This window comes from Pollicipes pollicipes, unplaced genomic scaffold, assembly GCF_011947565.3.
Source record: "Pollicipes pollicipes isolate AB1234 unplaced genomic scaffold, Ppol_2.1 Scaffold_6686;HRSCAF=7923_pilon_pilon_pilon, whole genome shotgun sequence".
Classification (NCBI taxonomy): domain Eukaryota; kingdom Metazoa; phylum Arthropoda; class Thecostraca; order Pollicipedomorpha; family Pollicipedidae; genus Pollicipes; species Pollicipes pollicipes.
The window spans coordinates 28,452,753-28,596,931 of record NW_023596921.1 but is presented as its reverse complement, the minus strand read 5'-3'; the positions used below and the strand labels follow the sequence as shown (position 1 = coordinate 28,596,931).

At 49.7% G+C, this 144,179-nt stretch overlaps 3 protein-coding genes across 3 annotated transcripts; 2 read left to right on the top strand and 1 right to left on the bottom strand.

Moving 5' to 3' along the window:
• The first annotated feature begins 3,137 nt into the window (after positions 1-3,137).
• On the top strand, positions 3,138-37,835 carry LOC119107199 (zinc transporter 2). The gene is made up of 9 exons (XM_037230593.1): positions 3,138-3,574; positions 19,125-19,202; positions 20,605-20,709; positions 22,254-22,400; positions 23,916-24,069; positions 24,300-24,441; positions 29,197-29,302; positions 35,648-35,782; positions 36,042-37,835. Exons 1-9 carry the CDS (start codon positions 3,466-3,468, stop codon positions 36,215-36,217), a joined length of 1,152 nt encoding a protein of 383 aa, XP_037086488.1. The 5' UTR covers positions 3,138-3,465; the 3' UTR covers positions 36,218-37,835.
• Positions 37,836-54,705: 16,870 nt separating this feature from the next.
• Positions 54,706-118,475, top strand: LOC119108152 (LIM domain only protein 3). Its single transcript, XM_037231731.1, has 8 exons — positions 54,706-54,738; positions 69,397-69,459; positions 76,669-76,768; positions 77,462-77,599; positions 89,481-89,606; positions 90,194-90,335; positions 93,134-93,164; positions 118,408-118,475. The coding sequence occupies exons 2-8, from the start codon at positions 69,444-69,446 to the stop codon at positions 118,473-118,475; spliced, it is 621 nt and encodes a 206-aa protein (XP_037087626.1). The 5' UTR covers positions 54,706-54,738; positions 69,397-69,443.
• LOC119108151 (hillarin) lies at positions 116,516-143,684 on the bottom strand. Its single transcript, XM_037231730.1, has 8 exons — positions 143,358-143,684; positions 142,965-143,288; positions 142,409-142,913; positions 133,528-133,648; positions 126,949-127,147; positions 120,994-121,191; positions 119,316-119,525; positions 116,516-118,850 (listed from the first exon to the last, which is right to left on the bottom strand). The coding sequence occupies exons 1-8, from the start codon at positions 143,682-143,684 to the stop codon at positions 118,605-118,607; spliced, it is 2,130 nt and encodes a 709-aa protein (XP_037087625.1). The 3' UTR covers positions 116,516-118,604.
• Positions 143,685-144,179: the final 495 nt, after the last annotated feature.

Genomic DNA, 144,179 nt, shown 5'->3' with positions numbered 1-144,179 from the left:
GAACTCGAGTGAAAAAAAATCCGTAAATGATTATCAAAGGAGTAATTGTTTGTTGAATAATTGTATCGTGGCTGAAGGCGCCTCTCCCTAGGTTGCGTATGGCTTAGGAGATTGGAACATTGCGTTGAATGTAGTTCTATCTATTTACGGGAGTTTTTAATTTTTAGGCAATGTGTACACATTTCTCAAGGCTTTTTCGGATATCTGGCCGTTTTAAAAGATTGCTTCACCAAGCATGCTTTTGCTTTGTCTAGGTATAACCCCGAATAAATTTTGACCTCATTTGCAAGTTACTTTTAAGGCAGATAGACAATGCTGGTCATAGGCAAGGAACTCATTACAGGCCTCAGTGCAGGCCTATTCGGTTATACTTTGGCCCGTGATTGGTGTACATAATTACCATTACTTGTAGAAATAATAATAAGGTAGCCTAATTAGGTGTGGGACTTACCCCCTTCTTTTACACTAAATGTATGATACCGTTCAAATAATTTGATCTTTGTTTACTTGTTTATTTAGGACATAAGCATTCCACTGGTAAAGACCCAATCACAAAAGCAGTAGAGTTTTATAAACAAATTGTTATCATAAAAATGCACGTGCCCAGGACATTTCCGGCTTACGTCAAGTGACATCTGATGTGTATCAACATATTTTATGCCTATATTCCATGCATGCATTTGCACTCCGAAAGGGTGTTACAAATCTGAAACATACGGGAACGGGAACGGTACACAGTACGGATGATTCTCGGGATGGAATGAATCTTTTCTTCAAACCACACAACTTTTTGCCAGCCTATGCACTAGATACTTTTCAATCATTCTTGTGCCTTAGTATACCTCTCTGGGCATGATCATAGCCATCTAATGTTCATACTTGGAATACTCTAAAATAATAAGTTTAACCGACTACCAGTTTGTTTTGGGTCTGCCAGCTGACTGCGTATTGATAACAGAGGGGCTTTTTATGGTTGCTGTTTATGCGGTTTGTTTTAAAATTGTTGCCCCTTTAAGAACTGAACGCATTTTTATTCTGAACATGTGGCAGCAGTATTACCAAGCAGAGATGGAGTGTATGTGAAGTTAAGTGTACTGACTAAATATATCACGCATTTACATCAATTTTCCGCTTATGTCAGTCAAAACACTAGATATTGAGAAATGCATTAAAAATCTTGTTTTACCTGTCTGTTCTAGATGGCAATACATCTAAATGTCTTTATTTTGCTCGTATTTTGCTCGTTTGCTCGTTATTGGTACAGATCCTGACCACATTGTGTAATGTTTGGGGCATGGCAGCGAGCTGATGGTAATGCCAATAAAGTTCATTTTTGGGTGAGCGGGTGGGAAAAACTTGAAAGCCCCATGATGGCTTTGAATTCAATGGAATTGCATTCATTTCTCTCCAAATTCTTTCCAGGGTTTTCAGGCAAGACAAAGCATACAAGAATGCTAAGTTGAATACCTTCGCGCCAAGACAATTGAGGCAATCTAGCTTTGTTACCGGTGATTAAGGGGCACTTACTATTGCTGGTGATGCTAGGCTGTTTACCTGTTACCCTAGGTTTTGGATATTTTTTCCTGACTTCATTTCCGAAATATTTTTGTAGCGATGTTCACGCAGGTCTGTCATGTGCAGGACGTCACAACAATGTGCATCATCTACAATTACCAGTGCTGTAGTCTCATGTTTCCTGAAAATTTGCACGTTATGTGAAATATGCTGAGATGATTGCGCACAAATCTCGATGTGATGCAACTCGAGCAACAATCCATCTGATGTTTTTCTGCATCATGACTGATGTTCTCATCTGTTTTTCTTGAAATACAATGATCACGTGTTTATTGTTGATGATTCCAACCTCTAGCATTACTTATGCTGCATCCTTTTATGAGTTGTGCATTCAGAGATCTTCACCTGAAAGGCTACGGAAAAAAACGAAATTGAGGACAAAGTATGTTACTTGTACCAATGTGCACATCAGCAAAGCACTATCGTCCCTCTTCATCTCTGCATCATGCAAACAACTTAATCGATAATTATTTTGTGCCAGTTGCGGCCAATGTCTGGATAAAGTAAAAGGTGCATGGGCTGAGGGGCCAGCATCTAGTAATGGTGGTCAGAAAACAACATACGCTGCTTATGTCAACCCTAGTTTTTATGCCGGACAATAGTAACGCTCCAATTCAGTCATACCTGAAATTTGAAGCCAAGATACTTTTTAATGGTAATGTAAAGCTTTAATTTAAAGCAAAAACCGTTTTAAATCGATGTAAATCACGGTATCATACCAGAGACTCGTGACAGCAATCTGTGAAATTCATAGGATGGTGGAGGTTTGCCCAATGGAATGACAATCACAAATCTCTTGATCTTAGAGAAACAACTTTAAGTGGCGGCACATTTATGCACGTTGTGTGTTGCAAATAATGTGATCTTGTGATGTTTTGACTCTTGACACCTGGACTGTGATATTTACAACATTTTATGGTGTCAGCCGCACATCCTCAGTTTTCACTGCAAATATAAATAAAAAATTATTTCCAACACGTCCCATTATTAACCAAGATTATATTATCCGTTCATTATTTCAATGCCATCAGCTTCTCACTGGTACACATGTTGCTCTCACAAAGGCTCATGCGACAGTTGCCTAGTTGCAGCTGCAGTTTACACCACTGACACTGAATAACGTACCACAATTGGAATCCAACTATCCAAATCAAAACGAATAAGATAATACACCCTAGCACTGCTTGCTCAGACGCACCAAACGTGATCTGGTTCCGTGCAACGTCAACAGCCGTAGCTGCGCCGGCTCCCCCTCCCAGTTCAGCCGCCTTCACCACTCTGCAAGCATTGCCGGGTTAGCCATGGGCCAAGCACGGCTTTTTACCCGATATCTCGCGGCCCGCGCCACGCTTGGCGCGCGTACGACTCACGCCGACCGTCCGCTGCCGGGGCCGCGACCTTACGAACGCTACGCCGGCTGCGCAGCGTTATGATAGCTGCGCACGTACCTGGGCGGCATCGGATTGGCCTCGGCCGCTTGGCGGCCGCCTGCCGGACGCCACGTACTTCTCGCGCCTCGAGGCTCGGCGGGCGCCGCGCGGCCGCCAGTCTTGCGTCGTCGGGTGTCGCCTCCAGAAGGGGAACACCTGCTGCTCTGAGGCCGACCGGCGCAGCGTTGGGGGAACGCCAGCGGCTGAGTCAGCGGATCGGTCCTGCGCTAAGGCGAGGGGCTGAGTAACTAGGCACGGGCGCTGTGGAGAGGCGCACGTCCGTGAAGAGCAGGCGGGGACGGCGTGGGGAAGTTTGTGACGGCACAGAAAGCTGGACAGCAGATCTCAGCCTGGGGTTGCTGGGCCTCTCTGACCAGGACCTTCTGTAGGCGATCCCGCAGTCGTAGGTCGCGTGCAAGCGACTCCTCGTGCCAGAACCGTGCGTGGGCAACTTGGCAAGATGGGAGTCGGTGAGAAGGGTCCCCTGCTGTCTTCCAGCCGGAAGCCCGGCTATGGAGCCGGCGATACCGGCAACGGCATCTCCTACCAAGAGAGCTTCGTCTTGCCGGGTAAGTCGAAGACGCCCGCCGAGTCGTGATCAAAACCGAAGTGCCGCCGCGGTTCAAGGCAGTGTCCCGCCTTTGGGGCATGTTTCAAAAATGAAGTTTAGTGAAACATCAGGACTAGTTACGCCTAATACGAGCACTGTGTAGTGCTGCTGCGGCAATATCAATACAAAAGGATAATAATTTTAATTATTTTAGGGTCCAAGTTACTCCACCGACGTGTTGTAACAGCACTACACTGGCTTCTGACAGTCGCGACCACCATATTCACGACAATCGCCGTGAGCACCTTGTAAAAATAAGTGAAAAGTACGAAAGGCTAGGATGTTCCGCTTTTGAACGCATTAGAAGTGTTCGTCATTTTAATAAGAGCCAACGTGATCAACTGCATGCCAATTATGAAATGTTGGACGTCTGAAACAAGCCAAAAGAAGCAACGAGCTCACAGCCGCTAGCCACCTAAAGTATGACCACTGGCATACAGTTAATCACATTTGTTCCTAACATAGTGTTGACTAGCGTGCGAGAGACCCCCGCGTACTAAAAACGTTACCAATGTGTACCTTACTTTCATGAGCGGAGCTACTGTTTTTGGTTTAAATCTTCCATTTTTAGCAGTAGAGTGCCTCTGGAGCGCTAGTAGCACTTTTTGTTGTAATGACATCTGGTCTGGTAAGTGTTATGAGAGTTAAAATTGAGCTTGAGTGCTTCATCCCACACGCAGAATCGCAACCTAGAGAAGACGGTCGCCTGACAGTGAAAGCCAAGTGTACTCGGCTCTTCTGAGTCGTCTCAGGTCCTACAATGCACATACGTGACATCGCGAGAACTACCGAATCTTCCCTAAAAAAACAGTTCCGGCGTAAGTTGCGAGATAGGTCTGAACGCATATGTCGTGAACGGCTATGCCTAATAACATAAACAGGACCACTTGCCACTACGCGAACAGGAAATTGGGCATTTCTTTCCGTCACTAGGCTAATTGATCGAAATAGCTGTAGGAAATATCTACCCTACACTAACCGCGAAAGGCTGTTGTCATAGCCTCTTGCCATTGGCGCATGACCTTGTTCAGATTCCTTCTTCAGTTCTGAGGCTCACTTCAGGGAAATGGGCTGTTGCGAATGCCCAGACGTCGAGACTGAAAGGCAAGCACTGCCGGGAAAATGCAAAATCTCGTTTTTTCGTTTCACTTGGATCGTAAAGGAATTTAGGCTTGACATTTTGCAGCGAGCAATAATATTAGATCCACCAAAGTCTTACACAAGAAATTGTCTTATAAAAAGGTAATGCTGCGTATCACGTGACCATTTGTGTGCTTTGTTTTTTTTTTCAAACGCGGATGCCGGCTACCGTTCTAGGCAAATTTTAGGATATGAAATGGTTGCAAGTTGTGCTGTAACCGGCTTTGTTCCCTTTCATTTATCGTGGTAAAGAATGACAGAATGTCCTTTAATACTGTGATGGGCCCGATTATGTTTAAAGGCTATGAACTTGATATTATTGTAAACGGACGCCAGTCAAACGCACGAAACAGATTATGGAAGGTGCAGTGACAACATTTTTGCACTACTTGCAAGCAAGAGAACCCACACTCGGTGACGAAAGACCCAACATAGCTGAAAAACAATTTTACCAGGCTTATATCTGAGGTGCCAAGCAGAGCGTTGATGGCTTCACTTCGCCAAGTATTCACTTCATATCGCCAGATCGTTGATCCTGATGACGTCGCTGTGGCCCTCTGATAGAACAATGTTGTCCTGATCTTCACCTCGGGCAACAGTGTTGGTCTCGGCCACGTCTTCCGGATAAAGTACCTGCATCTGAGGGCAACAATCTGCTGCTGTTGCCCTCAGATTCATGCATCATGCATGTAATGTTTTGTGGAGGTCGTCTGTGAATGTATACAAACGGATCGGTGCTATCCTGCAATGGTTTTATGCCAACTATAGGTATCGCAAGCTTCGGCATGTTCTTGAAATCCATATGGTATCATTTTTACTCGTTTTTATGCTACATTTTTTGGAAAAGTTTTTATCGTAGACTCCTTGGAATGCCAGCACGCGATAGACTACTTTCATTTTTGTTAATATGCTTACCCATTATACTGCAACCGAAGGCAAGTGCAATAGTCGCCATATTGCAGTTATCGAGGTTTGTTGTGTTTAAAAGCTCCTTTTAATCATCAGAATTGTCCGCTCGTACTAGAAGAAAAAAAATTTAAACAACATTTGGCAGGCCCAGCTCAATATATAGCTCAATATAGCTCAATAGCTCAATCCAGAAAGGACATCGTTCCTGACGGCGTACTTTTTTCGAAGGTTCAGCGTTAGATTTATTTGGGTGTTTGTGGAAGGCACTTGGCTTATTTGTGCGTTTACATCTCATGACTTGCACAGCTTATATTGTAACGTTTCCTTCGCACGTGGAAAGCCGCATAGCGATAGACGGGCTCGCATTGCAGCAAGTGCAAACGGGCGATGCAATTTGAGGTTTATCGCGTAGCTACGCTAGTGGGCTAGCGGGTACTGCTTTGGAAACATTTGCCATTACAAAATTGCAAATCAAATAACACGCAGAACTCTTAACGTCACAATCTTTCGCAAAGTTATGCAATTCCTAGCGGAGTTACACCAATGTAGTTAAATCCTTTACACAATGCACAGTAGTTTCAAAGCCAAATTGCAGATTTTTCGACGACTTATTCTCAGCCAGTGTGTTAAGCCACGAATGAAAACAATGGAGCCATAAACCAGCGTGATATCCATTTCTTTCATTCAGGTCATGGCCAGGTGACATCTGACGAGTGACCCCTCATGCTAAGTTATACACGGGTAAATCACAGTTTCTTTCGCTTCCATTTGACGCTCCAGACGTGGACAGGTCATGACCTCTTTAATTAAAAGTCTGCCACCATTTATTTCCGTGAAATAATCTGAACACGTTTGGGGTCGTTCCATGACCATACATAACCTTGACCTTAGCTTTGCACTCACTATCTCCATCCAGCCATATTGTGATAATATGGTGCGACGTAAGCGGTCTGGGAACATTACACGATTTCCAAAACGCCCTGACGTGACATCGCCACGCTCCAGTCAGTTGGAAATCATGGCATAAGGGTGTCGTGGGCTGATTTGATTCTAGCTTTAAGACTAGGTAAGCAGATATTTTCAGAACTACCACTCAAGGGAACCCTGTGCATAGGACCAAGAAGGCGTAGCGGAGCGCCGCGTCATTTCCGTGAGTTTCCTTGGAATGCTATGACGTCAAAATGATCGTCTGTGTCTAGTCGAGCTTCTCACAGTGCACGTCATGTTTTTTTCCAAAACCATAAACTCTGCTTGTAACGACAAAAGTGGTAGCTGCATCTGCACTAGTAGCACTGGCTACCACAGACGCATTAGCCCTCTCCCTCCGGAAGTTTTTTTTCATTGTCACGCTTCGAGGAGGGGAGTAAGAGATCTCGAAAACCAGCAAGCCTGAACCAGGCGGAAAAATGTGTTGGAAATCTTTGGCCAAGCTGCATCAGGAACGTATGATGAAATGATGGTGACATTATTATATCGATTAGTCAAATCCAGTCAAAGGGGTCGTATTAGTACCTCATAGATCCCTCGTGTTACCGAAAAGTCAAGCATACTGCGACAGTGCGGAAGCCGACCTGAAATGAGTGTTGAAAGAGTATGTCAGATAGTTGTCGCTGGACATCAACACATGTGACCTGCGATGCGGCATGCTAGGTCAAAGAGATTAGGGCGATCGTTGCATCGTTGCATGCAGCATCCGTCTTTATAAAGGGCCTAACAACTCGCGCGTCGACGAGGAAAACGGTGTTTGAAAAAGGAGAGAAACAGATTCTCAAGCAGTAAGATGTGTGACATTATGGTTTAAATTTTATGACTTTCAAACGACGAACATAAAGTCAGGAAGTTCAAAGTTTGACTAAGTATTAGCTGCCTGAACTTGTATCACCTGAATTTACAAAAGCCGCCAGCACAATAAAAATGCACTTTAGATTGGCATCTGCGAGATTAGAGGTCGGGAAATTCCTTTGCAGTGCATTTCCTACGAGAAATAGGCGCTTTCCGTCGCTTTACAACAAAATACCAACATGATCTATAAAGACGCGTCAGATATTATGAGCTGTCTGGGTCAACACCAATATATTATAACAAAATGTGGATAAAGTGGGGGAATTTGGGCGTTGTTAATTTCAGCTTCGTGCTCCAAACTGTTAACATGGAATTCCGGAAAAAAAAACATTGGGAGCGGCTTTCAGCCCCAACACCGTAGGGCGAACCTGAAGGCTTCAGTGTCCATCATTTGCGGTTCTGGGAAAAATTGTAGGATGTCGTTTCATCGAACGTCGTTTTAGATAGGACAGGGTACTAGCCTTATTCCTCGGAAAAAACAGGAGAATGGAGACATAGGTGCGTTAATAATATATAAATTTGTGCCCCTGGTGTTACTCCGAGGAGTAACGCTATTACTGCTGTTTTATCTATCTACAGAATATTCCTCGTAAGAACTTAGGAATGTTATTTTACTCAATGTGAAAGATTCGATTGTTTTTTGCCGCCAATTGAAATAGGCAAACGACATAGCAAGCGGTATAAAAACTTATTTGCGTGTCTTTTTGACGGCGTGTAAACTGTCGAAATGTTAATTTTTAGAACTTCTTGTTAGGTGATAGCCGACGCTAGGTCCATGACAATTATACGAATGAAGCCACCGAACTATCGATTAACCCAAAAAGCTTTTTGTCGAAATGTGAACTTGATGAACGGCAATTGGGCGAAGGTAAATGCTGCGAATAGTCAATGAACGGAATTCATCTGGTTGAGATATGAATTGAACGACGGAAAATTATCTGTATTCATTATGCCCTGAGACCATAATGGTCGCTTAATGAATTACGTGATGCATTGATAGCCGAGTTGGTGGGGCATAAGCATTGCTGCTAATGACATGAAATGATTAGCTTTGGTTTGACTCGTTTGCCCCTTGATTTAGCTGTCTGACCCGTCTGATTTGGCATGACACATTGCAAATTACATCGGTCGATGTCCTTTTAGAGCCCATCCTGTAGATGTTAATAGATCTTAAACACTGTTACCCATGCTGTCGTAGCATGCTTAGCCCTCGCGGCAGCAGGAGGGTGCATCTGGCTAAAGCTGTCGAAAGTCACAACTGCCTTTGTTCGGTCACACATGTCTGATTCAGTTTGCCAATAGCTTTTTGCTGCCATCTTCCCGTGCCTTTGGGTTTTGTGGTTTTCGAACTCTTTGGGGGCATGCTGAGGCCTCGTGTAGCGCGACGGTGAAGAAAAGAGCGAGGATGAACTGGCCTTCGTGTGCAATCCATTTACAGCATTTTGACACCTAAGCTTTCGACTAAAGGATATTAATATAATTGGCATTCGGCTAAAGGACATTAATATGATCAGTATTCGGCTTAAATACATTCATCTAAGTAGCGTTTGATTAAAGAATATCTTGGCAAGTTAGTTTTCGACCGAAGCACATTTCAGAAGAAAGCATTCGACTAGAGAACATTTTATCTAAGTCACATCCAACCTAAACACGCTTTAACTGGTTAACATTCGACGGAAGATCATTTGGGCAAATCAGCATTGTACTTATCAACATCTCGGTTATTCACATTCGGCTTACGTTCATTTCGGCAAGTTAGCTTTCGAGGAAATAATATTTCGTCAAATCGATGTTTGGTAAATATGCGTTTCGACCTATTAGCATTTCCATAAGACAGTGCCACCAGCCTCATTCCTGGTCAAATGACCAGGAGAACGGAGAGATGATGAACACAATATCGTAATGCATCTATCTCTCCTTTCTCCTGCGTATTCGGCGACGAATAAGGCTAACGCTTTACTGTCTTATGTATGTATAATGTTACTTGTACATGTACTTAACAACTTAGTTCTTAGCATTTCCTACATTTGGCGCATCGGCAAAAATACATGCCAGGAAATTTCCGTGCCATTTTTAGCGTTTTGTCTGGTTGACCCGACGGCAAACAAGTTTGCAAAGTAGCACTCGGTTAGATCCGTTGGGCAGAAAGACATCCGGCTGGATGGATCACGTTTATTGCTCTGATACAATCAGTTGCCGACCCAGGACAACAGGAATTCAATTTGGTATGCAAGGAGTCCCGGTGTTCGGTACGAGTCACCATACATTCTCATGAGGGTCCTATCAATCATCTTGTGACTTGTTTATTTCCGATCCCAACCTACAATGCAACAAGAATACACGTATAAGGTTTGCGGCGCGTTGCTCACTGTCATTCCCTGACGATGTATCGCGTTACCCAACGAGGAGGTGCAGGGATGTGACGGAGCCGTACCCATGCTGCGTCTCACCTCCGTATCGCCATGTTATGTGCACAACTATTAACGTGCTGATCAGCTTCATCAGAATTGTTTTCAGCTCAGTAAACACCACTTTCAGATTATTGGCGGTGTCCGCTCTTGCCACTCGAGCAATGACCGTCGGGCAGCTGCCGCGTGTCCGGGTTTGGTTTGGGCGCCGATCGCTTATTTTTGGCGGATCTGGCGAACGGAGGTTGCGGACGTGCGGGTGCGGGTGGACAATCTTGACGTCTGTTTGTCAAGTAGGTAAACAAACGTCGTCGTGTGGTGTGCCACCGTCGCATGCGTTGTCTGCGCTATCTTCTGTGGCTGCCGCATGTACATTGACGTGTGGTCTAGGCAGTGCACTGTGTGGAAGGTCCTAAAAACGCACCTATCCTTCTATATATTTGTGTCTGCATTCCATGGCGGAATCGGCCGCCAGACAAGTTTGCCCAACTGTGGCATTGATCCGCTTATTGGCAGTGCAGAGTTGTCAGACGATAACACTGAGCCCGCGTTTTAAGCATGCGCGCTGCTTTATGGAACTTCTCTCCTGGCAACGCCAGGTAACGTTTCGTCTTTAAGGTGTAAGCATGCATGAATTATGAAGGTGATATGTCACCTACTTTTCGATGTTTTACTCAAATAACGTATGTTCAAAGAACAGTACGACTACGTGGTGTCTGGCCAATTATCGCTAATGCATTGTTTTCAACGGGATTTTGAGCTCCTGTGTGTTCCGCTAATCCCTTGCTGTCTGCTCCCCCGTCCTCTACCAACCCCGGTCCTATACCACCCCCCCCCCGCCCTTTACACCCTCAGCCCTATACCGCCCCTGATTCTGTTCCACCCCCGGCCCTGTACCATCCCTGGTCCTGTACCACCCCTCGGTCCTGTTCCCCCCCCCCCCCGCCTTACGCTTTCCCCTGAACTATCCCCCTGCACCCCCCCCCCCCCCCCCACCGGACCCGCTTTTGTGGCACTTGATGACGCGAGTATGGGAAGCCTGCGAGGGTCAGGGCAGAGCCGGGCCGGGGTGTCCCGGCAAAGATTAGATGACTCAGCCCAACCGCGGCCAGAATCCACGGCGGGCAAGTCCAATCCGCGAGTCATTCTGAGTTGCTTCTGTGATGGCGACCTGGCGCTTGAGGAGAGCGTCGCAATACCCGGGCATCATTTTTGAAAGGTAAATGCCCACAAGGCAATATGATACACACTATCAAGGACTGTGGCCTTTTGCAGGTCTTTTGAAGTTAAAGACACACCATGTCATGCCTTAAAGCTGATATGAAATAGCTTACGGCAGTGCGCTATCGCTAACCAGGCTACTCACATTGGCAGCGGATCATCTGGGGTCGAGCTCACGTCTTTCAAATCCTCATATGAACGCTGTGTGGGCGTACCAATTCGTCGTTGCCATCGTGGCAGTCAGGTGCATAAAGTTTGAAAGCGCAAGATTATCCAAAGCCAAGCGAATAGCGTATGCTAAGATGACCTCAGATGACCTCAGCTGATGACCTCCTTGGATGCAAACGAAGGTTTGCTTTGACTCGAACCAGCTTTGAGTTCATGTAAAACCAGTGCAAGGACGGCAGAGGAGCGATTTAAACTCGTTTGTCTCGATCTTGCAGCTGAACAGTAGAACACAGTTTGTATAAAGGCTAGTGAAATTTTAAGATCACGTGTACGGCCACCGTCGCAACTTGAAGCTCTTCTTGTACAACACTCAGAACAACGTGAAGCAGAGCTCCCTCTAGCGCCGCGTGCCCTGCTCTCACGCGCTGGGCTCCCGGCACGAAAGCACCAAAGTTGGCGAAGGGTAAGAAGCTAGATTTGTCGGCTCGCGCGTAGACTACGACACCCAGCTAAGCGCGCCATCGGGGAAGATGCGACGCAGGATTCACTGCGCAGATATGACATCCAATAGCCGGTGATGCGACGACATCGGGAATATCTCCCAGCGTCAGGAAGTGTGGCAAGTTCCGCGCACGCCCCAACAGCCGGCTGTGACGTATGGCCCGACCGCCTGACGAAACCACCGGGAACTGTAAACAAAACGAAACGGCAACTCATCGGAGTGGCGACACGGCAGTGGTCTCTGCGTTTATCCCGTGTTAGTACGCTTTCAGCAGTGATTCACGTCGTCATTTTCATCATGTAATGCAAGATGGTTAGTGATGTCACGCATTCCCTAGGTTAAACTGCGTCGTAGATTGCATCTTTCCCCGCTGACGTTTCGGTGAAATGGGGTATCGGCTGTGAGGCAACGCCCAGGGCCGGTGTGTAGAGAATTGCTAACGCCGTAAGCAAGACTGCATGTACATATATATATATATATATATATATATATATATATATATATATATATATTCATTTGTATATACTGTGGTTGGTTGGCCTGACCAGGGTCGTCACCTGTGAATTTTCCTTTTTATGGGTGGTGGGGGTGGAGACTGGGCCGATAAGATAGCTCTAACTTGCCCCCAATACCTGGTTTCTGAAAAATTACAATGCCAAGCATTCTACTCGTGAAGTTTTGCTTCGTTTTGCTGAGATCGTTAGTTCATCAGAGAATTAACTTCACAGCTGAAATGGCGAAATTAATACCCCTCCATACCTTTTGCAGTGTAGGCATTAACTTTGGCAGGCTTCCGGAAGCATCATTTCTCAACACATGACTGTTCTTGTGCGCCCGCCTCCCACAACCTGCCGCCAACTGCGACAACCAATGCCGCTCGATTTGATGGAGACTGCAACGCCGGGCATCAGCGGTTTGGCTCCCAAAGATTGTGATCGCGCGCGCTCAAACCCATGTTGGACGTGTCAATGCAAATGTGTGACCTATTTATATACACCATATTCAACACTAAAAAGCCCCTTGTCTTCCTGGGCAGGAAATCTCGTGGGAAGAACGTTCGGGGACATTTTCAGCCTCTAACCTTTCCCGGTCAGAGGCTGAAAAGCCTTCCGTCCGAGTGCGGGATGGCTACGGGCTGTCATTGTGCCGATACGGGACCGGGCCTCCTCGGTCGATCCGGAGGGCCTCAGACGTAAACGTCATACATCGGTCCCCTGCCTGACGCAGGAGGCCAATCGACCGGGCCAGGCGGTTACGGGCCGTCGAATCGATTCAATGGAGACCTGTTTGTTATAGAGACCATCGGTAGGTGGACATACCACTGGAGACCATCGGTAGGTGGACATAACACTGGAGACCATCGGTGAGTGGACATACCACTGGAGACCATCGATGGGTGGACATACCAATGGAGACCGTCGGTGGGAGGACATACCAATGGAGACCATTGGTAGGTCCGCGGGGCCCCAACGGCCCCACGGAACCTAAGGGGGTGGGGAGGGGGGGGGGGGCGGGGCACGCGCCCCCTGTTTCCCCCTGCCTACATTGACCTTCAGGCCTTCATTGACCGACACAGGGTCCCTCACTGACTCAAAATGATCCCCTGCCGGTGTAGAGGGTCCAACCATTGGTACAGGAACTGCGGTCCGACCTATCGGCCCCTGACGGAAATGGAATGAGGTCTCTGTTCCGTACTGGGGCCTCTGGCCCTGACTGGCACCAGGCCCTTCCATTGTCTCGTTGTGGACACTTTCGTTGCCCTATGAGGTATCTCGTTTCATTTCCGGGGTCTCGACCAATGCAAGAGACCCTCTGACATTAAGGGGCCGGCCGGACTGTCTTCACCGTGGAAATAGACCGCTGGCCTTGCTGACACAGAATACCCAGTTAGACACAGTGGTCCCCTGACCGACACAAGGGGTCCCTCACTGCTTCAAGGATCCTGACAAATGCAAGAGACCTCCATTGATGTTCGGTATTGATTGTCTCTGACGGACGTAGGGATACGCATCGTCACGGGGAGCACCCCAGCGGCGCAAAAGACCCTGTGACCGACGTTCGAGGGTCCTGTCTTGCGGGCCGGAATTACCTAATAAGACATCCAGCCGGCCGTTCAGGCCCACCAGTCGGGCTCCTGATCGTCGGTCCGGAGAGGCCCAAACGGCCCCCCGGAACCTAAAAGGGTAGGGTGGGGGGCACGCACCCCCTGTTTCCCCTGCCTACATTCCTGGTGAGTTACGAGAAACTAAAATGATGCACGTGCCGCTTTTCCCTCAGTTGGTTACCGAGATTTAAGGCGCGTGAACTGCATTGGCTATCCGCTTTTCCCATCTCGTCTTACCAATTAATTGGGTATATCGGGCAGTTAGTTTTATATATACTGGCAAGATCAACATGGGGAAAGGTCTACATAGTCGCTCTGTCACCATTGGCGGCGAGGCGTTTACATCCTCGTGGTCAATATCAACGTCAGCGAAGGCAGACGTCCAAAGGGCGAAGCCTCAGCGAAGGCTGGCGTCCAAAGGTCGCGACGTTTCTGTCTACCATGCACCTAAACCTGTTTATACCGCTGTACCTCAAATACCTTCATTTGACCAGACACGCTCGATGATAACATGGTCGCGATTTGGCGGACACGATGACAGCTAATTTTAATTGTTGTCCGAAACAGCAGTTTTCTGTGACTACTTCATGTGCGAAATGTTCGAGGGTCCTCAACATGTTTGAAGAGATTGGTTCTCAATCTTGAGGTTTCGTGAGTTCCAAGCTTTTTTTGTCGGGAATCAAATGCTCCTCTTGTCCGAGCAGCACATCCAGGCAATACCTACGTGCAAGCCCTTTTCACGCTTGCATGATATATTCGTATCAGGTCAGCATAACACTGGCACTTAAGTCGTTTCCACATCTGAAACGCACAAAAGATGGGACGGTTAAGGGTGAAACCTGCTGCTTGTGGTCAGGCCTACCAAAATGACATGTTGGTCGATGACCTTCGCTGGGAAGTCCTTATTTCGTCATCGTTTACAAATTTGTTATTTGATTTTTGTGGATTTGACCCCGCGGGACCAAATCATAATGTACCGCAAACGTTACAGTACGATTAAATTCAAGATTATGAAACAAAAAGCCATCCGTAGCAAAACATCTTTTTTCTTTGCGGTCAGCCTTGATCACAAACAATGGTTTTGCTCCCGTTAATTTACTTAACAAACTAGGTCCCTGTCCCTGTAACGAAAGACAACATAAAGGGTTACTCTGTCCCCATGATCTTGCTTTCCCCGCTCGCTGGAAAGCTTTCCGCGCCAGCCGTATCTGCTGTCCTTGATGACGTCACGCTCAGGCCCCACACAGGGCGGTCACGGACCGGGCCGGCCCGGATGGCCGGCGGTGCCGCTGCCTCTGCATGTGCCGGGCGAGGGTCATCGCCCTGCACGGCGGCCATGCTCTGTGAATAAGTACCCACCCGTTACATAACAGCTGCATGCAAGCTGGCGCAGCTTAGCCCGAAGACAGAGCCGATCCTGGCAGACAGAGCATTAGCCTGGGGGTGGGGCTGATATGCCTCTCTATAGACTTTTTCTTTCCAGTCAACATTCCAAGGGCCAATTATATTGCTCAGAAGTGTGGGGGGATCAGCCCGTTTCACTCGTAGTACCCCCTGGTTCCGCGCCCCTGGTTTGGGTGGCTGTGGGTGGAGATGGTGGACCAGCTGCGGTGATGGTTGTGGCGGTGGCTGTGATTATGTCAGTGTTAATCTGAGCCAAAGGGTCTGGAGCTCAGCAGCGGCGGTACTCTAGCTTCTCCGCATGGCTGATATCACCGTGCTAGTCAACATTTGATCATGAGCAATATTTGGGAAGGGGGTTTGTGTCTGAGACAGGAACCATACTTGCCAACCTATTGTGTTCAATTCGGATTGTGAGGTCAAGCAAAAATTGACAGCTGTGCATGACTCACGCGATGTACAAACATGCCCCCAGATCATAGTATATATGGGCTTTGTGCATTCTCTACTCTATTCTTTGTTCGTGCATGTGATTTGGTTCGTAGGTAAGTAAACCAACTAGGCGCCTGAAAAGGCTAAATGAAAGAAACGAAAAAAGCTAGGCGTACACACCAAATTCCATTAAAAACTAGTCTCTACCAAGATTTGATAAACTTCTACATCAACGTTGGAGTCTCCAGACCCCCGCCCCCCCCCCAAAAAAAAAACTTTGCCACTATGCGACACATGTTCCACAACGCAATGTTAGTTGTTAGAAGGGGAAGTCGGTGCATGCCTTAGCTGGGACACCAAAACTAGCTCCGAAAATGTACCCAGGGCCGCTTTTTTATAGCTTTACCGTTCTTTAACGTTAGCAGCCTTCACTTCCACCGCTGGATCGGACAGCGCACTACCTGAATCCGGCAAAGAACATACCGACACACGGCCGTGGTAGCCGAGCGCACCCGTCAGTGCCACTGACGCCACGCCGCGGATTGGAACTGAACTCAGTAAAATGTATGCATATATATATATATATATATATATATATATATATATCTCTCTCTCTCTCTCTCTCTCTCTCTCTCTCTCTCTCTCTCTCTCCCCTCTCTCTCTCTCTCTCTATCTATCTATCTATCTATCTATCTATCTATCTATCTATCTATCTATCTATCTATCTATCTATCATCTATCTATCATCTATCTATCTATCTATCTATCTATCTATCTATCTATCTATCTATCTATCTATCTATCTATCTATCTACCTACCTATCTATCTATCTATCTATCTATCTATCTATCTATCTATCTATCTATCTATCTATCTATCTATCTATCTATCTATCTATCTATCTATCTATCTGTCTATCTATCTATCTATCTATCTATCTATCTATCTATCTATCTATCTATCTATCTATCTATCTATATATCAATCTATCAATCTATATATATATATATATAATTCTTTATATGTTAAGATAAATTTATTTTATCATAACCATAATTACATTCGCTGCACTTCTAAAGAGCCAGAATACTCCTATTATTTATCCAATACGTTTGAATCAGATTCATCCCTGACCCATACACCCTCAGAGTAATCGACTCCACCCTGACTTAAAGCAAATTTGGCTGATTCCAGATCCCACTGCGACACCATCCGGGCTGAAGCAAATGACTGGTTGACGATGCTGGAGGAATGTGGCGGCCGAATGGTACAACTCGTGCATCGTCAACCAGTCATTTGCTTCAGCCCGGATGGTGTCGCAGTGGGATCTGGAATCAGCCAAATTTGCTTTGAGTCGGGGCGGAGTCGATTCCTTCCGCCGGGTCTCCATCCACAGCCGCCATCACGGCTGGCCGGGTCTCCATCCACTGCCGCCACCACAGTTGGCCGGGTCTCCATCCACAGACGCCACCACAGCTGACCCGATTTTCTTTCACAGTCGCCACCACAGCTGGCCGGGTCTCCATCCACTGCCGCCATCACAGCTGGCCGGGTCTCCATCCACAGTCGTCACCACAGCTGACCCGATCTCCTTTCACAGTCGCCACCACAGCTGGCTGGGTCTCTAAGCACAGTCGCCACAACAGCTGACCCGATCTCCTTTCACAGCCGCCATCACAGCTGGCGGGTCTCCATCCACAGTCGCCACCACAGATGACCCGATCTCCTTTCACAGTCGCCACCGCAGCTGACCGGGTCTCCATCCACAGCCGCCATCACAGCTGGCCGGGTCTCCATCCACAGTCGCCACCACAGCTGACCCGATCTTAATCCACAACCGCCACCACAGCTTTGGACAATCAGGCCATTGGGGTGTGGCTAAACATGGAAGGAAACGTACCCCTTTATTATGGCGAAGGCATTTTCCGATAATGGAAGAAAACTAGCCACTTTGTTATGGCGAAGGTATTTTCCAAAAAAGGCAGTTCGAATGCTTTTCTTCCAACTGTCTTACTACTGTCTTACAACTGTCTTCACTTGACTGATCTACAACATTGTTCAGTCAAGACTAACCTAACCTAACCATGGGTTGGCTGACCCAACTGCTGGGCCATGGCACCGGTTGATTCTGAAATATCAATTATATTATTAGTCATGGGCGTGTATTTGGCAGGAACTTAAAGAACACAGGGACGAGGCATATCGGTAGGCACTTACCTATGTCCTCGCTCTGCCTCTTGTTAACCTTTTTTCCCAGGGAACGAAAAGTTCAGGTATACAAATCCGTCCCCTTTATTTCTTGCTCCATAGGTCTGCTGTGGGCCTCCAACAACATTTGGATGAAAAGCACCACTTCACAAATCCACACGCACGCCGAAAACGGGGAGGCTCGCCAGCCGTCTTCGAGCCGTTGTATGCGACTTCACAACGCATAGTTTGGTTGAGGGAAGTTTTTTGCACCTAACTTTTTGCATCTTAAGCAGCATAGGTTACTTGTAGGAAAATTGAAACATACTGTGTTGATCAGCATGATTCTCCCGTCGATTGGATGTAACTAGCCACAATGTCCAAGTACAAGTATGATGCCGCTCTGTCCGGGGTCCCAGTCGGACTTAGCGCCCACAGATCCACAGCCCACAACGTGCAAGTTGCAGCTGTTGCAATTTGGTGTTCCATTATGCTGCTCTGCCCCGGGTTCAAGTCGGAATTAACCCGCAACCCACAACGTGAAAGTTGCCCATCATGGTACTTCGTCTGGGGTCCGAGTCGAGATTATCTGCATGTGCCGTGGGCATGTGCTGAGGCTAACTGGATTCCTAGTGGCGGAAACAAGCACAACTCTGTGCTTAGCTTTTGTGGAACGTTATTTCCTCTCGTGTATGTCAGCGTACCGTTAAGTTTGGAGAAGCCTGTCCATAGAGCATCTAAATACCACCCAGCCTGTCGGCTGGCATCAGTGCGCCGCAGTCGGTGCGCAGGTGCTGGTAAGTTTCCAGGCGCACATGTCGGCTTTTCACGGTCTCATGTAACCGATCTGTGCTCGCCGCGGTTTTGAGGTCGCGTGCGTGCGTCTGTCTGCTGCAATAACATGTTGTTCCAACTAGTCATGGTGTTGCCGTCAACAGCGAGGCCTCTGTTGGTTCAGTACATACGCGTCGTTTGCGGTGCAGAGCGTAGGGACGAAGTGGCTAGGACGCTGGGCTTTAGGTCGCGGGGACGGGGGGCAGTTCCCGGTGCAGAAGGTTTTCATGCGCCCAGTTCTCACCGTGGTTTGGCGGCTCTCATGCCTTTCATAACCACGTGACCAGCGCTGCCAAACAGCGCGCTGGGCGTGGCCGGGGCGCGCCTGACCTGCTGGCTGACTGGTCCCCGTTGCTGCAGTGGATGCTGACGCCAGCTCGGACTGCTGGCCGTGGTGCCGGCCCCGTCTCGGTGATAAAGGCAGCAATGTTCCAGAAGGTGAGGGAGCGCCGCGGACAGAGCAGACCTGCGGCTGTAGCCGGGGGGGGGGGGGGGGGGGGGGGGGTGACGGGCTGGGCTGGGCTGGGCCGACGGAGGGCGACGGCCTTTGGCGCCTCTTACGTACCGTAGTTTTGCAGTGCTGTTGTTATTTGTGGCTGTTGTAGTTTGCATGCAACCTTTCAGTATTGGAAATAATTCTGAGGCCAATGACACGCGCTCGGGTGGGGTGATTTCACCCCTGAGTTTTTTCCCGAATAACTAGTGTACGGTGCGGCGCAGCAGCATCAAACTTTGTTAAGCTGTAGCCAGCGGTGCAGTCGATCTTTTGTATGCGGATTAGAGCTACCTCGTCAGGCTGCTGACACATAGCAGGTCAAAGTCAGGCTACAGTTGTCAGCGACGGCATTTGCATTTGCTGACAGGTATTTGTCAAGCTGATGCGACAGCGGAATGTTAGTCAGTGCAATGTAATTTTGAGGTGATTCCTTAGACCACCGGGCCATCGAAATCAGGATTACGACTTATTCCATCGGCCTTGGGTCAAATATGAACGACGGAACATGGTCAAAATAAAACCACTTTTTTAAAGTTTTTATGGGGTAGTTTTTGGCGTTCAGTTCCAATTCGTTGGTCACAAGTACGTCGACCCATCCATGCTTTTAACTTCAATGAAGGCCAGGGGAGGTTACTGACCTAAAATAACCGGAATCAACCGGTCACTTTCAGGAACATGTCGTCCAGGGTAGTTCTTAACACTGATTATAGATTCATGTATCAAAATGATTTCGGAGAATTTTGGACATTTTCACTTTTTAAAGATCAGATAAGTTTACTCGCCTGATAGTAGCGCAAGTGACCTTTTGCTTGGGAAGGGTATTGAGGCACAAGCTTGTTGCGTGGAGAGGTTAAATGGCACTTCGGACACCAGTTTAACTTCGTTTGACTTTATTTGTACTGAAGGTAACGACCTAGTGACTTGAAAATTGACTAAAACGAGTTCAGATATAGCCCTATCTGCCAATTAATTTGGTGTCTTTCTCTCTCTGATTTTTTAGACCTCAACAGGTTCAAAGTAACCCCACCCGAGCGTGTCGCGTCCAGCCGGCCGCCCTCTTGCATGCTTATGCCCACGGCCTGAAAACGACGCTATTGTTAGCAGGCATTGGTACATCAAGGAAGCAAACAAAAGTGGTGGTTATTGCGAAAATGGCGTGCATGGGAACCATGAATTAGGTAGTTATCTGCACGGAACATAATTTGCATGCATTCGCCTCTACGAGCATCGCTTTTACAGCCTGCCGTTGCGCTGCTGGGTGGGAAGTGAGCTGGAAAAGAATGTCCCCTCTTTACGCCCGATACGAAGGTCACGAAGCGAACCGTTCCGTCTGACCTTGGGCAGATCACTGCCACAGACAGCGGGATGTCGGCCTCAACCGCAAGGCCACCAAGCAGCTGCTGATCGCCACCAGCCTCTGCTTCTGCTTCATGATCACCGAGGCCGTGGGTGAGCCGACAGCGCCAGCTCGCGGCTCCTCTGCCACCGTGCGTCTGACCTTGAACCCCTCAGTGGTGATCAGATCACGCTGCCGGCAGTTGTGGAGAGTCTGGGAACATGCTCAGTCAGGGGGGGGGGGGGGGGAGTTCTGCGCCGTTCGTAGAGGGCATTCACTTTAGCGCTTTTTCATAGCGATGCCCAACGGTAGGTTCAGATCACCAAGACTCGTTGTACAGACTTAACATAATAAGGCTGTGTTTTTCCATATTGTATCCTTCGTGCCCCTCTCCCCGTAGTAAATCATGTAAGTCTCCACTCCGCCTACGGTTCGAACCCTCGCAGTGAATGGTATAAGTCTCCACCTTCGCCTGCGGTCCCAGTCTCCACCTTCGCCTGCGGTCCCAGTCTCCACCTTCGCCTGCGGTCCCAGTCTCCACCTTCGCCTGCAGTCCCCATTCTCCCCATCCGTCTGCAGTCCCCATTCTCCACCTCCGTCTGCAGTCCCCAGTCTCCACCTAAGCCTGCAGTCGCCAGTCTCCACCTCCGCCTGCAGTCCCCATTCTGCACCTCCGTCTGCAGTCCCCATTCTCCACCTCCGTCTGCAGTCCCCATTCTCCACCCCCACCTGCAGTTCCCAGTCTCCACCTCCGCCTGCAGTCCCCATTCTCCACCTCCGCCTACAGTACCCAGTCTCCACGGCCGCCTGCAGTCCGGAATGTCTAGCATAGTGATGCTTTGTACAAATAGAAGAAACGTAAGGAGCACTTGTGCGCATGCTTGCCACGCATATTACACGGGGATTCGCACCACGTAGAACTCACCCCGGCATTATGAGCACCTGTTTCACTAGAACACACCTTGACACATGTTAGAACGATTTCGTCGTGGTTTGTGTGTTTTATTTGTTTATTTTTTATAGAAATATTTTGGTTATTTTTTTGGTTGTATCACATGGCCTATGACTTGAGTCCGGGCTATTTATCGGCTGTTTCAGCATTCGAAGGCCGGTGTAAGCACACCAGGGTCCTTCTATGTCCCGTATCAGTAAACACTGTGGAGATTGTATCGATTATACACAACGTCAGCACTGGTGGGTTTAACACGTGGCTCCAGTGGTGGGCACGGGAGGGGGACGAGGGGATGGAAGCCTTCAAACGCGGCCCTGTCTGTGAAGAAAACCATGCATGCTGGACGATGTCGATCCGGTCGCTACGCTACCGGCTGGCCACCAATCGAACAATCTCATGGATTGAGCTGGGTTGGTGGTGTCCCACACCGCCGTCCTAGAGCTGTAAATGGTGTCGATCTCCGTTGTTGGCCCGCAGTCAAGATGCCCTAGACGTCCGCTAGCGTCATTGCGTGCTCGTAGGTGATACCCTTGCTTCGCACGCTCGCCTGTTTGACCAAAACTATCACACTGTTCTTGTGGGTTTGTATTGCTCCTGCCTTGCCAACGCTTGGCCGTTACGGTAACATCATCGCGCGGCCTTCACGCCGCTCCCACGGCCTCTCCCACCACGTTGGCCTGACCTGCGTCTGGCTGCGCGGCACAGGCGGGTACATCTCCAACAGCATCGCCGTGCTGACGGACGCGGCGCATCTCTGCACCGACCTGTTCGCCTTCATCGTGTCGCTCAGCGCTCTGGCCGTGGCTGCGCGCGCTCCCAGCGTCCGCATGAGCTTCGGCTGGAAGCGTGCAGGTACGGCGCCAGTCTGAGGCCGCCGCGCTGGGCTGGTCGGTTCCGTTTGTGACCCCGTACCGTTTAGAGTGAGGCTTCTGAGACGCCTCCTGGTGTCCTCACGTCACGTCACGTCACGTCACGTCGCGTCACGTCACGTCACGTCACGTCACGTCACGTCACGTCACGTCACGTCACGTCACCTCATCTCACCCCACCTCACTCACCAGACCTCGCCTTACCTCGCCTCACCAGACCTCACCTCACATCGCCTCACCTCACCTCACCTCAGCAGACATCACCTCATCAGACCTCACCTCACCAGACCTCACCTCACCTCACCTCACCTCACCTCACCTCACCTCACATCACATCACCTCGCCTCACCTCACCTCATCAGACCTCACCTCACCTCGCCTCACCTCACCTTGCCTCATCTCACCAGACCTCATCCGTCGCTGCGCTCTCAACGTGGCGTTGGAGCTTCAGCAGCTTGTTTGAGGTCAAGCTGCAGTCCAATCCGCCATGTCGTGATCCGTCATTTGATTGTCGGGCCTTTGTATTGGCTTGGCTACCTTGTCTAGCTATGTGATACGTTGCATCATGGGCACAGTCATGTCCAATCGTCATTTTCCTCTCTTGATTTGATGGCATGAGAAAGTAATGTAGCTTTTCCCTCCAGATGTGACGGCTGAAATTGTATAACTGAGCTAGATAAAAGACGATATATGAGTGGTGGCAGAAATTGGGTCTAAATGAAGGTAGCCTTCCTCTATCCCCAACGTATGGGGTGTTCGTGCCCTGGGCGCTCCGTGAAATTAAAAAAAAAACTCCACTAGAACACTGCAGTACTGATAGAGAAGTTAGCCCCAAATGTTGCTTCTGAGCCAGTCAAGCCACCACACGTCCGTCTGCACCAAGGACAGCTGTAATACCCAACATGAGTGCTCCTACGCACTTGGATTAAAGTGGTGTCTGATCTGCTGAGAGCAGCGATAGCAGAGGAGTGTCGCCAACTAACAAGCAGTCCTCGTCACCGAAACCACTGGCTTCACACGTGGTCTTCGAATGTAGGTGTGGGGCCCTTGTCTTGTCGTTTTTTGTGGGCTATGTTTTGCAGTGCTATATCGTGATGTCTGTTTGTCATCATTTGTTTTATGACTGATCGCACCTCACCTTTAGTGATAGCAAAAAACGAAAAGCTTCAATCTAAGTTTTCCTCGGCACAAATAGTGTTTTGCGCTCAGCCGAGGATACTATCTGCACTCGTGCCTTCGTTCCCGGATGCTAAGCACAACTATTGATGACGCAGTGAACCTCAGCTGGATCGGTGGGTTCAAATCGCGCATATTACGGGACATTTTACTGACTTCATCTCCTCAACCGGAGCGGAACGTGCAACGCCAACCGCCTGTCGGTTGTGTGCGTCGATAAATCACCTATCAAAACTCCAGTTGCTCTCCCCCGCGGCCTATCACTTCGGATTGGCAGCGCAGTGTTCTCACGGCATGCCCCTCCCCCCTTCGTGCCTGGCAGAGGTGATGGGCGCCATGATTTCGGTTCTGCTTATCTGGGTGATCACGGCCGTCCTGGTCCAACTGGCCGTCAACCGGCTGCTGAATCCCAACTACCAGATCAACGCGCCCGTCATGGTCGGCACCAGCGTGGCCGGCATCGTCATCAACATCATGTACGGCTTCACGGTCGCGCGGGAGATCTTCCCTGGCGGTGCTGTGCTGCCCTCTTCGCTGGCTGCTTTAGCGCCTCAGGCAGGGTTGCCATGTCATGGAACTGTTCAGAGCTCTGCAGCTCCTGTATTTCGACGGGCGGATCGGTCAGAGTGTCAAAGGGATGGACATCACAAGTGTACCAATGTCCTGTAATATCCACGCCATGCACAGACTTTGCCCGATTTTTCAGCATGGGCTGCGCGCTGAACCAGGACTCGGTGGGATCTGACGAGAACGTCAACATCAACGTGCGCGCCGCCTTCATCCACGTGCTGGGTGACCTCATCCAGTCAATTGGGGTCTTCGTGGCTGCCATCATCATCTACATCCGGGTGGGTGTTCGGACCCTTGGTCAATATTCCACCTGGATGTCCTGATGCCCGCTTTGCCTGGTAGGCGGACATTTGGATATCTGGCCTGTCAATGCTTGGAAGTCTGCTCCGTTTCGTCTCTTGTCGCGCTTGTGCCGTCCAATATGGGGTGTTCTGACGCATGCCCCGCGTGGCTTGTGGGTGTCTTTCACGGTCCGTTTCACGGTTGGATGCGTGTACGGCCGCCACCGGGCGTGGCTCCGCCAGACACCGTCTGCCCGGCTGTGTGGCGCTGGCGGCTTATTTATACTTGGGTTCTCCCACACTGGATGGAGCCTTGTGCTTGTTGCGGCGGGCGGTAGAGCTGCGTGAGAGGTGCAGCAAGTGGATAGTGGATCGTGAGATGCGGATATGAGGGACGTATCAAGTGGATAGTGGATCGTGAGATGCGGATATGAGGGACGTATCAAGTGGATAGTGGATCGTGAGATGCGGATATGAGGGACGTATCAAGTGACACGAGGGATCGACGAAGTTACACGGCGGTATGCGTGTAAGGCGCTGGTGATCGTGCAAAGATGGAGCGATGGGATTCACTGTTGGTGACTGAACAGTAGAGTTTTACATGACATCGATGATGTTCCGCTCAGCACAGGTTACTGGGCTCGATGTCTGCAAAACCTGACCACGAGGTGGCCATTCTTCTTGCTTTGTTGGAAAGGACAGAGAAAACGCAGGGCCTGAGACAATTTGGCATTGTTTTGCTCTGTGGCTTGCAGCTTGCAAATCAGATGGGTTGCATGATAAAGAATGTTCAACGAGTGGGATATCGTATAATCTTTGTGTGGTTTACATATTGAAGTGTTTGTTTTACGTAGGCGACGAACAGCATTCATCTGGGGATGTATACTGAAAAGCCTTTGTGAATTTTGTGCGTACCATCAGTTCCTCCATTTCGATGCAAAGTCATTCTGTCATCTCTAGGAGGTTAACAATCATGATATTACGCATGACACGCTGGACGTATTTTACTCGTGAAGTAATTTTGAAACGCACCGCGCCACAGGCTCAATGCGGGCTTGCAGTGATCGTTTTCTCCGTTTGCTTGTCAGCCCGATAAGGCGGCGCAGTTGTGGTTCTCGTACCGCGTGGCACTAACCACGGTGTCAGGCACTGCGCTCCGCTCCGACGCTTCTCTGCAGCCAGCCACGCGAGCCATATCTGGTTAGCACACGATGCACGGTTTAGGGGCGCACGGCCAACATAATTGGGGTGAGGCGCCACACAGTTGTTTTTGAATTATTGAGGCCATTCTTTTCGTGTATCGCCACGGGCATAATGTGAAACTTGAAAGTGTCACGGAGCTAGTCACAGAATATACAGAGTGTGGCAACTGAGAATTGTCTTCAGAAAAAACATGTATTCCACCCGTAATTGGTGATTGGCTCACCTCTGTTTCGCTTCGTTGTTCTGTTGGTTTCGATTTACCTTCAGTTGATTTCATGCTTTAGGTGTGTCTGACCTCCGCGGAGTTGCACTCCTCAGCACCCATCCTTGCTGGTCATATCAACCCACCGCGCACCGAGACATGACTTGTATGTGAGAGCAATCTTATCAATGTGAAGTGCCGTCTCCAGCGCCCTGCGAACGCCACGGAAAGCATGCCCCTCTCGCGGCCCTTGTGGGGCCATGAACCATATCTGGCGACCCGAAGATCAGATACTGCTGTGTTCAACGAGCGTGCTGATCCCACGCATGACACAGCACGGCGCCGTGCAAGGTCACTGCTGCGGGCGCTCGGTCCGGTTGCAATCAGGGGCCGCCGGCGCCGAGACCGCGCCGAGCTGGGCTTGGCCCTGCACCGGCGCCACCTGGCTCGGCCTGGCGGCCGTGGGATGCCGGAGCAATCCCGACGCCCGAGCCCGCAACGGCTCGTCATTGGACGGCCGGCCGGCCCTATCTCCACTCCCTGGCAGCCGTGCCGCCAAAAACTGGTTGTGGTCAACATCGCAAACAGGCCGCACGTGGTCGACATTGCGCAGGGGCCACATCATCAGAATCTCAGGAAGAGGTCGGGACAGGAAGAGAGGCTCGCGCGGAGCGAAGGAGGGGGGACAGGAACGAGAAGGAAGCGGGACGACCGGAACCCAGTCAATACCCTCCCGCTTCTCTCACGTCGGGATGCTCCTGCGCTCTCTCTTAGATCTCCTCTTGGAGAAGGACGCGAGAATGGGCTATAGAGTCGAGAGGCGGCTCTTCTCTCGAGCTGGCGAAGAGCTAGAGCTCTCGCTATCTCGCGACTCTCTAGCGGCTCGCGCATCGAGAGCTCGCTCATCGCGGTCGGGCGCGAGAGCGGCGCTACGACATCGCGGAGCTCGGCGCGCGGCGAGCGAGGTCGAATCGCGGCGAGGATCGAGGAGTCGAGGAGAGAGAGGCCGGACTGGAGAGATAGCGAGACGAGAGGATGGGCGGGAGAGAGGCAGCAGACGAGAGCGGATCTACGCTCGAGGAGAGCAAGAGCGCAGCGAGCGAGCTATCCTCTTTCTCTCTCTTTCTCTTCTCTCTCGCTCTCTATCTGCCTATCTCTCTCTCTCTCTCTCTATCTCTCTCTCTATCTCTCTCCTCTCTCTCTCTCTCTCTTCTCTCCTCTCTCCTCCTCTCTCTCCTCTCTCTCTCTCTCTCTCTCTCTCTCTCTCTCTCTCTCTCTCTCTCTCTCTCTCTCTCTCTCTCTCTCTCTCTCTCTCTCTCTCTCTCTCTCTCTCTCTCTCTCTCTCTCTCTCTCTCTCTCTCTCTCTCTCTCTCTCTCTCTCTCTCTCTCTCTCTCTCTCTCTCTCTCTCTCTCTCCTTCTCTCTCTCTCTCTCCTCTCTCTCCTCTCTCTCTCTCTCTCTCTCTCTCTCTCTCTCTCTCTCTCTCTCTCTCTCTCTCTCTCTCTCTCTCTCTCTCTCTCTCTCTCTCTCTCTCTCTCTCTCTCTCTCTCTCTCTCTCTCTCTCTCTCTCCTCCTCTCTCTCTCTCTCTCTCTCTCTCTCCTCTCTCCGCCGACGCGTCGTCCGCTTGATTACTGAAGTAGCCTAGTTTAGCTCACAGTTCAATCAACGACAACGACGAACGCAGCGATTCATGCCGTCGAACTATGCGAGAAGCACGTTATATGCTCCTGCGTGCTTGTACTAGAGCTCCACTTCGCCTTTTCTAGACAAACATGCTGGATCGTTTGAACAGAGTCACAAAGTTTCGACCAATGTGAGCGAAGATATTCGTCTTCATAGACATGTATTATTCACTCTGTATACGTTGTCATCAAAGTTGGTTTCCAGCTAGACCAGCTGGCTACCCCGGTCGACGGCCTCCCCGTAGGAGGCGGACTGGCTGACTCGGCCAGCAGGCCGCGGCGAGGGTGGAGAGCTGTGGAAAAGGCATTCGCATCTATTTGAAACGTAGATTTTAGATACATAAATGCGCTTTACAAACCGGTCGTGAATCAGTTTAGCTACCTTAAGAATTTCTTACGGCAGGTCAAGTTATTACAGAAGTTGTATTTTTATACGTGCTCTTAAACGATGTTGTCTATTACGTGTAACTAAAGCACCGACGCAGGAACCTTAATCGTAACGAAATATCCGTAGATACAGCTAAGAGGGTCTGTCAAGTTTTAGAAAACTGGCCGCTGAGAGGGGAACCAACCATGTTGCCAGCAAGGTCAGCGACGCGCCTGCCAGCATAAACAAGATGGCAGGCAGATATGGCTCGAGGACAGACTCGCTATCATTCAGATGTCAATACCGGCAATGTATTTATCTGGCCGGGGCTTTATCGCGTGTCGACGGTGTGTTGAACACTGTACAACGATTATGGATGAGAGGACTAGACATGGGCTCAAGCTAGACGTGAGGATTTGCTGCAATTTCGCTATCATAATGCTTTGGTGTATGGATCAGATTCGGATTTTGACTCGATATGATGGTTTGATTCGAGTCTTTTCATCGAAGTCTCAAAATTTGAATGCCACGCAATGAACTTGTATGAACTAAATTCATTTCTCAATTCGTTTCACGAATAGATGCATGTACGCTGTAAGAACGCAAACATTCGACCGGGAAGCACCCTTGCCGCTTTTTTACAGGCCTCTCTGGTATACGGCTCGTTGAGCCAAAACCAAGGCAGCTGGAATGATACAGACAACAGAAGCTTAAAGCCCAATGATCTGTGACTGATAAAAGGCGTTAGATGTCTTTGCTCTTACACATATTTGGTGGTGCAAGAGCAAAGACATTGTAAAGACATTACAAAGACTTTGTAAGAACGAAGAGGGTAATATGAGTAAAAACTGAAAAATCATCATTATTTCGCTCACCCCGTATAAAATAAGGCGTCTCACTGCGGTGGGGCCCATGGATATAGCCAGGGATAGGAATGGGGGGAGGGGGTGCTTCAGAGACATGCCTTCTCTCTTACCCTGGGGCAAGCGGTTTACGCCAGGAGGTACTGAGCGATTTCGCAGGAAGTTGTCGAACACCTGCTGGCATTGGGAGCATATTTGAAATTTACCCCTCTCTGAGGAAAAATATGGCTACGTGCTTAATGAGACGCCCTAGCTGTCTGCATACACCCTGCTGCACTGTGCTGTATGCATCCCTGAAGTGCTTATATAAATACACATGCAGGGTTGGCTCTTATGATGTCACTTGACTGACCTGACCTGACCTGGCAGGGCAACCCTTTTGCGCCCGTGACGTGCCGCTCCGTGTGATGACGTGCCTCCATGTCTCACCGGCAGCCGGACTGGATCATTGCCGACCCCATCTGCACCTTTATCTTCTCCGTGATCGTCTTCGCCACTACGCTGGGCGTACTGAAGGACACCGTGCGGGTTCTGCTGGCCGGTAGGTGACAGCCGTCGCCAGGATTCAGAGGCTGGGAAGCGGGATGCGAGCTGAGCGATCGACACTCTCCGGGCAGGGCCTTCCCCACCCCGATTTTCCTTTAAGCCACGCTTCACGCTGGCTGCAGGCACGCATTTCGGACCGCAATTTTCTACGACAGCATCATTTTTTTTAGAGGACAGGGAAATGTTGTCATTGGCTTCCACAAGAGCACAATTGGAGATATGAATAGCTAGTCATTCTGAAAGGTAAAACAGGCGCCTGTAGCGTTGAGTGCGGCTTCCAGAGGTGCTTTGCATGATATCATTGTACTATCGCCGTCAATGTACACCGGTATTTTACTTAGAGCATCACCGCAACCATTGTGACACCCATAAAATGCATTTGTCTTTGACATCTCAACGAGCTCGGATTTTCGGCAATGATACATTCCGTAAAATGCACTGTTTTGCTCTTCTCGTATATCCTCGTACGTATAAACGCCTGGAGCCCTTCAAAATGAGCACACTGCAGAATTTCATATCGCTTCAATGTCTTTGACATCTCAACAACATCTCTCAAAGTAAACATGCACACTAAGAGAGAGCCTCGTAGTCGTTTCGGGTTTTGCGACTACGTTACGCGAGTCTGGATGCATCCGTTTTTTCGTAGCAGTGGCCAAAAAGTGATATCGAAACGGGACGGAGACGTTCAAAGGGTCGTCGTGGAGAATACTGCTATGTCTTGATGACAAACGTCTGTCATTGGTAAGCGTTTTGGGTCAACTGGCAGTAAGTTATTGATGTAATTGCTTAGAATTCCTCCCAATATCCACACCGTCAATGCCGAAGCCTGACACGTGAAAGCACATCAATTTTAGCGCTCCATTTCCTCGCCGTCCATTCTTCACCGCACAGTTCCCCATATTGACTTACTCCCACCAAAAAAAACTCCCGGGACGTTTATCGAGCGGAAGGGGCTTAATTGGAAGACGGGACAATACTGGTGGTGGGAAGCTGCTTTGCTGCCACCTTATTTGTGAGTGCCTATGTCGGCATTTGGCAACACCTGTTGTCATTTCACCGTACTTACCCTTGTTTCAATCTGTCTGAGAGCTTAGATAAGGCAGTAGTCATAGTTTTATTCCCCGGAGAAAAAAAAAACAGGAGAATGAAGATATAGATGATTTGATATTTCGGTAACATGGCTTTATCGAAAGAATAGCAGATGTGGCGGGTTTGAAATAAAATCCTAGCGTGTCGAAATGTCAAACTCAATAAGCTCGGACTGTTTGTACTAGAATCCGATAGGCTCGGCGGGTTTTAAAAAAATCCGGGCTTATCCAATGAGCTCTATTGTTTCGATAAATACATTTTGCCGAAATATCACCCATTTATATTTCTATTAGCCTGATTTTTCTCCGAGGAATAAGGGTATTACGTCTGTCACATCTATGTGAATAATGCTCCTCCTAATTGCACTGAACAACTTACGTGTATGAGAGCTTTATTATGTTTTTCAGAGTCTTAAATAATTGACACGCATTTTAAAGGGAGTGTCTCACGCCTGTATGAGCGTGTTAACTGAAATAGCCATCTTTAACATAATTCGGTGAAATTCACAGCTGTGTCCTTAAGACCTTAACCCCTCTAGTTCCTGATCTACACGCCCGCCAAAATGTGCGCACTATTTCGGGGAGACTATTTCAATGTCACCCAGGCACCCATGGCGCCATGAATGCGTCATACAAATCTTGCCATTTAGTTGACCATGGGGCGATCAATGCCAAGAATAAGGTAATCCTCGAATGGTTAATATCTGGCGTTCGTGAGCACGATTTCTAGACATAACAGCCGTGAATTGGCTCTCAATCAATGTTGTGCAATGTACGATGACGCCGTCAAGCAATGACATAATGAGGAGCATATTAACTAAACAGAGAAATTGCGTTTAGAACTGTCTTTTCCTATTAAAAGCATACCAAAAGCTATTGGTGAGCCTATTTCAGCATATCCGATGCTTCCTTCAATATCTTCGTATGTGGATCATTCCCTCTCACGGCAAATAACATTTTTGATATGCTACCGTTATCAAAAGTTCCTGGACCAAAGGCTGGCTTCTGTCTCGGTATTCTAACGCGCAATGTTGGGGTGTTGAGCATTCACAGTCTTGCATTGTGAGGCACGTTTGTCTGCCTTCTAATTTCAATTAATTTTTTCTGACTTACTTAAGCCGGTAGCTGAGCACATTTCGTATGTTTTTGTCCTTTTTTGTGAACCCCGTGTATGAGGCTACTTTTCAACCGCATGATGCAACTGCTTAAATCTGATTCACGCTTTATTGTTAAATTCGCTTGATATGAACGAAATGTTCGGACTTTTTGCATAATGCCTTTGTCTCGCAGGGACCATAACGACTAAGAAAGAATCATCTTCGTATCCTCCTCCGCCCTGTTGTTCTTCTTTCTCGGCCCCCTCTGCCTTACTCTGACTTCTCCGTGGGTTATGCCGAAGAGTCCGCCGGCTAATTCATGGGGGCTGCAGTACAATGGCCAATCCTCGTTAAGCTAACAATTTTATCGTTTATCTGATGACTCCGAGGCTCATACCCAAGCACTAAACTCCAAGCGTATACCCTGCAACTTACCAGGCTGTTATGCGTTTTTTTATTTTGTTTATTTATTTCGTTTGACCGCCATCAGGGCAGCACTCTGCTAACATGCCACGTCGTGTAGATACAAACAATAAATACACAGCATACAGTAGCGTGAACATTTAATGAAGATGTATATGTGTATCGCAGTTAATTGAAGATGCTACAGAGTTACAACATACTTGATCGCTTGAACTTCTAAAATGACAAGACTAACTATCATTACATTTATCCGCACTAGTGCTGTCAGCTAAAAAGTGCTTCTAACGCTTGGCAGCCTGCAAAACAGGCCGCTCTGTACTGTCCGTACACAAGCGCGAAGTACAGCGAGTAGAGTTCGGATGTAAATGTTCGAGTCATTCGGGTCGATCGAGGCGGCGCAACCAAGGGGAAACGGCTGAGCAAGACTTGAGGGTCCAGTGTACATTGGAAGATATTTCTCGGAGAGAGAAAATCGTGCTGTGCTCTTTGTGCTACTGGGGATGGGGTTTTGAAATGAAACAGATGGCTGTCGTGAGACGGTGAACCTGTTTGCCGGGAGATTGTGCGAGTAAGCAACCCAATAAGAAACTTGTGCTTCACTTGATCGACCTGCACTTCGTGGGCATTGGCCGTCCCCGTCCAGACCACGCTGCAATATGCTTAAACCGATCACACGTTTAAAACATAAGCAGTCATCACTTGGAAGGACTGAATAAGCAGACCAAGTGCTCCATTGCCGCTACGGACCATGCCAGAGACATGAGAAGCGAAAGTTAACTTGGTATGCAGTGTAACGCCTAGGTCCCCAGTTTTACACGCATGTTCAAGCTTGATTCTATCGATAAGAACTTGGTCTGGACGGGAGCGTGCCTCATGGTCATGGTGAACGTTTTACATTTTACAGCGTTGAGGGTGAACCCGCACCTTACCCACCACGCTACCAGATAATCGAAATCATTTTGCAACACCAGGCGTACATCATCAGTACGCAACAGACAGCGGGGTTCAGTGACGCACGGAAGATCGTTACTAGACAGCGAAAAAAGGAGGGGCCAAGAGTAATGCTTCCATGACTTCGGTGGTCATCAGTCTCGTATTGAAAGTTTATCCGTTGACGATAACCATCTGGCGTCTGTCGGACAGATACAAGACAAATAATTATAGTCTAGATCCCCTCAAATGGTATGTTTTAGCTGGTGGATCGGAAGCTCACGGTTAATGCTCTGAAAAACAGCTGAATAATCAGTGCAAATGGCAGCCGTCTGGTATCCGTTCGACATGGTCTCTCAAGCCGATGTCAGCTAAACACAAACTCGTGCTGTACGATCGCCCAGGAATAAAACCAGTCCTATGATTGCACAACACAGGCGAGACGCGGCGAAACAGCTCATTTTGCGCAACCCGTACCATTATCTTTCCGAATTTGACGACTCCTTTTTATTCGCCCTTGTTGAGAATTGGCATGATGTTTGCCTGCTTCCACCTCCGGGGAAAACACCGGGACTCACCGAGAGGTCACAAATGTTCGTGAGCGGAGCAACGAGCCCGTCCGCGCACTCGGTGATAATGCGGGCACCGACACTGCCAGTCCCACAGACCTTTTTGGGACCAACCATAGTTATTCGTGTCGCATGACTGCGTCAGACTTGCAGCTGGCTCAGTAACTCGACTGGGCAGCACGGCGCATCTGGAGAGTTTTGCACACGGACATCAACAAATTTCAGAGCGAATGCGTCGTTCAACACGGCAGCGCGAGCCATGCCATCCAACACGAGAGTCCACTCAGAGCTATACAAGGCTGGTGATACCCTTGACTTCTTCGTGACACATTTCGAAAACGACCAATGCCGCTTGGGGTTGGTCTTGAAGTCGTGGGCGAGTTAATATAAATGTTGAGAGTACTTGGGCTTGAACAAGACTTAAAACCACGTCTTCTGTCCGCAAACTCAGGGGCAGTGGGCTCCGGAGGACCACCATGGGGACGTGGTCAGCAATGGCCGACTCAAGCAGTGTGTAGAGGGTGTCCACTGCTTAATCAACTCCGACGTCATCCAGCAGCCCCCACGGGATCAGGAATATACTCCAGCGCAGACCCTCAAAGTCAGCCATCTTATGGCTGAACACAATGCGCTGATTGACCACAGACCGCCTGTTTACCGCCACACTGAGGGTGGCAATGGTCTTTTTGTGATCTGAGTTTGTAAGACCGTCTTGCACATCGACCCGTGACGGTATGCGTCGTAGCTGTGCTAGGTCCAGAAGGTTCTCTCCTCCAGTGGGCTGGCAGACCCGCCGTCTCAGACCCAGCAAGTTGCACATGTCGACGAATCTCGCTGGCACGGTTCGATGCTCTCCTCAGGTCGGGAGCGGCACCACCGGCCGCCGGTGGCCAGTGCATTTCAGGAAGGCTGAAATCTCTGATGACGACGGTTCTGCAGTTCAGCGGTTGCACTGCTGACAGGGCAGCAGCTATTCGGTCCACTGCAGCGCCGTCATCGTGGGGACGGAATCCCACACCAGCATACCTGGTTCCGCCGAGATCGCCGGCAATTCGCAATTGTTATGAGCCGCTTCATCAACGTCGTACGTGCCTGACGTCCACAGCTTTCAGACCCTCCCCATCCCTTCGTCAATTGTCGCACAATTGATGTGCTCTGACGTCACTAGTTATTATGCTTCTCCGATCAGTTCCCGGACGTCAGAGATCGAGCGGTAACGTCACTGGTGCCATCCTACTCCCCTGACCAGTCCCAGCTATGAGAGCTGTGACTGTGATGCCTCTGGTGTCCTTGTCTGCTGCAGTCCCCAGTCTTCGGATCCGCGGCCACTGCCGCTCTCCTGTCCGCTGACGACTCATGGACTGTATGTGACGTGACGTCATTGGTGCTCTCCTGACCCCATTTTCCCGTCGACTTATGACACGAGCTCCGACCATTGAGGTGCCGTCATAGATGCACACCAATGGGCAACGCCTTTCGGCACAAGAAGAATCAGGTGATTCAACCTTTTAAAAACACATAGCGCGCAGGAATTGCGCACCTGAATATTATTTGAATAATAATGATTGGCAAGTGATCTGTGGTTCATGGCATTCATTATCGATATCACTTTTGGCATGAGATCGACACCTGACTATTTGTTGGCAGACAACACTGTCAACAGCAGCATCGACTGTTGTTATGCGTCGCCATGTCAGCACCGACGAATTCCTTGTAAACAAACGCACTTGATTCGCCTGTTGGCAGAGTTGGGAACAGGCTTGGGCCGTGACGTCATATATAAGGAATGGGTTCACCCTGAAGTGAGGAACGGGCTTCCATGGACTACTGAAGATCGGGCCTCTGGCCCACATAACAGTCGCCGGCATGCTATGACGTCACTGTTTCTCCCCTGGTTCGCTGACCAGTCCCCGCTCGTCAGACTCTCAGCCACTGGCACCCTCATGGTCCGCCGACCAGTGTTTAACCGTATGTGCCGTCAGCAACGTCTTCCTGGCTGGCGGACCAGTCAGCGGTCGGTCTCTGCGCGCCCGCTGACCAGTCAACGGCCGGTCTCTGCGCTCCCGCCGAACAGTCAGCGGCCGGTTCCTGCGCGCCCGCTGACCAGTCAGCGGCCGGTCTCTGTGCTCCCGCTGACCAGTCAGCGGCCGGCTGCAGTGTCACTGGAGCTCTCCTGGCTTGGAGGCCAGGCCAGCTGTCGGCCTTCACTCACATCACTGTTCCTCTCCGGCAGCGACGCCGTCGGAGCTGGACCTGTCCGAGATCACATCCAGCCTGCTCAGCATCCCCCAAGTGGTCGGCATCCACGGCCTGCATGCCTGGGCGCTCAGCATGGACTCCAATGCTGTCATGGTCCATGTGGAAGTCAGTGAGTTCACTCCGAGTATGGCTGGATGAAGAACATCCGAGGCTGAGACCGTTCTCGTGGTAACGCACCACCGTTTTGTGTGGCCTCTTGTTTGATTGGGACAGGGTGCTGTGCACTTAAAATGTTTAGTTTTTTTGTTGTTTGTGTCTGACCTTAAGATATATTTTTCCTTGAGTCACACTCACGTGCTGTTGATATCAGCAGTTCAGAGATCAAAAGTGGAGTTAAATCACCGTTAATGAAAACCTTTTTGTTTTAGAATACCAGGACGACCACGGAAAGGTGGTCGAACGGGCCACCGACATGCTCAGGAACAAGTTCAAATTTTACGAGATCTGCGTACAAGTTGAGCCATACAAGGTCGGCATGGACAGCTGCGACATCTGCAACGAAAACAAGGGCCTTGTGACGCGCTCGGGCTTCACCGCCATCTGAAGCTGCCAAGCCGGGGCCTGCACTGTGTCTGCACCAGGGCAGAGATGCCTTCCGCCACGGATCTTCTAGATATCTCCGCCTCATCCATGCCGCAGGGCACTGGAGCGCTCTTGTTTGAAGCTGAACCGTTTCCGTTCGCGTGCCGTATTTGGTAAGGGATAACTGGTGAGAATCCACCAAATGTTATTTCCCATTCCATATATCACCAAATTCCCACGTTAAAGGAGAGCGGGGAAGCGCCGCATGTGGCTAAACTGACGCCACCAGGGCAGGGATGAGGAGGGGTGGAGGAGTGCGTGAGGTGTCTATGTATGGGTCGGCAGAGCATAGTCGGCAGCATAGTCTAGGTCGGCAGAGCAGGCAGGCGGGACGGAGATGGCACATCACCAAACGTCTGAAGTGGAAGAAGAGAACGAAAAGCATTGGCGTGACGACGGGGTTGCAGAGATTAGCTTGAGAGAGCGAGTAGCAGGATAAAGACCGTTCATTTTCCCCGTCCACGGTGCTTTACGCCCTGTTGAATGCGGCAGAGTGCGATCATGGCTCTGGAAAATATTGGGTGCTTTTAACAGCTTGCTTTTCCACGTCATAATCCCTAGATTTCCTTTGCGGATATTTCCCAGTGTTCTATCGGGATGCCATGTCGCCACGAACGATCGTGTATGCCGTGCTCGTACTATGTTGCCTGTGCAATGTGTTCAGAGTCGAGTCAGTCGCATGGGTGCACCGGTGTAGGGGATTGAATGGCGACCGCATGGGTACACCGGTGTAGGGGATTGAATGGCGACGGGAAGCGCCAAGTGCAACGACTTTTAGGTCGACTCCATTGTTAATGCCAATTAACCGTTATACTCTGCTTGCAATATTACACATTTTTACATTAATCTTGGAGACATATTTCCATTGTGTCCGTATGCATGCTGCGGGGTTTCGAGGAAGACGCGTTATAATCATGATTCTAGAAACAGAAAGAATGCATCTTTCACGAGGAGCGTTGAGTGTCAGCGATGTCAGTTGCATGCTTAGATTTTAGTGCATCGACACCAGTAACTTTGTCTTGAATGTGTAAGGTGTACGGCAGAAAAACAGCATTTTGCCCGGGTGATCCCAGCTATGTTTAAAATGGGAGTAGTGGATCTTTCCACAACAAAGCTGTTGATTTATACTCCAGCGAGCTTTTGTATGTGGAGTGGTGTGCCATGACATTTATGATGCGCTTGTTTGCGTGCTCAACGGTTTACCGTCAGGTTTCAAATGTCGGCAGGAGGCATATAGTTCGGCAAAAAATTGCTCGTTATGAAGCATGTGCTGCTATTAATGCGGTAGTCACGCGATGCGTTCTGTTTCCAGGTGCAGCTTTTCCTCCTTCCCCTTGACGTGCATGCCAGAATGTAGACGTGAAAGCCTACCCATGTATGTTCCCTGTTCAGGAGTGAAATCAAACGCTACTGATTAATTATCAATTGAGTTTGTCTCCAGCAGTATTGGTGTGTATGACTTGCAACGTCCGGAGCGTGATGTGATGTGATGTGATGTGATGACGTGATGACTCCAACGTGATGACGCACCCCGGGTGTGTCGGGGACATGTTCTGGACCAAATAAACCACCGGAGATGATCACACTGTCAGTATTTTGGTCCGGAGCTGCTTAACGGTGAGCGACCAACGGCCCGCTGGGCGTGATATTGTGGGTAACCTGTGTCACAGAAGTTGTTGCCCTCAGAAAATACATACTTGTGGCGTTATGTGGGATGTCATGTGATCGTCTAAAGGGAATAAATCCTGACCTAAATTCTCAAGCCGGGGTAGTCATGCAGGATGTCATGATTTTTGCTACCAAATAGGTGTTTGATGACAACCGAGTGGAATTTTCAAGGGGCTTTTAATAGGGTGGGTTCCCCTGACTCTCTTTCGCTTCCTTTACTGATTCTTGCAAGGGTATTCAAACTTCGCCGACGGCGTTTTTCAAACTTCGTGCCTACATGGCGTCGCAGGCGGTGTCATTTGGCGGACGTAATGACAGGTGATGCAGCGTGTCTGGCTTGCTGCAGTGTGTGTGTGGCGTGTGAGTCACAATCACATTCTTTTATACGTGCTTCAGCGGTCTTGAACGATGGTGTACCCAGCTGGAGGCGAGGGGGTGCCACGACGGTGGATGTGCAGAATATACGGAGGTTAACGTCCAGCTCAGCCGGCGGAGTATGGTACGGTCGCGTCGCGCGCACGGCGTCGGCGGGCGGATGGTGATGGGCCCCCCCCCCCCCCCCCCCCCAGTGGTCACCGCGACCCTGGCGCGTGGGTCTGGGTGCTCACCTTCAAGGTCGCGTCAACGCCGAGCCGAAGGATGGGCGGCGCGATCGTGGCGCGCCACGGACCACCGCTTGGCAACAGCAGCACGCAGACCGCTGGGGTGGGCACATGACGCCCACGAACCGGCCGGAGGCCATCCAAGGGGACTCGGAGTGCGCCGTTTAACCAACGAACCGTGAGATGGCCCTTTGGCCGCCGTTTCACGAAACCGTGATCTGTGTGTTACGTAAAAGACCTTCAGGGGTATCGCGGGAGGGGGGGGGGGGGGGGGGGGGGAGGGAGAAGAAACCCACATTTGAAAGGGAGAGGGACCCCAGGATTTCTCCTGAGACCACTCTTCAATTCTTTTGGCACTGAGGTTGACATGGTTTGGGGCGTTGAGGTTGACGTGTAATTGGGTATGTGTGAGGGGAGAGGGGATGACAGAGATACAAAGGCCCAACCACCGGTTCACAAGGTACAGGCAACAAACGCCGCTAGCATGTTTGCTGTTAACATGTACTCTGCGCCGCTGATGGCGTAGGGTTTCGGATTTTCGGTACAGGGTGGAGGCTTTCAGAGTAAAAAAGCGGCAGGCCCCATGCAATCATGAGCTTGGTTCATGGCCCATAATTCTGATTTTCTCACTGCATATGTTACAGAACGTATGGTGAGGAACTTCAATTTGTAAATGAAGGAAGCAAAAAAGAAAAGAGGTCCTTCTTTTACCGAAAAAGGGTTTCTAATCATACAATGACCGTACATTTTAAGCTTCCGTTCGATTATCATATCACGACAGCATACATCGCTCGTAAGATTTACAGCCGGTCTAAGCCATTATTGCATGGTGTAGAAATTACACAAACTGTTCTGAGTTTAGTGCAAAGAGAGATAGTCACATAAGTATATGTATATTCATCTTGAAACCAAGGCGCATTTTGATCATAATCTGCGACTTTCATTTATAATTAGGAATGACACTTGAAACCAATACAGAGTATAGTATACTAGAAACTCGTGACAGGAATCTGCGAAATTCCAAGAATAATTTATGTTTTACCAATGGATTGGCGACCAATGGTAGGCCGATTTAAAAAGAATAAGCGTATTACATATGCTTATGCTTATGCAAAATTAGCAATTCGCAGGAAACGCAATGCGCCCTTTTCAAGTAGGACTAAATTCGCAAAAATAACACCATGTAATTGCTGACTTCGCTTGGCACATGCACCATTTCCGTCGTCAAATGTATCATAATTGTTCCAAAATACCACCACCGCTACCGCACCGCGGCTAGATTTTGAACTTCATGATGGGCTCCATATTTTGGCCAGTTGTTTTTTTGAAGCAGTTCCTGGATAGATTCTGACTAGTGGTTCTGGATGGTGAGAAGTGGTCCAAACAATTATATATGTTTTTGGAACCGAGATTGCGTCGAGTGCTGCTTTTATCATACTACCGGCGCAATATGATTACAAACCATTATAACGGCAACTGCATGCGAGTTCCCCGCCGCTGGCATGCCCTTCCGGTGCTGGCCCTTGACCAACCACACGAGCCGTACAGGATCCGCGTGGAAGACGTGAAGCTCGGTGTTCGGTGCACACCGCGAAGTACCTGTGGAATGCATGTGCTGAAGTGGTGCGCGGTCGGCTGCCGCTCTCGGAACCCTCGCCGCCGGGGCCGGGGCGTGCCGCCGCGCGGTCGCGATGGCGCCTCCGCCCCACGCCGGTTCGGATCGCCGCCGGGTGTCAGTTGTCCGGCGTCGGCTGCAGGCGCCGTCGGATAGCGTGGAGGCCGCAGTTGGGGGGTAAGCGTGAAACGGTACATAAGTGGACGTGGTCAGAGTCAAATCGTTTCCCTACATGCTATTGTGGCTGGGTGCCGAAGGGCCGGGAAGTTATGATGTGGAGAGAGGGATGTGAGAAAGTGGTAGACGAAGCGCATCCGAGAGAGAGAGAGAGAGAGAGAGAGAGAGAGACGAAGGAGAGGAGATAGGAGAGAGAGAAGCGATGAGAGGGAGAGAGAGAGAGGAGAGAGAGGGAGAGGGAGAGAGAGAGGGAGAGAAAGAGAGAGAAGAGAGAGAGAGAGAAAGAGAGAGAGAGAGGGAGAGAGAGAGGGAGAAAGCGAAAAAGAGAGGAGGGGATGCGCCGGGCGCAACTGCATCATCAGACACAAGATCCATGGATTATGACGAAACCAAAAGTATTGTGGAATGGGTAGAGCAGGCCACGCTGCTGTGCGGTTTGCGCGGCGCGCCCCTCATTACAGTGCTGCCGGCCCGGCGGACCTGTGGTGCGTTTGCTGTTTGGCCTCCGATGCCCGACGTCGGTAGTCTCGCCTTTCAAGTGTGAAAGAGCGACTTTTAACAACCTTTGCCCTGGATCCATTTACATCGCCAAGTCAGCTGAGCCGTGGTGGCCGTGGTATGTGGGGACAGGGAGGGGCCGTGAGAAATGCAATGGACTATTAAACGTGGGTGGCGAGAAGGTGGCCACAGTTGTATGATGAGAAAAACATGGGCAGGTCCGCGACCTAATTCCCCCCGTGGCGGTGTCTTTACCTTTGAAAGGTCTAGGTCAGGTCAACTGGTCCAGGAACGGCATCTCAGTGCCCAGGAAAAAGCGCGAAATGTTTGCTTTTCCCTAAAAGCTGGTTCTAGCACCGGCACCGACTTCGGTCCGCACCTGATTCTGTAGGCACGTCTAAGACACGGCAAGATATATTAAGAGATGACGTGAAGATTGAAAAGCGCCAACCAATGAGCACTTGAAACGTTACGCATGACACGAGTCTCACTGTTGTTAGTCTCACGGTTTCCTTCAGGGACACCCAAACAGTGTTGCCTGGTGAAAGTTGTCTTATTGTATGCTGATGTACGCTGATAATTCTAGCTATCATTGTTATTTCTTGTCATGGCATGTTACAAACGTGAACGGATTTAAAACCATCGCAGTCACGTCAAGGCGCGTTAAACCACTGCGTACACTGCCATCTGTCGTGCAAAATGATCACCATTAGTTCGCATGAAGCCGCCTGTGGTAAGCACAGTTACCATCTGCTTGTGGGCGCGTTCGTTACGGCAGATAATCTCGGAAAATTGTCGGGAATGTTGGAAAACTTTCTGGAATGCTGTCCTGCACAGCCAGCATGGAAAGTGATCCCAGATAATTTTCTGTACTGAAGGAGAATCCCGGATTTTTTTTCAGAGCATGGTCAAGACGGAAAATCCTTGTTTTTGCTACGCATTGCAATGGATGACTAACCCACATTGGCAACTTCACCCAAAATTCATTGTTACGTGAGACCACGCTGAGGCAGCGCCACCTATGAGCCAGCTTTTCACAAGGGAGGAGATAGGGTTTGTGAGCTGCCCGCATAGCAGCATTACGTGACTGTTAGGGTAGAAATTGTACATCTACATCAAAATGTTCATCATCAATTTTGACACATTTCTTCACACCCTTCCCTTGTAGGTCAGTTATTTGCCGCAACGCTGACGACCTTGATGGCGAGTTTTTGGCTCCACAGAAATGGGTTATTAATATGACTCTACTTTTAGGTATTGCCAGCTTAAGATACTTCCGTAGTCTTTTGAATAGATGATCAAATGTGTGAAATTGGTGAGAAATTAAACAGACCATCAAGCTTAGGCTATAACCAATCACCTTACGTCTCGAGAGTTTCTCAACGCAATGCTTTAAATGCCATACCGAAATCCGAATTCCCTTTCATTTAACCACTACAGACCATTAATCACTAATTACCACTTCAATCCTTACAGAAAGTCTTAATTATGCAAGCACATGATTATTTTTAATCAGGTATCTCATCTGTCACGAATAATAGCAATCCGTTTCCCACAGCTATTTGCACCATTGGCGATTGATGACGTTGCAACGTCAATACGATTATATGCATTGTTTACACGTGCATCACCACGTGCACGAGACAGGCGACCGGTCAGCGCAGACGCATATACACGCGACAATGAACAAAGTAAGCGTAGACAATACACGCAACAAACACTGTTGGAAGAGGTGGGCACGATACGACATGTGAGCGACAGCGCAACTCGGGGTGGGGGATCAAATGCTCCCTGTGAAATACCAGTGTCCAGTCTGATGGCTAATAATAGTCGCGACATCATAGTCTATTTTTCGTATTCTTGCCACTCAGCTTTACCTCGCCGGTCGTGACACCACAGCACCAGTAAATGAGAGGGCGCACCACAGCTTCTAGCATTACTTCCAACGCCTTCTGCTCACAAACAGAACGGGTTAGAACCCCGTGCTAACTGCTTGCCAGGGCACCGCTGAGGAATTTGGGGCTCTTATGGCTCCTTCTGCGCGACATCACACAATCCGATAAGTCAGTTTTACCGGGTCAAAGAGCGCATCGCTGGTAGGTATAGCGTTCCCAACGCCTAGTGGATCATCCCCTGCAGAGCTTTTTGAGCGAAATGTTTCACATTTGAAGATATTGAAGCGACCATCAAATATGATGAAACGAGCCCATTTAAAACTATTGGTATACTTTTAGGTGGAAAAGATTGCTCTAGACAGAACAATTTTCTGCTTAGTAAGTACGCTGCTCAATACGTAATGGTTTGATTACGTCATCACAACTTACTAGACATTGATGGAGAGCCCGTTGACGGCCGTCATGTCTGGAAGTTGCGCTCACGAGCACCAGATATGAACGCCTCGACAATTTCTTTTTTGTCTTGATCGCCGCATGTCTTGTGGAATGATAGGATTTAAGTAACGTTATTATGACGTCATGAATGCCAAAGCGACCTCGAAATACTTTCCCAATATACCTTACCCAATTTTCGTGGGCGTGTAGCTCAGAAACTAGAGAGGTTTAGGTCTTAAGAACGGCCGGGTTGTGGACAGCACCGAAAGGTGTTCAAGGTAGCTATTTCCGCTCAAAACCCATATAAATGTGGAACACTTCTTTTGAGGCAGTGAGAGCCTCGCAATCATTGAAAGCCACGTGCATGTCACATTACAGGGACCTCTGGCAGCGAGTACGTGAGTGGGTATCTTCACGATAAGTAGCTTCTAACGCCTTGCAGTTGACTGCTCCACACCAATCACTGCCGCTCCTTGCCTTTGGCATAGCTGATTGTTAAACCAGTGAAATGTGCCTACTATTTTAGTTAAAACAGTTGTTTAAAGGATGTTTCTGAATTCTAGAAGAGCCGTGTGTCGAACTAACAATTTGCAGTCACGATAATACACAGATCAATGCATGACAAAAAGTTCTTCACATGTCTGACGTGAGCACGGGTTGCGCGGATCTATCAATCATGTTAGGAATGTAACAACGATACATGCCAATAACTCAGCAATGCAAAGCTGGTGCAACTCATGGCTTGATTACTGCTGGTGCAGTGACACGCTGGTGCCAGCAGAACCTATAGCACTGGTCCTAGCGTCGCGTGGGGAGAAGAGACAGGACAAGAGCCGCATCCCTCCGTTAGGAGCCGTCGCCACTGCGATAGCGAGCTCACGTCAGTCATGTTCGGGACGGCATTAGTCTGCATACGCCGAAACACGAGCACACGGGCGGCCCCGGTGTTATTGACCCAAGGACAGCCGGAAAGCTGGGGACACTGGCCGCTTTTGAAAGGCCATGTTTGCAGTCTTCAGCGGCCTATTATGTGGGAAGCGGACAGCCATAGCGTTCAAGCAGTGAGACTCCTAATTTGTATGAAACAAGCAACTTTGCCGAGGCATTTAAGGGTAAGTGGCATCGTCGCACGCACGCGCACACACTCACACATACACGCACGCACACACACGCACGCACGCACTCACGTACGCACGCACACGCCTATACACGGCACATGCTTTATTTTTGGCACCCTTGGAGTAAAGTCTGTACTACGCGCTCGCTGTCAGGCTGCCTGCTGTAGCATGCACGAAAAAACGGGTCTATCCGGATTTCTCGGACCTCGGCATCCCGATTTCTCGGGCATTGGTGTCCCGATTTCCCCGGGTGACCAGAGGACTGCTCCGGTAGGGTGGAGCGGGGCCGTGTCATGGGGGTGGAGCATTGGGCCGAAGGGTCTACTTAAGGAGAACATGCAACCTTTTTGTTCTTCGTACTTAGAGTTTGATCTAGAACACTTCACGGACTAGGTAAATCCTGAGTGGACAGAATCAGAAATGTCTACCGAACGTGGATTATGACCGGACCAGATTTTCAAATTTGCCAGATCACACGGATTGATCGGATTAAGAATCAATCAAATAAACTAAGCGCTAAATAGTCCTGAAATTATCAATGGAGACATCAGCACAAAACAGAACCTTTGAACCAACAAAATGCAGGGATTTAAAATTCAAGCAATGCGCAAACAGATTGCATAAAACATAACTCAGGCACCTATCCAACAAACGTTGCTATGAGCAGATCACATTGAAAAACTGGTATGAATGAGTGACCTTTAGATATGCCGGTATGGGAAATAAGAGCGCCCATTCCTTCTAAGGAAACCTAAATATCCAATTATCTAATACCACATCCTATTATGACATAGCTACAATTCATCCACATGTTGTCAGGGATCTCATTTCATCTCAGTGGGCAACACTGTATTTCAGAGATGAAAAACAGGATATTAACGTGCTCCATTGGTAGGAAGCACACCACAGTTTTGAAACACAAGCTCCTGTTTGAGAAAATAAGAAAAAAATCATGAGTTGAACACCAGCTTCAAATTAGGTATGCTGCCTCAACTAATCCATCTCCAGATGCTTGCCGGAACCAAGGTTATTACATCCTCACGGTTTTTTTTTACCTACTACCCTCCCCAATTATTGTGCCTGAAAGAATAAACATGCTGTTCCCTACAACCACGAACGAAAAGTAATTTTTCACCAAAAGGCATTGGTTCGGTATTCTTGATTTATGTCCTATCTGTTATAATCCCGCTTATATAAACTATACACGAATCTGACGTCAACAATGCATTTTCGTGCTTCTAATTGTCCTGTAATGATTTAGAAGGCCCACACACTTAACGCCCAGCCAGAAAATTAGTGTGCGTGAACATGCCACTTAATACCGCTCATTCATGCTTTATATAAATATTTCGTAAGATTTGAAGTGCCTTGTGCGATCACAAGAGCCTTTGGCAATTGCTTAGTATGTATCTGAGATGTCAAAACGTCAACGATCATGACAGATGTCGGATGATGGGCGACAAGTACTTGACTCTCGCGCTGCGTTTTGTGAATATGGGAGGATTCTATGTTTGTGTCTAAGGCACTCAAGGCGCACAAGAGACGTTACACACTGACTGAAACGTAGCGCCATCTGACAAATACATCTATGGGGGTAACTTTCTTAGCACGTTGAAAACAAAACAGTAGATATAAGGTTGCGTATAATTGTCAAAAACATGAATGAATTTGTTCATATTCATGCGTTGGATTTAAAATTATATTTTCCTGCGCAAAATGCGGCTTCATGAAGCTTTGCGATGCACGATTACAACTAGAAGTAACTTCCGTATTTTCCAGCATGAGCAACAAGGGAGATTTGGTAGCACGTCGAACATTAGCAATATTACAAAAAATTAAGCCACTGTTTCATTCCACTGAATGAAAAAGCAGGTACCACAGGCAATGAACAGCCGCACACGTGCATTATAATGTAAACGTAGCTGGAAATCCAGCAGTAAATAATGTTGCAATTGAGGTTGTTTCATTTGTTGATGCGTCGGAAAATGGATGCACACTTGAAGTATCATATATGAGGTGATATGGTCGTTCTAGTAATTCAGAAAGCGTATTAGATAAGCGTCGCCTTGCGCTTGTTTACTGGGTGCCACTGAAACTGTTTAGTGGCGCGTGTAGGTATGTTGCATCTAACGTGGAGTCTGAAATTGTTAGATAATGTTATCATGCCCTTAGGTTACTTAAACCGAAGCGATTTTGGATCTTGCAATATGATAGTGTTTGTGAATTATTGGCGAAAATGATTGTGATAGGATACATGACGTGATGAGCCTCGCTTAGTCTGATTTTCATGCAAAGTCACATTCCTAACAAACAGCAAGCTGTGCTAAGTATCTTAGCACCCACTGGTGTATGGGAAGTTATTGCACATTTTCCAACGGAAATCAAAGAATTTCTTCAACGCCCGGCTCACCACATTCAAGATACTCAGATGAACCAAATTTGCTGTTCAAATTTTATAAAGTTCTTACTGTGCAAGCGGATTGACACGGATTCGTTTCCTGTTTTTTCCGGTAAGTTGGATCGGACCGGATTTGATCGAGAAACTTGTGAACAGCGTATTGGCGGGTGGATTGGGTCTGGACTTGCCGGACTAGACTGTACCAGCTCCTGAAAATTCACTCCATGAACTGTTCTCATTGGACTAGGCGAGCGCGATTTGGTGAGAAATACCAGTTTTCTCCAATTTTTTTGAATGACTTAGAATTTCGATTTCAATTAGCCGCTCCGGCGGGGCAATGCCACTGGACGCCCGGTTCACCACTATGAAACAATGCTCTTGATACGCTTTGTTTTTTCGAGCATGCGTGCTATGTAATGTTTGTAATACACTAATTGGCCAAAATGTTGTTCCACTAATCCTCGCCTTCTCCGATTTTCATATTGCGGGCTGGAAGAGAGTCGAGCAACCCTGCCGCTTCCCAACGAAGCGGGATGGAGCTAGCGTAAATCAACAGTTCATTGGTCTCAACGAGATGTTGTGATCAACAAAAAGTTTTAGTTTACGGGGTCAACAATTAATTTTATAATGCCAGACCAAACGTCAATATTTTCAAGAAAATCAGGCTCGTTAAGCCTTGTATACTTACATGCACGAAGCCATGCCTTGTAGCGACACGAAACTTAAACAACTGTGTTCCTGGTTCAACGCCGAGTGCAGTGATGTATAGTTTTATGTGCTTTGAGGGCGCATTTATGATGTATGACTCCGTGAGTGTAATTATGCCGGCCCACTGCGCGCGCTCCGCGGAATCATTGGTGCCACCCACCGCCCGTTGCCCACGCCAGCCGTGGATCGCCGTGCAGTGTTTCTAAAAAAGCAGCCGCTGCTCCGAAATGAGAAATGTCAGGTCATCCCAGATCATTATGTGTGTTTACCAATTTGTATTTAAGTGGCAAAATTGCAAAAGTAATGAATAAAAAGCAGCATATGAGATCGCTGCGCCGCTGCCAATTTGAAATCTAGTATATTCTGGTATTATTCTGCCGCCCAACCTGTTGTTATAGGGCCTTGGTTGAGCGAAACATCTAATTTTTTGTTTTGTGCGTGCCATGACATGACAAACACCTCAATTTTTGCACTAATTTTTCGCAAAAACAGGTCCTGGAGACGTCCACGCAACCGACCGGCAAAAAAGAAAGAGACGCAAAAATGTGAAGCCGGCAAAGCCCCGTTGGAATTAATTGTAAGCAACGGTAAGTCAAAAAGTGAATGGTTCAACGCCAACAACTCGTCACCTATCGTTGCCTGACCTGATCCGACCATGACAAAAAAAACAGCTCTTGTCAGGTAAGAACCCAACAGTCACACATCTGCTAATTGGAGTAGCGCTGGGAAACCTAGTGCCTGAATAATTGCATTTCATCTACACACGCATGAGGAGGACGTTCCGAAAAATATATAAAATTTGATAGTGCAAATGACCTAGAAGGTCAACTAGCGAGACAATGTCAACGATACTACTATGAAATGAAGTTTGATAACTTATCTACAAGATGGTCGCACCCAAGTATGTAAACAGCACGTGTTCAAGTATTTGAAGGCAATTTAGTCCAATGGTAGCTACGTTTTCGAAACCTGACGTACCCCTTCACGTGGCCCCTATAATCGTTTTTATTTCATCGCGAATAGTGCCAATTGTTTGAGAAGGAACGGCGTAGGGTGAAAAGTCATCCCCACCTATGCATTTCCAATCTTCGTGCGATCTGGCTGCACCCCTACTGGTAATGAATCAGATAGTATCCAACTACTGTGACATCCTCCTGACGTTCATGTAATCATCTTCCCTAAATTACGTCCTGAAGTAGCCTACAAATAAACAAAACCCCTAATTCTTTGACCCGGCACAGTCGTTACATTCATACTTGTCATGGAAGGTCAATCTGTGTGTCCATCCAGATGTATCTGCTTTGTAAACATTGTAATCATGACGTGAATGTGCAATGTCATGTAAATAATACAATTTCAGATATAATGAGGTGAAACACATCATGAGCTTTCAGCATCAGCCATGCACCGGTTGTCTTCAGGTTGTCACCTACCATGTTTTGATGTTTAAAATAAAATCATTGGCATGCAATCAATCATAGTGTCTCCTATTTTTTGTGACAATGATAATAATGTTAACATATTACTTTTAGTGTTGCACCAGCGGTAAGCGGTAAGGATGCCAAATGAGCTGGGGCCTTCAATTCGTGCTCACCTCAAATCACTCCACTCAGCCCCAGCGAACTGAGCTGTATGGAAATGATGTAACCCTTCCCTCAAAAGACACCGGCGAATAGGTTTGTTTCTTCCCAGAGTTGGCTCACTTTGTCGTCAAAGTCAGGCTGCAGACCAAATATTTTGGGGGACTGGAGCCGCTGACTGAAAAGGAAACTGCACCCATGCCAAATGCCAGTCAATGTTGGGCGTGTCTTTGTAGTTAGTGATGTCAAGTGCGACCCAGCACACGCATGATGAAGATGCTTTTATGTTTCTGGTGCTGGTACAATTGCAGAGATATGTCTAACGCATGCCATTTGGGGCACAGACGAAGATTGGGACAGGATGTGCTTCACACAGGCAACCCCTTATGCTGTTGGAAAATGACTAGCTGCAACTATTAGTACTGCATGATGCATGGATAAGTTACCCTGTCCCTTAGCCCTGTTAGGTTCTGTGGAGCCAGTTGGCATTGCATACCCACTAGAACTGTAATTTCATTCTCATTTTCTTACCTTGAAAGATGAAATCCTGCCCTGCACACTCCAATCTCAAGTCTATCTCGGCCTGCCGGCGGATATCGAAGAAATCACACAAAATGCTTCAGTTCTGACACTTAAAGTTTGCCTCTGGATGTGCGACTTACCATGTTTAACACCTCAAACCAACTTTGTAAGGCCTCATTTTGCCAGGATCATCTACATTACAAGTGACCTACAAATTTGCAATATATTCAGGCCCAATTTTCATTATTTCTTGGCTTTTGAAGGTCAGGGGCATGGGAAGGGGGGGGGGGGTTGAGAAATTTACAGCTTAGGGCTGGTCTTCAGCCTCTCTGAAAATTTTATGCATGGACATTGGCCGGACATAAATCATCAAAACTTTATTGGAGAATCCATGTTATCCCTGCTCGTAATGTAAGTCTGCAGCACAATTTCCCCCTAGAATGACTTACAGAAGCCCGACTGTCGTTTCTTACCTGCATTTAAGTCTGCACGGGTGTAACCTAAATACTACGCATTTGGGGCCGTAACCGCACCGGCCCAAAATTGCAAACAACATAAGGTTAGGTATGACTACGACGATGCACAGAAGGATCAGGCCAACAAATGGCACAAACACTCTTACCTTTTGAGGGAACGCTTCAGTCCAGAGCTCACGCATGTGCCCAGTAATGATCCACGCATTACTATCGCCGACATCGTGCGAGATCAGATTGTATCTGCCTTTCCGGTCCTTCTGATCAGCAACACCCCCAGTGCCTCTTAACACGCGTTCGGGTGGGGAGTCAAATTGACCCCCTAAACGTTTTTCCGAAATGGTTTCCGAACGACGCGGCGTTGCCGCGCCAAATTTTGCATAGCTGTAGACAATTGAGTGGCGGATCGTTGATGAAGAACCTCAAACTTTGATTTAAATGAGACCACGTACAGGTCAATGCACCCTGTGAATTTAATGCATCCAGCTCTCTTAGTTCCTGAGATCTCAGGGGGTCATATTCACCCCCGAGCGAAGGGTGTCCAACCGGCCACCGGGGCGAGTATTAACATTGAATGTAACCGTTGCCGGCTTCTCAGTTGGTTGCACACTCACATATTTCCCTTCCATTGAGCTGACCGCTCGTTAATACGCATCACCGGTTTGAAGTAACCCGCATCTAGATCGCAGTTAGAAACGTTCTGTGCCAGTAAGGGTGATAATAATGTCTTGCGTTAGTAAAAGTCGCCCTTATTACATGTAAAACATGGTATGGGGATACGGGGTGGTGTTGGAATATTTGACCAGTCACAGCTGTTTTAACCCCGGGTAAGCTAGGAGATATACTGGCAAATGTATTGAGACTTATTTTATGGGGGAGAACGGCGTAGAAGTATTCAAAAACGATTATTAAAAAACACGCATTGCGATGCCCTGCAACACGTAAATGCCCCGGGGCATTCCCAAGGTGACGTCAACATGGGAATGCCAGGCCTAGTCCCGACTAGGCTCCGACCCCCCCTCCCCCTGCGCTCAACCAGATCAAATAAACCTGTCTGCTTATGGGCGCGTGGCAAACACATTATTGGGATGTACCAGCATGTTGGACTTGCTGCTGATGTTGATAATATGCGGGTAGGAAAAAATATGTTTAGGTGAAAATGTGGTTGAATGTTGTTATGATTTAGTCCCATGCAGAGCATCAATTGTTTGGCAGTGACAAAAAAGTTGCAGCACACGTGGCATGCAGCTAGTTTTGAACTTGGACAGAAAAGTTTTGCTCATAATGCCAAAACGCTTATAGTATGACTGGTCATATAATGATAAGGCTCACTTTTTCATTGCAAATATAACTTTCCTAATTAAGTAAGGTACGACAAAAGAAACAAGATGGAAAGGCAGCTCAGGCAGCACATGCATTTAGTAACGATTAATGGATCGCTGGCAAAGTGCAAATGTTACTGTATTAATCACTTCACGGAGCACTGTCTTGCACATATATGCATTTATGAGATATGACTCGATTATCAGTAACAGGACGGGATGCCAGTAAGTTAAATATTTCCATGAGGGAAATTTATATAAGGGAAAGTCATGACATTCGTCATAGTTATAACTGTGATATAATGTGCGGTTCAAATTATGACATTAAAACAGCCCTACTTATCATTGGTCTGGGCTCTCATACCTATCTAAAAAATTTTGCACAACTGTACAAATGGATCCTGTCTTAGAAGACTGAGAGATTGTTGGCAAACTTGAAAGTAAGCTTTAAGTACCCGAAGACCTAAAAGAACAATACGCCATAGGATCTTTTGGTAACATCAAACAAATCCAGGATTTCAGAGGATCACGCGACAAAAGCTTTAATCTAAAAATCAAAGATCCCGAGCGATTATTCGACAACAATATCGAGAAAGATTCGGAATTCCACAGGGCTCTTCAAGAATCCCAAAAAAGATCCCGGATCCCCAAATATTTCTTCGACAAAATAAAAAAACAGACCGCAGAACATTCCGGATCCAGATCTTAGGAATCCGATACAGGGATGTTCTCGCTAGGCGTTGGCATGTGTCTGGTTAAAGTCATGGAGGCTTTGTTTTTATTATCACTAACGTCACCTGAAACCAGAAAAGCATAATCGTCTCGAGCCCGCCAAGTGGGGATGCATCACATCCAACTCTGCTCCGACCATGGGTTTATCAACCGTCCAGTAATGCAGCAGGCCCTGGTATGGCTTCAGGTCATTCCTAGGGGCATCAATAGATACCGGTGTAGAAACTTACGGGAGCACAACGTCCACTGACGCCCCTAGGGAAGATCTGACGTTGTACCAGAACCTGCTGCATTGCTGGACGGTAAACAAGTCCGTGTGGTCGGAGCAGTGTTGGCTTGGCAGTGCTGGCCGCACTTAACCTAATTGGGACCCGACGCGATCTTGCTCCATCTGGTTTCGGGTGATAATGAAAAGGATAATCATTTTTCCATCCTATTCATTATCGTCAGCGACAATGAAAAGGCAGCCATGTCTTGGCCGCTGCTGCCTGTTTCGGTGCCTAATGATCTTGAGGATGCTGTTCCGTCCGTCAACTGGGACACATACTTGTCGGGTGCAGCAGATGAGTCCTCTTGGCTGGTATTCCAGCTTCTTCAGATCGAGGCTAGCCGATGGCTAAGGCAACGAATCGATGGATGGAAAGCCGACGACGGCGGCCCGTTTTATAGTTATTTTGAGCTGTGTGAAGAAGTTACCAATGCTGTTGCAGAGAAGGGTGGGTCAATGATGGCGATCTCAGCAGGCATTGAAGCCGGTGACAAGGACCAGGAGCAGCGGATTCTGCAGAGAGTGGAGGCCCTCTGGCAGGAGAGCAGTAATCTGATAAACGTGCATCGTACACACTTCGATGTGTTCATCTAGATGTGGTCAGATGGGCTAAACAGCGGCGAAGTAAGCTCACTTTGCATAGATATGCATGCAACTGAACCATTTTCAGCGATTATGAGTTTGACACACACAGGTGATACATTTTGTATTGGTGCGGGTTATGTTAAAGGGGTGTTCCTCATGTCTATGTGGGTTTTGAGCTGAAATAGCCATCTTGAAGATCATGCAATCAGTTCGTCTCACAATCACAATCACAAATCACAATCATTCGGTCCGTGAGGATGGGAAAACCTTTTTGGAGGAAAATGTTTCAATGACACCTTGTCATTAGTGATGTCATAATAACGTCATTCAAGTCCTCCCACACCACAATTCATACGGCGATCAAGGCAAATAAGTGTAATAATAGTCGATTCGTTCACATCTGGCTTTCGTGAGCACAATTTCCAGGTATACGGCCGTCAGTTGGCTCTCAATCAATGTTGTGTTAGGTACGATAATGTAATCAAACAATGACGCATCGAAGAGCGTATTTACTAGACAGGTAAATTGTATTGTCTAAAGCAGTCTTTTCTACTTAGAAGTATACCAATAGTCATAAGCTGAGCCTGCCTCATCATATCTGATGCTTGCAACAATATCTCAAAATGTGGAACATGCTGTGTAAGCTATTGCATTTAATGTGACGTCTACAACTCCAACCGGCGTAAGCTTCAGTCTATAACTATGTCCGAGTTATGCTGTTACCGACCTGTCACGCACCACAACTTGTGTGAAATGGTTTTAGCGCTCATATCATTTTAGCTTACCTATGTGTTGACAATCTGATGATAACTTTCGTGGTGAGGTTCAAACGAAAGTCGCCCGTTATTTGGGAGTATGGCATGCAGGTTTGCCTGCGAAAGGCAGTGTAAGTGGACGGCGGCTGTGGGCAGATCTAGCTTCCAGCCACCTGGATCGACACGGTGACCAGGACACCATCCAGGACAGGACACCATCCGATGACAGGTCCGGTGGTCAGGACACCATCCGATGACAGGTCCGGTGGTCAGGATACCATCCGATCCACATTTTTACTTTCCTTCCCAATGCATGATCCGACCAGTGAATGAAACAGGTTCCTGTCATACTGCAGAATATTTGACATGAAAGGAGTTGTGTATGCGTGCAAAGTACGATGCGAGGAAATCCTATGCGAAGAAATGTGGTTGGAGGAATTGTGTTTGCGTAGCATTGACACACGAATAATTGTTAACGCAAAGAATGCAGTTCAAAGTATGGTATACATGAGGGCATACGATACGAACATTGCGTATACATGAGTGTGGCTCGAGATTTTCGTGTCCGAAAAACGTGATAGGAAGTAGTGATACGGGAAATAACATGCACCAACGACTGCGATACTGAGAATTGCGCAAGTGAAGTTTTGTGCCTATGTAGAAAGGCATACGTGGATTTCGTGAACAAGAAACGTAGGTACGCATATTCGAACGTGGGTACGGAGATAAGGATGGCAATTTTCGGTGCATGAACTCGTGCGTAGAGATTGCAGCAGGAGGTTTGCGTGCAAAGAAATGAACCGCAAAATTTTGTGTGGCTAGGTTTAGGACTACACCAGATAACGTGCACGCCCGCTCTCGCCATTTCCCAGCGATTACCATGAGGATCCGCCGAACGCAGACATGAGCGCGCACGTCCGGCCGCGCTGCCTGACTCCGCCTCAACCCGCCAGGCCCCGCCCCCGACGCGGCCGATTGGTCGGCTGCCGGATCTGTCCGGCCCTGGCCACTGCGAGCCCGCCGGCACTCCGCGTAGACGACCGGCGGCGACGGCAGCGGCGCGCCGCCCGGTCACGTGGTGTGCGCCCGCGGGCGGTGTTCAGCGGCCGAGGCCGGCCGACGGCCAGCACAGGTGGGTCCGGCTCGTCGGCGACAGCTGCGCTGTAGAGTGTCTGGGGTGCGCTGCCCCCCTCCTGATCGCAGACACCGGCCGATCCAAGGCGAGGCCACATACCCCCCCCCCCCCCGGCCAAAGGTGAGTTGTGATGAGGCCACATACTCCCCAGGCCCCCCGTCCCATGAAGGTGACGTGAGGTGAGGACACATACCCCTCTCCGTCCCAAGAAGGCGAGCAACCAGAACTGCTGGGATAACTGGCACCGTTTGCGGAATGCACCCACCCCTTGCGCTGTGCTTTATCTGCTCTCGAGCTCATGAACGACGAGCTAATTTGCTGCATGCATGTTAGGCTGAAATTATGCCTCCCACTGGGTGAAAGGAACCAAGGGGTTTCGTATAGAACTTCGTTGGAATGTACTTGTCCCCTTGTTCCAAAACTGGAGCACAGACGAATTGTTCCAAAACTAGGGCGCAGATAGAATCTTCTTTTGACCCCAAGGCAAAAGACCAATGCAGGAGCGCACGAAGGTTTTCGTAACCGGACTGGTATGTACAATCTATTCTTGGCTGAGAACCCAGTTAAGCGCCCCACAGGCTGCAGAAATTACAAGGTTTGCAGGGTGTCGTCGGTGGATGGGTGGAACCCCAAGTGCATTTTGGTGACATACAAATTTAAATTACGCCATAGTTGTTCTCATTTGTAGCTGAAACTGGCGCCACGGCGTTCAAGGTTTACTTTGGTGCAAAAGACTTTTCTTTGTCCAGGTACTCTGATCACTGTTCTCTAAGCAATATCACTGGTACTACCCAAACAATGGGTTGCGTTATATGACACCGACATAATATTTTATACACGCATTACATACGGGTTTAAAATCGGAAAGAAATGTCAAAATACACATTGCACTAACTCAGTACTCGTAAGTTAATGCCGGGTCAGCAACGGAGCATAGCGGGCCCTTTGCGGGCCGCACCACCAGCTGGCCGGGTCGGGCCGGGCTGTGGAGTGATGTTTTGGACAAAAATGTGTGTCTAGCACGGGTCATCGAATTGGTTAAAGCTTCGCTTCGAAGTGATCGGGCGCAATATCAAACGGCTTTGAAGTGGGCGTGTAGAACGTTGCGGCATTTTTGTGCTGATTCCGATGGTATGTTGTTTTTGTCAGCGCATCGCTCATCACCTCACGCTATCCCTGCGGAATGTTGTCATTGGCACTGACACTATATCAGCATTTCATTTTCACTACAGATTAAAGGTAACGAGTGTTGAAGCTTTATCGGAGACTAGATGGGCGGATGGTTCGCACGACGGCATTCATGTTGGAAACGTGACAATGATATGATAACCGTCAAATACTTTGTTCACACAGTCGTAGAAAGTGCAGACATTGCACTCCTGTCTGATCACATCACAACGTGTCATGTCAAGGAGCGTAGGGTTCGCTCCGCATCGTCCGGGACATGCCCTGCCATGCCCATGCGATGTCCCTCACAGTTCTCACAGTTCTCTCAATGTCTCTCACAGTTCTCATGCTGCGTGGATGCAGGAGTCACTGGCTACTTCCGAACAGGTGTGGGGTACGAACGTCTGCGATCCGTAATTTTACGTGAGAAGAATGCAAACTACACTGCAACTTAAGTACTCAACTACCTTGAAGCCAAAGCGAAGATCGGCATATCTCCTTTTTAGTCGAACTTTATTCAACTAATTAATTGTCACGTACAACGTAAAAGGTACAACATCCCTACCTGCAGCCCCTTATCTTCCCTTTCTGTTGGCATAGGTTTATTTTTCAAGTGTTATTCCCGTGGCGCGAAAGAGACAAAATTATTTCCGCAACCTTGATTCGTTCCGGCGCGCGTCGCTTGGCCTTTCTCAGTTCACCTGACTGATGTGCCGTTGGATACTGGTGTCGAACGTGTGTGATTTTTATGTGTTAAAACTGCATTGTGTTAAGCGTGTTAAGCACGATGCCGTTTTTGTGTGCAGCAATGATGTGTAAACCTGTGAGTAGTGTAAAAGCAGCAGTATATCTTTCTCGTGATTCTAGGGTAAGGTTGCATTAGGTCGCTAGCTGCAAAAAAGCTAATACGTTCTTTCACTGCCATCACTGCTTGGATTTGTAGCATCCATTTTCTCAGAAACTTCTTAGGTCTCAGAAACTTCTTCTCTCAAAAAATCCTGCAATGGCTGTCTTGTCTGGGCGGCATGGCTAACGAATGTTGCAGCCGCAAGCTGTTTTCTTTCTGGCTGTGTCTGTCATATTTGGCGTTCGAAAAATTTGTGCATTTACTTATGATGGCACTAATCCTTTTTTAGTTAATCACGACGTTACCTATACGCGATGTTCCCACTATAACCGTCTATAAACTTATTCGTACAGCAATACTGTCAAACTCTTGTTTGGCTTGTTTTGCTTTTGGTCCTATGAAGCACAAAAGCAAGAAAACCAGTTTTGTAAAATTTCGGAATGTCATTAATGACAGTTAGCAAATCTTACAATGCTGCTGCATGTTTTGCAATGCTGGGAATAGTTATGGGCAGGTTTGGATGGCAATCCTATTCGGGTAACAAATCATGGTTGCTAAGAAATGGGTCCCATATCACATTAATTTTTCATATAAACATCATCTTTCTTAGGTGTACAGATGCAGAGTGGTAATATTATATCCTGGAAGATATCTCATTTCCATGTAAGTAATCAAATATTGATTTTTTCCTGTTGCGCCGTAATGTGTTCAAGTCCAGTTTCATTAAATTGCTGTATGGGCCCCAGCCATGTAAATTGTACCATAAAAGCCAAATTTTCGTCCCTGAAAGTTGATGAGAACTTTAACACTCATCTCGTTTGCTGCGATCTGTCAGAGACTGTGATGGAATGCTCGGAAACAGGCGTCTAAAGGGTAGGCGTGGAAAGTGAGAAGCTTGCCGTCCGTACAGTGAGGAGAAGGCCCAAGAGCACTGCCTTGCTATGCAGAGATGTTGAGACAGGCAGCTGTGTCAGCATGCCGCAAACCACTAACGGTGTAAACTATGACTACTGTTTATACTAGGGCTGCTGTGATCATTTTTTGCGTCCAATTGCTTGTAGTGTTTAGAACAAGGGCATTGTATGGCCGCGCTAGGCATTGATGAAATCTTACTTGCGTTTTAGCTATGCGTGGATAAAGGTGCTCTGTGAATAAGGCATATTTTAGTGTTATGAAAACGTTTGCTTTCCTCTCTATCGCGGGCAACATGAAACCTCTAGCCCATTGACAATTTTCAAGTTTACATTTCAAACAGGAAATGGCCGGAGCGGCGACTATTTACACAGCGAGTTCAAGGTCGTCAATTTCCTGCTGCTATCCATGGTTTTTTAATGGATTTCAGCGAAAAAAGTAGTTTGAGGCAAACAACAGATTTTGATCTTCTCGGGCACCAAGATGAACCGACATAAGATTAGAAGTGATAGCTTTGGATTGCCATGGGATAAGTAGTCTGGACACATGTTCGGTATTGCTAACTTACTTTATGTCACGCTGACCTAGTACGACATTATCTTGACCTCTCATCTAAATATTGACTACGCACGGTCTAAGAACCAAGTAGCTGACATTTCAGATACATTACGCGGGCAAAATAGATGTAAAAATATAATTTGAGGCATTGATCTCGTGAATGAACCAATTGCCAGGCTGCCCTATGGCATGACCTTGTCCTGACCCATCATGGCATCAACGTGTTGGTGATACGGCATTCTCACTCATCCTGATAGCGTATTCCTTTTAAAAGATTTTTAAGAGGTGAAATGCGCTTCAGTTGGCCCAACCTCTGTAAACACTAATGTAAAAGGGATCTTCAGTCCTCCGACCTGACCATGACCTTTCTTGTCACTAGGAGATTTCAGTTTAGGCAATTAGTTCCCGAGAAAGCTTGGTGATACTTTGGTTTACGGGCCTTCCAACCAAAGGCACTAGGCTGATACGCCAGACAATTGCGGAAAATGGAGGATATTATAGAGCTGATATTAAGCCTGTTTGAAGAAGTCATGGTCTTGCTATACGCGAAACAAACATATTTAAAAGGCTTGGGAACTGAAATTGTTTTAACAGACCTAACGAAATGCGGCAAGCATGCATCGGCGTTCACCATTATGGGCCGAGTACACTTGTAACGCCATCAATAGTAGTAGCGGAATTCGACTGGACGGTTATGCGTCTAGTTCTGGGGCCCTGCCCACCTTGATATCAATGGGAGTATACCACCTTTGGGACGTATTTCAAAAATAGTGTCTTGTGAGACCTCAGGACCATTTACGTTACGTGTACGTGCATTTACTGGCTAGTGCAAATGCAGCAAGGTCGAGACATGATGGATGCGTCAATTTTAATTGTTCTCGACTCCAATTTACGTTTCTAACACTTCGCAACAGTATCACACTTCTTCCCTGCAATTGTCGCGATCCCCGTTGTCATGACAACCATGGCAACCCTACTGGTGCGAATAAAATAACGTCTGTGATTGACCCAGTGGGCGGCAAAGGCCTGTCACCGAGAGGAGCATTGGCTGAAGTGTGAACCAGCACGTCACTATGGACCATGTTATGCTTCCATCCCCAAAGCCGAAATGCGCCTCGAAAAGTCACTGTGGTGACGCATAGGGGAGAAATCAAAGCCGTAGGATAACATTTCGTTGAATTCGCGGGATAATAGCTACATATTCGCTTATCGTTTTGTCTATGCGATCTTTTTGTTTTGCTTTGCCTTGTCCAAGTGTTTTAAGCCCTTGTAGCATTTATTACATAAACATTTTGACAAGTTAGTGTGTTGCCAGCATGACTGAACACTCACGTCTAAAAAAGTGGGTCGAATAAAATGTATTACTTTCATAGTGGTCAGCGGGAAGTCTAATAGCATTTCCCGCACGAGACCTGAAATAGCAAATCATGAGTTTTTCAAAAGAAGTTTGAAACATTTTTGATCAAATTTAACTCTGATATTACCGCTCAAATTGTACTCGTCTGATCTAAAAATATATGAGAAGCACAAAAAGGTGACCTTCTCCTTTTTAGACATCCTTTAATTAAAAACGTTGGCTTCAACGTGGGATGCATTTAATAACGTGCGTCATTAAGAGACTTTCACTCGAGGAACGAAAATGCTGTATCATCTTTTCGCGGGGGCACGTGTGAAATTAGTCATGATGGCACAAACTTCCATGAAAAACCAGTTTGGAGCGATCCCGGGCGATATGAAGTTTTCCGCTTCACTTCACATAGCGACATAGGGGTTTAATTTGGAATAAAAACGCATTCTGCCCTTCCGTGTCAGCCAACGCCCCGGTCCAGTCGGTCCAAGGTTCAGGGGCGCCAGGACCAGCGTCAGCACCGTGGACAGCTGTGATAGCAATTGTCTACAGTTTGTGCACTTGAAGTACGCTGCTCTCCCTGCCAGTTTATGAGTGCACGAGTGGGAGGAAAGGGGAGGAGATAACAAGAATCATCGAAACAAACGTCGGCAAAATGCATGGCGCAAACGCATGACTCTTCACTGGAATGTGGAAGGATCGACCTGACTCAAAAATAACAACTCGAATCAGGAACTAAAAACGTGTATTCTACGGCCAAATTTAAAAGAACAGAACCCCTTTTGGGAAATTTGAGGGATATCCCATTACCCCGTCCCCCTTCCCCAACGGTTACGCCCATGCTGGCATGTCATCCAACCAGCTGAGCACAACTTTGAGAAGACAAGTGGCGAAAAGTAGGTGAAAATAAAAACTGCGCAAGAATAAACAAGTGCGAATTGTACTCTGTATGAAACCGATATTTTGCAGTCTGTCATTATCTCTAAAAACGTGATGGTTATGCATGAAATGGATCACCCTTTGCATCCCATCAACTAGCTTCCTGGTGGGATGGCCAGCCCCGTTGGTCGAAGAATCGCTGGTCCATGTAATACGGGCGAGTCCGTGGTGTCCCCCAGCGCGCTTGCCGGATATTGTAGGAGATAACGGCCAGGAGTTCGACGAATTCATCGACACACATCCGGAAGTAGTACTGGTATACGGCATGTCTGTAGACTCCCGCATTTCCCGCACGAGTGTGTAGTACTCGCCGCTCTGGTCTCGACACAGCAGAATTGGACGCACCCAGCAGGCTCACTGAGCGTGCCGCTCACGCTGCCGCCACCGCCACAGAGGCAACAGTCGCAAGAGATGGGGACGATAGGGATCCATGACAAGTAACCATTCTTGAGCTGCTATGGACTGGATAACGCGTCAAACTTTGTGTCAAAGTTTCTCGGGTAGCTCTGCATTCAGATGCTGACAAACATGATCGAAAAAGCGCAAAAACGCGCATCCACAAAACGAAATCATAAAAACTTGGGCCATGAAAGCACCCGTTAGCAGCATCAAAAGCCAACGAACGACAAAAAAAGATATGGTTCTTAGGAGAAGACGAAGACTGGGAGATGACTACAAGGTATGGCGGCCTTCTTAGCAATCGACTAAAATGATATTTAGGTCGGCCCAATACTTGAAATACCTAAGGGCTTCCTAACCGACAAAGGAATTTCTCAGGACCGCCAGCTGAAACCGGGCACATGCAGCGTTCTTCAAGACGATACGCTCTTTAAAACGTTTTTCAAGACGATGCGCTACTGAACGATTCAACAAACTGCCTTGCATTTGGTATGTGTTTTTGAACTGATATAGCCATTTATCAGATCCTTCCGTGCAGTACACAGTTATACGCTATAAAACGCTTTAAATCGTCTCGTTTCTGTAGACGCACGCATACTTGTACGACTAATTTGCACTGCTTGTTTTGGAGTCGCCTAGAGATATATGACGTCATAGAGATGTAACACGAATTCTGACCCCTCAGTGGTCAGACCGTCCTCAAGACCGAGACAAATCTGACCATTGACTTAATTTTGGCTAGAGTATGTCAGCACAAATCGCCGGAAAAATATTTGCAAGAAAACTGCGAGGAATGCCCAAACTACACGCACGTGACGATCGTCGGGTTATCACGTGCGCATTAATTCACAAGCCACCTACAATAAGTCAGCCCATTCGCTACAGTGACAGTCCTGACATGGCCGATCTGGCGGCCACTTCGAGATCATAAACAGACATCTCGTGACTCTACCAAACAATGGCGTATTGAGGAGCATGTTTGCCAACTAGTGAAATTGTGCTATCCAGAACAAACGTTCGCTTTTAAAAGCATATGAATACTTACAGATAAGCTTTACCGTCATCGTAAACGCCAGGTGATGCCCCAATATATTGAAATGTGGAACATTTCTTTCAAAAAGAGTGTTCCACACCGGGAGCGGAACTAACCTGGTTTTTTTTGGGGGGGGGGGGGGGGCAACCGTTCGTCGCCAGCTGGCTGGTGTGGGATCCGAGGTCCAGTGCATGGTGCCTCTCGCGAGTACCTAGTAGGGACATCATTCAAAGCTGAAAAAGCATCGAAATGCTTTCAAATCTTAAACAGAAGTTAAAACAAAACGGTTAAAGCAGTTAAAGTTAAGACAGGCGGCAAGTAGACAAATTTTTATGAAGTTCTAGGAATGTTTTGTAGGGCCAAAACATACTCTCAGAGGTTTTTTGGGGGGGGGCATGGCCCCGGGCCCCCCCCCCCCCCAGGATCCGCCTACGTTCCACACCTTCAAGCATTGAACCAAGTAAAACGAGCAGTAGCAAATATTCTTCGAGCAAATAAGTGTTCGAGTCAAGCAGGGCAAATTTCAACATTACGTAGAAAACGTTGGCAGCCAGCCGCCGGGAGGTGTCATATCAAGGACGTCGCCTGCAAGAGCACGTGAAATCACGTCCACTCCTGGGTAGGAGCAAAGCATGTCGCGTGTACATGAAAAGCATCAGTACTACTGACGTTTGCGTTTCACCAACGTCCAGCTTTTTCAAAACCACGTCATTGCCGGTGAGCCTGATGTATCAGCACCGACATGTGAAGGAAAATCGTTCTTACTCACAACTAATTGCTTTTACCACTTTGTGATGACTGTTGAAAGGTGAAGCCGAATAAGACTGCAGTAAAAAGTGTTCACAACCAAGCCGATTATGACCGTCCAACAACTTACCGCCATTTGCGTAATGGCGTTGCACTTGGTAAGATTAAACGCAAACAAACTACTGAAATAACAATGTCCGTGTGGCAGGCATTGCTAACGGCTGCACTGTTTGCGATGTTTCGCCATCTGCTATTAGACGACACACAGCTACTGTCCATTCCTTTATTAAACGATACATTCATTCCATCGTAACAACCCAAACACTCACCTTGTTGGGAGTCATTCCGTGGTGAACCATGATACCGTTCAGGTGTGTAACAAGAAAACCCAGTTTCAACAAGCAGACCCCAATTTGAGACACAAATACCCTCGAGGCCTTCAGTGAAGTTACCTCGGGGAATGTTCGGGCGTGCCGTCATCACGTACGCTTTTTAAGGAAGTCGTTCTTTATGTCCAGGGAGCCGAGGGCTCAAAGTGCGTTTGCTCACTTCGCGCAACTTGCACATCTCTTTAGTGAATTGTATGGTACTGCTCCGCTGAACGAACCCTTTGCTACGGTCCAAAATTGGCTTTTACTCCTTTTGGTTTGTAACGGTCGTCCTAATATTGATCTACTTGAATAAATTTGTCGGACATTTCTCGAGGTCAACATAATATTCAGTGTTTTTGACGTCACTTTCATTAATAAATGCGGATTAATGCCTGTTTTAGTTCTTCTGGATTAGGCGGTTTCGAGCAGGTGATTTGGCGTAGTAATGTTTGATAGAACTTAAAAGGTTGGACTTTGAGCTGCCATATTTTACATTTTATAAACTCGATCGACCCCTGTGCACAAATTTGAGAATCTGCATCTGTCCCGGAGGGGACTGCTCTCGAAAAACGCGCAGACTCGCAATAAGTGTTTTACTTTTCATGTACACACTGATTATTTACACCATTATCAATTTAACAACAATATGCTCGTACTAGGAGTGCGCTAGCGTAGAACCACCATTATCAAACAACTCAGCAGAAAGGAAGACAGGCCAACCCAGTACCGTACCACAATTCGAGAGCATTGGTAAAGGGCATCTTTCGGGAGGCACGCTGACCCCGACTCTTGCCCAGATCCCGTCAATATTTGCTTCATATTACGAACGCTCGCCAGAAACGTACACAAACGCAGCGAAAGCCTCATGTTTGTATCTAAAAATCTGATCTTTGGTTCCCCCCCCCCCAGTGAACCATTTTGCCGCTGCTCAGTGGATCAACAAATGCCATGTTGGTGCAGACTTGGCGTAAACGCACAGTAAAAGAGACATCTAATGCCTACAAATACTTAACGTTTTTGCACCACAGAAGTCCAGGTAAACGATGCTAACAAACCAGATGGAGTAGTTCTATGAAATAACGTTGGACTGACATCCAACAAGGTTATCGCACCTGGTTTTGTACAAGGATTGTATAAAATTGGTAGCAAATTGTCAATAGTGTTTGCTTTTAAGCGGTGATTTTGTTGGGTTTACACATGAGCGCGAAGAGCCCTGCCAATCAATAAGGTAAATTCCCCTGTAAGGTTTTTTCCAGAATGACTTGATTGTCGCGGTGTGGCGACGCCAAATCTTGGATAGCGCCGTGGGAAGCTAAAAAGCTGATATTGTGCAAAAATATAATATATACCTGTCAAGGTCACTGGCCTGTAGCAGGTCATAGTCAGCAAAGGCAATCCTTCGGGAATTTTTCAGCTGATGCCACAAAGGAGTGCTAAAATTTACGCAACCAGTTAGCAATCATCAAAATCACTGCACATAGCTTGGAATTATCGCGTCTCACGAAATTTAAGGCTGGTCAGAACGGTTTCCTCATGTGAACTAGCATCTTCGAAAAACGGGCACCATTTCAATGGTACTGAACGGCCGAGGTTAGCATGTACAACCCCAATATCAACACGACACGTCATCTGGTTATGTAGTTGACCTAACACGCAGAACAGTGCAAATGCTGCGCGAAAATGTGACAATTTTGACTCATTGACAGCAAGCGTGGTAATTACGGCATAGTTGTGTTTGTGACACGCGGTGTTTGACATGCGCAGTGTATGCCTGAACGGTTTGTTGTCAGGTAGGTTTCGACGTCGATTTGTCGCTCAGGTGCGTCGCTACATGCGAATCAGTGTCGAACTTGGCCTGACTCTCACTTGAACTTGAACTGCTGCTGCTCTACAGAGAAATAGAATGCAAAACACTAATCTTCATCCCTCCTTTGACCTGGAATGGTCCAGGAGGTGGGAATGGGCCTTGTGCTCACCCCACCCCCTCCTTCCAATACTCCGTTAAGCCCCAGGAAGTACTGGCACAGCTGGATGGAGTAGGTTATCCTGGTTATCTTTTTCCAGCTAGGATCAGCCGCCAGAAACAAACGCCTAATGAAAAAAACCAGCAAAATCTCAATGGAGCAAAGGTGCAACTTGCATTTTTAATGGAAGAGCAAGTGTGGCAAAAACTATATGCTGCACGTTAAGCGTTCGTAGGGTTGTTGATGGCGGCAGCATTGGAAATGCATAACGAAGTGATATCTTAAATCATCTATGGGTTTCCAATACATTAATGCGTCCTCGCCATGCCATCCAAAACATGTAAATCCTGTTTGCTGGAATATTCAGTCATTAAACCTCGTAAAATTGCAAGTCATTTTACGTACATGTTTCCTCCATGTTGCCTCCTGACACACGTAATGAGCTTTGGATTTCCAATTACACAATGTCCCATGCGGCATGTACACATGATTGATATCCAATAACGAGTCATTTGCCGCTAAAAATTGGGAACATCCTCTTAAATGTCGACACCCTTTTCACTAATTTGAAAATGAAGTGGCGGATATCTGCGGAGAAAAAATGCCCCCTTCAGGACTTTACCGGTTTGGTCCCCATCCACCCATGGGAAGAGTTTTCTATCCACCACACATAAAAATATGGCAAAGCTATTGTGCTCCTCCGTCTGGTCATTCTCTCTCTCTCTCTATCTTGCTATAGATAGAGGGAGAGAGAGAAGAGAGAGAGAGAGCGGAGAGAGAGAGCTATGAGATAGGAGAGAGAGAGAGAGAGCGAGAGAGAGGAGCTATGCGAGAGAGCTATTTAGCTCTATCTCTCTCTCTTCTCTCTATCTCTTCTCTCTCTCTCTCTCTCTCTCTCTCTCTATCTATCTCTCTCTCTCTCTCTCTCTCCTCTCTCTCTATCTCTCTCTCTCTTCGTCTCTCTCTTCGTCTCTCTCTTCGTCTCTTTCTTCGTCTCTTTCTTCGTCTCTCTCTTCCTCCCTCCTTTCTCTTTCTCTTCCTCTTCCTCTCTCACTCTCTCTCTCTCATTTCTCACTTCCGCCCTCGATGTCGCTCTCGCTCTCTTGCTCTCTCGCTCATACGCACACACACCCACACCCCTATGCCCTCTGTCTTTATCAGGCCTCCCAAGTGTCGATCCATATCCTCCATTGACCCCCCGTCCAGCAGTCAGTGGTCGGGTCCAGCGATCCACTCTCGCTTTCTGCGCTCTGTCTTTGTCGCCCTCCACGTCCGAGCCACGTCCAGCCAGCAGTCCTGCCGGAATGATCCATTCCATCCGCCCAGCCGCGATAATCTAAATGACCTTTCTGTTGAACAAGCTTTAAATCTTCGTCTTTAAATCTGAACTGCTCTCTCCCTTATCCGAATTATCCCAGAGGCTGGAACTTTCACCAAACGAGTGTCCATTTTGCTTATTACATTTGGTTTTTGCCGCGGGGACGTGGCAGTAAATTTCTCGGGCGTTTTCGGATTAAACTCATTTCATTGTATCCATTACCGAGATTGAGTGGGGCGACTTACAGCGATAAACCAGGCCAAACGTCGCCCCGTAAATATGACACTCGCAAATGATAAAGAAGGAAGCCAGTCCAGCGTCCGCTCCCTCGAAATGTTCGTCTACCGCTGCGACATGCTCCAGACGGCGGCCTGCGCTCCGTCAGCGGCGACGGTCCGGCTACGGGGTCCGGGAGTCCTGCCGGAAACTCCGCGAGCGCCCCCGACAGCGAAGCGCCGCCTGGGGAGGCTGGACGCGGCGGAGCCCACAGGCTTACCTCAATGCCGAGTGCGCTGGCGAGCGATGCCGTGAATGCACATTGCGTCCAATGTGAATAGAAGACAGGAATTCACTTCGAGAATGACGCTTGACTGAACTAGGGGCCAAGTTGAGCTACAGATTCTCGTAGTGAAATGCTGGATGATGCGCGGATTCTTGATGAACCACTGGATACTTGTGTGGACGAGCGACTGCATACGGGATGGGTAGTTGATTGGTATATTTCCAGGCTATGGAATGTCCTGTAAAAATTTGTTCCTTTGATGCCCCTGAAATGCTTAGTCGCCACTCACCTCACTGAAAATTTGGTGTATTCTTTCTATGTTGCGGCTTTGGAGAGCAATGCGTAGTCATTGTTTCAATGCCTCAGTTCTCCAGGCGTTCACGCTGACAAGGATCATTAGGACTGTTATTGGGTTCGCGCGAAGTTGAATGCACCTCTGCGCACAGGACGCAGCCTCAGCCTCGGACTAATTAACTCCTAGTAGAGCACGCTACCATCATTATTCAGCACCTGATCAACTTTGACAAGCGGGCTGTATAGTTCCGCATGTTGTCATTGAGACCGCCTGCACAGGTCCAACTTCATTCACGGGCTCCCTCTCCCTCCCCGGCCCCGCCGCTCGAACGACACTCTCCTACACCCTCCTGTTCGGGATCGCGTCGCGTTGCGTGCCGTCGACGACGATGCCGCCGCTCGTAGTCGAATGGAAGGGAAGAGTCGAGCGTTTTTGTCCCTCAGCGACACGGCAGCTGCATAACGAATGGCCCATCGCCATTGTCAGCGAGTAATGTCATTTCCGCAAGCAGTTAGTAATCATCAACATCACTGGACATAACGTTAAATGATCGCGTCTCACGAAGTTAAAGGCGGGCAAGAATTAGTTCCGAATATGAGCTAGGCATCCCGGGAAAATGGGCGCCATTTCAACGTTACTGCAGTTAGTGTTCGGACGGGCTGAGTTGATTACATGTAAGCACGTAATAACTACATCTTCATCGGTTGGAACGTCGCCAATTCAAACCTTTACGGTCCCCCGGGCTCTACTTGGGGACCTGCATGCAGCCATTCAGTCCTGTCATTTGTGGCCCATTAGCGCACTGGGCAGTTTGAGAAGGTTCAGAATGTGACATACCTGTCATGGGCATGGGTCAAATTGATCAGGCGTTCTTGAATGGGCTGTGCCTACAAAACATGTTTTCACACTGAACTTTTCAAAAACAAACACATAATTCTGACCGTATCTTAGCGTTTCGACTCTGACAAAACCCCAAAACTAAATCATGCCTCTTTGCGCTTTGTGTTCTGCCGCAGCGCCGAAGACTGGCATGACTACGGCACCACTGCGACGCATACGTCTACCGCAGTACCCAGTCTATGGTCAAAGCTTTCAGGGATTACTGCAGCAAAAAGGGAAAGCACCTGCCAAAAACAAGGTACTAAATGAATTAGGAATGTATGCCGCAACCTTTCACCTATTTAATCCAACGCGAGCATTGAAGTGGAATGATCACTCAACGCCAAGAGTGCAGATAGCGTATCTTAAGACTGCTCTGCCTCAGTCGGCTTTGGGTGCGGTGCATGGGTCTGCGCTGGCTATTAAATGTGATTCTGATGGTAGATACTTTTTTGGCAGTCGCAATTCTTTTTCCCCGCGTCAATCCCTTCGCAGCAAAAGTCTCGAGTCGGCCCCGGATGCCGGTGGTCGCAATCAAATATTGATCTTTATTGTGAGCATTCCAATCAGGCGCCAGCCTACATTCGCTGCGTAATTTCGTCGGCTTGCATTTTTTATGTCACGCGGCATGCATAGCGCCCGCCACCCGGGCGTTTACATGACTAATTGGAAGAATTAGTGGTGCTCGCGTCGATTCGTTTCAGCTTCGGCTGCTATCGTCCAGCGTTGTCCGCCTCGGGGCGGTGACGCGACGGTCCGTTGAGGTTACATTGCTGCGCGTGGTCCTGCTGGTACAGCTCACTTTGCTCTGGGCCCACTGGAGATCAGTGGTGCGCACCCTGCTGTGCTGCTAAACAGTGTCGACTTTGACGAGATGGATTATGCAGAACGTTTTCCGTATGCCGTTTCTCAAGACTGGAGCCAAATTGTGGCCGGCAACAAAACGTCTTAAACCTTAGCAAATATTGAACGACTGAAATATAATCTCTATTCCCGTCTTTTTTTCAAAAAGGCCGTCTTTAAGCGTGTATAATGGGCCGACGCGAGCAGGCCGTGCTACTGCTACCCCGGGGCTGACTGGAGGTCACATGCTTAACCGTTGTCACAGAGGGTTGTGCTGGCTTTGCGCGATAGTGAAGGAGACAGCGGGGTAACCTCTCGTTCCTGTACAATAGCATAACCGCCGTGCTGTTGACCGTAGAGGGCGGAGGGGAGCGGCGGGAAGCGGTACTACTGGTTTAGTGGGGGGCGGGGGGGGGGGGGGGCATGGGTCTGGCCGGGCTAAGGCACTCCGATACGGTGTGCGGCTTCCGGTGTCCATGTTGACTACAGTGTCCGTCTCCAGGACACATCGGTATTATTCTCTCCTTTTCCAGGCGTCTCGCTTCGGCGAACATTGCTCAACACCGACTGGCTCCAGGACATGACCAATCAACAAGGTACTGTACCGTAATGGACACCTCCACTTCGGAGAGGTTGTTTATTTGTGTTTGAATTTGTTTGTTGACGGGGTTCTCCACTTCCGCCTCCGGGGGGGGGGGGGGGGCATATGCCGCATGAGCCTAATTCGTATACAGACGTATGGAGCGGTGAGTAAATGCACGTTTAAGCGGCTCTCTCATTGCTGAATGTCGTGGTACTGGATCCGCTGCCTGCCGCTAGGCTGCAAAACTGCATGGAGCACTTGCACCAGTTCACCAGGAATAGCAACACCGTGGCTTGCCGTGATCAGCGCGCTGAGAGGGGTGCATTCATATTGTTGCGTGGCGTAATGTGAATGTCTCCTCGCAGATTTTTGAGAGGACGCTCACAATGGTGTGGTGTTTTTGAATAGGTGTCTCCGAAAACAGCAACTCTGGTGCTTCGTTCCATCCAGTTTTCCAAAAATACATTTGAATCTGAATCGTCATAAATGTATGCATCGGAAAAATTGGAAGGTGCAATCTTACCCGGAATGAACTTCATGGGTAGTCGGGGTTAACTGGTAGGGGAAATTCCGTGCATGACACCTAAGCTCTTCTTTCATCCGGTGAACAAATAACAAAGAGGTAGATTTACTGTGTGATTGAGATTGAATTTGTGTAAACTGTGAAGGAACCACCGTCATACCGCCGATACCGGCGGGGTGTGAACTACCTTTTGACATGTGCATGCATGCTGGCCCTCTCCCTGATGGGGGGGGGGAGGGGGCAGGTCAAGGCGACCCCTTAAGGTTTTGTGTTGTTTTGATGTGCTACGACAAGATCTGAGTTTGCGTCGTCACGAAGCATGGTCTCGTAAGGATGTTGCAAATGCAAAACGTATAACTTTCCAGAAAATTTGGCCTTTGATCTGAATACCAATTGTACTATGTCGTTGAGATCAACCCATTAGTGTTTTCCGCTAATCTCTATCTGGTCGCATCGACCCCCATCAGCCCTCGCAAGGAGAAACGGCGGATCACGGCGAGGGTTAGACATTCAGTCGGTGGAACATGGAGAAAGAAAGGCAAACACCAATTTATAACGTCGTTTGATTAATGAACCTAAGCGACCTGTGTAGTCACCGATGTAGGTATGGGCGTAGGAACAGGGGGGCCAGGGGGCAATGACCCCCCACTTTTCAAGGTGGGGGGCCAATAATGTGAACTGCCCCCCCCTCCCCCCCACACTTTTCAGATTAAGGCTGCATCCGGCTTACTTTTGCGCTGCATTAAACATACATGCCTATTACATGTTCACCAGCCATCTCTCTTAAGATGCGTCATCTTTTTCGTTTGCTCATTGACTATTGCTTAGTGTTACAGCCACAAGGCCCACACAGCACGGCCTGGAGACTGCAACGCCGGACGTCGGGGCTGTTATTGCTATGACTTGCGAGCATGCATGTTAAACACCATATTTCGTAGCTTTCTTATGAGTAATGAGCTCTGACAGGATCTTGAGCATTTTAAGACGAACATGGGTTAGCCATGTTAGCACAAGGAACCCCATTTCATCTACAATCTACAGTCAGAGAGAACTCAATCTCTAAAGAACACAGAAAAACACGGAACTGGAGTCTATGTGGCAATTATTGTAATACCTGCGGTGATAAGGGATGTTGTTGCGTCAATGAGGGTTCCGGTGCTGATCCGGGGCTAACTGCGCGGGTCAGAAGGCCTCCCGTGTCACGGATGGGAACAATGTGATATGATATACCCGATTAATGCCCTCCGGATCGACCAGGAGATCCCGCCCCGTGCCACCAGAATGATAGCCAGAAGACACTTCGCGATGGGACGGAATGGCCCTTCGGCCCTTGACCGGGAACGGTAATGTACCCCTGGTGTTCTACTCAAGAGGCCCCTTGCCCGGAAGGAAATAAGGGGTCTCATTATTGTTGAGTAGAGTGGGGGTCTCCTTACTCTGGAATAGGGTGGGTCGAAATGAATATAAAAAATCAGCATGTTCATGCCATGTTTGCCTGAGAATGCTTATTTTTCAGAATGGATTAGTAAAACAAAATACATCAAAAGGTTTGAACATGCCCGCCCAAAACCTCGAGAGCAAGGACAAGGATGGCATGGGCTACAGCTTCCGTAAAACCGAACCGCTTCAGTCACTGCCAGTGCCACCAGACGGCGGACGCCGTGTTGATCTGTCTTCTGGATAGATAAATAGCTGCGAAAACACGAAAAATAGAGATTTCACCGTAACTCTTTCCGTTCGACTGTAGCGGCACGAGGTCAACACCTAGCCGTGTGGGTCACCAATAGGTGGCGCTAACGAGTGTTTTTGTGTGTGTGTGTGTGACATTGTGCGTCGTGTGATAACTGTGTGTCTCCATAGATTCCAGTCCCACTTTGCAGTGCTTTAAGGGCCAATCCGTTCTTTCCATCAGTCTAAAAATTGCAGACGTGAAATATGCGCTCAGACTGCCTTCGAAATGTAAGATCTGATGTCATGAAGCGTCCAAGGATACTTTTTCAGAAGCATAGTCCTTTTCATCCACCTGTTGACCGCAACTTAATATCAGCTGGTAGGCCGACGCCGCGCGGCCTACGGAGACTGCAACGCCTGGGGTCGAGGCTTGTGCTTCTAAAATTTTTGAGTGCGCATGCTCAAAATTACGTGCCCAACACGTGTTTCATACACCATGTAGCAGTAACGCTGATCCAAAAGTATGCAACAAAGCAGCCATACGGTCAGTTCGCAGTCAGTCATGCGGGAAACATCCGAGCCTGGGCGGAAGCCACCGACGGCGGACAGGAGCAGGGTCTAGATAAGAAACATATGACTGATGGGCGTTATTATGTGGGCGTTATTACTGATGGGCGTTATTATGATTCTTATAAGTGAATCTCCAGTTTTATGGGTTTTGTCACATTGTTTCTAGCAGTTTCAAGCCCCCAAACTTGTTTCCGCCTAAAATGCTGCGACAAGTCTTATTCTCGTGAAAAGCAGCCAGAGAAATGAAGGCGCATGAAAAATATGTCGCACTGTGAGCCATCGATCCAATTTCCAAATTCTCACCAGCCTATGTCCAGACCGTATTTTGGCATCTACACTGTGGAGACAGATGCTTCCTTAACGACCCAAAATGCCCACCCGCTCATGGAATTTCGCCTCTCCAGGAAAGACAATGTTAAAATGGAAGAAAAATCTGGGGAAGCTGGATAGCCTTATTTGCCAAATGACAGATGAGTCGAATAGGCAAGATTGTGCACCAGTGATAAACAGCTCCAGATGCATATTTAGCATAGCATGCATGCATGCATATATAGCAGCCATAACATTTGAATAAAGAGCGATAACAACCTCCATCCCTACCCACACCCCCCCCCCCCCCGCCGGTCATCGGGTTCACTTTCCAGAAAAAGTTCCTGAAGTACACCCTGAGCTTGCCCCCACACTTTCTGAAACGTTCCTGCGCCTGTGGATATAGGGTAAAGTATGACATACCTAGTTGACGGTTTGTATGCCGATGACGGATGCAGGAATGCCACGTGAATAGTCATTAAATTGTTGCGCTAGGTCCTCCCAACCAAGTATTGTCAGTGATCCCTCCGATGCAGCCTACAGACGTCGCAAAAGAGTGCTGAAACGGTGGACGTGTCACCACAGCACGCGAACCAAAACACACCTGGCATCAGAATATTGCCCCTTCCCCCCCCCCCCCCCCCTACATACACGCAAGTTGCCCGACGACATGTTCGTTACGTTTCTCAGTTCATTTCAGCCTTATACGCCTCTGAAAAAGAAACCATAATTACATTTCTCGGCGGTTCAGTTCGAAACACATACTCGTTACAGTTCCCCCTCCCCCCCCCACATCAATAGTCTATCATTTCCTGTGCACAGGGAGTTTTGTTGATGGTGCATAAGAATGTGATACTTTCATATAACACAAATTACAATGTTCTTATAACCCCTGCTAGAAATATGACATTGCTCCTTTTAAAGGTTCCCAATGACGTCCATTTTGGTAGGTTTAGATAAATTTATGTCTTTTATGATTTCGGTGTTTATGGCACGCATCATTTCATTCCTGCTGAATGAATTTAAATACGCGAAGTTGATTATAAAAATCAGGCCAATGATGAAGTGTCGCATCATTAAACACATTGAATGATGACAGAAATATCTGACGAAAACCCTGTTGTAATCAACGCCATATCGTGTGTTTGTTAGCAGACCCAGACACCAATGACTTGGTGTAAATGCCGCACACATACCAATTATGATTATTTATCCTCTAAACAAAACGTCCAGAGCCATTCCGTATCAAGTCAGTAACGTGTTTCGCGACAAAACCTAAACTTATGAACTCCTTGGTTGCCTAACCCCTCCCCTGCTCACCATCTAACACCCGGATCAGAGGCTGTATAACTAAGCAGAAGCACAGTGAAACCCCGTGTGACACATGAGTGGTCACCAGAGGCCCTTCGGCGGCCGAGATGGAGCAGTTCTCTGTGGGGCCCAGCCGAGCGTGGCGCCGCCCGGCCCGTCCCGCTCCCCCCTCGGTCGGTGGCGGTGGCGGCGGCCGGGCGCGTGTGTCAGTGCGCCCGAGCGTGCACCATTGTTCGCGCGATCCGTCAGGCGGCGGCGGGCGGCCGCGAGCGGCGCCGCGGCCGCCCGCCACCGCTTATCGCCTGCCGCGCTCCATCTCACACACCGGTCCATCACATTCAATATTCATCGCGGGCGGTGACGTCACTGGTCTGGGGCGGCGCCCGGACCAGCCGCCCGTAACGGCGCGCGTCGAATTCTTCCCCGGACGGCCGCGGAAAGGAGTCCTGCGAGAGAACAGCGCTCCCTCGGTTCATTGGCTTGCTGTGTCCTGTGATAAGCTTACGACAGTTGGTTTGTAACCCATTTTTCGCACGAGGGCTGTTTGTAGGTAGAGATTTTTGACAGGCTTCCATGGTTATTTAATTCGATTCGTTTAAGTCAACCTAGTATGGAAGCATTCCAAAAAGTTGCTCGGTATATGATTCCAGTCATTTGGCATGGTGCGAAAGTAAAATACGACACAACGCGAAAAAAACACTGCTGAAACAAGTAGTAAAACAGTCTCGTGAAAACAAAACACCGTTCGGACTTGCACTACTCAGCACGCCGAGCTTGCTGATTAATTCATACATTGTCCGAGAATTGGCGATGACCGGCGGCAGGCAATCCCAGCACCATGTGACGCGAAAAGAACACGCGTAGCTCGAGATTGACAGGCGATAGGCTGGCAGCTTCAGCAGGCCCGACGGCGTCGCCCTGGTTGATGGGCGGTGACGTAGCAGCACGCGTCACGAACAACAAACGAGTGGCGGATGACCCCAGGAACACGCGGATCCTCAGCACGCAGCAGCTCCCCTGGACACGAGTGGCGGACGGCCTCAGGAACACGCGGATCCTCAGCACGCAGCAGCTCCCCTGGACACGAATGGCGGACGGCCTCAGGAACACGCGGATCCTCAGCACGCAGCAGCTCCCCTGGACACGAATGGCGGACGGCCTCAGGAACACACGGATCCTCAGCACGCAGCAGCTCCCCTGGACACGAATGGCGGACGGCCTCAGGAACACGCGGATCCTCAGCACGCAGCAGCTCCCCTGGACACGAATGGCGGACGGCCTCAGGAACACGCGGATCCTCAGCACGCAGCAGCTCCCCTGGACACGAATGGCGGACGGCCTCAGGAACACGCGGATCCTCAGCACGCAGCAGCTCCCCTGGACACGAATGGCGGACGGCCTCAGGAACACGCGGATCCTCAGCACGCAGCAGCTCCCCTAGACACGAATGGCGGACGGCCTCAGGAACACGCGGATCCTCAGCACTCGGCAGCTCCCCTGGACTGAGAGGCAGTACAGGATAGGTGGGAAGACGTGACATTGTACCAGCATTTTACGGTCCTCGGGCGTAAAGTGGTGCCGAATTTGCACAGAGAGGCTTGAAATGCCATTCCTGGTCCTTGTAGAGATGTGCTGTTCTCAAGATATAAAATCGTCGATCGTCACATCACAGAGGGGGAAGCACAAGTTTATGACGAAATTTGTTGCGATGGGAGGATGTGGATTCCTTGCAACCCTGTGCTCTGCTGGTAAAAAGGTATGCAGCGGAATATTCTTAGTTGGGGTTGTTTTCAAATAATTTGATGGGAACTGAGGTTGAACAGTGAGAATGATCTCCTCCTATCGTTTTTTTTTTCAAGACGGGTAGGTCATAGGGGCCAGCGGAGTCTAGCTGTTTGGTTTCGCCAGCACCGGATACTAGTCTGTGGAAAAGTGGGTCGTTTGTAAAGACGCTGGAGAGGCTTGGGCCGACCAAGCATCCCCGGGGGACGCCGTGGGACAACAACAGGAATAAGGAGCCACTTCTCACTACCTGCCGCCGGTAAGCAATACCGCACCGTCTCAGCTGGGTTGGGAGGACACCGAGATCAACACTGTCGAGGGCACGGCTGAGGTCGATGTACCCAACAGCAGCGGCATCTCCACCGTCGATGCGACGCGTGATCCCTCGATGACGTCTATCGGGGTGTCCGCCACCGGATGACATTGCCGGCATGCGTACTGAGAATGATATAGGATGGGGTGAAAAGCGAGGACAGTTGTGTGCACACAAACTTTCCACATAATTCGATAAACGAGAAAGACGGAGATGGGTTTAACATTACTGAGCTCGTCGCGAGAGCCTCGTTGAGGCAGAGGAATGACAGCAGCTAGCTTACAAACGGTGGCGAGCACGCACGATATTATAGATACATTGTCGAGATTCATCAAAATACATCCTAGGACAGAAAACACTGACGAAGAACATATAGTGGCACACCGTCATGCCCATCCGTCCGGTAAAAGTGAAAGCCGGGTGGATTGTCGCAGCACATGAAATGATCTTCCTTGAACAGCTGGATTACACTTTTTATCTTTCATCGATTTATGGTCACGTTGTTTTTGGTCATACAACTACGCGACATTTGCACAAGAAGACGACTTACACAAGAATGCAACAATGGCGGTATGCGCCGGAATTTCAAATCCCCCAACACGAATGCGCGAATATGAATATCCGCACGCAGAGAAGCTGTACACACAGCGGATACAGCCCTGCATGCACGGTGGCTTCCATTTGCCACGCGCAGAATTTTCTCTCGCGCAATGAATTATTCTACAATTGTTTCGTGGTTTCAGACGTTGCCACAGCTGGAATGCCTCCCAAGCGAGAAGAGATGACCAGCTCCCAGCAGGGTCGCCAAGACTGTGCCGGCTGCGGCAAAGCCATCAGTGACAGGTGAGCACATCCTGATGTCACACGTCAGCCGCCGACGGCTGAGCTGTCACACGTCAGCCGCCGGCAGCTGGGCTGTCGCACGTCAGCCGCTGACAGGCGAGCTGTCACACGTCAGTCGCTCACAGCTAAGCTGTCACCGAAGCTGTCATACGTCAGTCGCTGGCAGCTGAGCTGTCATACGCCAGCCGCTGGCACTTGAGCTGGCACACGTCGGTCGCTGGCAGCTGTGCTGTCACACGTCAGCCGCTGAAGCTAAATACTCACACATCAGCCCGTGACAGGTGAGCTGTAACACTTCAGCCGCTGACAGGTGAGCTGTCACACGTCAGCCGGTGACGGGTGAGCTGTCACACGTCAGCCGCTGGCAGCTGATCTGTCACACGTCAGCCGGTGACAAGTGAGCTGTCACACGTCAGCAGGTGACAGCTGAGCTGTCACATTTCAGCCGCTGACAGTTGAGCTGTCACGAGCAGATGGGACGCTGTGACAGGACGCCGATCCAAATTTAAGCGGAGAGAGGGCAACAACAGCGCTTTTGGGTCGGTCAACAGCAACAGCAGCAGCAACAGCGTCAACAATATAATCGTCAACCCTGCACTAAAAGCGCAATGTTTTGTTGGTCAGTGATCGGCATATTTGCACCTGGTACCTGATGTGGCACGAGGACTGTCCCCGAGTGTTGCGCTGCGGCAGGTACATGCTGCGCGCGTTGGACCTGATGTGGCACGAGGACTGCCTGAAGTGCGGTTGCTGCGACTGCCGGCTGGGCGAGGTCGGCTCCTCCCTTTACACCAAGGCCAACCTCATTCTGTGCAAGAGGGACTACTTGAGGTAAGCCCTAACTACCACCCGAATTATCAACTTAAAATTAAAGGCTTCTAACACAAGTCTCTGCTAATGCGACGAAGGGTTTCGTGGTCCAACGTCCCTGCATCACGGGTAAAATAGTGGTATTTATATACATATATATATATATATATATATATATATATATATATAACCGTAAAAATTGACCTCAACGGCAGAAGCTGCTATCATTTATAAAATTTGTAGACGTTTTGATACTTTGCGTATCATCATTACGACAAGGGTAAAAGATACAATGAAAGATAAGTACATTTAGCCGGCGTAGCCAGACATGGCAGAGGCCACAATTAACGCGCTTAAACACGTCTCTGCGTGCAAACAGAACAGCTTGGAGAATACAAAAATCACGCCACAAGAGATGTCTTCGGCCCCGTACGAAAAAGTCTACCTTATGATCTACAGTGGATATGCAGACCCCATGATTTTCAATGGAGCCTTTTTTGGTGAATATGAAATCATTCTAAAATCCTACGATCAAAAACATTGTTGCAGCGCTCCAGCAAGGCAAAATTTGTTTAAGTGTGTGTCGCATGCAAATGAATGGTCTGCGATGGGCGAAGAGTCTGGGTGAGGAAAAATACTACCGGTGCGGTCAGACCTTCCCAAATGTTGCTGTACCCTGCAGTGCAAACTACGAAGAGTTAGACCCACGTAAGATGGTTTACACAAAGTTCAACAATATTTGCAAATGGCTACAGAGACAGAACAACTGGGAAGCTTGTCTTTTGACTCGAATAAAGATCCAACGGTAAAATAATTTACCATGTTGTTTCTTGGGGACAGAAGGATAAAATCCCGTATGTGTGGATGCAAACTCATTTTTCACTTATACCGACCGCTTCCAAAATAGAGAAATACCAGGTATTTATTTAGTCCTAGGATTTGACAAACAGCGGTTTTCTATATATTTTGCATCCAAGAAGCTCTTTATTAAACTATTAGTGATACAAATTTAAAGGCCGTTTCCCTGTAAGAATAATCTGCGCCAATCATGTTTGGAGCAAGAGGCTACACTTGGAGCTTAACAGAAGCTCTTTAATTATATTGTTTCACACTGCATAACTTAAAAGCATTGGGAATGAATGAGAAAGGGCTCAGTCTAAGACATGTGAGCGTGGTGATTCCATAGACAAAAGTTTCAAATTTGCCTTGTAACTTTTGAACTTGCACATCGAGGAAATGCAAAGAGCCTATTTCATCCTCCTCCTCCTCCTCCTCCTCCTTAAACTTTGTGTTAGAATGTTGGACGCTAAGATAAAATAAGTGAGAAATTCATCAATACGCGTCATGCGTCGAAAAAACAGAAACGAGTCTTCAACATATCACCGTTAAAATACTGGTCAAAAGTCGGGGTGCCAGTTGGATAGCCAACACCTTTCGTAAAAGCACATAAAGGTATTGGCAAAACTGAATCCAATTTGAAGACCTCTCCAAACGTCCCCTTTCTGTTTGCATAGTTTTTTCTTCTTGCAAATAAATAATAAATTCATGACGGTATGTTATAGGGGAGCGAAAGCAAGCTGCAATAAAGCAATGGATGCAAAACATGGCTCAAACAAGCTGTCCACGCAAACGTTTTTCGTTTCTTTTATTGAAATATTTGAAATAGGCCCCAACATCAAAGCTAGAACCATGCCCTTCGAAAACCCAAGTTGTAAAATGTTGTGCAACTTGAATATTAGTCAGGAGTGCTCATTTTTATATCAAGAGAATATTTGCAAGTTTGAATAAATTGGAGCAAGTATCAGATATGATGCAACAGGCTCATTTAGAACCACTGATGCACCTTTTGGGCAGAAGAGTCTGCTCTAGACAGCACAGTTCTGTGTTTAGTACATATGCCCCCCCAATTCGACATTGTTTGATTACGTCATCGTTCCTTGCACAGGAATGGTTGAGGGCCAATTGATGGCCATGATTTCTGGAGATCGCCTTCGCGAATGTCATACATGAGTGCCTCGACAATTACATTTTCTTAGCCTCGATCGCCGCGTAGCTTGTGGAATGGCAAGATTTGGATGCCGTTATTATGACGCCATGAATACCAAGGTGACTTTGAAATGCTCTTTCCGATATACTTTTCACAATTTGTGTAGGCGTGTGGCTCAAAACCTTAGAGGAGCGTGGAACCCAAGAAGGGGAGGATTGTGAACAGTCCCGGGAGGTCTTCAGGATGGCTATTTCAATTCTAAACCCCATATAAATGTGAAGCACTCCCTCTAAAGGTGTTAGCAATGATGCAAGCTATTTGGATAGCGTAAAGGAGGGCGTGGCACTACCCGAAAAACGGCTTTAAATGAACAGAGGATTGATGTGCTTTTGGAAGGTTATACAGAACCTCAGAATGGTTCCCGAATGCATGACAATCTTTGTACAGTTCGTCAGTAATCATTCCCAAGCCCATATCGTACTTAAACATAGCTTAATTCTATCCTCTACCTGCCTAAAATATTTTAATATTTTTCTCCAACATCTACAAACTTTGAGCAGCCACTCACAATGAAAATCAGTTTTTCAATGCATGGCTGTTTATGATAACTATTCCCGCTGCCCTTGTCAGACATGAAAACAAAGATTTTTTGTCAGAGATCAATGGTTTTAACAGACTAATATTTGCTCCTGAAAAAATATGAAACAAGTTACAAAATTGTCGAAAGAGAAGCACACCGACCTGTTTCTTAAAATTCTTAAACTGAAACGGTCTGACAACGAAAAATCGCCAAGGGCACGAACTAGTTTTTTAAAATACAGCAAGTATTTAGAGCAATCGAACATTCATACCGGGAGCCTGAAGTCCAAACCGGAAACTAGACCCTTCGTAGAATCGGGTACGCACCAGAAGAAATTTAAAGATCGCATTATCATAAACGGCTACGACCTTTTTTCTGTCGCCGCTGGGTTCTGGTGTGAGATGTTTGGCAGAATGCCCTTGAATTTTGTAATTTTGTGACACTGATATTGTAAATAATCGGTATTCTGATTGGATACGCACATCAGCAATCAACAGGTAAATCGGAAGCACTCTGGCTGGTTACAAGAACCAGCTACGTGGTGGGGTCATCAGTTGGCGGTACTTCTAACTGATGAGCTGGATTACTAACCTGGCTTGCATATCGATATATTTTAGCGTATGTCTGGAACACAAACCAGACATTCTGAATCCTGTATTCATCAGTTTGATCCTAATTTGCAACGTACAATATAGGTCTGGTGCGCAGGAAAATTAGTCGTCGGGTCATATGAAACAACGTGAAATAGCAAAGATAGCAATGTTCTGCATTTCAAGGTCCTAACTGAGGAACAACTGACAAGTCAAAGGCATCGGTGTCATTTTATTATCTTGCGATACTTTTAAGAGCTTTGGTAAAAACTGCGTCTGCATTCTATCAGGTCGTCCTTTAACACGCACTCGGTGGTTCAACCACGAAGGTTTCCAGAATGATTTTCGAACGGCGCGGCGTAGCTGTGCCAGATTTTCAACTGCTGTCGGAAATAAACAACGGATCTTTAGATAGAAAAAATTACGTGTCTTGTAAGGTCGCTGACTTATGGGAGGTCAAATTCGGACCGTGGCTTTCAGCGAAGGCCATTTCTAGGAAATCGCTTAATCCGACGCGACAATGGAGTGTTAGGCGAAGCCTATCGTGTCCATCTAGCCTATCTATCTATCTATCTAATCCTATCTATCTAATCCTAGCCTATCTATCTAAGCCTATCTTTGAGATTGTTTCATTAGCAACAAAACAAATAAACTTTAATTTACAGCAAATTCAACTGACCTAGGGTCAGACATGAAAGTCAGGCCAAGGTCAAAACTAAACTGCTCTTTACTCGATATCTTGTTGCATGGGATAGTTTCTGGTGCTCATTTTAAATTGAATTTTGACGGAGAACGCTGCAGACATGTGGCATGGACTTCTTGAATGTCAAAGTAGGTCACTGATCTAAAACCACCCAGTCCAACAGCTGGTTTTAGGAAACTTCTGAACTGTGTGATACCGCCCGTCGCGCTGGCACATTTTCGAATAGGAAAATAGAAGAAATATCATAGGTTTTTGGTGATTTGACCTTCTCATGGTCAAAAAGACTCTTGGTTAAAAGGTAGCATCATGGAAGACATCTCGTAGGTATTTGCTGCACTTGATCTCCGAAAGGTTAAGAAGCTCGTTGACTTTATGTGAAAACCAATGATACTTTATCATTAGCAGACATCTGGGTTCAAGGCGGTTGCATGAGGAGTTCTGGGGTACTGTGGGCACCAATATTGAGTTCGACCCTGTTTGACTTTATTTGACCCAAAGTCATAACTAAGGAACTTAATATTTTGACACAGGCAATTCACACAGAAGCCAATCGACCTCGTCAATTTCAGGTCTCTTGCTCTCTTAGTGCTGGAGGTCTCAGAGGGGAAAACTAACCTGCACCCGAGCGAAGAGTATTCAGCCAGCAATCCTGGCGCGTAGTAGACATTATTCAAATTCAAAAGCTCTGGCAGATGCTGTGGGTATGGGCTTACACTTAAGTTGTATAATGTCCTGCTGATGTTTATACTGTCTTGCAATGAAATAGTGTCTTGCTTCCTGCTCATGCAATGCCATCAGAGAGCTAAAAGATGCTGCTATTCCAAAAAAGGGAACTAGAGACATTTGCCCCCTCCACCCGCTGTCCCTGGAAATGAACGGTGGTACCAGACAAGTGCCTGATATCCTGCAGTACCGTTTCGAACAAAATGCGTGTTTCACATCATTGTATGACCCCCAATGTGTTTTCTTTCTTGATTTCCGACAGAAAAATAGATAAACGAAATCGAATTGTTGTCCCTGTAGCTAGATGCCTGAATTCTAACGCAGCGTCTGGATATCGCAAGCCTTCCGCCTTCCAGGCAAGCACAACAAGGATAGAGGCATACCGTTTCAGCACGTTGGCTACTGAAGAGGGGTGCGCCACGTTTGAATTCTGATATTCCGCTTAATTCATTTCGGCTCTCTCTGTCAGCATGTGTCTCTAAGATGGTTATAAATACGCGCATATCTATCGCACTTCCGTATATATATATATATATATATATATATATATATGTATATATTTGTGTATATATATAATATAGATGATAAAGATTTCATACAATACATCGTAATATTGCATAGTTCATTATTACCTGATGTATTCCAATGAAAGCCCTGTGGTCTGCGATGCAGACAAAGGTCGGCTATGCGCTATATGCATGCCATCCTGCAGGAAGTTGCAAGCTTTGAAAAGAACAGGGAACAAGTTCGAAATTGCATTCACATTTCGCAGTTAGCCTGGCTGCGAATAATCGAAATTCATAGTGGCCTCAACAAGTAAGAACTTACATATTCTTTAGATGTTCAAGTGATATCGTTCCAATGATGTGATATTGTACGTTCAGGTCTTTCCTTTGTTGGTTCTCTGACTGTTTGAGCAAAATGGATTATGTACCATCGGTTCGTTACACCATTCTGTTATTTTTCGTGAAACATGGAAAAATCAGTGTGGTGGAGGCGGATTATAGCTCTTTTGTAATGGTTGTGCTTTAATACAGTGCGCTATGTTTGCATGTCACGTATAATTCTCGCCACAATGACAATTTGGCATACGTGTTGGCAAAGCGTATTGTCGTGGACAATACCTGAGCAATAGGTAACCGTGCGAGTGGGACGCGCTCTCGGGAGATGCTTCAGCTTATTGCCCACCTACACCTCGGTGCATTAGTGTATGTATTCGTTAATAACTTAGGCTAACGTCAGACGTTGGAAGGCCAGTGATATCCTAAGTTTTGAGGTGGGATTGCCTCTTATATTTCACTACCTCCCCATGCCATTCGTAGTAGATATCAAAGCCCAGCAGCACAGAGCCCAGTCAGCCACGTAGCCATGAAGGTTAGCCAGCAGCACGGAAATACGCCATTTATTTAAATTTTAACATCACTGCAGCATGCAAGGTCATTGACATTAATAATAGAGCACCAAAAAGGTTATACGGAAATCGTTGCAGACCTTTCACACTTTCCACAACTTTGCATCACCAGGTGAATGATTACCGAAAATGTAGGCAATGCAATGCTATTTAATTACCACTAATCATATTGGTAATGGTGGGGCATTACGTGTGTTATTAGTTAGTGGTGTGGCATAATATGTGTCAACCAAGCATGATGTTTTCACTATGTGCTTTCCAGTACATAGCTAGCAATCAGCTACGCCTGCATCATCAGCTGTGCCATGCTGCCTGTATGGTAGATAACGGCTTCGAAATTACTTCTCAAGCTATGGTCACTGTTTCTTACTATCCATTTACTTATGGAATAATTAACCCAATGGCATGTTTACCTCAATTATTTAGGATGCCTTTCCATTACTCATGATGAAAATAGATATATTTATAGGATTGCAGCTCCTTTAATCGGGAATTGCTGCAGTGGGTACCTAAATTCAGCTAGTGTCTCTCGAAATTTAACTTATTTTCCATCCTTTTAATCCATTTTGCTTGGAAAATAAAATCTGATATAGTAGTCCTAATCCATACGTTAACCAAATTATGTGGTACGGTTCAAGTCGTCTCGCTGATCCGTCCTTTCCCAGGAATTAATCCCATCCGTAAAAGCTTTATTCTATTGGAATTATCCTTTTTTGTCGCTTGAATTTTGTCTTGTGGTCACTCTTGCGGCAGCAAAGCGCAGATAACGCGTTTTGCACGTGTTACATATAACACAAAGTATACATGCAGGTATATTTTAACGATTTAATCAGACCTTGTTTCAATGAATGGATTTCCGGGATCTGAGCTCACACTAAGCAGTGCTTATTGTGTGAGCACTGGACCCTACCATCCGATCCGACTGAATCACGTCGGTTTTTTTCTTTTGATGCCCGGGTAAGAATTCCGACTGCCTTGCAAATCAGTCAAACTGACTGCACCTATTCTTTTAAAAAAACGCACAGTCGTTGCTCCATTCCGGGACATGCATCGCCAACTACGCACGCGCCTCATTAAAGAATACTCAATATAATCAGAAAGCAGAATTTTCTATGAATATCTCATCCATAACCATTCTGTATCAGCCCACCGTGCGGTTAATTACCGTGGTCGATTACAGGCTTGCCTTCGGGGGCTGCACTCCACCGAAGCACCTCTGCTTAATTTATCGGGCGACGCGCTAAGCATTCGAGATCAGCGGTTCCACCCAGCGATCCACACTTAATTTCTGCCAGTTGTCCGCGCGATCTCTGCGATATTGGCATCATCAGGATTTAAATTCGCAGACCTTCCTCTAATCCAACGCCGCCCGGATACCCTTTGTATGGTCGCGGCCGCTAAATTGTCTCATTTATTTCGGACCATTGAGGCTGCAAATGCGGCAATTTATGTTTGGCACCGTTTGTGGGATCCGAGCAGATGGTACGCCTCCAGCACGGAGGTGCCCTGAAATATCGCCACACACCAATCTCGCTCATGATTTACCGGCGCGTATGCAGATGCGGCGTTTTATAAGCCCACTGCGCTCATATTTTGTTTGTTAGTATTCATACGGCAGTTCGTAACTCATTAATTGTGACGCGTGGGATTCGAAGGAGTCCAACTTTAAATATGGTAACATTAGCGCGATGAATACAAAGCGGAACTATTTCGCCGACAGACTCATCAGACGGTCCTGTTTTTCAAGTGTTTAGATGACTTTTGCTGTCGGGTGGGAAGCTGAAAATTTCACACCTAGCTCAGCTTCAGAAAGCTGAGTGGGACCGCGCTCAGGCACTCCAGTATGATGATGATATTAGTGTTCCCCATTATTGGTATCTGGTTCGGTGCGGTGTCCCAATCACTGTCGACTTATTTCAAAGACTAGATTGCTAGGGTCCGTTCATCCCACTGATTGGTGGATCGTAGTTACTAAGGAAAGCCCTCTGACAGAAAAATAATGCCTCGTGAAATGTAGGCCGAGGATGGAGTATCTGATGTGAATGTTAGCTGTTTGTTTCCTGTGCAAGGCAAATGCGTATCATCATTGCCACCTTGGTTTATTCCATCGGTCGATCACATAGAGACAAACCATAAGCACATGATTTAATGGCAGGATATTTTGATCATGGGAGAAAGCAAAAGCCTGCCCCAGTTTGCTTTATTCGCAGTAGTGGGTGGACGGCAAAGGAATAGATTCATTCGGGTCCAGTTTATTGCTAAGTACTTTACGGACACATTGGGACAGGCAGATCTTCCAACAGGTCAAACGTTTGCGCCAGGTCTAAGACGGACGCTATACATTTTAAGTCCAGGCAGCACCAAAGAGGTGCTGTGAGCTCTGCGCCTCGCGCTGCTCTGAGGCAGCGTTAAAATTATTTTCGTTTATTTTCGTTCGAGTTCGAAATATGAAGGCCATCGAGGTTAGGAGTGTGACTGAAGATGACAATATTTGCAGTGGAAATCCAGGTGGCCATGTGAAACGTACGTGATTCATGGGCACTAAACTTCCGCGAATTTGCGGGCTCCAGGGATGACACGCTCCCTGTGGGCGTTCGCAATAAATGCTGGGGCACCTCGCACCCGGCCGCTCAGCTCCGCTCTCCGGTGGCCGTTGGTGTGTGCACAGCGGCACAGTATGCGTTTTCCGACGCAGTGGCTGCGTAAGACGCTGGGGTACACACGTGGTCGTGCTTTGCGCGACGGGCTGCAAAAATGTGACATAATATACCGCATTAGAGGACACGAAATGGCAATTGCGACGTCCCTCTCATATTCTCATAGGACACCAGGCCATCGCCCGCAGTGGTCAGGCCAGATGTGAGTCGTGCAGGACTGCCGGATGACGAATTTCCAAGGTGTGTCATCGCAATGGCCGCTTCCGTACTCGTTGAACGCCTTAACTTCAGACTCACATTCGGCGGCCGAGTAAAGTTGGTTTTATCCACAGCTAACTTCCTCTCGGGAAGGCTTTCCTGTGCCGGAAATCGCCGCCACTTATCCCCCACGACACAATCTGTCGCATTAAATCCCGCAACCGACACAACCGTTGTTTACTCGTCGTCCTGATTCATTCCCTCTCCGAATAACTCAGCCGAGCCACCGCACCAGAGGCGCTCCACGCGTCTCATCTGCGCGCTCAGCTATCCAGACATCTGCCAGCCGGAGCACGACCCGTGCCAACGCGCGCGTGCCCGCTGTCGGCGCTCCGTGCCGCGGGGCATCGGGCGCCGATGGCGCTCTGATTACGGCGACTCGGCTGCCGTCCGTCGGCGGCGCGTCGCCGGTGGCCGGCAGCCGCTCAACACGTGGCATCGTCGCCGCTCCGCCGCGGCCGCAGCCACCATCGCCGCCGCCGCCGCCGTCGCCGCTGCGCCCGATAAAGGGCCGGCTGTATAATTGAGTCGGCGTGATTGAGTTTTGTAAATGTTCCCCGGGGCGTTTTGGCGCCGCTATCGGCGAGCCGTCATAATGTGCGGCTTACATTTTCTGGTTATTATACGGTATTGAGGGAGCGCCGACGGCGATTAGGAGTGCGATAGCGGCGCCGGATTAGACGGAGCCGCCGGCAGCCGACGTGAGACGCTCCCGCTGATGGGACTGCCGACCGGCGCGCCAGCGGGCCCACGGACGGCGCGGACTGGGCTACAGACGGCGCAGCGGGTTCACAGGCGGCGCGGACCGGCCTACAGACGGCGCGGACTGGCCCACAGACGGTGCAGACTGGCCTACAGACGGCGTAGCGGGTTCACTGACGGCGCGGTGGGTTCACAGACGGCGCGGATGGGTTCACAGACGGCGCGCGTGGGTTCACAGATGGCGCGGGATGGTTCACAGACGACACAAAGGGTTCAGAGACGGTACGGACTGGCCCACAGGCGGGTTTACTGACGGCGCGGTGGGTTCGCAGACGGTACGGCGGGCTCACAGACGGCGTCGTGGATTCACAGACGGCGTGCGCGGGTTCACAAACGGCGCGGGATGGTTCACAGACGGTGCAATGAGTTCACAGGCGGCGCAAAGGGTTCAGAGACGGCACGGACTGGCTCACAAACGGTGCAACGGGTTCACTGACGGTGCGGTGGGTTCGCACAAGGTGCGGTGGGCTCACAGACGGCGTGGCGGATTCACAGACGGCGCGCGTGGGTTCAAAAACGGCGCGAGCTGGTTCACAGACGGCACAACCGGGTCACAGACGGTGCGGATTGACCCACAGACGGCACGGTGAGTTCACAGGCGGCGTGGACTAACCCACAGACGGCGCGTTGGGTTCACAGACGGCCCGGACTGACCCACAGACGGCACGGTGGGTTCACAGACGGCTCGGACTGACCCACAGACGGCACGGTGGGTTCACAGACGGCATGGATGGGTTCACATACCGCCCAGACCGACCCTCAGACGGTACGGTGGGCTCGCAGACGGCGTGGATGGGTTCACAGACGGCACGGTGGGTTCACAGGCGGCGCGCACAGTGGCCTAACCAGGAATTCGACCAGGACGGGGCAGGTGGGGTTACAGGAGGCTCTACCAGCCTAGGGACCCTCGTCGCCGCTTAAGCCCTGTCTGCCAAAACGGTCCCTGTTTGGTATTGAGTAAACATGTTTATGCACGGGATACTATTTTGATGCCTCGGGGATAAGTTTTGTATTTCGGAAGCCGTAAGGGGTTTTCAACTGCCAGCATGTGCGGGGTCCCCGCCAAAACCAGGTAGGGAGGAGGGTCAGAACAACTCCCTCCCTTTGCTACGTCACAGCCGTGGTATACATCAGTAAGGCTGCGACACGAAGACCTGATAGTATCCCGCAGATACAGCCTTATTCAAGGCAACGAGGAGCTAACGGCACCACCCCAGGGATGACCTTATTCAAGGCGGCGGGGGGGGGGGGGGGGGCTAACGATGTCACCTGGGGGATGGTGTTATTCAAGGCAGCGAGGGGCTGAAGGCATCACCTCAGGAATGACCTTGTTCAAGGCAGCGAGGGGCTGAAGGCATCACCTCAGGAATGACCTTGTTCAAGGCAGCGAGGGGCTGAAGGCATCACCTCAGGTATGACCTTATTCAAGGCAGCGAGAGGCTGAAGGCATCACCTCAGGAATCGGCTCAAATTGTCACTCAGTTGCTGCAACGCTGCAGGAATTGGATTTCGAAACAAAATCCTGCCTTCCTTACAACAGATACAGTTCAGCAACGCACATCATACGTGCTGTGCATCGTTGAACTGTGTCTCTGTAACGTGGTATACTACGAATTTTTGTTTCGTAAGCGACGTTGTGAAGACGCAAATGAACAATTGTTAGTGCTCTATTTTGGCTGGAACAAATGGCCGAATTACGAAATACAGTCCAGCCGACCACTGTGGTTGAGATTGAAGACGAAACACGTCCGTTGGGCATGGTGATAAAAATGGAGGTCTTCGCGTTTATCATGTTTGTACTTCATCCACCACTGCCGTTGGGGTCTGGACTCACGGTTTCGCCACCGTTTCCTACTCTGCCTTACCTGCCCGCTATCCGCCCATCTGCTGCTTCCAAGGTTGTAATCATGCATTTGAGGAGAGGTATAGGAGCTATGCTTAAAAACTCCATAGATTTGCTCTGATAACTGCAAAGGACACGTGAATACGGCTGGCAATGACAGCAAAGAAGACCGACCGACAATACTTTGCGACATCTCTTGAAACAGCTAACGGACATTTGTAGGAATCATCCCGCTTACGTGGTTATACCCCTAATTTTCATCAAACTTCGACCCAGCCCAGTCGTTAACCGCTTCATTCGGCCACCTACGGGCTGACCAGACTCGTGAGGGCCTCTCAGCCGCAGCTGGTGTTCGGCCGATGACGCACCGGCGTGGCTCGCGCCGCAGGCTGTTCGGCAGCACCGGCTACTGCTCCGCCTGCAACAAGGTGATCCCGGCCTTTGAGATGGTGATGCGTGCCAGGAACAACGTCTACCACCTGGAGTGCTTCGCCTGCCAGCAGTGCAATCACAGGTGAGGAGGCCACAGCGCACGTTGCAGCCACAGGTGAGGCGGTCACAGTCCGTTCCAGCTGCAGTGTAGACCGACGCTCGGGGCTGCGGCTGTATTGGCTGCCAGGGTGACCGATACGGAGATAAGTTATGTTGTGCGCCCAGATCTTGCATGCCGTTCTGGTAGGTTCGGTTGTTGGCATTTCATACATGAAACGTGGATGTGAATGCTGTCGAGGGCTTTTAACGTTCTTTCTTCTGGCCGATGGCTCAGGATTGAGAATGACTGCTGCTTTTGTGGTTTATTCCAAAGTGGGCTTTGACTGATTTTTAGGCGAACTTGGAGTCACTGTTAGCACTGGGAATCAATATCGTCGCTAGATTTAGATTGCGTCACCGCACAAGAGTTCAAATGTGATTACCTGGCCATTACTATGCTCGGCTGACCAGGATACCTACCTTTAGTTCAAACCCAACATTTCTCATTCAACGCAACGTCAGGGGATCGCACTTCCAGGAATGAATGGGGCCACCAGTCCTGGACTTCTTTGGTCGCAGTCGCCTGCTGCAGGTCGTTGCTTCACGCCTTCATGTCTACCCTCATTCCAGGTTTTGCGTGGGGGACAAGTTTTACCTGTGCGACAACAAGATCCTGTGCGAATACGACTACGAGGAGCGGCTGGTGTTCGCGTCGATGACGTTCAACCCAACGGCTATCGCGCACATCAAGCGCTCTACTTCCCACCTGCCGGTAACTGCCTGTTGGGCGCTGCCCCGTCGACAGCCCTGTGACCAGGGACGGGACAGGCCGCTCCACCGCCGTACAGCCCTGTGACTAGGGACGGGACAGGCCGCTCCACCGCCGTACAGCCCTGTGACTGGGGACGGGACAGGCCGCTCCACCGCCGTACAGCCCTGTGACTAGGGACGGGACAGGCCGCTCCACCGCCGTACAGCCCTGTGACCAGGGACGGGACAGGCCTCTCCACTGCCGTACAGCCCTGTGACTGGGACGGGACAGGCCGCTCCACCGCCGTACAGCCCTGTGACTGGGACGGGACAGGCCGCTCCACCCGCCGTACAGCCCTGTGACCAGGGACGGGACAGGCCTCTCCACTGCCGTACAGCCCTGTGACTAGGGACGGGACAGGCCGCTCCACCGCCGTACAGCCCTGTGACTAGGGACGGGACAGGCCGCCTCCACCGCCGGTACAGCCCTGTGACCAGGGACGGGACAGGCCGCTCCACCTGCCGTACAGCCCTGTGACCAGGGACGGGACAGGCCTCATCCACTGCCGTACAGCCCTGTGACCAGGGACGGGACGTGCCTCTCCACTGCCGTACCGCTCTGTGACCAGGGACGGGACAGGCCTCTCCACTGCCGTACAGCCCTGTGACTGGGACGGGACAGGCCGCTCCACCGCCGTACAGCCCTGTGACCAGGGACGGGACAGGCCTCTCCACTGCCGTACAGCCCTGTGACCAGGGACGGGACAGGCCTCTCCACTGCCGTACAGCCCTGTGACCAGGGACGGGACAGGCCTCTCCACTGCCGTACAGCCCTGTGACTGGGGACGGGACAGGCCGCTCCACCGCCGTACAGCCCTGTGACTGGGGACGGGACAGGCCGCTCCACCGCCGTACAGCCCTGTGACTAGGGACGGGACAGGCCGCTCCACCGCCGTACAGCCCTGTGACTGGGGACGGGACAGGCCGCTCCACCGCCGTACAGCCCTGTGACTGGGGACGGGACAGGCCGCTCCACCGCCGTACAGCCCTGTGACCAGGGACGGGACAGGCCGCTCCACCGCCGTACAGCCCTGTGACTGGGGACGGGACAGGCCGCTCCACCGCCGTACAGTTCTGTGACTGGGGACGGGACAGGCCGCTCCACCGCCGTACAGCCCTGTGACTGGGGACGGGACAGGCCGCTCCACCGCCGTACAGTTCTGTGACTGGGGACGGGACAGGCCGCTCCACCGCCGTACAGCCCTGTGACTAGGGACGGGACAGGCCGCTCCACCGCCGTACAGCCCTGTGACTGGGGACGGGACAGGCCGCTCCACCGCCGTACAGCCCTGTGACTGGGGACGGGACAGGCCGCTCCACCGCCGTACAGCCCTGTGACTGGGGACGGGACAGGCCGCTCCACCGCCGTACAGCCCTGTGACTGGGGACGGGACAGGCCGCTCCACCGCCGTACAGCCCTGTGACTAGGGACGGGACAGGCCGCTCCACCGCCGTACAGCTCTGTGACTAGGGACGGGACAGGCCGCTCCACCGCCGTACAGCCCTGTGACTAGGGACGGGACAGGCCGCTCCACCGCCGTACAGTTCTGTGACTGGGGACGGGACAGGCCGCTCCACCGCCGTACAGCCCTGTGACTAGGCACGGGACAGGCCGCTCCACCGCCGTAACAGCCCTGTGACTGGGGACGGGACAGGCCGCTCCACCGCCGTACAGCCCTGTGACTGGGGACGGGACAGGCCGCTCCACCGCCGTACAGCCCTGTGACTGGGGACGGGACAGGCCGCTCCACCGCCGTACAGCCCTGTGACTGGGGACGGGACAGGCCGCTCCACCGCCGTACAGCCCTGTGACTAGGGACGGGACAGGCCGCTCCACCGCCGTACAGCTCTGTGACTAGGGGACGGGACAGGCCGCTCCACCGCCGTACAGCCCTGTGACCAGGGACGGGACAGGCCGCTCCACCGCCGTACAGCCCTGTGACTAGGGACGGGACAGGCCGCTCCACCGCCGTACAGCCCTGTGACTAGGGACGGGACAGGCCGCTCCACCGCCGTACAGCCCTGTGACTAGGGACGGGACAGGCCGCTCCACCGCCGTACAGCCCTGTGACCAGGGACGGGACAGGCCGCTCCACCGCCGTACAGCCCTGTGACTGGGGACGGGACAGGCCTCTCCACCGCCGTACAGCCCTGTGACCAGGGACGGGACAGGCCGCTCCACCGCCGTACAGCCCTGTGACCAGGGACGGGACAGGCCGCTCCACCGCCGTACAGCCCTGTGACTAGGGACGGGACAGGCCGCTCGACAGCCGTACAGCTCTGTGACTAGGGACGGGACAGGCCGCTCCACTGCCGTACAGCTCTGTGACTAGGGACGGAACAGGCCGCTCCACCGCCGTACAGCTCTGTGACTAGGGACGGGACAGGCCTCTCCACCGCCGTGCAGCTCTGTGACTAGGGCAGGACAGGTCTCTCCAGCACCGTTAGCTAAGCACAGAACGCTGACCTGTCACCACCAGGCAACGGATGATAGAGTGATCCACCTCCCACCTGACGGAGACACCAACTAGCGATGGTTGCTTGCCAGTGGTGTTTACCTCCTAGGCGACCCTGCTACTTGCCGCTGAATGGGCAACGTTGCGTCTTGGTGACTTGTTCCATCTCATTTGCCTTTGCATCCTTGCTTGGAATGGCCTTGGTCCTGGCCTTGGTCAGACAAACAGCCGAGGTTATCTTGGCGCAAGTGTCCGGCAAACCGTCAAACTACCCAGTTCCGCCACGCGGACGCTTCTGCCGCAGTGTCCGACGAGCGTGGCGGGCGGCGCGGTGAGCGGGCAGCCGCAGCGGCCAGCGGCGGTGGCGACGCAGTACGGTGGAGCGGCGGCGGGCGGCGCGGCGCGCCCCTCCCAGCCGGCCGAGGTCACCTCGCTCAGCAGCGGCTACGACAGCCCTGACTCGCCGCTGCTCGACAAGTGAGCGGCGGCGCGGCGCGGCTGGAGTCGGCGGGACGCGCTGGTGGGTGCTGCTGACGACGGCGCCGGCTGATGGCGCGGCGACGTCCTGGGGCGCGGTGCTTCGTCGCTCCACCGGGGTCTGGTGTCGGTGTGCACAGGCCGACGGCGGCACCCTCAAGGCGGTGTCGGGAGCGCACGCGCGCTGGGCCCGGCCGACTGTCTCATGAGGCGGGTAGTCAGAGGTGGGGGACCTTGCGGACCTCTCGCCTGGCTAAAAGGATCTCAAGATTATGTCGCTGCCTGGCCAACACCGTTCTCGTGCTGACTGTCACGAGTGGCCGCGTGTGTGAAATCCGAGCTTGACTGGCGTTGGGGTTGACAGAATCGGTGCTAATTGCAGTAAGATGGAGGCGGAACCATAAGCATATGCGACAGCGGTGACAAGCAGTGCACGTACGTGGAAAGCTTAAAAAGGGAAAGGAAATCTCTTTGATGATAAGTGCGATGTCCATATCACACCTCTCACGCAGTAGCGGCGGATTTAAGGAACAGGTTGACCTATCCCTCATTCCACCCTTAGCAAATTTATCATTATTCCCGTGGCGTCGCATGGACAGAAACGTCGTAAATGTCGTGCTTGTCTCTCACTCTCAACTCCTCAGTGGATTCATCGACTACAGATCTCACACACAGCTTACATACCACCGCAGGCTCAGGAAAAATGGCTTGTTTCTCTCGCTGTGTCTGTTGCGGCCTGCTGCGGAGAGATATGTTGTTCTTCCACAATTCCGGCATTCCATCACCAACCGATGATCTCTTCCGAAAAAGCGCCGAAGAAAGTTATTGTTATGATGTACGAATATGAAGGCGATCTTCACTGAGCTCGATTTGATGGGAGCTTGGGCGCAAATCCATTGAGTTTGATTTTGTAAGTCGTGGTAAATATTGCGTCGAACGATACATCTGTGATGTTACATGCATAGCCATGTTCATCATGGCGTCATTTTTGACTGAAATCTGGTTACCGGGCCATCTGACGGAAGAACAAGGAGCAATGTCAACGAACCCCCCCCCCCCCCCCCCCCTCCAGAGTTTAAGATTATTTTACTCTGAGACGTTGGATGCAAAGAAACTAGATTCAAATCGCTTTCCCCACCTTTAAATGTTTAGAAGATCCACTGCCAGTCATGTCACACACATCAGAGATTCGACGGGTCTAAAGAAATCAAGCCATATCGTGATTAGGAAAAGCCGAGCTTCCCCATGCGTCGACTGCGTGAGATGCTCTTGACATCGTTTACCAATATCCATGTTTTAGAGGTGTAGGCTGCAGGTTGAAGCTAATATTTTCCGTTTACACTTACACTGTGAGTGATACTAGGCAAACTAATGGCTCGGAAAAGGGCTTTGTTTGCATAGGTATAAAAGCATTTATGGCTTAGGTGTGACGTTGATTGTAATTGGGATTGGCACATCGGGTTTCCTCTATCCTGCTGGGTCCTTCAAAACGTCCCGATGGTTTTTCTCGTCCTCACTCTTTAATTTCGATCAAATGTGCTTCAGATGAGTAAAGAGCGCGGGCGCGCCGAAGCCAGCAACCGAGTTTGGCTGGCTCCGGTTGGCATTGGTTCCCGAGCCGCAGCGGTGGCGGACGCGGGAGGCGCACGCTGGTCATGCCTCCGTGAATGACTATGGTCTGGGTCAGATCGTCGCGTCACCAAGGCCGCCACATCCGTATCAACGATTGCGCGGAACCTCACCTGGTACCTGCGATGTCACGCGCTGTCTCCTCACGGTCTGTGTGGATGGACGTCCCGCGGCGTCCGCGTCTGGGCGGGCCGGGGTAGCGAATGGTTTGTTGTTGCGTGCAATTTGTTGAGACCGTTTCTAGTCGTTGGACGTGCGGTTTGCAGGCCCGTTTCAAGCGGTGTGTGTGAATACGTGGTTGTAAATAAATCACTGGAGCAGCTTTATGCCACGGCTTTGGTGGTTTCAGTTGTGGTTTAGGCCTCGGTCTGCGGGTTGTAACGCCACACACTGCACCCATGTACCACGCCACCCCTCGGCAGACCATGCGCGCTGCGACGGGGCAAAAAGCGTAATTTATGAAGACGGGAACTCCCTCGCCGACGCAGGCTGGTCTTGCCTGTGCTGGGGTCAAGAGAGGAAGTTTGCAAAATTATCTCAAGCTCTTGTGCTGAAAATATCATAAATGCGCTAAAACGCCTCACACGTTTTAGAAGAAAACCCGCAGCAGGCAGAACACACGGTTAAATTGAGCCCTGGCTAAATTCACGAATAGCGGACTCATCTGCGGGACGGATTGAAACATGTCACACTGTAAACCGAGACGATTCTAGTTGGAAATGTTTGAAGTATTGGTCTGAAACAGTATCCATATACTCTTCCGTTAGTGCCCTAATGCTCATCTATTTCCCTCGAGTATTGCTCCGGTATTCGTGCATTATGAGCATAAGATTCCTAGCCGGGCAAAAAATAGCCTCTAACCATGACTCTGCAATTATTCATGATGAAAAAATTCACCATGCTTTTCCAGTGTTTCATATTTCTGATATTTTTCCCAACAATACCCGCAAATGCTGATAATATGCCACCAAAACATATATATATACATATATATATATATATATATATATATATATATATATATAGCCTCTATCCGCATACGGAAGTCACAGACATATGTATATTTCACCAACAGCAGCCAATGAGCTCCTGAAGCAATGCCCGCAACCTCCAGGTCCGCGCATTATTGGGGGTCACAAACAAACCTAGATCATAGATCGTCCTATATGATGAATGGTGGCAAAGCTATACTACCGCGCCTCTGTTGGTAAGGCATCAATGCATCACATTTAAATTCACATAAATATCAATGCTGCATTTGTTTTTCCCACTTTCATGGACATCAGGCTTTCAACACCAGCATTTATGTGCCAGGCCAACACATTATGTATCGTGTATCATATCTTATATTGCATCATATAATTCAAGACATAAGTATATATACATAAAACGTATGTATGTGCATACATAGCAAGCATATATATACATTTATATACCCAGATATATATCCATATATATATATATACACACACATATATATATATATATATATATATATATATATATATATATATATATATTTACATATTCACACCTCACATGTTTAAAGTGAGTTTAAAGGCCTTAAAATGGCGTCGCTATAAGGTGCAGAGAAGCAGGAAATAGCCATGACGATGTCAATTTCGACACAAAATTTTATACAAATGTGGAACAGTTCCTTAAACATAACGAATTGACTTTGAGAAAGGATTTGTACCGGAATGTGAATGTATTTTTTATGCAAATATGCTGCTGATATTTTTAAGTGTCAAATGTAGAAGCCCATTGGCACACATTCGTTTCACCAACTTTTTCTGGTAAGCCTGAAAGGGATTGCATTGTCGGATTGGAATAATAAATTTGGAAAAAAGAGCATTGGTGGACAAATTGAATCTGAACTAGTCGAGAAGGACCGGGCCGGATGGATCTGGACTAGAGAAGGAACTTTTTAGCCCGCCAAACGCCAATTTCTGACCCGTAAGAACCCGTGGGCTTTTGGCTGGGCTATGGCCAGATTTTGGCCGGTTTTTGTAGATTAAAAACTTTTTCATACAAAACTATGCGTTCTCTGCCATCACTTAATTTAAGAAATCATCCTAAAATCGGAGATTGCCGCTAAACAAAAAATTAAGCAAGCATATTTTTTAAAAAAATAGCTCCAGTCACAGAATGCCCATAACAGACGTGACACGTCAGAAAACAAGGTTGCACAAACTGAACAGCTGTAACAAAATGTCTCACTGGAAAATTCAAGAATAGACACCCAACTTTTCCAAATCATAGCCTGATAACATTGAGCAGCGGTTAGGTCGGTACTTTGCATAAATACAGCTGTAAACTGCATTTGGTTGTTATGGTTAGGGTATAATGCACTCAACCTTTTTTGTCTTCCACACAAAAAACCGCATCTCACAAATAGTAATCAACATGCATCAGTAGACAAACCAGGAGAATGGTGATATAGATTCATTGACATTTCGACAACATGTAACTGAAACGAAAAGAGGAATTTAATGTCCTTCTGAATGAATAATTGACCGAGTAGTTGACTGAAATGAATAGTCTGAATGAATGACTGTGCATTCACTTCTGATACTCGTTTAGATAAACTCCTGATTTTTGTCCGAGGAAGAAGGCTATTACTACTGTCTTACGCATGTGAACAATATTTATCGCAAATGCAATTAACAACCTACGTAATATCCATCATTTATGAAATGTATGGAAAACTGTGAGTCCCTCATTGTCACAGCTTTTCTCACTTGTCCATACAGTTAGCAGTTCCTAACGTATCAACTGCGCAAAAGTGGTTGAAACCAAAAAAAGATGGTGGCGAAGACTGAAGAAAGGTGGCGTAGACTTGGTTTATCAAAATCTGAAGAAGTTGCATTCTGCATCATGACTTCAGGGCACTTACACAGTACAGTTTCCGTTGCTACGGTTGTTGCTATTTTTCGACACGTTTGCAATAAAGGCTTTTGTTCGGTATGATCTATTTATTTTTTATTATCTGTATTTGTGTGCGTTTCTGCATGAAAACATCTTTTCAACATATAACGTTAATGAAGCATTCGTTAAGACTGGCAAGTTGCACCCTGCAGGCTTTATACACTGTAATGAGAGCTTCTGGAAATTATTTTTTTGTGACTGCTTGCTTTCATGGAGTTTTTCTGTAGATGCAACAATATTTCATAACTTTGACGGCATTGCTTACTTTAAAGATGTCACTGGAGGGCAGCTATTCGTAGACAAAATGTTTTTGTTTTCCTCTCTTCGAAGACCAGCGTATATTTGTTTACAAGTCGCTGGAGACTTTTTGCCCAGATCATTATGTGGACATTTGGTGGCACCTTGCGTTTTTAGAAAATTAACTAGTTTTTCTAAGGTTTCGGCGAATAGGACAGGCTGTGGAACTGGGATCTTAGCTTTGGTGGAAATTCAAGATGGTAATGGGTGGAACGATTATGGGGTTATGCATGCATTCTGCTCCTTCGAAGGTCTTCCAGTTCTAAATGTCGGTATCTATTCATCACGTTGGACAAGATATGCTATGCCAGTTGTCAATAAGAGCGTGGATATTTGAGAGCTTGGATATTTTTTCCATTTTTTTCTTTCTTATCTGGAAAACAAGCCAGAAGTTAATGCCAGGTGAGCCATTTGCCGCAAACTGGGCGGCTACCCTGCTCCAACTTGCAGCGAATGGAAAGGTGGCCTTGGAATGCGGAGTCCCTGGGCAAAAACGGTAAGGTGCCTGCCGAGCAAGCGCGCACCCAGAGACTTGGCAAGGGAGGAGGGGGCGCACAGAGTTGAGAAAGGGCTTCATGATCATTAAAGGCCCTCCCCTCCAAAAAAAAACAAAACAGATATAGCCCATTTGTTGATGAGAGCGTGTTTTTACTCGATATTTTTCATTTTTTCTTTAACCGGAATAGAAGCTAGAAGCTACAGTCAGATTAATTCTGCTTGAGCCTTGTAGTCAATAAAGCAAGAAATAGTTTGTTAAATGATTATAGTGTGTTAATATATATATAGTGCGTTACAATAGTGGGTTAAACGATTGCATGAAGCAAATCGCCGGCGCTCCCAATTTTACAATGATCCAGTGGACTTTTGCTGAGCAGGTAGAACTCGAGTGCTTCGTTAAATTTTTGTCTGGTTCTTCAGATATATTAAGCACTCCAAGAATCAAGATTGTAGGTCGAAATGGGTCAACAATATGCCTGAACATAGCCAAGCCATCTTTGTCTGGAAATGTTCCACGTTCAGTCAGAATCGATCAGTGATCAAAATTATGCATCGTAGTTTTGAACATGTTCACTCACAAACTATTTGAAACAAAAAGGTCGACGCTAGGGGCTGCTGTCTCCAACGGCCGCTCGGCCGCGGCTAACATGAATCCATTACCAACGGGTGGGCAAAAATGGTGACGCATCTGAAAGGAGTTCCTTTGACGCTTCAAAACGTCAGATGGTACGTTCGGAAGATAGTCCAAACAAATATTTCACGGATGTGATTTTTAGATTGATGATCAGAACGGATTGGCCTTAACAGCGCCGTGAAGTGGTGATGAAATCTAGTGGTGGAACTGGAATAGTAAAGGTAGAATCTCTATTGTTTGTGCTGCTCTAACTGTTAATCTGCCCCTCCTCAAAGTTGAAAAATGATGCGGCCCGTTTTACATCTGAACGGTGTGAACTGACTTTGAAAGACATCCGGGATCATTGATTCTTTCTCAAGCAAGCATGGGATTGACTTGTTCGTTTTTAAACTTAATTCGATCCACCCTTTCGAACACTTATGAGGTGTTCTATTTCTTTCTCTTTAAGGGTCCCCTTCAGTAGAACATTAAGGAACACATGTTGCTCCCAATCAAGGGCTGAAGTGCCATTCCGTTCCACCACGGGGTATCTTCCGACTTCTATCCTGACGACAGAGGGCAGGGTACCCTGGTCGATCAAGAAGACCTGAGAGGGATACATCACACCACATTGATGTCCTCCCTGACACGGGAGGCTTTCTGACCCGTGCAACTGGCGCCGAATCGACGCAGAAACTCTCACTGACGCAACAACATTCCTGATCGCAACAGGTGGTGCAATAATTGGACCATAGACTTCAGTTCAGCCCAGCGGACCCGTGCTGGCATTGTGTTGGAAGACCCAGCGTTCGGTGCTGGAGGATCTGACTGGCAGAGGATCATTCCATTGTCTTAACGCGCGCTCGGGTGAGGGGGGGGGGGCGAATATTTTTCCGGAATGTCTTCCGAACGGCGCGATGTAGCCGCGCCAAGTTTTGCATACTGTTGACAATTAAATAGCGGATCGTTTGACATCAAAAATTTAGATGTGCTTCGTAAGGTCGCTGACCTATGGCAGGTCAAAGTCAGGTCATGGTCTCAGCGAAGGCAATTTCTAGGGAATCCTTCAATTTGATCCAACAACGGAGTGTTAGACGAAGCCATGCATCTCTGAGATGCTTCCTTAGGCAACACAGCAGTTGAGCGAGCAAATTACATTGACCAAATGTCAGGTATGAAAGTCGCACCAAGGTCAAAACCAACCTGTGTTGTTACTCTAGGGCTTGCTGTATGGGATAGTTTCTGGTGCTCATTCCGAGTTAATTGGGAAGGGTCACGCCAGAACTGGTACGTCAGCGATTCTCAGCTCAGTTAGTGCGGACAGCTCTTTCGAACAGCTGACCGTCAGCGGTCGCCATGCCAGCTCCCCTGTAGGGACATGTCGCACAGGGTACAGCTGTGCCACCCCACCGCTCGTCCACCACCCAGGGGCTAACAGGGAGCAACCCCAGCCCCTGTCCACCGCCTAGGAGCCAACAGGGAGCAACCCCAGCCCCGTCCACCGCCCAGGAACTAACAAAGACCATCTTCAGCACCCGTCACTGCCCAGGGACTAACAGGAACTATCCCCAGCCACCGTCCACCGCCCAGGAGCTAACAGGGAGCAGCCCCAGCCCCTGTCCACTGCCCAGGAGCTAACCCCAGCCCCGTCCACCACCGAGAAACTAACAAAGACCATCCTCAGCCCCCGTTCACCGTCCAGGAAATAACAGGGACCATCCTCAACCAGGGACCAAGGACTAGCAGGTACCATCCCCGGTCCCCGTGCACCACCCAGGAGTTATCCCCAGCCCTCGTCCACTACCTAGGAGCTAACAGAGACCAGCCCCAGCCCTCGTCCACCAGCCGCTGAACCATACCGCAGGCAGCCAGCCATCAGCCGCCTGTGATGAAACCGAATGCTTTTTCTGCACTAGGATATAACTGAACAATGAGCAAGTTGGCACTTAATATATCAAGCCAGCAGTCGGGCGCGACACGCAGCGCGTCATCACAGGCCCCATGCTGTTGTCACGCATCTATCAATGAATGACTAGCTGTCAGGAAATGTGCATGTATGGAGAGCAGGGCAGGGTCTATGAAACGGGTTACCAGTAACGTCCCTGTTTCCGCCCCTGTTTCGTTGGTCCTATTCCTGCTGTCAGACAATGCGTCGCGAATGACCCTGTCGCTTGCGTGAGTTCCAGGGTAGCTGAAACATCGCGGTGTCCCATTTTTGAATGGATTGTGGTGCTTTTTTCCAGGGCCTGAGTGTGACTCTTGATGGGTGTAGAATGAAAGGACACCATCAGGTAAACGCTCGGTGCTTAGATATTACATGACGTATTTCCGCGCCGCCGGTAGTGTCTTCGAAGCTCGTGAGGGGAGGTGTGCGAGCAGCCACCATCCTTTGGATCTGCCTCCGCGTAAGGACCATTCATCGCACGTTCTTCAGTCTTTGTATTTCATTGCAACTGTCCCCTCCTGAATTATCTTGATTTCATCTTCAGGTAACAGGTGGGGCTTCAGTAACCTTTGCCGTAATGTAGTTTTTGTAATTCAAGTCTCTTGATATAAAGATATTTGGGATACCGTTCAACGATGTGGTTTCTTTTGTTTAGGCTGGCGCCATTAGCATGACATAATGCAAACCCCATCTATAAATGCAAAGTGGTTCATCAGAATTCCACCTGGAAGCTTTACACGAGGTTTTTATGATAATGTGCATATGAGGTAGTTCGGAAAGGCTTCTTTTGTCATCACTGGCCTTAAGGGCTCATCATGTTAAGTCTGCAAAGAACGACTTCATGTAAATAAGCAGCTGGGAGGCGCGGTCGAGACGCTTAGACTGTAAGCTATGTTTGACGTGCGGAACCGCCGAAACCAAACTCGTCGCATCCAGATGCGGGCCCAGTGACGGGTCTGCAGAGATTGCATCCGACTGGATGTGCCGAGATCACGTCGTCATCCCTTGCTCCGCCTTTCTGACAGGTTGAGGAGCGGTAAGTGTCGGCGGGGAGTGAAGCCAAGAGATAGCGGTGTGACGAGAGGCGGTTGAAACCGAAAGTAACTTATGCAATCTCGTAGGCGTGAATTGGGACAGCTCCGAGATGAAGCACAGCTATGCTACATGAAACGAATACTGAGAAGCATCCGTCTGCTGTTCTGAGTCGGCTGTATCTAATTGGTAGTGATGTTGAAACCTGGTTGCCTGTGTGCCTTATGAAGTTCTTATAATTTTCCAAATTTCAACTTCATTTACTAACAACCAATCTATTGACAAGTTTTTGGCTTGCGCCGTCTTGGAGCGTTCTACGCATTGATAAGACAGTATGAATAGACTTATTTATCGTTGAATGACAAGGAGAGTGGACAGATAGATATATTTATATTTCGGCTACATGTCTTTATCGAAACGAATATCAGAAAAAAATTTGAAATTGCCTTTGGTTTTGAGTTTAAATTTACGATTTGAAGTTACATCGACACTTTTTTCGATAAGGGCATGTAGCCGAACTATCAAGAGAGCTATCTGTTCGTTCTCCTGGCTGTCCTTCAAGGAATGAGGCTGTTAATTCTGTCTGGTCTATATGTATAACGTTCCTCGCAAACGCAATTAACAACTTACATTATACACACAGTGGGATGAAGTCACCAAAGCATCAAATTTCGTACTCAAATCAGGTACATTATCATCATGTGGGTGTCAGTTCGGCTCCAATGTCTGAAAGTTTGCTAGACCAATGTAAACGGCCAATTCTCAAGGTAGCTTGCTGCCTTACCAAGTTGTTGTTAACTGGAAAATTTAGAAAGCTTCAGTAGCGCACTCAGGAGGGCAAAATTTTCGATAAAGCCGGGGTTAACGTGTCATCCAAACAGTGGATTGACATCACCTGAGCTTCTCCTTTTTACGATACGGAGTCTCCGCCAGGTTTAAGGACGCACAGGCAGATTTTCATTGCTTTTTCAATGAGCTACAAATATCAGATCTTGCAAGCTACATTCATGCGTGATGGATTTGGCCAAGTGTTGTGATGCACATAAGAGCTTCTCTTCTCCCGCTCATATCGTGATACGTTATCCTGCACCTGCCCTTGAATATTACGGGAGTGTTGCGGGTGGGGATACAAGCAGCTTGTGGGGGAAATCTATGTTTGATAAGGCGTTGTTACGGTTACCAACTGTTACAACTGAACTCTTCTCCCATGTTTTTGTTCATCGCAAGTCTACTTTTGTTGAATGGCCGAAGGGCCACAAATCAAATCGGGGGTACGGTTTTCCTGATACCTCAACCAGTATCCGCTTATAGCTCCTTCTTTATCCACCTCGGCAATACGTGTTCATTTAGCATCGAAACCATGACCCACAACTAACAGTGAGCAAAAAGCTGTGAGATGAACAGACATGCTGAATTCCGTACCCAAACCAACGTCAAATCTGCACGGAGTTCTTGCGTTTTCTTGAACCACGCCTATTTTGGTCCTATGTTCAATAGGCGTGGCAAATAAAAGGAAATCAGATCCCGCGGAACACGGTTCCTCGGTAATAGGAAAAAAACACCAATGCATGCCCCTGATAAGCAATTCGCTCTCACGTGCTTGCGACAAATTTGGCTTGGAGGCTTGAGCCGTCCTTGAGAAACTGTCGTATGTGACTGACTTCTCTGGATGCATAAATCCCAGCCGTTGCCAACTAATTCGTAGCACCTGAGCTGAAGCAGTTTGATGAGGAGAACAGAATGCAAGGGTACCGGCGTCAACCGCACCATATGAAAATGGGGTTAAGATTGCTTTCAGTTTATGCTACTCCAGTGTGTAGAAAAACAGGCGAACTGTTTTGGTGCTTCTTGCTTCTGTTGCGCATGGCTTTAGTAATCGTTGTCGAGTGATTTTTATGGCGTAACAATATATTTTCTTCTCATGCATTGTCTATTATCAGCTGTGCATGAAGGCCATGCCAAGGGAATATGAGCGTCACCGAGTGTTAGCGATGTAGCTGGTCAGATTTGATGAGATAAAAAAACCAGGAGGTAGGTGGACGAAGCGGCCCAGCATGGCAATGCCTTTTGAGTTGCGCCGGCTTTCTTTTCTGTTGTATATGGTTACCCATATATATATATATATATATATATATATATATATATATATATATTGTTATTTGTTTATCTAGGACATAATCATTCCACATGTCAAAGCCCAATTACGGAAGCAGTCGAGTTTTAAAAACAATAGATATATGACAAACGCACCAGCAAAAAACCTTACCAAACACACACACACATACACACACACACACACACACACACACACACACACACACACACACACACACACACACACACACACACACACACACACACACACACATTACACACACACACACACACACACATTACACACAGTTGCGCATCAAGTCATCAAGGGAATGTTCCACGCGTGCCGGCGAACCTAAACAAATAAGATCGGAATGATTTTGTTGGATGAAAAAGTCAGTCGAGGGAGAATGCTGCAAAAAGTAGCTGCGAACAGCGGGTAGTCGTGCGACAAACCCATTTTTAACAGTGTTGACCCTTGCCAATGGCTCGTGGAAACTGCAGATATGCCGGGAACGCCGAACGGATGTAGCTGGAATGAACAGCGATGTCAGCTGAGCGTAGTCAAGCCCATGTTGATACCCATTGTATACAAATTAGATGTCAGACTGAGCAAAGTGTGCCTTGGTAGGTGCTGTTCTGAAGAAAGCGAGAAGATGCTCATAACCCAGTGGAGGATACCGGGACTGGCTACTCGAACACAACCACATGAGAAAGCGGTGTTGTAGTCCTTCGAACCGGGTGAGATGGGAAACGGCAGCACCGCTCCAAATAACGCTACTATACTTTATCAATGATCTCACATGAGCGTTTAAGGCACAAAGCTAAACTTTACGATTGAACGGCGCTTGACGAGGGCACGGCGGCATTTGCACGCTTCGCATGAGAAGGTCCAGCATCCTGTTTGCTTTTGAGACAATTGAATCTACGTGACTGGCAAAGGTGAGTTTAGTGTCCAGGAAGACGCCGAGATCGCGCAGCTATCCAAGCGGTGACCGTCTACTGCGTATGAGTAGTGAACAGGTGACGTGCGGAGGGTGAATAAGATGATATCGCACCTAGCTGGGTTCGATTTCAGTCCCCAGTTTTTGGACCATTCACAGAGGCGATCAAAATCCGCCTGAAGTGTAAGACAATCTGCTACGTTATCGTTTCGGTGAGAAACTTTCACATCATCAGCGTACATAAGGCACTCACTCTCAGTTTGGTCAGGAACATCAGCCAGAGAACAGGCGAACAGCAACGGTCCCAGGATGCTGCCTTCCGGAACACCAGATCGCACTGGAATCCAGTCAGACTGCTTGCCGTTCAGCACTACACGCTGTGAATGGTTGCTCAAGTACGACTCCAGCCAGCTGTACGCACGCCCAGTGATGCAAAAAGAATAGCGAACCTTGTGTAGCAGGGGAAGGTGATTCACACTGGTGAATGCTGAAGAGTAGTCGGTGTAGATTGCATGTTTGTTTACATTTTGAGATAGATATCCAGCAGTGTTCAAGAAAACATGAAAGGTTTGTGATGCAAGAGCGCTTTGAAGGAATCCGTGCTGCGATGAGGGAAAGGCGGACAGACAAACTGCAATAGGCTTTCGGTCCCAACTTTCTCGAGCATCTTTGAGCAGATAGGGAGCAAAGATACGGGGCTGTAATTTTCAGGCAGCCTTTTGGACTCTTTCTTGTGCACCGGTATCACAATTGCTTGCTTCCAAATGGCGGGGAAGACGCCAGAATTTAGAGAAAACTTACATATTATTTAAAATGGAGCAGCTAGCCCCCCGGCACATTCTCTGAGAATCTGGGTACTGAGCCCGTCGGTACCGCAGGCCTTCTGCGCACTGAGGTCGCCTAACAAGTGTGCTACACGGTCATGTGGCACGGTAAAGCTTTCTAATCCAGGCGCATCGAGCAAAGGTGTGTCAGGTAAAATACAAACGTTAGGGTCGCATAACCTACGAGCAAGACGCATATTCAGACAGTTGGCACGCTCCTCATCACCCTTGTACACATTGCCATCGCACTCAAGAACGGGAGATACGTGCGCTGATGACTTCAAGGACTTAACAAAGGACCAATTACGTTTGGGGTTGTCCTTAAAGCCTCGTACTAGACCAAACAAATACTCGCGACACTTCGCATTGGCTGCTGTTTTGAAGTTGTCTGTAGCATACGGTGCCTAGCAATATTTTCGGCGGCCGGAAGCGCTTTCTTACGTCCTTGTCACGCAGCAAGTCTCAAACGGACCGGTCAAACCATGGAAGAAATTTCTTTCGGAGCTCAACAACAGATATGAATTCTGCCGTGTCGCCGAGCGCAAATCATGGAACAGGTGGACAGCATCATCAACACTTAAATCATTTAGAATACGCCAAGCAATGAGCCTGAGAGCAGTGCGCATACCAGGGAGCTAGAATCGCTTTTGAACTAGGGTGGGAGTGAAAAATTCCATCCCAAAAAGACCGTGCGGGAGTGAAAAAATTCATTCACAGAAGACCGAACTTATGACCTCGTGACTGATGCGTCAGCAAACAAACACATTTATTTCAAGTTGGCATGGACGTAATATCAGAAACCTGACAAAACTATTTCGTTTTGTAACATCTTAGGCCATTAAAGTGAAACAGAATACATTAACACGCGCTCGGGTGGGGGAGGGGGGGGGGGGCAAATTGACCCCCAAGGGCTTTTCCCGAATGGTTTTTGAACGGCCCGGCGCAGCCGCACCGCATTTTGCATAGCTGTAGAAAATTGCATAGCAGATCGTTTGACATACCAATTTTAGCTGTGCTCTCTAACGTCGCTGACCTATGACAGGTCAAAGTCAGCCCATGGTTTCAGCGAAGGCAATTTCTAGGGAACCGTTCAATCTGATACAACAACGAAGTGTTTGACGAAGGCATACATATCTGAGATGCTTTCTTAGGCACCGCAAATATTGAATGAACAAATTACGCTGACCTAAGGTCAGGTATGATGGTCAGACCAAGGTCAAAACCAACCTGATTTATTACTCTAAGGGTTGCTGTATGGGATAATTTCCGGTGCTCATTTCGAATTTCTTAACAGCAGGAACCGCATTATACATTTTCAGTTGACTTCTTAGAGGTCAGGACAGGCCATTGACCTAAGACGACCCGGGTCGAACCTTTTGTTTTAGGAACATACTGCCCAGCGTAATCTTTGTCGCTTATTCAAATGAAAACACAGAGCAGTCTTGTATCACTTTGGTCACCGTGACCTTCAAAGGGCCAAACAAGGTCAGTGACCTCAAATGGGCTTGTAACCTTTTTCTTAGAGACAGTTGCCTAGGTTCTGGGGGCGCTTTGGAGACCAACCTGGAATTTGACCTTATTTGACCTCATTCGACCTGAAGGTCATGACCTAGGAAGCTGGAACCTTAACCTAAGTGAGTTCACGTATAGATCAAGACAACCTGTAAATTTGGTGCCTCTAGCTTTCTCAGTTCCCGAGATCTCAAAGGGGGTTCAAATTGACCTCCCACACCCGAGCGAAGGGTATCTAGCCGGCCAACCGGGCGCGTGTTAAAGCATAGTAATTTCATGACAGCACTATGAGCATAACAAATTACTAACACCAATAATTTGGTGCTGCACTTTTGAATTCCCTTCCACAGCACTTTTAAAACAAAACAAAGCAAATGAATTCAATAACAATATAACAACAGAAAATTCAACAAGCATAAAACACTCAAACAAAAAAAACATTGGACTCGTACACATCAGCCCATCACCAAGTCAAACGCAATAGACATACTTCTGGTTTCTGTTAAGGTGGGGTCAGGGAAAACAAACATTTTGTCACCGCTTCTTACAAAATACCAAGGCTTGTTTCCATGAAAGTAGCCTATGCCTTACCTAAAGAGGCCTTACATCATCTCATCCTGTGTAACCTGTTTGTATCACAGCAGCAGTTGTGAGTTACTGATTCTTGCACAATTCCTATTGCCACTTGCCATGCACTTGACCAACTTAACCTAACTTAGAGTAGACCACATGATGAACATCATCTCAACTCACCTGTCTGTTGACAGCAGCACTTGTGATAAAAACATGATATTTAAAGCTAGTTTTTGGCTGGTTTCAACCTGCATTTTTATTCAGTTCATATGTGCATGCTTGTTGACATCAGACAAAGTTGACAACACAAAAATCAAAACATTTTACATCACTTTGAAAAACTTATTTTGATTGCCATGGTTAGCCTTTATCAAGGGTAATAATGGGTATGCTCCACAAAACAATCTCTCTTCTCCAAAAATAGCATAACTTTTAGATGACCATGCCAGTATTGGTGCTTGCCTTTTCAGCTGCAGCAAATGCATGCATTTGGGCTTGTTAAGTCATATTTAATGACAAAGTTTGAGATGTTGTATTACCTTTTAAATGGGGTGGTCTGGCTATTTGTTATATAGCAATATTTAACTCGTCAATAATTGCTATGCAGTTTCGAGTACCCCTGTGTTGAAAATATAGTGCATATACACAGTACAGTCATTTGCCAGTCAGCGAACCGTGACAACTATAGAAAACATCTGGTTAAAGCAGCCATGAGGGACCACTTCAAGAAATTTGGGGCGAACAACCAAGAATATGGAACAAAATAAGCCCATTGCATACTTTGTGACATCATAATTTGTCTTATGGCAAAACTCGATGCATTAAAACCAAAAATGGCTGACTCTGGTTACCACTCATGTGTTGAAAGCAGGTAAGGTAAGCAATCACTTGGTCCACAGGAGCCTTACCGGCTTCTTCCTGCTCCCCCAAAACAAAAATTCAGTACCTTTTGCATGGTCTGCTGGCAGACAGAGTCATCCGAGTCACCCCCCCCCCCCCAAATATAAGTATCAATCATGCCCACCAACCTTCGAGATTAAAGTGCGAAACAAGTAAGAGGTGCGCATGTTAAACATCTCAACAGGGCAGAATTTCGCCTTCAAACACTTCTGTATTAGCTGCGTCAGGTCTGTCCTAAGGCTCTGTATGGCAGCATATTCTAATGCTGCCATACAGAGGCAGCGTTAGGCAAGGCTATTTTAAGCCTTGCCAGGTAGCCTGGTAACTCAGACACTCGAAAAGCTTGGATTTGTCCTTATTGAGCACCGCCATGAACAAAAAAAAAACAGCTAACCGAAGGTTAAAGAGAGCAAAATGGCGGCAAAAATAAGTTCCGTGTTTCAAATTGTCTCCTCCATTCCCTGTGAATTGTTCATGCTTGGGTGCATATCAAGCATGTTTGGGCGGCTGGTGAATTTATCCAACTTATGTATGAAATACGTACAAGCTTGCAGTTGGAGCATCTTGCAGAGAAATTGGTCAACATTTTAAGCAGCAGATGGTACCTCTAAAGGCGATCGAAAAGGAAGGAAGAATAAAGTGGTTTCACACTGGTATGATATAAAAAACGGAAGTAGCTAAATAAATATAAAGACTGGTACTTTTCTCGCAAAGTTTTGTTATCAGCTCATTTGACTTAAAATCTGTTAATACAAGTGCTCAAATGGTGATATTCATCTTGTACGCATAATTTAAAAGACATTTCTTGAACTTTTCAGTCATGCATTTTGGGAGTGATGCATTTAGTGGTCAAGTTTCCTCGGGGAAAAAAGAAGTACGTGGGGTAAAATTCTCTACCAGCCCTTGCTTGTGTTTGCACCAGGCTCTGCTTCCGTGGTGTGGCGGTGAGACCAAAGAAAAATAGGGGATGCGTGAAAACCTTTCATTTGGCGCACAGCTGCATATTGTGTTGCATTTTGTAAACAAACTAAACTTAATGCGTGCAAGCGGCTGGGGTCGCTGGGGTTCTTGGGCTTGGACGTACCTGGCGCTCTTGCTCTGTGCATACATAGACATGATTCAGATGTAGATGAGGCAGGACATAGTCATAGGTGTCCAGGTTCTGCGGAGCCTCGTGTATGCTTGGTGGTTTCAAGTGAGCTCGGCTTTGGATGACATCTGAAAGCCTCATAAAGGGAAAGAGGCGTTTGGCATGTGCGATTAGACAATGTCAGGCAGGAGTGAAAATTCACATAAAATAGGGGGAAAAGGAGTGAAAAATTCCTCCTCATAGGGTGTTGCTTTACACCCAGAGTCGGCAATTCTAGAACACTGGCGCAGACCGTTGGAGTCTGCCTCTTAATAAGTATAAGCCTTAGATCGGGAAGGGCGAGGGGCCGGCCCACATTTTACAGAAGCTGAGTCGTCACCATACGGTGGTCTGAGTTGAAAATGCAGTCGCCGACCTCGGATGCAGCAGCTCCGCCATAGGAGATGGCGAGGTCCAGGATATTCTCCCCGCGCGTTGCTGACGTTACAGATTGCACCGCTTCACACTCAGCAGCAGAGTCTACGAATTTGACGACTGCGACAGTGCGCCTGAGTAGTGTAGCTTCGTCGCCATTACTCTGCCACTAAATCAGAGGCAAGTTAAAGTCGCCCACGATGAGAAACGGTACTTTGCATATACACCACCGTATGCTGCTGTATATACAACACTACAGCATATACAACGCTGTACGCTACACTTGTTACGCATACATTACTTATTTCTATGCGCTCTTCAGCTCTGTCTGATCAATGACATATGTCCTCAGGAGAACACAGCTACAGATAGCAGGAGAATAACGTGAGAGCATTGGAACGCTTAACGCCACATTGGTCGAGCATTAGTGACGCGACATGGCAATATGTTCAACGCCGATGTGAGGAGCGCGGCCCGGAGAATACTTTGTACAACAAAGAAGTGAACGTGGTGGCTGTGTTTCCATTGTTGTCTTTTGCTAATGGGGCTTGAAACCGACTTCACCCCAAGAGTCGTTTATTCTTTCGGGACTTGAGGGTCTTTTCTTTGAGGGATATTCTCCTGCGACCATTTCTTCTGGGATAATCCCGTCGTCCAACTTACGAGACAATTTCCAAGAACACATCTTATTTACATTAGTCCTTCAGAGGTAATTTGTAACCCTGGCTTTGCGGGCCTTCTCGGCGCCGTGTCCGCGCCATAAAATGCAGAATTTGTTCCGGGTTTTAATTTTAATGGCACTATCTGGCAGCCCGAATCCCCATCCCGCGATTGTCCCAGGCCGTTATTGTGGCGATGCGTTTACTTTTGCATATTTTTCTCGTTTGCTTCATTTACATGTGAGATTGCCTGTGCTCTGGAGATTCCGTTTCTAATGCCGGAGAAGGATGGCAGCCCTGATTCGTTTCCTCATTTACAGCATGAACCGCCGGGTGCTGGAGGGCTAGCCCTCCGAGACACAATGCCAAACTACCGGCGAAGGCGTGCAGACTTCGCGATTTTCTGATGCAAATCAGTCTGTGTTCGCGGCAGACGGAACGGTGTTTTTTCAGCGACGGCAATGAAGCAGAATTGTGCGCGTTCTGCTCGCAGCTGCTGCTCGAGCAGCCAACGAACACGACCAAGTGCTGCAACACAGGGGAGCAGTGCTCTGCGTCGCTGATCCGGCGGACGCATCCGTGACACCCCGTTCGGCCGCAGCCCCGTTCCCAGCACGCTGGCGCGTGTATATCAGCGACGTCCAGGGGCACTTGACTAGAAGTGTCGAGCTCACAAACAGCTGCAAAGATATGCTCAAAGATCTAAGTTCAGTCTAATGTAATGTAGCCTAATGCAACATGAGGACATTGCGTGCTGAGTCGGTCGGCGTTCTTCAGTCACCCGCGGCCAACCGGGCACTGCGCCCCTGCCGTGCAGACTGACCCGCAGTACACGAGCCGCCGCACTCGTCTCGCAGGCCGCACCGCCACGGCAGCAAGAAGTGTCACATGTCTTCTTGTCCGCTCCATGCTACCACCTCCATTTGAATCCAATGGGAAGGCTGGTGAAATGTCATTCACGGTGGCATGTAGCCCAGCCACTTATGTAATTGACAGTGGATTGACAACAAGTGAATCTCAGTGTGAGCTAGGGTCGTTTCATCCTCCCGTCAATAGTGCAAATTTTTCCATCAGGCCAATGCCACACACCAGCACGAACGCAGCACAGCGTGCCCGACCCCTGCCGCCCCTGCTCTGCGGGGAGATCCCCGCGATTGTCGGCGGCCCTCCGCATCCGGGGCCGGGCTCCGGCGCTGCAGCCCAAAGCACGGGCCGGGCCGCGGCGCTGACGGCGAATCAATGGGGCGCGCGCGGCTGACCGCGGCCGGCCAGGATCACAGACGCCGCCGCAGCCGCGTCAGTCGCATTAGTTTAATCATGCGCCCGGCCGATAGCGGCAGTCAATGGTGGCGGCCGGCGGGAACAATCGCGGGGCCGCAGCGCCGATCGGCTCGGCGGGCCCTGCACGCGGCACGCGGCCGGGGCGCCAACGGAGGCGCCGATCGGCTCGGCCGGCCCGGCACGCGGCACGGGGCCGGGGCGCCAACGGAGGCGCCGATCGGCCCGGCCGGCCCGGCACGCGGCACGGGGCCGGGGCGCCAACGGAGGCGCCGATCGGCTCGGCCGGCCCGGCACGCGGCACGGGGCCGGAGCGCCAACGGGGGCGCCGATCGGCTCGACCGGCCCGGCACGCGGCACGGGGCCGGGGCGCCAACGGAGGCGCCGATCGGCTCGGTGGGTCCGGCACGCGGCACGGGGCCGGGGCGCCAACGGAGGCGCCGATCGGCTCGACCGGCCCGGCACGCGGCACGGGGCCGGGGCGCCAACGGAGGCGCCGATCGGCTCAGTGAGTCCGGCACGGGGCCGGGGCGCCGACGGAGGTGCCGACCGATCCGGGGAGGTCGGACGCGACAGGGAGCCGGGGACGCTGGCACGTGACTCAGCTTGAAGACGGCGGCCGGGGCAGACGGCCGTCACGTGTAAGGCGAGAGAGGCATGCCGTCCTCCCGACGCCCCTTACGGTGGTATTCCCGGCTTGCTCCGTGGTAGAATACCAAGCTTGAAATGAGGAGCGCCCGGCTCGAATCCCAGAAGTCCCTAGGGCAACATTTGGGCGCATACGCTTGCGTGGTCAAAGGCTGGCCACCATCTTAGAACTCAATAAAACATGACGACGAGCGGAGAAACGAACCGCCCAAATCCTTGTGTACTTCCTTGCACGCTAGGCAAGGGTGACAATCCAAGCAATTATTCCATCCGTCACTACCTCACGTGATGTCCTCGTTAATGCTGAGTGAACGACAATCCTCACCGGTCGTCCCGATGAAGTAACCAAGGCGTCATTGGTCCCTGGCCGGCAGGAGGCCAAAATAGCGCTGTCCATTGCCACATGGGGCATAGCGCTGTCCCGGCCCCGTTCATTACGTCCCCCGTCCAAAAACATGACTGCCACTGCCACTGCACACGGGGGACGTAATGTTTCTAGTACTTTTCGAGAAGCGTCATTCAGCGACGCTGTCACCCTTGTTTGACATGGCGTAAAAGAGCCGAACCGGTGTCATTACTGGCCATTTGGCTGTATTTCGCGGAAGTACAACCAACTTCAAGGGAAGCCGCCCGTGCTGATCGGCGTGGTCAAGACTAAAACTCGTGTGACCGGAAGTCGAGCGAGCCTATGAAGCCAGACCGGAAGTCAAGGGAGCATGGCGGTGTCACCGGAAGTGGATAGGGTGTAACCCAAGCGAACTGAAGTAGAGAGGACGATTGGCCGGTCCGGATACCACCCGCGCGTGCTGGCCGGCACCAGTGTGACCAGCGGGGCTAGGGACGCCTGATCTAGCGGCCTCACCCCGGGGAGACATACAGTCGGCCGACAATTGAGTCGGTGCCGGCTGATAGCGGAGAGTTATGGTCGCCGCCGGCCGCGCCGAATTCATTTGTGGCGCGGCCAACTGGTGCGCTTCATTGAGATTCCGTGTCTCGGCGCGCCATCTATCGCTGCGTCGCGCGCCAAAGCTGTGTCGTTTTTGCCGCCCTCTCCGCGTCAGTTTGCGTTTAGCTTAATACATCTGGAGGATTCCGTATGAATAAAACGGGCGAGGGAGCGGTGAGATTTGATAATAGTGTTATGGTATTGTGAAATGTGGACGGAAAGGGGATGCGAGGGTGACAAACATGGGAGGCGAGAGATTGCTGCATGTGTTAGAGAGAGAGAGAGAGAGAGAGAGAGAGAGAGAGAGAGAGAGAGAGAGAGAGAGAGGAGATAGAGAGGAGAGGAGAGAGAGAAGAGAGAGAGAGAGGAGAGAGAGAGAGAGAGAGAGAGAGAAGAGAGAAGAGAGAGAGAGAAGAGGAGAGAGAGAGAGAGAGAGAGAGAGAGAGAGAGAGAGAGAGAGAGAGAGAGAGAGAGAGAGAGAGAGAGAGAGAGAGAGAGAAGAGAGAGAGATAGAGAAGAGAGAGAGAGAGAGAGAGAGAGAGAGAGAGGAGAGAGAAGAGAGAGAGAGAGAGAGAGAGAGAGAGAGAGAGAGAGAGAGAGGAGAGAGAGAAGAGATAGAGAGAGAGAGAGGATATAGAGAGAGAGAGGAGAGAGAGAGAGAGAAGAGAGAGAGAGAGAGAGAGAGAAGAGAGAGAGAGGAGAGAGAGAGAGAGAGAGAGAGAGAGAGAAGAATAGAGAGAGAGAGAGAGAGAGAGAGAGAGAGAGAAGAGAGAGAGAGAGAGAGAGAGAGGAGAGAGAGAGAGAGAGGGAGGAGGGAGAGGAGAGAGAGAGAGGAGAAGGAGAGAGGAGAAGAGAGAGGGGAGAGAGCCTTTCGAGGAAGAGCCTCTCTCTTCTTCTCTAGTATAGGCGAGAGATAGTAGAAGGAGATAGAGCAGAGAGAGAGCGAGGCGAGATAGAGAGAGAGATGAGAGGTGCCTGCCTCCTTGATCCAGAGTGGCATGAGATGCAGCCTGATGTGCCTCGCTACGGGCCAATTCGAAGGCTCACCTTCATGTATCGTCCGTAGATGGCAGCACCAACGCGGCCAGCGTCCCCATGTCGTGCAACGCCGCTCAGTACGGTTAAACCATTAGTAAACACGAGGTCTTACTGCTCGCCAGCACGGCATCACTTATTCAAGACATGAAGTTCACCTGGTAACGAATACACACAGCGCCAGTGCCGGGTCGATGACGGTTTACTGTGGCGTGCACGGCAGCGCGGCCGCCCGCCGGGCCGGTACCGGCACCGAGAGCTCGCGCCGTCGTGACCCGGTCACCGACTGCGGTAGCCCTCACGGGTCCCAGCTGACCTCAGCTCCCCGCGCGGAGGCTATGGCGCTACGGGAGATTAGCGGGCTGACGGTACGACAGGCTCGAGTCCCATGACCGCGTGTGTAAAGAGAGCCTCTGTCTCGGACAACCGAGTTTGTTCGGTGCTGGCAGAGGGGTGAGGAGGGGAGGGGGTCTCCACGTCGGTCCTTCCTGACGGTGTTACGACAGTGTCATCAAGCGTTATGAGATTTTATGTAACCATAATAGATGATGTACGTGATGGTATTAGCGTGTCTGTAGTTTGAAGGCTGGATTCAACCCGCAAAATTAATTAATTATTCAGCTCCATGCCGATACTGGCATAGCCTGAATTGACCAATATGACTTAATAGATCCGTTTGAATTGCAATGTAACGGCAGTAGTTAAGTTTGGAGAGTTGCCGAGAAACTGCTCATCAAACCATGCGCATATGAATTTATGAAGTAAAATAGGAATGTTATGACGACCTTTGCATACCAGGCGTATTTGTATGTGATTTAATCCTGTAATTTGAGGCATGAGCTGATCATGGAAATCACGGAAAAATCTAAACGGCGGCTGAATGCCACAAATATTTTCGACATTAGCAGAAGACTGACATGTCAGTTTCACACGAGGCATTGTGCAAGGTTCTTAAGGCCAATCCACTGGGGCAACAATGCAAAGGTCATCGAGGACCTCAGAACAAAACTTTATGCCTTAAACATTTTGATGAGTATTCCAAATCCATGCCGCAGTTCCATAGAACATGTTTCAGGGCGCAGGGCAACTTTTTTGGCGCGCATTGCACACCCAAGACCATTCTGTGCAATCCACGTCGATCACATTTTGATATTTCTTACGCGTTGTATATGCCGGTGGTTCGGTGTATTTGTGAAGCTTATGTACCAGTTGCCAAATACCCGAATTCTCGGCGCATAAGGGAGCTGTGTTGAATAAATCTGACAAGTGGATGCTCTGATAACAGAAATCGTTACCCTTCCAGAGAAAACGCAAGCATACTTTTACGTCATGTATTCATGCAGCAAGGCATAAAGGGGATTGGAAGGTGGTTTTCAGCCATTATCAATACAGTAGTTCCGGAATATATCAGCTTGATAGGCATCATCCTCAGACGACCAGCTTTGCTTTGAAAGTAAACATTTCCAAAGAAACTTCCCACTTATCCGTCCATGACGAAAATATACACAGTTTCTGCGCAATGCTCCTCTTACACTCCGAGGCACTAACGCTAACATATGGCACGTGAGGACTCGCGATCCAGACAGGGCAGTTGCATAACCACAGGCTCGATGCAGAACCCGAAACACACACAGGCGTAGGCGCACAGACACGCATACAGACAGTGAGCGCGAAATCTTGTCGCGGCCCACGTCGGTCATGACGAACAGTCATCAGTGAGGGGCGCCATGAGCACGGTCTGAGCATCACCGACCAATCACACAATGTCAATGGTTGAAGGCAAATCACAGTTGAGAATGCATGGCAGGTGAGATGCCGCACGCCTCTAGCCAGGGTGGGCATGTTCGAAAATGACAGGTGAGATGCCGCACGCCTCTAGCCAGGGTGGGCATGTTCGAAAATGGCAGGTGAGATGCCTCACGCCTCTAGCCAGGGTGGGCATGTTCGAAAATGGCAGGTGAGATGCCGCACGCCTCTAGCCAGGGTGGACATGTTCGGAAATGCGCTGGCGATTTTATTCATAACATAGGCACGACACGGAATTCCAATACAAAACGCTGAAGAGGAGTGCGCTGATATATAAACTTCTACTCATTGGGCTGCCGTTTTGCGAGGCTGGAACGTTCAAAGAAATGCCTAAAACGCACGACATTAGAAATCCCTGTAGCACAGTCCTCTGATGGGTAGCAAAATCCACTGATCTCAGTCCAAGCCTACCTAGTCGTCACACGTCTGACTAGCTGAAAAGCTCTGAAGTATAGAATCGAAGGGCCCTTTTCGTCATCCACCATTGACGTATCCACGAGCCGCGAAGGCTTGTTTCTCCAAACATTAAGGCAGTCCGGCCCCCTGAATGCGGCGACAAAGCCACCAGCTGGTCAGGGTTGCTGGGAACCGGTTCAATACAGTACAAATTACCATCGACAGCGCTACGGGGATCTGGTGGGCCTCCTGTCCAAATGCCGTGCATGTATCAAGAGTCTTGCTGTGCGTTCCGAGTTGAAGCTTCAGGAGCCATTGCCCGCGTCCTGAATGCATAGAAGTATAGGAAATGTGGATGATAATACAAATTACAGCAATGCCTGGCACAGTATCTCCACATGGTGTTCTAGTACACTAACACTGAAAACTTGAGCAGAACACGATGCTCCGTGTGCCCGCGGCACCACCATACAGATTGCCTTGTCGGCACGATGCGATAATGAATGAAAATGAACCGACCGCCTGCCCGGCACAAGCTCAACTATATCATTTTCCTGCCTCTGCCATCGACTGAGCAGCCGCCATTCCCATGCGGAATGAGTCATCAAAGAAGCGTAAATGGTGTGATGCTCATTACACCAGCAACTCTAAAATCCCACAGACGCCGTGAATGAAATTCGGTAGAATGGATGGATGATGCTACTCGAAGAGTATTATCCATCAAGTCTGCGATCGGACGCGATTCCACCTAAAAAACACAACAGCAAATTTCCTCTTCAATCCCGAAAGACGTAACGAATTCATACGCTGTTGATATGAGAAGTAATGTGGCCTTGGAACCGACTTTTGTTGGCCATCCTCTTGTGCGCATGGTAAACCCCAGCGCGGTATATTACTAAGCAAGACCAAACTTCAAACACTCTGGGGTAAAATATAAACCATTTTCAACGGGTTTTGAGCATATGGGAGATATGGGGCCGCGCGCATGCGACTTCTGCACACTCACCGCGAACCATTTGGCCGAAGCTCCCACCGGGCAGGTGGCACACATCACGTGCCACAGGTCACACAGGTCAACCAGGACCACGAGCCGGATGACAGCACATAACCGCCGCGATCCTGCAGGCCACGGGCGCGCAGCCTTGACCTCGAGGCCTCAGAGTCCGCCGGGCGCGGTCCAACCCGGTCGCGAGGTCACTCGGGCCACGAGTTCACGCAGGTGACGCGGTCGCGAGCCTCACCGGGCGCGCGGTTTGAGGCGGATCGTCTTCTTTTTGGCGACGACGTCGTCGTCCTTGGCCGGCTCACCGTCGCTGCGGCTCAGCTTCGAGTCAATGAGGAAAGAGGAGATAAGCGGCAGACGCCACTTGCCCTTCTCGCTGGGCCGCGGCATGCCGTACAACAGCATCTTGTAGAAGCCGATCCGCGGCGGGTGGATGAAGAAGATGATGTCGCCGTCCACGTCCTTGCGCTTTACGATCGACTGAGGGGGCGCCGATGCGGGTCAGGGCTGGTGCAGGTCCAGAGGCGGCTAGACACGCAGGAGGCTGGTGGTGTGAACTGAACGACATGGTGCGCTTTGAGATGCTGTCGCTTGGAGCGGGCTTTGAGTCCGTTCAGCCTCGCGTGAATGTTATCAGTTCGTATCCGCTATTCCTTAGAGGGGGAGGGTGACTAAGAAATCGTCCCACAAATCAATGGGTTTTTCATTGATTCTCGCGGCCGTGTTTCCTTTCCGAAACTGAAACTGAGTAACGGACGAGCACCAAACCCCAAAGCAACATAGTAATATCACAAAATGACTTGCCCATGGCATCGGTTACCAGATGAGCCCCAACAGCCGTCAAGGCCCGGGGTCGGTTTCAGTGGCCTGAGATTATCACCAGTGACCCGAACTCACACAGCGTCAGGCACTCCCAGCTGCATCTATTACTCATCCGGCACTCGCCTTGGACTCGATCTCCAGCCCGTCTGCGTCGAAAATCTGCACCATGGTGAGCAGGTCGGTCTTGGTTTCCAGCACGAGCTGCTTGAAGCCGCCCCACGTCACGATAACAGGGCCGTCCTGGTTGAAGAGCGACACACCCATCTCGTAGAAGAAGCCGGTCGGCCCCCAAGGAATGTCGCTCACCGGCCAGGGACTGAACTGGCGCCGCGGCTGTGGGAGACGGGTAGCACGTCAGGAGATCGCAGAAAAGGAGTTCAAGGCTGAACTGGCGCCGCGGCTTTGGGAGACGGGTAGCACGTCAGGAGATCGCAGGGAAGGAGTTCAAGACTGAACTGGCGCCGCGGCTGTGGGAGACGGGTGGCACGTCAGGAGATCGCAGCGAAGGAGTTCAAGGCTGAACTGTCGCCGCCGACAGAGGAGACAGGCGGCACGTGAACAAGCTGAAATGGCGCCATATTCAAGAGACAGGCGACAGGCAAGGGGTTATCAGGGGAGCGGCCGAACGATCAGAGCGGCTGGGTGGGGGTTGTGGAGTAGGGGGGGGGGGGGCAAGCGGTACAGTGACAAGAGGAGTTGGGCTGGTCCGTTTCGCGACAGGAATTGAACAGGAGTAGAACATGCATGATTTGGTATGGACCAAAACGCAGATTGTCTAACCCTGGTGCTGCAGAGGAGTGTTACACTGTAGCAGCGAGCGACTGGTCTGATACCACGTCAGCTGGAAGGTGGCAGAGTGATACCATGATGGCCACGACACCTACGCCATTAAAACGCCTCTGCACGCGTGTGGATTGCGCTCGTGGGAGAGAGGACCGATAGCGGAGACACCAGCCGAGAGGAGAGCTGGAGAGAGCACACAATGTGCCCGCTTCTCGGACCACCCGCTGTTCGGACTTGGCGCGTCCGTGAGCACCGGCCTCTGGCCTTCCGGCTTCCTTGTTTGCTACTGGCGCAGGGGTTAAACGGCGCGTCAACAACGCATGCGCGAGCGGCCATAACGGCCCACTAAATCATCATCAACGCCGGCGCCGGAGCCTCCACCTCCTGATGAAGGAGGTGCGGGGTGCCTCATCCCATCACTCATCAAAGCGTGCGTACGTGCTCGGTTGGTCTGATGCAGAAAGCGACGCGACCTTAATTGAAAAAGCAAGCAGGTTGACGGAAAAATATATCGCAAACCTAGCCACAGTGAATAATTAGATGCGCTCTGTCCGACAGACAGACCAATCTTCAAGGCGCAAAGCAGGGCATCGGTACGATTCCCCAGACCCCAGCTCGGACAGTGTGCTTTGCAGTCACCACTAGTTGTGATCGTAGGTGACCAACGCCGCGGCGTGCAACACCCAGATCGCTCTGGCCCTGTCCAGATGGTCGACAGTGACCAGCCTGTCCTGGGTTGACGTGTCCAGATGATCAGCAGTGACCAGCCCGTCCTGGTTCGACGTAACCGAACACTCGGCCGATGCACAGTGTACGGCAGAGACGGGGCGCATCACTGCGCCCCGCCTCCGCCGGCCGCCACCCTCCAGCCGGTCGGCCGGTGCCCTGCGCCAAAGCCTGGCAGCGTGCACTGGGCGCGAGTTACACCCATGTTGCGCCCCGTGTTACGCCCCGTGTTACGCCCCGTGTTGCGCCCCGTGTTACGCCCCGGGCGTGCAGCAGGGCTTCGACGGCGCACCTTCTCGCAGTGCAGCAGGAAGGTGGCCAGGTGGTCGAGCGGCAGAGTCTCGTCGTCCATGATGTCCTCCTCGGGCCGGCCGTACACCTTGAGGAAGTAGGAGCCGCTCTCGGGCGGCTGCACTGTGAAGCTGGCCAGCCGGCGCTCTGAGCCGCGCAGCTGGCAGAACACGAACCCGTTCAGCTCGCTACTCTCGATCTGCCAGGCGCACGGGGTGGGTCAGGTCAGGTCAGGTCAGGTCCAGGTGCACTGGTTATCGGGTGTCATCACGAAAAGCCACTGCCAACTCCAGGCTCCAACGTGGGCATGCCACGGCGTCCATTTAAAAACGAAACGGACCCAAGCAGCCATTTCCCTGGCCAACGAAAAAGACGCGGCGCGTGCCTTGTCGTTCATAATGTATCGTCATATAGCGTTTCTCTAGATTACCTGCCATAATACCACGTCATACAACGTTATTCCAAATCACTTCCTGTCGTAACACCACGTAATATCAAGTTCTTCTAAATCGCCTGCCTCAACGCCATGTAATACTGCGTTCTTCTCAAACGGCCTGCCTGAACACCAAGTAATAATGCGTTTTTCCATCTTGTCCACCATACTGCCACTACTGCCACGTAAAATAACGCCCCTCTAAATCGCCTGCCGCCTGTCTACCCAGCCGCCACGAGTTGGCGTCGCGGGCCGGGTGCCGTGCCGCCGCCCCGTCACGCCCGACCGTGCTGTGCCGCCTGACAGTTGCCGACGGGCAAGCGGCGTTACTGCAAGCCAGCGCGCCTCTGCCGCGCCGCGCGGCGACATGTCAGAGCGTTCGAGGTGTCACAGGCGGGGCGCGCCGCGGGCGCCGCGGGCGCCTCGCCCGCAGGGGAGGGGCGCTTAAATCACGGCGAGGTCACGCTCCTAGCGCGCCTCAGAGTCGGGGGGGGGGGGGGGAGGGGGACGGCACGGTGGCAGACGGGCCGAGGCGTGCGGTCTGGGAGGATCGACCGGTCGACCTTGGCTCTGAGGTGTCCAGGTCAGGTCGCAGTCCGAGACCATGGGCCGCAGGCCCACGGCCACGGCCAGGGACGGCCAAGACAGGTGAGGTTCGCGCTAGGCTGGTGGGCTGCTGTCAGATTCAGTGCAGTGGTGGGATGTCGTCAGATTGAAACGGATGCGCCGAGGGAAGCGGAAGCGGTGTTGAGCACTGCTCATTTTATTGGGATGGCCGAGTCCGGCGCGCCTGGTAAGCAACTCCCGCGTTTGTAAGCTGTGGTCCGTGTCGTGTTTACTCACACTACTACACTACTTTTTGCTCACATTTTTAATTGACGTCGGGGGAGGAGCAGTAAGCTGAGCGAGAACAAGTTGATTGGTTCGTGAGACCTTCGTGACGTGGCTTTGTGGCGTAGTCGACCATGCTATCAACGGTACCTCTCACCACTGGACTTCAATGAGCACAAGGGCCGCCTCATTATGAGCATGGCAGCAGGCCGAGCGAGTCTTAACGACAACCAACCGGAAGTTGTGCTGCCTAGTGGCGCACCTCTGCCAGTAACGCCTTTAGCAGGCTTACATCGTTACAACCCAGGTCGCACAATCAGAAATTATCGCTGACAAGTAGCACAACCTTTTAAAAGTTGTACGGCAACAATGTGAAAACAGAGCTGAAATGCCGGTTGTTGGGCCAAGCGGCGTACTTCCGCGGCATTGCAATAACGCCGTTAATTGACCTCTCCATACCAATTGGCATGGAAAGGCACAATTCTCAAAAAGGAAAAAACGCTGCCCAGCGAGGAAAGACAACAGTTCTACGGACACGTTTATTTATTTATTCATTTGTTATTGAAAGATTAAAAATTGTGTGCATACTAAGCCACCAGACGAGAACGATAGCCCGAACAAGCAAGCCGTGAACGAAGAATAAGTGGTACTGGCGGAGGAGTCAACAGACATTCACACTGGCAAAAGTGTGAGTCATTGTTGCAGACACATGATATCGTGTGCAAATCATGTTTGCGCCCGTTTTCGGGCCTTTTTAAGGAGCTATATCAGATGTTTATTACAAGTGCAGGTAGATGCTTCAAACCAGCAAAAGGCAGAAGTACTATCTACAAGTCATCCGGCGATCTCAACACTGTCCGACCCATAGTCGAGCCAGTAAAAGGTCGAAAAACTATCAACGTCACCTGTTCTGAAACCGGCCTCAAGTCCAACATGCCATGGTCTAGAAATTGGCAGGTAGGGCCATAAAAAACACATGTTAAAGGTGCGAACTGAGCCAGTTAAATGGATGAACTCCTGGAATCAGAGCTGACGCTAAGCAGTGCTTCTTGTGTGAGCCACGCTCCTACCATCTGATCATGAAATTCTAGGTCAACGGCAGAATTTGGTGACGAAAAATTGAGGTACCGCAATGCTCGGCACAGTCCCGTCCCGCCCTCTGACGTCACCTGACCTTTAGCGCGGACGCTGCCACCGGCCGCAGGTCATCGAGGATATCAACAAGGGCTTGTATTTATCCATGTATTTATCGAAGATGTCGGTACACAGACACGTAGCCCAATTTGTTTTGACTAATATTCACCCAAAATAATAGAGTTTGTTGCAGCACAATAGCTAATGGTCACAGCCGTCGCAAAGTCAACTTTCCCAATTTTATTCGCCTAATATATCAAAATTGTGAGGCCTCAGCATGGCCAAGAATGGCCATCCTTTTATCAACAGGTAACAAGTGCAGCGGCTCATTAATATCAGTGTGCCTCCCCTTGTCAAACCCATGACAGGGTATTTTAACGCATTGCTAACTACCATCCATGCGGGTTCCCGAGGGCGACGGCTCTATACAGACAGATGGAGTTTACCGTCTGTTTTAATAAGCTTACGACGCTTGGATATCATTTACATGGTACTATCGCGTCTGTTAGTTCCTGGCTCATCCCACACCGTAATATGCGTCTTACGAGGGCAATGTCCTCGAGTCAGGTCAGCACCAGCTGGGGCAACACCAAGTCTGCTGACTGCCGTACCCGGCGTCCGTGCACTAACCGGGCACAGGGAATGCAAACGGCATGAGGGAGCCCTTCGGTATGTCACGAGGCCACATCGCATTCAGCGGCCAGTGAACCGCACCAGCCAGCGGAGTTCATGCAAAGGAAACGGCCACGAACATAGCACAAAAACCGACTTTCACCGTCCGCTGCGGATTTCGGACGCTGTGATGGACTCGAGTACCTGACATCAAACTTGCGACAGCTTGTTCTGGAATGTCCAAAATGCCCGATTCATATCGTAGGCATCAAAACTTACACCTCGCCTTGAAATGTGGGGTGGAGGGGGGGGGGGGGGCACCTTCTAAGGTTCTATGGATGTATCTCCGTGGTATGCCGTGAAGCAGGGCCTAACTTTTCAGTAGCTTCTGTACCCTCCTCACTCCTTCTGTTTTGGTTTGGGAACGGCGCGGAGAAGTCGTTTGTTACGTGCATCACCATGCCACAAGTTGCATCCTTCTTATTGGGGGAGTTCACGTTCGCCATCAAGCTCGTCCACCGGCCCCTATTACCCTGAGTCTCACCCCGTCTCACACTCTCCAGCAAAGTTACCAGATGTTCGTACTGAACGCGGGCAATCACCGACGATTATGTGCTTGGCTCTGTGAACCGTCTTACCATCTTCTTGCCCATACACATGCCAGCAGACCGCTGTCTATTACGGTTTATGAGCCACAAGAGAGATGTGGACATACGATCTGAACATTTTCGCTGGTTCCGCTGACTGTCGAGTTGCAGTATGGCATATGCTGTGAACGCTCGAACAGGTTGAAAGCTGCTAACAACGTATTTCGATTGCTTTGATTAGGCCCACCAAAGAGGAATTATAGGTTTTCTAGATTTTTTTCAAGCACGAAAAAAACATTGTCCAAAAAGGCATCTTAAAAACACGAACAAATCACAAGCACCTGAAATATTGTCACTTCCTTGTGGGCCGCCTCGAACACTTCCCTTGGCCGCATTGGAGCCCCTTGCCAACACAGCAACCCCGTTTAGGCTCTCTGGGCATCTGACCGACGGAGGAATCCCTCACTGATTCAGGATGCCCGGCCGATGTTATCGGGGTCTCCAGCCTTGACCCTGCTTGGGAAATGGACCCATAGACCCGGATCGACACGGAGCCCGATGTTTGGTTCTGGTGGTGCCTGCCCGACGTACGGACCCTCATATACTCAGGGGGTCGCGATCAGCGCAAATGGTTCTTTGACTGGCATTTGAGGGCTTGGCCCTGAAGAATGGCGCCACTTAGAAAGCCCTTCAGCTAGGTCTTCAGGCCCTTGGTCGTCAGTTTCGATTGGTTCTTAAGCCCATCGGGACGTAAGGGAGGCTCACGTGCTCCGTGTGCCCCCCCCCCCCCTTGCCTGCTGCCTCTGCATGACTATGTCATGCCGCCACCCAAATAGTGAATACCTTAATCTGGCCGCGTTTAAGGGAGTGCTCCACATTTGTATAGGGTTTTCAATTAAGATAGCCATCTGGAAGATCGTTTGGTGCGGTTCATAGCCCTGCCCTTCTTAAAGCTTATATCCCTCTAGTTTCCAAGCTACGCGCCGGCGAAAATGTGCGAACTATTTCAAGGTCACCCAAGCATCCATGACAGCATCATAACGTCATTCAAATCCTGCCGTTCCATGCGGCAAGAAAGGACAAGTAAAGTCACAGTTGTCGAGTCGTTCATCTCTGGCGCTCGTGAGCACGATTTCCAGGCAAAACGGCCAGCACTGGCTCTCAATAAACGTTGTAGCAATGTACGATGACGCCATCAAACGATGAAGTATTAAGTGCATACTTACCAAATGTAGAAATTAGGTCGTCCAGACCAGTCTTTCCCATCTAAAAGTATACCAATAGTTATAAGTGAGCTCATTTCATCGTATCTGATGTTTGCTTCAAATTTTGAGCATCCCCTGTAATGTCACTTGTCTGGTTCCGGGCATCACAAGCCGACGGGAGGTGGAATGTGCCTGGGGATTTGCTGCCAGCTCTGGACGTCTCTCAGCAATGGATGGAGTGTCGAGGCTTGAGTGCAGCCGGTTGTTCAACGGGCGGCCCCAGTCCTCCGCCGGCACGCTCTCGCTGTCGCATAATTGTGATCAGATCGGTATGATTAGATTACTGTGCTAGCGTGCTGCTGCGCCGCCCCTACAAAGAGCTCGCGGAAAGACCGGGGTCAGAGATCACCAGCGTTTTGTTATGAGTTAGCCGTGTTATGCGTTTTGCAAGAGGTAAGTTGCTCAGTGCATTACCGTGGAACATTATTCACGTAGATAAGACAGTAGTAGTTAGCCTTTTTCCTCTGAAAAAGCAGGAGAATGGAGATATAGTTAAGTTTTGCAAGAGGTGTAATGCATGTCTGTGTTGTCCCGCGTTGTTCCGCTGGGGGCATAGGCAGTGAGCTAAAGCTAATAGCGTTTTCTTCCACTAGTCAGTACTTTCGCAATCGGGGAGGCGCTTTCTTTATATTTGGCTGCCTTGTCCCCCCCCCCCCCCCCTGTGTTCCACATGCATCAAAGACTGGCCCTTGGTCAGGCCGGTCTTTTGTTTCAGCCGCTAATGCATAAAGCCAGCCCCGTCCTCCGCTCAAACCACCCGCCCAAGACGAGCCTGCCGTAAATCTCCGTCACCGCGGCAACGACGACGCATCGGTGCACCCGTGCGTTGACAATGGTCGCAGCTGAGGGCCGCCTTGCGGACGCCTTCGGCCGTTTATCCACCAATTTCAGGCCCGGACGACATAAATATTTCACTACGTGACGTCACGTCGTACCAGGAACGGGACGTATCGGCGCCGCCCGAAGCGTCGCGAATGTCTGGCCAAACCAAACGCAGTGCTGGCGGCCGATCAGCGGCGTTGATATGACGTCACTAGTCCAGGCAATCGACTCAAGTACACTGAGCCTCGTTATTGCCGGCTTCGAGTGCCCACCTCGCTGACGCTGTAGAACTTGTACTTGAAGCGCATGAAAGGTCCGTGGCAGAAGATCTCCACCTCGGTCTGGTGCTTGAAGGAGACGGGACACTCGTACATCCGCTTCAGGCGAAGCTCGTTCATGAAGAACCAGGGCGTCACCTTCGGTAACCGGTTGAACTCTTCCAGCGTCTGAGGTAACACCAGCAGCTGCCACCTGCGAACCAGGCCGGCGCAGTCTGAACACCGTGAACGAAGGCTGTTCTCTAAGCACCGACCAGGCAGTCTGAAAGCGGGTGCTCAACACATCTGTCCTGCGCCCTGATTCCGGGCGGCCAGTCTGAGTACCGAGTCCTGACAGCACCAGTCGGAACGTTGCGACTCGACGGCAGCCGGTCTGGACGGTCGGCCATCACCGAGCCAGCGGACCTACCGGCAGACTGCCCGCAGACTGTGGACCTCGCAGACTGCCGACCGAGGTCGCCCACTTGGTCGATGACTTCCCGACGGGACAAGCGTCAGATGTAGCAGCCTCGGCACGTTGGGTCATTCGCGCGTGCATGCGGCTGGCCACTTTTGATGCTGTCTGTCCGTGTATGTGTGATCTGTTCAGTGATGACGCCTGTGCGTGCATGTTTGCATGGTCACTGCCGAGTTGTGAGCATGCTTGTTATTATGTGACTGGAGTTCGCTTCTTTTCTGCTCCCATTTTTAAAGTCCGAACACAAACAAACATAAAATGCACAGACGTTACTGGAGTCGGGACCTCACCAACCACAGTGGTGCAGTCACGCCCGAGGGCGTGCGACCGGTCAGTCCTCGGCCTGCGAGCGCGTGTGGGACGGTAGCTGTACGTGCCGCCGGTCGCCTGCCGTGACCTCGTCACGGGGCGCCGTGACCCACCGCCATCACGCGTCCGCCGCCAGCCGCCGCGTGGCGTGTCCTGCAGCGCCGCTGCAGCCGTTGGTCGGCCACATAGCTTCGGGGCACGGAGTGACCGGATTGCCCCCCCCCCTCCCCCCAGCCGTCCAACCAGTGACGGTGCGCCCTATTACCTTGGGCGCGGCAGACGCGGGGCGGGAAGCCGCGCGCCGAGAATGGCCGCCTGGTGGGGCGAAACTTTAATGCGGTATGGCCTGACGAGTCTCTCAGTCGCTGACTCCGGTCAGGAGTGAGTCACACGCTGTCTAATCGATCCGCCGTCGTCGCCATGGCTATGACGCGCTGTCGGCCGAAAACGCGGCGTTTGTCTACCCATTTGACGCGAGCGCAAACAGAGCGATGGTTCCGGATTTCATCGCCGTCTGCCGGCAGCAAAACTACCGGCTTCTCTGATTTTCATTAGGGCTTAACGACACACTCAGCTGCTGAGGCTGCATGGAGTCGCCCGCCTCTCACTCTAGCAGGAAGGACGGGTACCGCGGGGAGTCGAACCCCGTGCCTATGGTTCCCCGGACGCGCAATGGTTAACGCAGACGCTTTAACCAGCACCCCTCCCCCCTGCCGGCTTTTCTGCTCTGATCCCTGCTGGTTTGGATGACGGCCACTGGGACCAGGACCTATCGGTGATCAGGTACTCCATGAGGTGCCGGGGTCTAGACATTTCCCGCGATGCACCTGACCTGCCATATGAGTGCGTGACCCCTCTGTGTCACGCCATAGCTGGATCGAGCTGCGCCGATGTCACATGGGTTAATTGGTTAGTGATTACTGTTTGACGCCGTTTATTCGGTACCAGGCACCACCGGAAATAACGCAAAGGGACACAAGAAGTTGAGCGCGATACAAATCCTGCTGAAAAACCAATGCTCGGAGCGCAAATTTGATGGTCAATCCCATGCCAATGCCAATGCCAATCCCATGCCAATGAAACGTAGAGGTCGGCAGCACGCAGGGCGGGGCGTGCAATGAACCTTAGAGCAAGTAGGTAAATGACTGGAACAACAGCAGCCTGGCCTCCACCTATCGCATCTGACGCCGGAGCTTGAGGGCCAAACGGGGAAGCCCCGGAGGTCGCCGGCAGGGCACGATCGCATGGGACCAGTCCCCAACGCTGGACAATATTGTCCAGAAGTAACAGTTCAAGCTGCTCTCCCCCTACCCCGAGCTGCACCACGCCATTGTCAGCTGTGAGCGTCGCCAGCTGGCCGCGCTCACAGTGGGTTAGTGGGCTGCGGCCCCTGACATCGCTGACAACGAGCGGGCTGAATATAGCCATAACCTGGGGTGCAGGGAGTCTGCCCACCAGCCAGGGGTGCATGGGGTCCCCGCGTCGTAACCTTTAATCTAAACATACTAAGTGGCTCTTTGTCTGATGCAGACGCAAGTCATGTGCGTGGCCATGGATAGCAAAGCGTTACACCAAGTTACCGATGCATGTATGTACATGAATATGGATCTACTTACTCCAGCGCCCTGCAGATTTCACTGAACCAGGGTTTGAGTAGGCTCAGAGTGTGGATACATATTTAAACATTAGCATATGCTTTCGAGGTGCTTTATACGCTCGCTTTGTGTGGTTTTGAGTGGATTGTCCCGCGGCAGCGGCCGCGCCGGAGGTTACGTGACGTCATAAACAGGAAGGACTGTGGTGAGCATTGCAGCACATTAAGCCTTCGCCGAAAAATCCTGCCATTGACAAGAAAGTTCGCGATCGGGTGGTGGATCCGGGCTCGCGCAGCAAGCACAGCTTAGCATAGGCACGGTCCCAAAGTCAATTTAATCAAAAGGTTTGGACTAAATCTAAAAACACATTCTGTTTGTTCGGTCGTTTGTTATAGGCTGGTGCTAGGCGAAGCTCGATGCTCCTTTGCTGTGCTGCTCCGAAGAAGCTGCATTCGAAGATGGCGTGCTATTTAATGACACTGGGGCTAACAAAATATGCCTTTTTAGTTAAACACATAGCAAATGCTTCGTTTCTTTCTAATTTCTTGTTTATCTTTCCCTTGCCAAGCGTTATCTGTTTGCGCTGTATTAGTTTCAAGAAACTTCTTAGCACTGCTGCCCAAAGGGAGGTGGGTACGAACTTAATGGCGCATTGGCAGCTTTTTTGTCTACGTTATAGTGAAAAAAAGAAAATTTGCAACATTTTCGGTGCTCGTGAGTTGTAGGGGCTCCAAATATTTCTTTCATATCCATATTTTTGTCCGCTTGAGCAAAAAATGAACGACAACGTAGCGAAAAATAAAGCTTATAGCTTAATTCGTAGGACCGGTCCCTCAAAGCAGCCTCTATATATGTCGCAACGAAATGCAATGCTTCCCATGCTGACGTTGTCAGTGAGGACGGCTTGCTCGGTTACATCTTTGAAATGACCTCTCGTAATGCCAAGTAAAAAGTGGAAAAATTACGCTAACCTTGAATGCCGCCAATTCTAATGGTTCAGTTGTTTAGAGCGCCCGCCTCCCCCCCCCCCCCCCCCCCATCACAACCCACACGTGGCGCGGTAGGTCCCAGCTGCTTCTGGCGCTCAGTATTTGTCTGACTACAATGACCTGCGGGGGACCGCGCCATAGGTCTAGTGACGTCAGAGGGTAGGACGGACCGTGTCCGTTGCTCGACCGTTGACGTAGAATTCCACGATCAGATGAAAGAAGTCACGCCTAACGCCAGCAGCATTGCTTAGTGTCTGCTCTGATCCCACAAATCCATCCTTTCAATATGCTCGGATAAGACCTATCACACGAAAGAATGCAGTGCAATATTGCTGTTCTACTTTGTCTACCGAATGACGTCAAACATGTGCAATGATGGACTTCATGACATTTGAAGCTTGTCTTCTCAGTCTATTTGCTTTTGCTTCCCAGTCCGTGATGTGAGCAAAGCGTAGACAGAATGTTGGCAACATACTAGTTTTTGTTATTAATGCGGCAACCGTCAAGCCCCGCTGCCAAGCTCGGCCTAGCTTCACCACCGAACGTTCAGTATCCCATAACTCATACGCGCGTGGAAGCCGCCGACACCGGCGGTCGGTGCCTCGGCCGAGCCACCCGTCGGCCTTTGGTCAGTTTTTGTTTCGGGCCGGCGGTAGCACGGTGGCTGATAAGGCCGCGGTCACACCCGCGGGCGGCGCCGCCATGACCTGGCCCCGCTCGCGCCGTGATCGGCGCCCAGTCACCGCCTCCCCGTCCGTACCTGACTGCCAGCAGCCAATCTGTCAGTCGAGATAAGGTGCCGCGGTAGCATACGCCCATATGCAGTCCAGCAAGTCACCGGGGTTTTTGATTGGCAGCTTGTCGCTGTGACCTTGTTATCAAGACTTGGTTTTGTGATCAATGGCGTTCCATTTCTTGAAGCCGGAAGTCAAGACTTTATTATGGGAAATCAGGCAAGCGGAAGTGTCCTGAGATAGCACAAGTGGTCAGGACACTAATTTTTGCAGTGCAAACATTGCGATGTTTAACTTTGCTTAGAGGCGTCAGTTTACCGCTCTGGTTCCCCTCAGCTGGCTTATGCTTTCTTGTGGGCACAGTCCTCAGAACTGAGATCTTCTTTTTCATAGATGGGACGCTCCGTTCCTTCCGCCCACTTTTTAAGAATCCGTTGGAACCTTTTAAATGGATGGATTTCTGGAATCAGAGCTCATGCTAAGCAGTGCTTCTTGTTGCGTAAGCGCTGGCCCCACCATCCAAGCGTAAAATTCCAGGTCAACGGCAAAATTTGATGGAAAAAGAATAGCGTGCCGCAGCGTTTAAAACGCTTTGCCCTGCCCTCTGGCGTTACCTGTCCTTAAGCACGGCCGCTGCCACCGACCGCCGGTCATACCTGTCAAGGCCAAATGGCGAGCGCCTAAAGAGGCTCGAACCCAACCGCCACAGGTGGGTGGATTGAAAGAGAGATGCTCTAGCCACCTGAACTATTGAGACGGACGTTGAGAGGGAAGTAGGTGAAAGGCGGGGAGAAAGTCATTTTTTATGGAACCTGAGGGTAGCTATTTTTTTATTTTTAGCCATTTTCCCTGTCCAGCACCTACCTGTGTTGCGAAAATACGCCCTTGATGAGTTAATGATAGTTGACTTGATTTACATATCCCTGTAGTTATTATTTCATTATTTAACAATCTAGGCCGCACATCGGCAGGCGAAATTCCTCGGGAGCAGCTTGAGCAGAACTGAGCAGTTTGCGTCAATGGTGTTAGCCCGTGTCGATCCCGGGCTTCGTATCCTTTTGAAGTTCCATCACCCCCGCCTCCTCAGCTGCTCGTGTCGAGCCCGGGCTTCGTATCCTTTTGGAGTTCCATCACCCCCGCCTCCTCAACTGTCCGTCACGGCCTTCACACTGCCCAAATCGCCATAGAAGTCCTTAGAAGCAGAAAAAACTGCAAAAAAACATTCCTGTTTCAGGCAATTCTCGTCTTTGGCCTTATCCCCGAGCAGTTCATGAAACTCACTCTCCTCTGGACCAGCTGAGCCATTCGCCGAAGCTCAAGGCATCCTCATCGCGGTGTGCAGCGAGCCCAAAGGCCGTGACTTGCGAGGAAAAATATGGAGGCGGTCAGCTGCACCGCAAATGACATTTTATGTTTCATGCATGGCGAAGCATGCCCTGCGCGGACAGTGAGCCATGAGGCCCCACGTCTGCAGGAGTCGCAGCTAGGGGTGGTGCCGCGCTAGGCGGTAGAAGGCTTCCGGGCGACAGCAATTAGACTGGAACATGACTGTGGTTTCCGCAAATATTGCACGCCGGCGCCTACCTAGTTTTTCCTTTGTTTCAAATGTAACGCAAACTTCGCTGCTTCTGTGACGGACTGGCGAAGAATGGCGGGGCTACACGCGGTTGTGGCACGATAATCTATGAACAACGTTCGAACGAACGAACGAACGAACGAATGTTCTAAATCTAGCTAGGTGGGCTTGGTCAGGTCACCTGCGTGCATAGCCGTACATTGTTCGAAACCCAGCAGAGACTGATGAAGAAAAAGTTTTGAGACGTCTTTTCATGTCACCGCTCCGCGTACTGGCAGTCCACAACCGGCTTCAACATCTCGTGGAAGTCAGCCTACCGATGGATCATGTCATCTCAGAGGAGCCGCCACCCAGCGTAGTAGCGTTGAACACGGCCGTCGTGCAGTCCAGCCGCCACTGGTCCGCCCTATCGACACCGATCTCCGTCAACTATCGCCATCCATCTGTCTTCAGACCAGCAGCGTGGGAGCGGCAAAACACGCCCGTGACGATCAGTGCCACCGCCGTGGCGACCTTGACCTACGGCTGCAGCCGCCGTGCCCCATCAGCCGCCCGTCCGATGCGCTAATCAGGGCGCGCGCACGGCTGCGTGCGGTGAGAATGCGCGTGGCATGGTCGATACCGTTCCCAGGGCGTGAGCAGATGGCCCCGGCGCGTCGTTTCCGGCACGACGCGCCGGTCAGGGACAGCCGAGACCTGTCGAGCGGAGAGCTTGGCTTTCAGTCGACGTCCGGCCGCGGTCCCCGCACCACACTCTGTGACGAAGAGTGTAGACATGGATACGAAGCGTATCATTGAAGACGAACGGAGGCACCGAGTGCTAGGAGTACACGACGACGATCAAGGTCGACGAGCGTCGAGTGGACGGGCGAGACTACTTCGGCTGTGGTACAGCACCATCGTCGGGTCTTACCTATCGTAGTCCTTCTCACTGTCGTCGAAGGGGAAGTGGGTCCAGCCGAGGTCCTCCGGGTCGGACAGGAAGTAAAACTCGTTCACACGCGGTACAAACTGGCCTGCGGTGTCCGTGAAGCCTGAAGGGAAGGAGGGGGATGAAGTCGTCACAAACGAGTACATCAGCACCACGCCATCATCAAGCTCCACATCACTCACAACAGTGGGTCCGTTTTTCAAACGAACTTCGACTTTGCATTTCAGTTTTTCCGTGACGCTTTTGCATTCCATCGCCGGCAAATGGAGTCAACGATGACCGCGACGAGATGGGAACAGTCGCTATCGGCAGCCGAGTCAAACAAAGTTTTACAAAAAGATGAGACAGTAGTCTTAGCCTCATTCGTCCTAGAATGGCCAAGAGAATAGACAGATATATTTATTAATATTTCGGCCACATGCCTTTATCGAAAGATACATCAGTAGTAAACTCAAAATTACCTACCGATCCGTGTCGATCCTACTCGATTTTTCACGCTTTTCTAACCGAGAGCCACACTTTTTACTGGTCACCAACATTCAGGGGATTAAGCAAGGCCCAATTGCCAGCCATTACTACGATACAGCGCATATCTAAGCAAGGATAAAAATACCCCAAAATACGTTTACACCTACACGAATTCAAGTAAACAGGCATCACGCATCACGCATCATTCGTACATGAAAACGAATTCAAGTAAGCGATTTCAACTAAACCGGCACCACGTACCACGCATCACTTATACATGCAAACGATTTCAATTTAACAGGCATCATGCATCATGCGTTGGGCATCACTCATACGTAAAGATGATTTTAAGCTGGCACGCATCATCATCAAGGCACTAATCACATTCGGAAAACCGGTCATAATGATGGTCAAATCGGCACATTAAGGTTTGGTCGCTTACTTCTAAAAGAGGAGATTCACCTATTTTTATGACTGGATGGTTCTGTTTTGTAGATAGCAGTTAACCTGAGAGGAAAGTAAATAGGGGACGGGGGGGGGGGGGGAGGAGTCGTCACGAAGCACCTCTAAGAGGCATTTCTCCCAGGGAATGCTTTGCATTATTATGCATGATGTGTTCTTAGGCCTCTGAGAGGAAATTCTGGATTTATTACTGACATTCGTTTCGATAAGAGCGTGTAGCAGATGGCGGAACAGAACGCATGATAATGAAAACGATGCAAAAAATTCACGCAAATCCCGAATGCAAACGTGATATATGTTACTTTATGCCCCCACGTGCACCTGCGTCGAACGGTCGTGGATGTTACAACTGCACATGCTCTTTGCGATTGACAACAACGCCTTGGGCGTGCATGGCCACTAACGAATTGCAGTGATTGCAGTGATACATCTGGTCGGAGACGCGTGGTGAGGGCGCATGACTATAGCGACAAGTGAACGACCACGTGTGTAGCACTGGCATGTAGAAGCCCTTTCAACGGCTGCTGTTCCGTTTCAGGAATGCCACATTACGAAATCGAAGCGGAAAAGAATTGTCAAGACAGATAACGTACAGCGGGCAACCGGCATACCGTCATGCCCGCGCACTTTTAATAGCGCACTAGTGTCTCCTGCTGTAAGACGTCTGGATGTCGTTGGTATGACACTCCTCCAGTGGACGGACTTTTCACCAAGGACAATAGCCGGCCCCAACACAGTAGCGCGACGCGAATCAATACAGCGGCGACGAATTGGCAGGGCTGCATGCACCTACACCAATTGTGTACTGCGCACCTACACCAATTGTTTACTGTGACAAAGGCCCGGCCTGCGCAGCGACCCCAGCTAAAGACAGGCCGGCGATGACCAGCCGCGCCGACGACATGCAGGCGCGTGACAGTGACACCGACCCCCAAGTCCTCCAGCCGGTAGACAGGCACAGCGGAGTCGTGTCCAGTCCTCCAGCCGGCAGACAGGCGCAGGGGGTCGGGTGGAGCGGGCCGTGGCTCCCCAGTCTTATTGTCGGTTATTTACAACGTGTGTATCGAGCGGCTGCGGCGCCTCAAGTGGACCCTCCACCGGATGTCAGTGGCGATCCAGGGTCGGCACGGCCGCCGTGATGAATGACACCAGGCGGCATTGTGTCGCCTTTGCTAGTGCCGCTGCCGGCGGGCAGCCGGGGCGGGCCAGGCTGCCTCGTCTGGGCTCAGAGGGTGGGCTGAGGATCAGAAGGATCGTGCGTGTGGATGAAGGGCTGGGAATCAGATGGGTCCAGATATCCAGAATGCCTAGAAATTATGGGTATCAGTTTGGCCGTAGCAACTTTGAAGGGGCTATTGCAAAGCGCGCCATGCTTAGTGTGCTCTTTTCTATATTTTGCTTTTTCTATATCGCTTGCTTTTTCAAATATTTTCGGAGTTCTCAGAAGCCCGAGTCGGACGCCTGAAAAGGGATAAATGTTAAAAAGCAGACAAGGAAAGGGTGAGTAAGATAGGTTTCAAGCCTGAGGTCTGCACCCTCTTGCCTTTACCCCCCAGCCCCAGGACGAGTAACTTGCACGTAGCTTTCAATAAGCTCCAACCGTTGCTCGATAGGGCTAAAAACTGGTGCGAGTAAATGCTTAGATTATAGCAAGCAAAGAAATGTCATGTTTCATTAATCTGATCATGGCTCATATTTATGTACCAGGTAACAGCTGGGATCGCAATATGTCCGCATGCGGTAGAACGCCAGACCAAGTCGCATACACCTTATGGCTGAAATCGTACAGATAGCTCTTAAGACGGCGCAGTTGGTCCAGAGGAGCCTAGTTCCGAGTAAGCGGACCCGTGACCGTCATTGGCGCCAAATGTCAAAGGAGTTAACGTCATGTGAAATCATCATATTCACAGTTATCGGCGGCTCGGAAACACAGAACAATCGACGCAGTCCAGCCATACAGCATCCCATCGCCTGAGGCGCAGAAAAAGCACCTTCAACTGAATAAAGCTGCTACGGAAGCAGGGGAGATATTAATGACACTTCTTCTTTCATCAGTTGGCCGAACGAACACGGACGAACTGCCCTGAGGAAGCAAACCCTTCGCGACTTTGCCTTACATGATGTGTTGGCTGGTTCTATATCACATGCCAAAAACACATCACTGCTGCTCAAATCTATGATTTGAGCTGTAATAGTCTATCACCGTCTCCAAAGCAACCACAGTAATACCACGGGTGCGTCTTAGTCATGCCTTAGGACAGGATTTTTGAGCATCTATTTTTCGCACCGTCATGAATCGTCCCGACATTTTTCCTGGTGCAGAGCAGGCTGCTTGTAATTTGTCGGCGTTGTGGCATCGAGTTTGCATTAGCACACATAATAAATTATTTCCAATACGCTTTTAAATCAGCGCCCATGACACAGCCGGGTTTTGCCACGCGTTTCATTTCACCGGAGCCGCTTCCGGGCGTTTTCGGGCCTCGTTTTCACTTCGTTCCTCCCCGCTGCTTCAGACTGCAAGCATTCCCCGGGGGTTTCCTGGTCGGCAAATCTCCACAGCCATATATCTATTGGCACTGACTTAATAGCCTAACCTTTATGAAGGTAAGCGGCCTGCTTTCCCGTTGTTGAACTGGCTGCGTCGCACGTGTCGAACTGGCTGCCACCATGCCATTAAGGCGTTCTATCTCGGCCTTAACGTGATATAACCGCCACAACATGCACCCGAAAATGACGAGAATGTTTTTGTTCGGCATGTACTGCCCCGTGTCCAGCCTCAGCGTCAGTGCCTGCCAAGGCCGCACCTAATGACCATTTGAATATCGCGTTCCGCCAATAGGCGTTCCACCAACCCCCAGCATTCATTGAAATAGAAGCGGCCACGGCGCCGGTCGATCGATACGGTCCCCAGTGCCGGCATATTCCGGTCCGAGTGCTGACGGCGGCAACCGCGCTCACCGAGCAACCGGCAACACAAGCCAGCGGCCACTCCGGACGGCCGAGGCCCCTGAGGAGGCCAGGCAACACATGCCAATGGACACTCCGAGCGGCCGAGGCCCCTGAGGAGGCCAGGCAACATACGCCAGCAGACATCCTGGACGGCCGAGGCCCCTGAGGAGGGCAGGCGAGGCGGAGTCGGTGGCAAACAGTGCGAGATGCAGCCGCTGACGAACCTCCACGCTCAAAGCTGAAACGATATTTCGTATGTGTCCTTACGTCCCCTCTATCCCTGAGTTCCAAGGCAGGGAAATATCTCCCAGCATCATGACGCCAGCCCGGGCTTGTCGCCATCCGAGGGCACCACGCGGCACAAACAAACTCCGAAGCGGGAAGGGCGGCACGAGACGGGAAGGGTGGCACCAGGAAGAAATGGCGGCACCTTGCGGGAAGGGCGGCACCAGACGGGAGGGGCGACACCCCGCGGGCCACGCTGAGACGCAACCCGCACGAGTGCTCGCCTCTGCGCCGAATCGCAGCTGACCGCCATCCCCGCTCTCGCCAAACAACCTGCCACGCCGCGTCGCGCAACATCAGCTCCGTGATGAAGGTTGACCAGCAGCAGTCATGGCTGCCACTACCAAATAACGTTCGCTTAGCTCTAGTGACTTCCCATGCCAAAGTTTGCTGTGGGGAAATGCAAAAAGTCGTACGTCCCCTTTGCAGGAACCCAGAATCCATCAAATATCCCGAACCGCAAACCTTCAAACTTGCCATTCATGCAACTACTCATTTTCAAGGCTGTCACTCACTTAGCATAATTGATGACCACATAAAATATACTTCCGGAGAATACCCATACACATCCCGAATCTCTGAATATGCTGCATGGCTTATTCCACGCTATGTCCACACCATATGCATGAAGCGACCATACCCCTAAGACGTAGAGGCTGTGGGCCAGACTTCTCTTTTAAGTTTAGCATAAGCTTTACTGTGCTACATGGAAGGACGAATTGACTACGACGGTGATCCCCAATCTTCGACACCCTTCTGCCTCCTGGATGATAACGATGCACAACGGAGAGCCGCATTTCCCCCTTCTCTTTCCCTCTACATTCTGCATGCACGGCAGGAAGCGTTATTACATCGCCTCCGACACTTTCCGGCTGACCGACCAGTTCATAGCGCTTTGTTTACCGCTATTTTGCATGCTTGCTGGCGATTACAACACGGGCGCCACATCGCGTGGAGTTCAAGGGCAGGGGTGAAAGTCGAATAGAAGTTTCGTCGAAAGGCGCGGCTCAGTTTGGCAACCTCTTCTTGCATCCAAAACATTGCACACGCACGCGCGCCCTCCCGCTAAGCGAATGGCCGGAGAGGCCGACGCGCTCGGTGATACCATTCAGCATCATCCTCCTGTCATGCGCGTGGATTGGCCTTGTAGCCGATGTGCCCGAAAAAGCACAACCATCATCATCATCATCACTATCATCATCACCGTCGTCATCATTCTGCCAAACGCAATCATAACCTTGCGTTTAACATTGTGACCAGCCGCGTACCCATAATCACAATACGATATATATATATATATATATATATATATATATATATATATACACATATATATATATATATATATATATATATATATATATATATACACATATATATATATATATATATATATATATATATATATATATATATATGTGTGTGTGTGTGTGTGTGTGTGTGTGTGTGTGTGTGTGTGTGTGTGTGTGTGTGTGTGTGTGTGTGTGTGTGTGTGTGTGTGTGTGTGTGTGTGTGTGTGTGTGTGTGTGTGTGTGTGTGTGTGTGTGTGTGTGTGTGTGTGTGTGTGTGTGTGTGTGTGTGTGTGTGTGTGTGTGTGTGTGTGTGTGTGTGTATGTATCTAAGCACGTGTGGCCTGCGTGCCGATCAAGCTACCAATTTCACATAGTGAAACTTGCCCTAGATTCCACACATTCCTGATGCAACAAACGATGCCACCACACATCCGCAAAATCAACGATCGTAAATCATGCAAGACGTCCACACAAAGTCAGGCCAAACGACTTCTTCATGGAAACGGTGGTGCAATCCTTCACGAGGTCCAAAAGCACGGTTTTATCCGCCGCCTATGTGTGCAGACTGGCGCGACTTGACACACAGACGAGAGGCTATTGAAGCAAAAACGAGGACGCTGCCGGGGTTTATCTTTGTGAAGATGACCCTGTGTTGCACAACCTTCTCAACGCACATGTCGATGATTGGAGGGACGTAAAAGGTAAAAGCTGCTGCCTGCAAGGTCGCCAGTGACCGTTTGAAAAAGTAGCGCGACCCACGCTTTAACGCGTGTTGAAAGCTGTATAAGTAAAAAAGTCTTGAACTGTTGGGTTTCGGCCGCTATGGGTAGAGTTTTCCAAAGTAAAAAATTGATCTTCAGTTGGCCAGGAGGCTCTGGTTTCACGACGTTATCAATGAAGCATTCGTTGAATTTGAGAACACCCAACATTTCGACACTGTGCTCAAGGTCAGATTTTGTCGGGAATATCGATCAACAACACCCTATGACTCTTTGGCTCTGGAGCACAGCGCACAAATTTTATAATCCGATAGTGGGGGTCAGAACTCACGCAACAAGCAGCGTTTTATATGTACGCTCACCCTGGAAATGCATCCAATCCAAAGGTTCTGACATTTTATCCACAAAAAAATGATGGCCACCCGACAAAATGCATTTGAATTCGACGCACAATAAGGATACAAAGAAAGCAGTCGTTACATCACACGTGCAAAGAACGGCGCGTGCGTCTTATAATCCCCAGCTGTGTGCACCTACCGAAACGGAAATATGTTTTTCCTTCCGTGCGAAAAAGTATGCATGCTGCATGATGACCCAAATAATAGCTAACCCGCTTCTTATTGAACGGTGACAAGTGTACTTGTCACACAGTCAAGACTGAGGGAGCATTCGAATGACCAGTCAGTTGCAAAACATGATCATAAATAATGGCCGTCATCAGTGATCCCGCATTCGTCAAATCGTGACTCTACAGAAGACGCTTTGAGGAGGAGGCCGGGAGTCTTGTCAACATCACCTCAGCGCGCTACATCGCTACTGTCATGCTTGGGCGGCCCAGGGGCGACTTCACTGGATTGATCGGGGCGAGGAGTCACCCGGCAGGACGGGATGCTACCGTGCAGCGCGCGCAGCGTTTGGAGGAGCAGCTTGCTGGAATGCACCTCAGCTCAAGGTTGTCGTGAAGTGGGTTCGCACTCACCCCACCTGTCAGTGCTGGATCTTATGATGCGCGGTTATCTAAAGAGCCATGTCCACGTGGACAAGCAGCGAACCTTCAAGAGCTCAGGGCCGCGTTCAGACTTCAAATGGGATGCACCACGGTCGACAAGATCGACAGGACACCAGGCAATCTGGAGTATCTTTGCAGCCACTATTCGGTGAATGTGAAATCTCTACCCATGTCGCGGCTGGTGTTTTGTCATTGAATTGACATCAAATGGCACCACATTCATCATTGTACAGTGTGTACGCTTGCCATTCTTGAGGACCACGTAAGTAATCTTTCACTTGGACCACCCTGTACCTTAAAAAGCTTCCACATATAGCAGCCCATTTATTTTCGGTCCTAGTCCGCCTGTGTTATCTCATTAAAACCTGCCAACATTTGCAGGCTGACCTAGCATAGGCAGAGTTTACTTGACAAATCAATGGGCGCCTACAGTACGCTGTATGATACAAAATGAACACGTATTATTAGAGATATGTTTATGCACCTAGTACACCAGCAATTCAGAGAAATTTTCGGCATTTTATTGGCCCCGTCTTCCTTGTTGCTCATATGCATTGAGGGGCATCAGATGAGCATTACGGAGGCCCCAGTCAGCACGGGGGGGGGGGGAGAGGGGAAGGGAGGGGGGGCGGGCTCAGGCTCTCTCGAAAGTGTTCAAAGTGACGCCTATGGACTTGTACAAGGCCAGGACGTCCATCCCACGAAAAAAATCGGCTCTTATCTATACTAGTCTCCACATATCCCTTGTGTTCGTCGAATCCCCGCAGATTGCATGCGCACTCTCGTGTAATTGAACAAGATACATGGCTATCGCCCTGCTGTAATTACCTTGTTTTTCGAACACTTCAGAATAAATTCTAGAAAGGGCTTTCTGATTCAAATAGGAAGATCACCAACCCAGCAAAGGGTCCGCTTTACATGGCACAGGACCTCCCATTTCAGGACAGGGCCGCTTGATGTATAGAGCAGATCCTAGTCCAAAGCAGTGGCTCCCGAAACCATAAAGGGGAACTCTGGTCCAGGAAATGGACCTCTTGATTACAAAAAGGCCCTCCATAGGAGACAAGGCGCCGATACGTAACTTTTGTGGGCCTCCTTGATCCGAACTTTGATATCATATGTGTAGCTTTCAAAATTTGAAGTCGGGAAATAGGAGTCTCCGAAAACTTTATGAGAACATTCTCCTTCTTCCTACAACCCCTGCTGCACCTCCCCTTGCGTTCAAGGCGAACTCCTGACAACAAAAGCGATCGCAAATAATGGGCAAGTCCAAGCCTCAGGTATCTAGGTGTTTTAATCAACAGTGTTTCTTTTGCCGCAAGCACAAGCATTCCAAATTCAAAGGCGCACTACACACAGCACAGCATATTCATCCCTCCCCTACACACACAAACGCATCCTCACAGACACACACACACACACACACACACACACACACACACACACACACACGCACACACACACACACACACACACACACACACACACACACACACACACACACACACACACACACACACACACACACACACACACACACACACACACACACACGCACACACACGCACACACACACACACACACACACACACAACACGCATGCACGCACACGCTCATAACACCAATTCCGCCCTGTTCGCCGGGAGGGGGGGGGGGGGGGCGATGCGGGCGGCACTAACCTGCGCCCCACGTGCAGTCTACGAGCCGCCACGAACCGCGCACGAACACGGCGCTCCAGGCGTGCGTGGCATCCTCCTTCGGCCGGAAGTGGTGACCCGGCTTGTAGTCGTGGTTCTTGGCGAAGCCGTGCAGCCGTTTGGCGCGCAGGCCCACCTTGTCACACAGCTCGCTGAAGAGGAGGACGTACTCGCGGCAGACGCCGGCGCGGCGCAGCAGCACGTCCGCCGCGTCCAGCCGGCTGTCCAGCAGCGACCAGTCGAAGCGGATGTTGTTGACGATCCAGTAGAAGATGGCGCGCGCCTTCAGCAGGTCATCGTCACCACAGGGCGTCACGAGGTGGACGGCCAGCTGGGTGAGGTCGCCGGCCAGCTTCTCCGGCGTCGTCAGCACCCAGTCGTCGACCTCGTCGAAGAGGGTCTCGTCGCCAACCAGCTCCAGCTTCTTGCAGGGCGGCGGCACGGCGGCGTACTCGGGCGCCTCGTCCGTCAGGAAGTCGTTGTCGGTCTGCACGCCGGCGTCGCGGCGTCGCAGCCGGCTCCGGCGCGGCGAGCGCGCCAGAATCTCGTGAAGGCTGGTGGCGTCATCCAAGTCGAGCGACCTCCGCAGGCTGTGGTGCAGCCGGCCGGCCGGCGAGGCCATCTCGCGGCCGTTCGTCTGGCACTCCTTAATCACACTGGTCTCGGCCGCCATGTTCACCTGGCTCTCGAAGTCGACGGCCGGCGGCGCTTCGAGCATCGCCAGTGCCGCGCTGACCGACGCACTCGGCGTCGGCGAACCGTGGCGCGTCACCGTGCGCGACGCCGGCGACAGCTGCGGCGGCTCCGTCTGCGTGACGCGGCTCACGCGCTGTACCACCGTCTGCGTGCCGGCCGTGCGCGTCTGGCGGCGCACGGCGCGCGCGTCTGCGCCGCAGCCGTGACCGTTGTGCATGATCTGCGTAAAGCGCACGTCCGTCTGCACGCTCACGTCGCACGCCACCTGGTGCGGCAGCCGGTACGTCTGCGTCTCGACGTCGCTCTTGTCGCTCAGGTCCCAGTCGAACTCGTCCTCGTTGAAGGCACTGTCCGTTTGCGCCTGGTTCTCCATCTTCTGCACGGCGGTAGTCTTGCGGCCGCGCATGGCGCCCATCGGCTGCAGCAGTGGTTGCAGCAGGGGCAGCGCGTGCAGCTTTTCGGACACCCAGGCCTCGCGCGGTGCGTGGCTGCCGGCGCTGCTGCCGGTCACTAGACGCACCTCCTCAGCCTCGTCCGAGACGCGACTGCGGCCGCATCCCATTATACCCGGGCCGCACTCCGCACCGTCGCTCCGGCTGAGGGCGCAGACACGGTGTCAGGGGTGGTTCGGTGTCAGGGCTGACTTGATGTCAGGAATGGTTCAGTGTCAGGAGGTATTCGGCGGGGACACGGCGTCAGGAGAAGGTAATCATGGCACGGTGTCAGAGGTGGGTCATCAGGGGCTCGGTGTTAGAGGTGGATCATTGAGAGCACGGTGTCGGCGACGAGTCATCAAGGGCACAGTAAGAAAGAGGGGTCATCAGAGACATGGTATCAGGGGTGGGCCATTGGATGCACGGTGTCAGGGGCGAGTCATCAAGTGCACGGTAACAAAGAGGGGTCACCAGCGGCACGGTGTCAGCAGAGAGCTGTAGAGATGCGGTGCCGGGAGAACCGCGGCAGGTATATGGTGTCGAGTAGCTTTCGACAGATGAAATGTAAGGTGAGGCACGGCAGAGCCACGGTGCCATGGGAGGCATGAGGGAGATACGGCTTC

Bases quoted from the DNA above. Each gene is read 5' to 3' on its own strand.
- LOC119107199 (XM_037230593.1), top strand. From the start codon at position 3,466: ATGGGAGTCGGTGAGAAGGGTCCCCTGCTGTCTTCCAGCCGGAAGCCC. The intron at 3,575-19,124 runs GTAAGTCGAAGA...CCGTTGCTGCAG, and splicing joins AGAGAGCTTCGTCTTGCCGG to TGGATGCTGACGCCAGCTCG. The intron at 24,442-29,196 runs GTGGGTGTTCGG...TCTCACCGGCAG, and splicing joins CCATCATCATCTACATCCGG to CCGGACTGGATCATTGCCGA.
- LOC119108152 (XM_037231731.1), top strand. The intron at 89,607-90,193 runs GTGAGGAGGCCA...CCCTCATTCCAG, and splicing joins TGCCAGCAGTGCAATCACAG to GTTTTGCGTGGGGGACAAGT. The intron at 93,165-118,407 runs GCGGGCAGCCGC...CCCACCGGGCAG, and splicing joins CGTGGCGGGCGGCGCGGTGA to GTGGCACACATCACGTGCCA.
- LOC119108151 (XM_037231730.1), bottom strand. From the start codon at position 143,684: ATGGGATGCGGCCGCAGTCGCGTCTCGGACGAGGCTGAGGAGGTGCGT. The intron at 143,289-143,357 runs GTGCGCTTTACG...GTGCGCCGCCAG, and splicing joins ACGTGAGCGTGCAGACGGAC to ACGCGCACGGCCGGCACGCA. The intron at 118,851-119,315 runs GCGAGTGCCGGA...GCGCCCCCTCAG, and splicing joins GGCTGGAGATCGAGTCCAAG to TCGATCGTAAAGCGCAAGGA.